This window comes from Elephas maximus, chromosome 3 (genome assembly GCF_024166365.1).
Source record: "Elephas maximus indicus isolate mEleMax1 chromosome 3, mEleMax1 primary haplotype, whole genome shotgun sequence".
NCBI classification, from domain to species: domain Eukaryota; kingdom Metazoa; phylum Chordata; class Mammalia; order Proboscidea; family Elephantidae; genus Elephas; species Elephas maximus.
The window spans coordinates 169,417,711-169,561,889 of NC_064821.1; the positions used below are offsets into that span (position 1 = coordinate 169,417,711).

Below are 144,179 nucleotides of genomic sequence, written 5' to 3' on the forward strand. Positions count from 1 at the left end.
GTATGCACCCTCTCTTCCCATACAGTGTTTCTCCTGCTATTTCTGGGAGTCTTAGGGGGTTCTCCACTACTGCCTCTGCTGCCATCATAAGAACCTTGTTCGTCTCGGTGCCATGGTCTCTTCTAATGGGGTACTGGCCAGCCTCAGTCCTCAGAACACTCAAGGGGCCCTGTGGTCTGAACCAGGGCTGGGACAGGGAGATTGGCTGTGGACACAATTCCACATGTGTGCTGCACACTTATCTCCAGAGTCTCACAAAGCGTTTTGTGAAAACAGTTCCGTCAGCTTCCACCCTAATCCTCTCTCCATAGGTTGGGAACTCAGTGCTACTCAGCAGCCTGATGGGAAGGGATATGGGTCTGGATACCATTCCATTCCTCCTAGCCTTCATGTTTTTATACTGCCCCCCTCCCAGCATTGCAGATCGAAGATTAAAACTGCTCTCATTCCCCTTAGCCACAAAACCCCAACCCATCCCCTGTGGTCATGTGATGAACACACATTAAAGGAGTCACTAGCCAACCAGTTCTGCAAATAGAAACCCAATTTAGGCTCTGTTAAGACATTCTACTACACAAGGCAAGATGGCAGCCATCAGTCTTACATGACAGATGAAGACGTCTATAGATGTCTTAGAAGATTTCCACTCACCCTATACGGACAACTGTTTCTCTTGAGACTCCTACAGGTTTATTCTGATTCCATGATCCAAAAGCCTATTTTCTCCCCTTAACCTGCAAAGATCTTTTGAATCTGTGGTCGGTTATTTAATGACTCAAGTTGTCCTCCAGCAAGGCTGGTTGCATACTAGTTCTCATGATAAGGAAACAAAAAGCCAGACATGGTCTAGGGCTGTACTGTTAAAAATGAAAAGCTTCAAGAACACAGAGGGAAGAGCAATTAATTTGATATTCCATTTACAAGTGGATGAATGTAGGACAATGCTTAACCCTGCTCCTCCAGCTGTGTTATAAGGCACTGGCTCTAAAATGAGCTGGTGTGGCTCCTTGCTTCAGGGTTGGCAGAATTGTTTGAGGTCAGCCCTGTGGCTGGGAACGTGGGGAGAACTTCCTGTGTGCTTTCTATAGTCAGCTAATGAGAGAAGACTATGTCTTGGTCTCTACTGTCCCTGTGGGTCTGGCTGCTGTACAGGACAGATTATTTCCCTAAGTGGTTCTTTCTCCTAGACCATTTTGCACCCACAGAGGCCTACTCCTTTATCAAACCCTGAGTCCACAGTCTTCTCCCTCAAAAGCCAGCTGCCAGGAGTAGTTGCTCTCTCTCCAGAATGAACACTCTCTCTTGATCATGTTGCCTGACTTTACCTCCCTGGCCTCGCTCCCACTATATGTTGTGTGCTGTTGAATCGATTCCAACTCATAGCAACCCTATAGGACAGAGAAGAACTGCCCCATAGGGTTTCTAAGGCTGTAATCTTTATGGAAGCAGATTGTCACATCTTTCTCCCGTGGAGCAGCTGGTGGGTTCAAGCCACAGACCTCTCAGTTAGCAGCCAAGCACTTAACCACTGTGCCACCAAGGCTCTTACTTATTGCTACTTATCTATAAAATGAGAATAATAATAATTGTAACTCATAGTGTTTTGTGAGGATTTACTGCCATAATACATGCCGAACACTTAGAACAGTGCCTAGGTTACAATAAACCTCAGGGAGTGCTATGTGGCCTCTTGGCATGGCACCAAGATGCAAAGAATTTGAAGTCAGAGGACTCATTTTAAATTTTAGATCGGCCACTTGCAAGCTAGGTAACATTGGGTAAATTATTTCATCTCCTTGGACTTCAGCTTCCTTGTTTTAATTTTGTAAAATATTATTGAATATACTTTTGCAAGAGATTTGTGGAGGCTGCTTCTCCCCCACTTCCTTCCCTGTGGACAGAGCTCCATTAGGTTTGCGCTCCTCCATGGCTCCCTGTGGGAGGTGGAGTCACCTGTTGGATATGTGAGCCTGGGAGTAGGAACTGGACATACGTACCCCGCCCCTTCCTCTTCCTTTTTTTCTCTGTTGGTTGCGAGCAGCTTTCAAAGAGCACATGATCTCTTCTTCAACTCCTGGGTGCAGGCTGAACTACTGGATTGGTTGTGGGTGTACTGGGGCTTTTCTGGTCCAGCTCTGTCAGTTGCAGGGTTCAATATTCTGAAGTTCAACTTCTCTGCAGCTACTCTATAAACCATATTCTTCAGTATCGACCATATTAGTAATAAAGATATTTTGGTCCCTATCTGCTGCTGAGCCCTTTGTCTTGTTTCTTTGTTGATTCGGAATTCAGATGGGGAAGAAAAGCCCCCTTGAAGACCCTCACCATGGTAAAATGAACAACTTCAAAAGATACCAAAAGATTTTTTAAGGGAAAGCATGCCTCTTTCCCATCCCTGTCCCTCAGTTACCAAATTCCTCTCCCCAGGTCAATCGCTATGACTAGTTTACTCGTGTTTTCTCCCAGAGAGATAATATACACAATATGTGGATACCCTACATGATTGGAGTGAATTCAAAATTCTGTTTGTCAGCTTGCACTTGCACTTTTCGTTTAACAATGTATCTTGGAGATCTTTCCTTATTAGAGCAGAGAGAATGGCCTCATTCTCTGTAACAGCTGCCTTGTACTCCTTTCACCAGTGCCCTTTCATGAGCATTGAGGGTTTTTTCAGTCTTTCACCATTACAGAGAACTGAGCCTAATGGATAAGGGCAAACTCTGGAGCCAGCCTACTTGGGTTTGAGCCCCAGTGCCTCTGTTTACTAGCAATGCAAATTGGGACAAGTTATTGAACCTGTCTGTGCCTCCATTTCCATGTCTATAAAATGTGAATAATAATAATTGTAACCTCATAGTGTTTTGTGAGGATTTAATGCAGCAATACTTGCCAAGCACTTAGAATAATGTCTAGATTATAATAAGCCGAAGTAAGTGCTAGCCAACTTGATTAATGCTGCAATTAAAATTACATAGTTGATTTCCCATATCTTAAGTAGGATAAATTCTTAGACTTTAAAAATGTTGTTAGTGATTGCCAAATTGCTTTCCATAGTAGTTGTATCAATTTACTCTCTCACCAGAAGTATATGTGTGTCTTGGTTCCCCACAATCTGGCCCACACAGCAAATGTTTTGAATTTTGCTCATCTTATTGATATTGATGAAAAAATATTACCTAATTGTAGTTTGAATTAGCATTTCTCTTGAATTTGGGTGTCTTTTTATATGTTTGGAGCCCTGGTGGCACAGTGGTTAAACATTTGGCTGCTAACCAAAAGGTTGGCGGTTTGAAACCACCAGCCACTTCTTGGAAACCCTATGGGGCAGTTCTACTCTGTCCTGTAGGTTTGCTATGAGTTGGAATCGACTTGGCGGCAATGGGTTTGTTTGGGTTTTTCATATGTTTAAGAACCATTTAGATTTTCTTTTCTATGATTGCCCAACCTTATAATATGTCCTTTTTTCATACTGGTTGTTGATTTTTTTTTTTCCCATTGGTTGTTGATTTTTTTTTTTTATGGGAGCTCTTTACATATTAAGAAAGTTAGCCCTTTTTCCAAGAGATGTCTTGCGAATGTTCTCAAAGCTTATAATTTGTCTTTTGACTTTTTAAATGGTATTTTATAAGTCAAGTTCATCTTTTCCAAAGTCTGGGCTTTGTGTCAAACATTCAAAAGCCTGATCCACTCTGAGATTAGTTTTTAAAGTCTCGTATTTTTTAGAAAGTGCTTGGTGTTTTTTTTACTTTGATATCAAAAGTGATTTGCATGGATTTTATTTTATTTTTATCTACCTGTTTTTCACAATACCATTTTCTCCCAAGTAACATGATATGTCATCTTCAAAATACTCTAAATTTCCTTATGCATTTTGGTCTATTTTTTAAAAATTCTATTCCATTGATTTACTTATTCATCTGCTATTATCATATAGTTTTAATTAATCATAGTTAATAAAACAGTACTTTTAGTTAGCTGTCAAGGGAAGCCATCCCACATGACTTTTTTTTTTTTTAAAGAGTTTTCCTGGATTTTCTTTCTTATTGTTTACATAAGAATTTCAGAGTAAGCTTATCTAGTTAAAAATAATCTCATTGGGATTGTCTATTGGGGTTTTTGGGGATTAATGTTTAAATTAATCTTTAGTTCCCACATAATGTTGTTATGCATATAACTTATGCTATAGCAAGGAGGTAGAAATCTACAAATACAGAAACCCTGGTGACGTAGTGGTTAAATGCTATGGCTGCTAACCAAAGGGTCGGCAGTTCGAATCTGCCAGGTGCTCCTTGGAAACTCTATGGGGCAGTTCTACTCTGTCCTATAGGGTTGCTATGAGTCGGAATTGACTTGACGGCACTGGGTTTGGTTTGGTTTTGGTTTTACACAACACCAACTAGTTGCTGTTGAGTCAACACTTATGGCTGACCACGTGTGTGTCATTAGGATTGTATTCCTCAATGAGTAGAGCTGTACTACATAGGGCTTCAGTGGCTGATTTTTTTGGAGCTAGATAGCCAGACCTTTTCTCTGAGACACCTGTGGGTGGTGGATTCAACCCTCTAAACTTTTGGTTAGTAGTCAAGCATGTTAACCATTCATACCACCCAGGAATAGGAACCTCATGTTTATATAGAGCTCTGGGATGTATACAGTGCTTATGCATATGATATCTCATTTAACCCCCACACTAATTCTAAGAGAAAGGTGTTATTAGCCCTGTTTTCAAGATGAAAGTAATGAGGCTTAAAAAGGTTAACAAACTTGCCCACATTAATGCATCTGGTTAGTGCCTGAGTTTGAAACCTGTATCCCAATCAATGCTGAGCTTGTTCCAGGGTACCATCACCTGTCTATCAGTCTTTTATGACCTCTGGAGAAGGTCATGGAGACAGACAAACGAATGAAGAAGAAGGAGCCAACATTGCAGAAGGTTCATTGAGATCCTTGAACTTGTTATTTGAGATCCTTGATAGACAGCTCACTTTGCTGGCTCCTCAAAGTTGATCATAATGCCTAGTGAATACTCTGTACACTGAGCTCTGTGCTATACACTTGGAAGGATATGAGGGAGGTAGTCTCGGCCCTCAAAAGATTCAACAGGCTGTAGGTCCAAGTGGGAAAGTCAGTAATCTTTTCTCTGGCCTAGAAAAAGACTGAACACTGGTCTTCCAAATTGCTGAGTAATATCGCCAGATCATACCCAAACAACTTTGACTGCAGTTCCACTCAGGTTGTGGTCTAAAATTTTTAATAAGGGAAAGCAACATACAGTGATGGCACTGAAATGAGAGGAACTGGATGCCTGCCTCACTGGAAAGGCAGGGCTAGTTTGCCACTTTAATTGGAGCATAGACAACGGGGTCCACATCTGTACAACAGTTTTCAGTCAAGTGATTGCTCTTTGCTTCTGAGGTTTTGAAAGACATGCTGGCATAGGTAAGTGACTCCTCTGGGATGGCTGACAGCTGCAGAGGAAGAAAAGGGAGGAATGAGTGAGTTGAGTTTGGAGCAAGGTCTTGAGACTCTCTTTAGAAACAAATTGAGGTTTGGAAAGCGCTGGTCTAGAGGGTCAGAGGAAACCCAAAGAGTCACTTGCCCAGGGTCCAGAAAGCATGCTGCCACTGTAATCAATAATGAAGAGTATCAGGAAAAATTCTAGTGGCAGCAGGCCTCCAGTATCCTGGAAACAGCATGGTCACCTTACCTTAGTTGGAGGATCTGAGTGAGGATCCAGACCCCGGGGACTGGAGCGACCTGCCATAGGGCGAGGAAAGAGAGGGACAAGTCCCATCAGTGGGGTCTGGAGGGATGAGAAGCCTCTCCCCTCAATCTTGGGTGCAAGGCATAGGGGCAGGGCGGAGGTGTTGGAGGTGGGAAAGGTGGAGGGTGAGGTGAAGGAATTTGAGGTCTGGGTCTGCAGAGAAGGTGAGCTAAGCAGGTTTTATTCTGCCCACTCCCCATTCCTGCCTCTGATTCACTCATAAGCAAAACCAGGGGCTGTCATGTTGAGTTAATTCTGGCTCATGGCCACCCCACGTGTGTCAGAGTAGAACTGTGCTCCATAGGATTTTCAATGGCTGATTTTTCAGAAGTAAATCACCAAGCCTTTCTTCTGAGGCACCTCCTGGGTGAACTCAAACTTTCCACCTTCTGGTTAACAGCCAAGCACATTAACTGTTTGAACCACCCACCACCTAGGGGCTCCTATTCACTCTTAGTTAACTCTATTTTTAATGGCAGAGAAAGAAGTTCTGTCCCATCTCTTGGAGACCACTTACGTTTTCTGTAGCTCTTTATGATGAGGAAGATAAAGGCCATTAGCATCAGTGTTAGTAGAACCCCAGCAAAAAAGGCCAAAATCAAATAAATCTCTTTGCTGTTTTGGGAAAGAAAGGGAGCAGATGAGCTGCTGAGCTTTTTGAAGGCCTTTCCTAAAGGCCAGAGTATAACTTTTCCACCTATGGGCAAACCCCTGGAATGGCTTTTACACTTACTGGCTGACTTTCACGCCCACCCACTGGTTTTCAACTTTTTATTTTCAAGTTCTGCATCGTTTTGAGAATGCAATGAAAGCTGTGAACTCTCTTCTCCCCAAAATATTCATAGGTCCACACACACAGTACATTTATGCAACTCATGGGTCTCCTAAAGCTCTAACCAAACCCGCTGCTTTTCAGTCAATTCCAACTCAGGGCAACCCTGTATGTTACAGAGTAGAACTGCTCCACAGGGTTTTCTTGGCTGTAATCTTTACTGAAGAAGATCACCAGGCCTTTCTTCTGCAGAGCCTCTGGGTGGGTAGCAACTGCTGGCCTTTAGGCTGGTAGTTGAGCACAAACCACCTGTGCAACCCAGGGACCTCCTGAAGCTCAGAGAACCATAACCCTAAGGTCAAAAACCATATTTAGTTGTTTGTTTCTAGTCTATTCTCCATAGACCTCCACCCCAGGTTCCCAAGCCAAAGCTCTCAGCCCAGAATCAATGCCATGTGGTAGAAGATGAAATGGGTGGGAGAATGCTTATTTACTTGGGGCTGGCAGTAGGGCAGGGTGCAGAAATAACCTCTGTGGCCTCCTCCTCTGTGCGGAGGGTGTCTTTTTGGCCTGCGAGAGAACACGAAAGGCATTAGTGTGTCTGCCACTTCTCATGGAATCCTTCCAGTTTAAGTGTCCACGGATGCCTCATCCTACCCAAGCAATCAGCGAAGATTTAGGACAGGGCTGCCACTCTAAAGAAGGGAGAATATTATTTCTTAATTCCTGGCTCCTTTAAAATAAAAATTTGAACTAGGACTTAAGAAATCACCTACACAAATGAAAGCAGTAAGAGCCTAGTATTTGGCAGCCACATGTCCCTTTGGTAAACTTAAACACTTCATGTCTCTCCCTCCTCAAAGATTTTTATGGGAACCCATTGAGAGATGCCCCCTCTGACCTAAGCAGAGAATCATGAGCTTGGGTATGGAGAACCAAAGTGAACTCCAGGACTAGCGGTTCCCAAAGTCATTTTGACCATGGAAATTGCTACCTTTTTCTGTTTGCTTGTTTGTCAGCAGGGCAGCTATTAAACTGCCTGGCCAAAGGCAGCCATAGTGAGTTTTCCAAATGCCAACACCTCAACCAGGGCAGCAGCAAGGAGAATGAATTCAATTCTCCTAAACTATTCATCTGGCATACAGTCAAGCACTGAAGGAGTCCTTCACTCAAGCTTGGAGGTCCACATGGTTCTCTCTGGCTCCTCTTTTCACTCCTCCTGGCATTAGATTCTGCATCATAGTAAAATCTGATTCTCCGGCGTCAGAAATGCACTAGTCAGTGCTGCCCCATTACAACCCTTCCACACCATTTCCAGTTATTCTAGTTCATTGCAAGTCAGCAGTGAGGCAGGTAATGGTTCCTCTCATGAACTCACCATGGCTGTGTTCAGATTTGGAGGAACCTCCTCCCATACTGTCTTCTCCTGAGAATAAAAAAGCTATCTCTTAGAAAACTCAGAAAAGAGAGGCATGCGAGGCCAAATCTGAGGCTGTGATATTAATATAGAAAGGGTAACAAGGAGAGCCAAGTCGACAATGTTCTTCTAATGAAGCCAATGGTCACAGACTTTACATGGCGTCGTTACCGCAGCTCAGCAGATGGTCCTCGGCTTCGCAGGTCCGAAAATGTGAACTGGTCGGCCACCACAAATTGATCAATCTCTCCAGAACTGATTCTCACCAACTAAACTCACAGGAGATTGGTGTATAAACTGGAATGACATAAGAAACATATTGCAACCAGTGTATTCTAGCTATCAAAACATCTATAAGAAAGCCAAATAATAACCACAATTTTTCTTGGTAGGCATTTATTTAAGTATGGGAAAAGATGAATGGATGATTTTATTGATAGTTGCCATTGAGTTAATTCCAACTTATGGAGACCCCATGTGTTACAGAGTAGAACTGCTCCATAGGGCTTTCTTGGCTGTAATCTTAACAGAAGAAGAATATCAGGACTTTTCTTCCACAGTATCCTGGGTGGGTTTGAACCGCCAATCTTTAGGTTAGCAGTTGAGCGCAAACCATTTGTAGCACCTAGCAGTGGCGTCACTAGAGGGTACAGTGTTTGAGCAGAAATTTTTTATTTTTTATAAAAATATCTCTGTAGTTACTTATAAGAACAAATTTTGGGGGGGGGGTAAGCCCAGCATACATGTATTAATATACCTACAAGTCTAAAACTCTATGGTAATTTACTTTTTGAACCTTCTAATTGGATCTCATCAGAGGTGTCATTATCACCAATTAAAATGACGCCTTGAATCGCATGATTTCGTCTGCACTGGTAACAAGCTGGAACTGTTGTTTTTGTTGCTGCTGGGTCGCTATGAATCGACTCGCCGGCAGTGGGTTTATTTTTTTTTTTAATGCTTATACAGTTGCTGATTTGGTCAAATTCTCTGGCGTTTTAGCTACAAGTGAGTTACTGCACTGGGTGACACCAACCCTAGTGACGCCACTGCCACCTAGGGACTGAATGGATGACTTTAATACAGAGTGTCTCACACTTCACTCTTCCTGGCAGCGCAGAGCAAACTTTGACAAACTTCCTCTAAGCTCCATAGGATGCTTTTTTTCTGTTCACATATTGTCTTTTCAAGTACGCCAGTATCCTTGTTTAGGCTATGGTTTTATTTATTTTGCTAAGCCTTTTGTATTTTCTCCTTTTAATTTTGTCTTGGTACTAAAAGTATAAAAAAGCAGGAAAGTACAATCATCCAAACTCCCACTATCCATTGTTAACATTTTGGTTTATTTCCTTTTAGTTGTATTTTCATTCATTTCCTTTTTTTAAACCTACTTGAGGTTATAGCCTCCGCTTTTTTTTTTTAATTAAACTTTTTATAAGCCTTTCTCCATGCCACTAAAAACTTCTTATAAACATGGTTAATGGTGATAGACCTTTCTGTTACATCTATGTACTATAACTTGCTTAACCAGTTTCCTGCTTGTTGAAATCAGTTGTTCCCAACTTTAAATTAAATAAATAAAAATGAAGGGAATATTTTTCTGCATAGAATTTTGTTTGCATCCCTGATTATTTACTTCATATTCAGGCAAGCCCATAATAAAAAATTTTAAGGTCTGCGATTTCTGCTGTTTTAAGGTAATTTATGTAGACAACCGATGTCATCAATTGTTTATGTGCTTTAATTGTTCAGCTCTCAAAAGTTAATCAATTTCCAAGCCCATGGACATGGGGTAGGTTGGGTGAAGGACATCTCTTTGTCACGTACCAGTTACAGCAGCAGCGATAGTAACATTATCAAGTACCTTACACTTGACAAAACACTTTCAGATCGCAGAATCTAAGCAGAGAACGAGATGCCAACAGGTAAGTTTCGTGAGCAGTTAGAGCCATGATAATAGGAAGTGTGCAGACCACAACAGAACTGACAGTGGCAAGGATTTTTCAAGCACCTTTTTTGCTTCTTTTCTGATTTCTCCGTTGAAAGTTCTCTTTGCAGAGCACCATGAAGTATTGATATAGTATCTTTAGCATGACGAAATATGTTTGTACTGAGTACTAACTTACCCTAGACCCTACCATCGGGAAGATGGGAGAGGGGAGGGCCGTAGGCTTCTATAGAATCCTGCCTTCATGTGAGTGGCTCTGAATCTACAACCTTCCCAAAGCAATTTTACTTTAAAATAAGTTAGGCCACCCCACCCAGAGTGACAAAACCATCACACAACGCCAGAAGGAAATAGCTACTTACAAAACCAGGCCAAGAAAAGCAGAAAACATATTTCCTTTGGAAAACAACAATCCAAAACGTTTGACAGAGGCATAAATTAAAACAGCAACAGTGCTATATACGCTTTTTCATGATCTGCCCAGCACTAGAGAATTTCGGATTGCCATAAAATCTACCAACTAATGCAGCCATTCAAACACAACCCTTACCCACCAAATAAAGTTAAAAGAAAAAAACACAAAACCACTAACAATTGGATGGCATTTTCTTTTGGGGAATGACTATTTCATCTAGATTAAAAGCATATAATAAATACATTTACCTTTGAAGAAAAAGTCCAGTCACAAGACGCAATTTTCTAAAACAGAACTGTTCACTTGCTCCGTTACTACTCCTATTTTTCAGAAATGACGAAAGAAAGATTACTGCTACTGCAGCCATCAACCTATGTGTTGCAAAGACTGATAGGTCAGAGGTAGACTTCCTCTTTGAGACCAACGTAATTCTTTTTTTTTAAATCTCATAACCAGAGAGTTTCATTCGTATCTTTTGACACGTGATTGCCGGGCACAAGGGGAGAAACCAAGTTTCTTAAAAAAAAAATTTTTTTTTATTGTGCTTTAGGTGAAAGTTTACATAGCATATTTTTTTTTTTTTTTTACATAGCATATTAACTTTCCAACCAATGATTCATACACAAATTGTTTCATGACTTTGGTTGCAATCCCTGCAATGTGTCAGCACTCTCCCCATTTCCTTCCTGGGCTCCCTGTTTCTGTTAGTCTGGTTTCCCTGTCTCTCCCTGTCTTCTCATCTTTGGTTTTGGGCAAATGCTGCACTTTTGGTCTCATACGGTCGACTGTTCTAAGGATTACACTCTTCACGGATGTTATTGTTTATTTTATAGTCCCAACTATTATTTGGCTAAAAGGTGGATTCTGGGAGTGTTTTTAGTTTCAAGTTATAAGGTTATTTTAGGGCCGTGGTCTCAGGGATTCCACCAGCCTCTCTCAGACCAGTAAGTTCAGTTTTTTTTTTTTTGAATTTTATTCTACATTTTTACCCATTCCATTGTGATCCTGGTCCAAGTAGTCAGTAGTGGTAGCTGGGAACCATCTAGTCCTGGTCTCAGGTTAGAGGAGGCTGTGGTTCATGCAGGCCATTAGTCCTTTGGACTAATTGCTTCATTGTGTCTTCAGTTTTCTTCATTCTCCTTTGTTCCAGGTGGGAAGAGGCCAATAGTTGCTTCTTAGATGGACGCTTGCAGGCTTTTAAGACCCCAGACACTACTCACCAGGGTGGGATATAGAACATTATCTTATGAATTGTGTTTTGCCAATTGACCTAGACACCCCCCTGAGACTATGGTTCTCAGCCTTTATGTCCAGTAGTCCAGTCCCGATATCTAAGCATTTGTTTATTTACTTTAACCGCCCTGCCAGACATTGTGGATGTCACAGCAGTATGACATGGTCATTGTCATCAAGAGTCTTACAATCTCATCTATTCTAACCAGGAAGATGAGACTGATAAAGGAAAATGAAAAGCAAACAGTGCAAGACATAAGTGCTAGCTGTGCAGACTTCTGTGTTAAAAGTGTTAAGTTCCCTTCAAGTGCAAAGTGAATCATTTATTTATAAACAAACATTTATTCATAAAATAATACTGGTAGATATATTCATTAAATAAATGCTATGGACCAGACAGTGTGCTTGGCAATGTGGCTATTTCAGAGAGCAAGGCAGAAACATTTCTTGTCCCATGGAGCCAACTGCCTAATTGAGGAGAGAAATAATAAAAAGTAAACAATAGCTTTATTATGAATTGTGTAAAAGATCTTGAAAGAAACAGAGTGCTCTGTCTGAGGGTAAACAATGGGAGAATAAGTCCCTGGGTGGTGTAAATGGTTAACACACTCAGCTGATAACCAAAAGGTTGGAGGTTCGAGTCAACCCAGGTGCCTTGGAAGAAAGGCCTGACGGTCTACTTCCAAAAAAATCAGCTATCGAAAACCATTGGAGCACAGTTCTACTCTGACACACATGGGGTTGCCATGAGTCAGGGTCACTATGAGGTGGGGTCGACTGGATGGCAATTGGTCTCTCTCTCTCTATGAGTATATCGGGGGGACATGATCAGATTTGCATTCTGAAACCATCACTAAAACTGGGATGGGGGGGATAAGATTGGAAGGCAGTCAGAATAAATATGTATAGAATGGTAAAGTGATTACTGTACAGATCCAGTTGTAACCTGGACTAGTGTGGTAGCAGTAGAGAGGTGGGGGAGAGATATGTGAATGGATGTGAGAGATATGCAGGAGAGTGGTAACAAAAACCAAGCCAAAACCAAACCTGTTACCATCAAGTCAGTTCTCACTCATGACGACCCCATGTGTTACAAAGTTGAAATGCTCCATAGGGTGTTTTGTTTTGTTTTGTTTTTTGGCTGTAATCCTTATGGAAGCAGATCACCAGGCCTTTCTCCTGAGGAGCCACTAGGTGGGTTCAAACCGTCAACCTTTAGGTTAGCAGACGAGCACAAATTGCTTGTATCACCGGAATTCATAGCAAAAACGAGGGAGAATGAAAAGTCAAAAACCCTCCCTCAGTACAGCTCCAGAAGCTGCACTGCCTGGCTCTCTTATTCCTTTTTCTTGGTGGGCTTTGGGGGCTGTTAGCCACAGCCATTAGTCATGTCGGATTCTGGAAGTTACAGTCAGTCTGGGGGTGAGCAGCAAAGTTATTCTTCCTATGGAAATCAAAGCAACCAAGGCTATGGACAAGCACCACAAAGCTATTCTGGCTATGGGCAAATGACTGATTCCTCATATAGACAGAACTATGGCAGCTACTCCAGTTATGGACAAAGCCAGTCAGGTTATTCGTAGTCCTACGTTGATTATAAGAATCAAAAGCAGAGTTCTTACGGCCAGCAATCTTATAATAACCGGGAACAGCTAAACACGGAATCACCAGGAGGCCAAGGTGGAAAAGCGTCTTCATGTGGCCAATCGGGCTATGGTCAACAAGATTCATAGGACCAGCAGTCAGGCTGTGATCAATTGTCAACGCTCGTATGATGAGCAGCCAGATTATGACCCACAGCATGAGTCCTATAATCAAAACCAGCAGTCCTATCATTCCCAAAGGGAAAATTACAGCCACCACACACGACTGTCTTGATATGAGTAGGTATAGAGAAGATAATGGAGGATATGGTGGGTCACAGGGAGAAGGTAGAGGCCGTGGGGCTGTGGGGGATATGAGAAGGATGGGAGAGTTCCTATGACAGGATCAAGTGGTGGTTACTGTGGCAGCTTCAAAAATTTCCGTGGTCACAGGGATTACGTAGCTAGAACAGATGCTGATTCAGAATCTCATAATTCAGATAATAACACAATCTTTGCGCAAAGACTTGGGGAGGGTGTGTTTACTGATCAAGTGGGGGGATTCTTTAAGCAAATAGAAGTTATCAAGACAAATAAGAAGACTGGAAAACCAGTGATAAGTCTTTACATAGACAAGGACATGGGGAAGCCAAAAGGGGAGGTGACAGTGTCGTTTGGTGGCCTGCCTTCAGCTTAGGCAGCCATTGACTGGTTTGATGGAAAAGAATTCCCTGCAACATCACTAAAGTGTCCTTTGCCACCAGAAGACCTGAATTCATGAGAGGAGGTGGAAGTGGAGGTGAATGGCAAGGCGTGGAGAGTACAGAGGTTGTGGAGGCTTTCAGGGGAGAGGTAGAGGTCCCCAAAATGGGGACTGGGTTTGCCCTAATCCATCATGTAGAAATAAGAACTTTGCTCAAAGGGATTCCTGCATGAGTGCCATGAACCCAGACCAGAGGAGCCTCCTCCCTCAGGAGGAGATTTCCGGGGGAGAGGCTATGATGGAGAGAGGGGCTACAGAGGCAGTGGGGGCAGAGGTAGAGACCGAGACAGCTACAGTGGAGACAGAAGTGGGGCCAGATATGGTGGAGAAAGAAGTGTCAGCGGTGGCTACGTAGGAGATAGAAGTGGGGTGGCTGTGGTGGAGACAGAAGTGGGGGTGGCTATGGTGTGGACAAAGGAAGAGGCTATGGCGGAGATCAAGGAGGTAGTTGTGGCGGAGACTGAGGAGGCTATGATGGAGACCGAAGTGGGTGTTGGGGGTGGTTATGGGGAAGACCTTGGTGGTGGCTGTGGTGGAGACCTTGGTGGGGGCTATAGAAGAAACAGAAGTGGTGGGGCTATGGAGGGGACCTAGGTGGCTATGGACACAAAATGGGAGGAAGAAACAACTACAGAAATAATCAGCACAACCCGCCATACTGACGACTGCTTTGAATGCTCCTTTGTCTCTGGCATGATCTGTACTGAAATTGCCAGAGTTTTGCCTGCTGTTTTCCTTGCAGCCTCTTCTTGGGCAATAAAATTAAGTGATATTTGGATTTTTATTTGGGTGGGAGGGCTGGGACAGTTTTTTGCTTTTAGAAATGTCCACTGAAATTTCCCCTTTTAAAGCTCTCCTTCCCAACCCTTGAAGCTGAGTGCATTGTAAAATGTTGCTGAATTGGAAAGTGTTTTGTTATACTGCAATAAAGGCTGCTTGTTTTGTGTGTGTGTCGGGGTGGGGGGACAATGAGAGTGGGAGTCAAAGAACCTGATAAAGTCTTCATCAAAGGTGAGAAGGAGGAAGAAAAGCCAGAGAAGAAAACAGAGGCAGTTCGAGACTCAGAGACAGGATTAATTAGTCAATCAGATATTTATTGAGCAACTACTATGTCCTAAACACTCAGCTAAGTTTCGGGCAGACAATGGTGAGTAAGACACAGTCCTTGACTTTCGGGATTTGCAGTCTTGTAGAGAGGCATCTTCATTCATCTATAAAACTATGTTCCAGCCTGGCCAAGCACACACATAGTATAATGAAATGCTGTAGCACTATGTCAGGCACCTGTATAGGATGGAACGGGGCGTAAAAGAAAAAGTGGTCAGTTTACACAATAAGGAGTGAGAGTGAGTGTCAAGAAAAGTGTCATAGTGGAGATGATGTCTGGGTTGAGTGTTAAAAGATGAATCAAGTTTTCTAGGCAGACAGAAGGAGGAAGAGTATTTAAGGCAGAGGGACTGCATGAGTAAAGGCATGCTTTGTCATTCTTCGCACATTGCAGGAACTGCAAGTATTTCACCATGGCTAGCACAAAGGGAGAAGCCCTGGTGGCACAATGGTTAAGAGCTCGGCTGCTAATCAAAAGGTCAGCAGTTTGAATCCACCAGCCGCTCCTTGGAAACCCTATGTGGCAGTTTTACTCTGTGCTATGGATTCCACAGCAAGGGGTTGGTTTAGCAAAAAGGGAGGGAGCCCTGGTGGCACAATGGTTAAGAGCTCAGCTGCTTAACCGAAAGGCTGGCAGTTCAAACCCACCCCTATGCTCCTAGGGAGAGAAGATCTGGTGATCCGTTTCTGTAAAGATTACAGTCTAAGAAACCCTATGGGGCCGTTCTACTCTGTCCTATAGCACTGGTACACAACAACAGCACTAAGTAGGTGGGAGTGGGGAATTCACGAAGGTAGAGAGGAAGGAAGAGAATAGATGATGGGGCACCCTATATGAACTTTATTTGACTTCAGTATTTCAAGATTTCACCATTAAGTATAATGTCAGCTGTATTTTTATTAAATTAAGAAACTTCCTAGTTTGCTAAGAGCTTTATCATGTAAGTTTTAAAATGAATACATCTACTGAGACAATCGTATGATTTTTCTTCTTTATTCTGTTTATATAGTGAATTACACTGATTGGTCTCAAATGTTAAATCAATCTTGCCTTCCTGGAATAATCTCCACTTAGTCATAATATATTATACATTTTTATCTGTGCTGGGTTCAATTTGGTACTAGCTTTCTTAGGATTTTTGCCTCAAGGTCAGATTACTGAGAGATTTCACTTCCTCACTGATTTTGAGGGCAAGTCCTTAGCTAAGCGGAAATACAGTCCACTACCAGGTAGGAGCAACATATCATGTGGAATCAACTGCAAATCAGATCTCAATGTTTTGTTCCTTAGCCAACTAGTTATAAGCCGCTTCTGTGTGGCCGCAGGTATGGACCGAGGGGGTGGTGTCAATGCAGCAGAAATAGGCTCCAGAGGAATTTGAATCATTTATGTATACAACTTACATTTGCCGTCAGAAACTGCTTAAACCCATTCACAAATAATATCACTTCCACTTGACAGCGGATGCTGCTGTACGCCCACTTTATGGCTTTGTAGATCAGACCCCAACCAATTCATGATGGGTAGCTCAGATTGCATGGTCACTTTGAGTCCAATGGTCAGGTGTTAGTAAGAAGCCAGGAGCTATTTTTTGAGAGGAGAATCTGCGGAAGAGGTCATGGCATTGCTCTAAAATCCTTGGGGCTCTGTGCTGTGATTCTCCTATCAAGGTTTGCTAGAGGCTCCTTATGTCATCTCTATCAGTCCCAGACACTTTGAACACCATTAGATTTGCTGGTTATTTATGTCCCTAACAAATCACCACCAACTGGGTGGCTTAAAACAAGAGAATTTTATTCTCTCACAGTTTTGAAGGTTAGAAATTCAGAAGCAAGGTGTTAATAGTCCTGGTACCTTCTGGAGGTTCTGAGAAAGAAACTGTCCAATATCCCTTTCCTAGTTTCTGGGGGTTACCAGCAATCCTTGGCATTGCTTGGCTTGTGCAACACCTTCACATGGTCTTCTTCCCAATGTCTGTGTCTCTGTGTCCAAATTTCCCTCTTCTTATAACGGAATTCCCCCACATGTCTGCCAGTTTGTCATACTGTGGGGGCTTGCATGTTGCTGTGATGCTGGGTGCTATACCACTGGCATTCAGATACCAGCAGAGTCACCCATGGAGGACAGGTTTCAGCTGAACTTCCAGACTAAGACAGACTAGGAAGAAGGACCCGGCAGTCTACTTCTGAAAAGCATTAGCCAGTGAAAACCTTATGAGTAGCAGCAGAACATTGTCTGATATAGTGCTGGAAGATGAGCCCCCCAGTTTGGAAGGCACTCAAAAGACGACTGCGGAAGAGTCGACCTTAATGACGTGGATGGGGTAAAGCTTTCAGGACCTTCATTTGCTGATGTGGCATGACTCAAAATGAGAAGAAACAGCTGCAAACATCCATTAATAATCGGAAGGTGGAATGTATGAAGTATGAACCTAGGAAAATTGGAAATCATCAAAAACAAAATGGAACACACAAACATCTATATCCTAGGCATTAGTGAGCTGAAATGGACTGGTATTGGCCATTTTGAACTGGACAATCATATAGTCTTACTATGCCGGGAATGACAACTTGAAGAGGAATGGTGTTGCATTCATCGTCAAAAAGAAAACATTTCAAGATCTATCCTGAAGTACAACGCTGTCGGTGATAGGATAATATTCATATGCCTACAAGGAAGACCAGTTAATATAACTACCATGCAAATTTATGCACGAACCACTAAGGCCAAAAATGAAGAAATTGAAGATTTTTATCAGCTTCTGCAGTCTGAATTTGATAGAACTTGCAATTAGGATGCATTGATAATTACTGGTGATTGGAATGCAAAAGTTGGGAACGAAGAAGGATCGATAGTTGGAAAATACAGCCTTGGTGATAGAAATAATGCTGAAGATCAAATGATAGAATTTTGCAACACCAACAACTTCTTCATGGCAAATACCTTTTTTTACCAAAATAAACGGTGACTAACCTTGCCAGGTGGAATACACAGGAATCAAATTGACTACACCTGTGAAAAGAGACGATGGAAAAGTTCAACATCATCAGTCAGAACAAGGCCAGGGGCTGACTGTGGAACAGACCATCAATTGCTCCTATGCACGTTCAAGTTGAAACTGAAGAAAATCAGAGCAAGTCCACGAGAGCCAAAATATAACCTTGAGTATATCCCACCTGAATTTAGAGACCATCTAAAGAATAGATCTGACGCGTTGAACACTAATGATCGAAGACCAGACAAGTTGTGGAATGACATCAAGCACATCATACATGAAGAAAGCAAGAGGTCATTGAAAAGACAGGAAAGAAAGGAAAGACCAAGATGGATGTCAAAGGAGACTCTGAAACTTACTCTTGAACATCGAGCAGCTAAAGCAAAAGGACGAAATGACGAAGTAAAAGAACTGAAGATTTCAAAGCGTGGCTCGAGAAGACAAAGTAAAGTATTATAACGACATGTGCAAAGAGGTGGAGATAGAAAACCAAAAGGGAAAAACATGCTCAGCGTTTCTCAAGCTGAAAGAAGTGAAGAAAAAATTTAAGCCTTGAGTTGCAATAGTGGAGGATTCTATGGGGAAAATATTAAACGATGCTGGAAGCATCAAAAGAAGATGGAAGGAATACACAGAGTCGTTATACCAAAAATAATTAGTTGACATTCAACCATTTCAAGAGGTAGGAATTGATGGTGCTGAGGGAGGAAGTCCAAGCTGTGCTGAAGGCACTGGTGAAGAACAAGACTCCAGGAATTTATGGAATATCAACTGAGATGTTTCAACAAACTCATGCAGCGCTGGAAGTGCTTACTCATCTATGCCAAGAAAATTGGAAGACAGCTACCTGGCCAACTGACTGGAAGAGATCCATGTTTATGCCTGTTCCCAAGAAAGGTGATCCAAATGAATGCGGAAATTACTAAACAGTATCATTAATATCACACGCAAGTAAAATTTTGCTGAAGATCATTCAAAAGCGGCTGCAGCACTATATCAGTGGGGAACTGCCAGAAATTCAAGCTGGATTCAGAGGAGGATGTGGAACCAGGGATATCATTGCTGATGTCAGATGGATCCCGGCTGAAAGCAAAGAATGCCGGAAGGATGTTTACCTGTGCTTCATTGACTATGCAAAGGCATTTGACTGTGTGGATCATAACAAACTATGGATAACACTGCAAAGAATGGGAATCCAGAACACTTAATTGTGCTCATGAGGAACCTGTACATAGATCAAGAGGCAGCTGTTCAGACAGAACGAGGGGATACTGAGTGGTTTAAAGTCAGGAAAGGTATGCATCAGGGTAGTATCCTTTCACCACACCTATTCAATCTGTATGCTGAGCAAATAATCCGAGAAGCTGGACCGTATGAAGAATGGGGTCTCAGGATTGGAGAAAGACTCATTAACAACCTGCATTATGCAGATGACATAACCTTGCTTGCTGAAAGTGAAGAGGGCTTGAAGCACTTATTAATGAAGATCAAAGACCACAGCCTTCAGTATGGATTGCAGCTCAACATAAAGAAAACAAAAATCCTCACAACTGGACCCATAAGCTACATCACGATAAAGAGAAAAGATCAAATTTGTCAAGGATTTCATGTTACCTGGATCCACAATCAAAACCCATGGAAACAGCAGTCAAGGAATCAAAAGATGCATCGACTTGGGCAAATCTGCTGCAAAGGACCTCTTTAAAGTGTTGAAAAGCAAAAATGTCACCTTGAAGACTAAGGTGATCCTGATCCAAGCCATAGTATTTCCAATAGCATCATATTCATGCGAAAGCTTGACAATGAATAAGGAAGACCAAAGAAGAGTTGACACCTTCAAATTGTCGTGTTGGTGAAGAATATCGAATATATCATGGCCTGCCAAAAGAACGAACACATCTGTCTTAGAAGAAGTACAACCAGAATGTTCCACAGAGGCAAGGATGGCGAGATCTGTCTTACATAGTTTGGACATGCTGTCAGGAGGAATCAGTCCCTGGAGGACATCATGCTTGGTAAAGTACAGGGTCAGTGGAGAAGAGGAAGACCTCAATGAGATGGGTTGACATAGTGGCTGCAACAATGGGCTCAAGCATAACAACGACAGTAAGCATGGCACAGGACTCAGCAGTGTTTCCTTCTGTGGTACATAGAGTTGCTATGAGTCAGAACCGACTCGATGACACCTAACAAGAAACATAAGGGTATTAGTCATGTTAGATTTAGGTTCCACCTTAATCCAGTATGACCTCATCTTAACTTGAGGTTAAATAAAAGCAAATAAAACCAAACCCACTGCCATTGAGTCAATTCCGACTCATAGCAACCCTATAGGACAGAGTAGAACTGCCGCATAGAGTTTCCAAGGAGCACCTGGCGGATTTGAACTGCCGACCTCTTGGTTAGCAGCTGTAGCACTTAATCGCTACGCCACCAGGTTTCCCTGAGGTTAAATAGGATGTGAAAACATCCTTTTTCCAAATAAGATTGCATTCTCAGGTTCTGGGGGGACATGAATTTTTGTGGGACACCATTGAACCCAGTAAGGAGAACGTCAGCAATATTTTACTGATTGTGAGGATGGCCCAGGACTGGGCAGGTTTTGTTCTATTGTACATAGGGTTGCTGAGTTGGAACCCACTTGGCAGCAACAAACAACAAACCCTGGTGGTGCAGTGGTTAAGCACATGGCTGCTAACTGAAAGGTCAGTGGCTCAAACCCACCAGCTGCTTCATGGGAGAAAGAGGTGGCAGTTGGCTTCTGTAAAGATTACAGCCTTGGAAACCCTAGGGGGAATTCTACTCTGTCCTACAGGGCCACTATAGTCAGAATCAACTCCATAGCCATGGGTTCCAGTTTACTCAACCCAATACAGCTGGCTAATAAGGTTCAGGTGTTAGAGCAGATTGCACTGTAGTCTAAATTAGTTTTAGATCTTATTCTTGTTCTAGGATTTACTGAAAGCTGGCAGCCTTATGGGTTGGTTATTCAGTAAATGGGTCAGATCGGCATATTCAAATATAGCGTATATGTTGCCTCCAAAATCTAAGAGGCCCACTAAATACTGGGATGCTTTCTTAAGGTAGGTGGTGCGAAGTGAAGCAACTTGTCTTTCACATGCTCCAGATTACTGGAAACTTCCCTGAAGTGCCAGCCCTCTGAATTTTCATAGTCATACCTAGATCTTACTAAGGCATCTATATAGTATTTGTTACTTTCTTCTCATCAGGCCCAGTCATTATGATATCTTTAAGGTAGTGGACCAGAATGATGCCCTGGGTGATGGCCACATGATCAAGGTTTCTGGAAATTGGATTATGACAGAGAATTAGAAAGGTGATACCCAGTGCCGTCGAGTCAATTGTGACTCATAGCGACCCTGTAGGACAGAAAAGAACTGCCCCATAGAGCTTCCAAGGAGAGAGGTGATATAGACCTGAAGTGAGGTAATGAAGGGGATGTGCTGCACCTGACAGGTGAAACCACGGCCTTTGCTGCTTTGTGTATAGCAAAAGCATTTGCTAAAACAGCTGCATGCAAGACAAATATTTTGAATTGCAGCATGTAGAACAACAGTTGCAATTGGAGTTACCACCTGATCCGTGATGGTCAATCAGCAATGTCCACAATCCGTCTCTCTTCTGCATGGTGTGGCCTTTCCTCATCAGTGTCCCTTGCCTGTTTGATCTCCTTCATCTCCTGTCTGAGACACCGTACTGAGCTGTGCTACTTTCCTAGGTTATTTCTTCCACTCCCAGGACCGAACTTACTATCCATATGCTACTGATGTCTTAATTTGTATTTCTAGTCATATCTTCTTATCAGGGTTTAAGCTAACTTCCTACATGTCTTCACGTGGACATCTGTCAATTCATATTCAGTAAAACTGAACTCAGTACCTTCTTCCTTAAAAACTGCTTCTCCAATCTATTCTCTATCTCACTTAACAGCATCACCACAAAGTCAGATACCTGGGAGGCGACTTATACACTTCCCTCAATAGAATACCCCCTTCACCTAAGAAGCAAATTTGTCAATTCAAATTCTAAAATGTATTATCAAATCTACTTCTTTTTCTTATTATCACCATCCTTGCCCAAGTCACCATCAGCTTCTACCTAAACTACTGTAATAACTTCTAACTGGTCTCCCCATCCATTCTTACTGTCTTCCAGGGGTCAAAGAGCTGTAAAAACAAACACAGAAGAATTTATGAGACAGAGACTATATGTGGTCTATAAAATCTAAACTATTACAATCTAGCCCTTTAGAGAAAAAATGCCAACCTCCGTCCTAACCCATTATTCATACTTTGCTCTGCTTAAAATCTTAATTGGCTTCCCATTCTTTTAAAGAATATGAAATTCTTTAACATAGTGAGAATAAACCTGCATAATCTGGACCATCTACTTCTCCAGTGTTATCTCCTGCCACTCTCCCCTTCTCTTTCTATGCTCTGGTCATACTGTTGCTGTTGTTGTTAAGTGCCACTGAGTCTATTTTTGACTCATAGCGACTCCATGTGACAGAACAGAGCTGTCTCTTCACAGGGTTTTTTTGGCTGCAGTCTTTATGTAAGCAGACTGTCTGCCGGGTCTTTCTCCCGCAGAGCCACTGGGTGGGTTTAAACTGCCAACCTTTTGGTTAGTAGCCAAGCGCTGACCCGTTGCACCACCAAGGCTTCTTCTAGTCATACTAGAGTTGTTTTTCAAGGTGCCATTGTCTTTCCTCCAAAGGCTCTGTACGTGAGCTGCTCCCTCTGCCTGCTGATCGCTCTATCCTTCAGGTATCAGTTTAATTTGTTCTAGACACTTTTCATGATCCCCTATATTAAAGTTCCCTTATTATATGTGCTCCTAGAACCCTACTAGGAGCCCTGGTGGCACAATGGTTAAGCACTCAGTTGCTAACCACAAGGTCAGAGGCTCAAACCCACCAGCCACTCTGCTGGAGAAAAGACCTGGCAATCTGCTCCCATAAAGATTTCAGCCTAGGAAAGCCTATGAGACAATTCTACTGTCCTACAGGGTCGCTATAACTCGGAATCAACTCAATGGCACACAACAGCACCCTCAGGATTACATATTGTTCAGTGTCTAGATTGTTAGACTGTAAGCTCTGTGGACAGATACCATTTTGTCTTTCTCACCTAGTTCCTAGCAGTGTCTTAACACGTGGTATGCTTTGTATAAATAATTTTTAAGTGAAATTCCTGTTCCCCTACTGAAAACCTTCATCGTTTCAAGGTCCATCCTTACCTTTCCAGTTTCAGTGGAAGTTTTCCTTTGTTGAAGGCTAATTCCTCCACCTGTTCTCTGAATATCATTCTCCCACATAGGGATTTTGCTACATCATCCCTGTTATCTTTTCATCCTCTTCTTCCTTCTGTTGGCGTTTTCTTCACAGCTATTATACATCCGAGTCTCTCTCATTTTACAATTCTCGCCTGTGCCAACTTTTGCCTCCCTTTAGTTACCATTCCACATTTACTGGGGTGAATAATCTGGAAACAAGTCTACTTAACGTCTATTTCTTCACTTGCCTTTCAATCCTTTACCCTACAGCAATCTATCTTCTGTCCCTGCCATTCAACCCAAACTACGCTAACAAAGGCCATAAAAGACTTCCAAACTACTATGGACACTGTCATGGATTGAATTGTGTTCCCCCCACAAAACGTGTATATCAGTTTGGCTAGGCCATGATTCCCAATGTTCTGTGGTTGTCCTCCATTGTGTGATTTTACGTTAAAAGGATTAGGGTGGGATTGTAACACCACCCTTACTCAGGTTACCTCCCTGATCCAGTGTAAAGGGAGTTTCCCTGGGGTGGGGTCCACACCACCTATTCTCTCTCAAGAACCAACCAAAACCAAACCTGTTCCTGTCAGTCGATTCCAACTCATAGCGACCCTACAGGACATAGTAGAACTGTCCCACACAGTTTCCAAGGAGCATCTGGTGGATTCAAACTGCTCACCTTTTGGTTAGCATAGCACTCAACCACTACACCACCAGGGTTTCCAAGATAAAAGGAAAGGGAAGCTAGCAGAGAGTTGGGGACCTCATACCACCAAGAAAGCAACACCAGGAGCACTGGGTGTCCTTTGGACATAGGGTTCCTGTGCCTGAGAAGCTCCTCTCCAGGGGAAGATTGAAGACAAGGACCTTCCTCCAGAGACGACAGAGAGAAAGCCTTCCCCTGGAGCCGACAACCTGAATTTGGACTTGTAACCCACTAGACTGTGAGAAAATAAATTTCTCTTTGTTAAAGCCATCCACCTGTGGTATTTCTGTTATCGCAGCACTAGGTGACTAAAACAGTTGCTATGAGTCGGAATTGACTCGACGGCAGTGTTTTTTTTAACTCTCTCCTGGTTTTCCTCCAATGATTGGCCATTCCTCTTTTGCTGAATCCTCTCTCTGCCTTTCCTCAAACACTGAAAGGTTTTAGGTCATATTCTTCCATGACTATACACTTAGCCCTATTCTCTCATTCTGTACACTCTGCGGGACTGTCATGTCTACTTCAACAACTTTAATTACCGACTGGCTCAACACTAGCGTCTCCTAAGCCTCTTCAAAGCTCCAGACCCAATCCATCTAATTGTGCACCTCCAGTGGGATGTCAGTCAGGTACTTAAAATTCAACATAACCCCAATTAAATTCCCTTTATCCTGAAACATATATTTTCTCTGCACTTGAAATCATAGTGGATAGTATCTTCCCCTCCATACTCTTAAGCAAGCTGTGACTCGACTTGATGCTTCACTTCTTCCATTCTCCCCACACAAGTCCTACTGATGTAGCCTTTCATATTTCTCAACTTCTTCCCTTCCATCTACGCTGCCAGTGTCTTTAATTGCTGGGTTAATGCCTCTATAAGGTCACTGAGTTGGAAGTAACTGGATGGCAACAGGTTTTGTTATGCCTCTTTGCTAGAATAATAGAACAGCCTAACTGGCCTTGCCTCTCTGCAAACCATCCTCTGTATTGTTGCAGTGATTTTTCTAAAACAAAGATCTAATCATCAATTCTCTGCTTAAAACCTTTCAGTGGCTGCCCTCTGCCCTCAGAACAAAATCCAACTTACAAGCATGGCATTTACTCTACCTTAAGTTGAGAAGCCTTTTAGTAAGTCACAATCTCCTACATAAACCTCTCTACGATCACAAACACTGCTCCGTCTTCCTGGATTCAGATCTCATGCTCTTAGCTAACTTACTCTTTCAATTGCCAGTTCAGACATTTCTTTTCTGACCTGTCACTTTTCTACTCATTCAGTTTCATCGGATGTTTTCATTGACTTCCTAGGATTGGAATTTTTTATTCATTCAGGTCAACGTTTATTGATAGTTACTGTGGTGGTTTATAATGTGTCAAACTGGCTAGGCTAAACTACTTTTCCCAGAATTCTCTTCCCTGAATGCTTTTGGTTAGGGTGGGCCAGAAGAGATTCTTGTGTAAGATTTTAAGGGCAGATGAGAAGCCAGCAGCTACCTGTGGTTCAGACCTGTTGTTGCTGACCTGTTGGCTCACCTTGTTTATGTGATGCAGCAGCAGGGCCTGCAACCTCTCAACATTTCCCTCGATCTTTTTTCAGCTTCTCTAACTTCTGGACCAGGTATATGTGATTATTGGCCCAGCTTATGCCAGACAACCACACTATCAGAGGTAATAAAAATGACATAGGGTTTTAGTCTGTGCTCGTGGCTTCTAGCCCATTCCTGCTTTCTCTCACTTAACATCCACCTTCCCTTCTCAACTGTCTGCCCTGTGGACCTCAAGCTCTACCATCAAAAAAAGAGACAACAGCCCTTCAGAGACTGCTTAATCAGCTTCCACAAATGCCTTTAGAAACTCTTTCATAAACAAATACGTATCTCAGTGGTTCTGCTTTTCTGATCAAGCCCTGACTGGTACAATGAAAATAGTAGCCCCATATGGTACATATTTTCAAATATTTAATTTGTGAAAGTTGTTCATTTGTGGACAAGTAAATCCTTATATAAGTATGGAAAAATTAAGTGAGGACAAACCTACAGAAGGGTGGAATTTTCTGATTTATCTGCTAGGTAGTTAAGAATGACTTTATGACACATTGGGTCCATATTTTCTACAGATATACTACTAAAAATATTTTTAAGTCAATGATATGATTTGATATATATTTTAATTATTTAAAGAAAAAACTTAAAATTCTCATAACCTATCAGCCACAGATAGCTCACCACTGAATGGTCACTTAAACCAGGCATCCAATGACGCCTTTTTTACCCATGTAACAAATATAACTGAAGTAATATTTCAGAAAATTATGCAATTTGAAAAGCCTTGTTTCAGTTGTCACTTTATTGCCAGATAGTAGTCAATTACAAATTTAAACTATAATCTGATAACCTTTAGTCAGGCACCAAACTTCATTAAAAACAAATTTGCTTATTCAAAGTGATCATGGAACAACTCAAAATACAGAGCAAGAATAATGAAGAACACCATACTGGCCAACGATTGTGTTTTATTCTCTCAGTATATCAAACTCTAACTTCATTTTTAGTTAAGATAAACTGTAACTTCAGTAGGCAGTAACATACAAAGAACGATTTTGTCACATAGACTATTTTCCATTTAGTCGACTGTTTCTAGCTGTCTCAATTGGGACAGATATATTTACATAACTGGCTGTGCCTGAGCCTTCTTTGCGAGCAGCTTTAGATCTTCAATGCACTTGGCAATTGTCTCCTTTTCCTATGACCAAGGAAAGAGAAAGCTGGTTAGACCTTACCAAAACATGAAAGGTATAGACACCATAATTCTAATGGGTATCTCCTACAGGACCGAATCTCAAGATAAAGTCCTGATTTAATATGATAAACTACTAGAAGATTTAGAAATAAAGTTGTTTATTTAATACAGGAGAGATGCAATCTATTTTAAACAATTCAGGGGATTAATTAAAATGCTCTGGCTCATACTTTTAAAAGTGAAATCTGTATAGTTTGAGGGCAGGTATTTCTGGCACCATTTACCACTGATGTTGGCTTGCACAGCTCGTAGCTACTTGAAAAAGAGCAACCCAACACTAGTAAGACTGAAATGTTAGAAAGTATAGAAATTTTAGCCTCTTCTCTATACTTTTATTTTCCAAGTTTCTCAAATAAGCACGTTTATTTTTTATGTAAAAGAGGATTTATTTTTAAAAAAGTAAATAAAAACAATACACCAAGCTTTAATAGATCCAGTTTTTCCAGTTCTGTATGATTATGGGAGCCCTGCTGGCGCAGTGGTTAAGAGCTCAGCTGCTAACCAAAAGGCTAGCAGTTCGAATCCACCAGCTACCCCTTCAAAACCCTATGGGGCAGTTATACTCTGTCCTATAGGGTCGCTGTGAGTCAGAATCGACTTGATGACAATGGGTTTGGTTTTGGTATGATTATGTGGAAAAATGATCAAAAACGTTTAAATATTCTATATACGTGGGGAGGGAAGAGGAAATGGAATGAAAATCATGGAAGTAGGAAACAGAATGAGCTTAGAAATAGCTTTGTCCAGTCTCTGTGTTTTACAGAGAAATTAAATACGTTGACTAATGTTACCCTAATATTGAACTTGAACACAGGTCTCCCACAACCAATGCTCTCAATGATCTTTCCACTGTTTCTGACCTATGACGTGAGGGGACCTTTGTAACCAAACTTGGAGGAAGGAGGAAAGCCACCATGGTAGTTGTGTGGCATCTGCTAGCTTACCATGTTCCAGGAAAATGAACAGACAGCAGGGTCACTTGCTGTTTCTACGCTAAAGCCTCTTTGCTAGAGGCTTTTCAGAGAAGTATCAGTACAACTACAGAAGTTACAGGCTTCACGTACCTGCTGTGCAGAGATACTCTGCACCACCTTCTTCTCCAACCAGTTTATCATGTGCTCTTGTTCCTTTCGACGCATCATATTCTGCACAGAGATGTGATAGTCCAGGCGATTCTTTACCTCCCTGTATACTGTGTGCAGCCGTTCCCGGTAAGCAACCTCAAAGGCCATAGCAATGTTATTCTGGTGTAAAATTAAGAAAGGATAGATATTGTTCGCATACGTGAAGGATCCCTTCTGCTCTGAGGATTCTGCCAGTTAGAACGTTCCACACTCTCTCATATTTTACACAAAATTATTTCATTTGCTATGAATAGGTAGGAAACCCTGGTGGCGTAGTGGTTAAGTGCTACAGCTGCTAACCAAGAGGCCTGCGGTTCGAACCCGCCAGGCGCTCCTCGGAAACTCTATCGGGCAGTTCTACTCCGTCCTGTAGGGTTGCTGTGAGTCGGAATCAACTCGATGGCAATGGGTATGTGTGTGTATGAATAGGTAACACATGTACTGGTAAAAAGAATTGTAACAGCATGTGATAAAACTGTATGTAAAAATTTATGCAGTAAACAGTAAGTTTCCCCTAGGCCCTTACAGGCTACATTATTACCATCTTGCTGCATTTTTTCCTTCCTCCCAGAAATATTTAATGAATAAGATCTATACATATGTACACATATCCATCACTTTTATTTCTGATTAGTAGAGACAGATCCACTTACACTTTTAAAGTTACACTGGATTCCACTGTATTCATGTTTCAAAATTTAACCAAGCTCTAGACTAGGTTGCTTCCTCTTTATTTTAAATACAAACAATGCTGCGATACATCATTGTATGTATCTTTGCACTTGTGTGTGAATACCTGCTGAGTCAAATACTAGGTAACATATGTTGAGTATCTACTATTTCTAAACTCCTCGTACTATGTCAATTCAATTTTACACCACCACCACAGGGTAGTTACTATTATCATACCTATTTTATAACAAGAGAACTAAAGCAGAGAAGTCAAGGAAATTGCCCAAGGTTACAAGCTAATAAACTGTGAAGCCGGATCTGAATATGCAGGCACTCAGGCTACAGAGCCCATGCTCTTAAAGATCAAGAGGGCATTACATTTTAAGTTGTGATAAACACTCCTCAGTTTCACAGAGATGTTGTGCAATTTATTCTGCTACGAGCAACATGAATACCTGTTTCTCCAAACCCTTGCTAATCTGATACATGAAAAAAACAATCGCATCAATTTTGTCACGATTATCTAAGGAGCAAATTTACATATTTAAAAGAAAGCTGTAGCTACTTTTTTCTCTATGAACTGTCTGTATTTTTTGCCTATTTTTCCACTGGGATGCCAGTTGCTCCTACTGATTTGTAAAATCTTTTACATTAAGGTAACTACCCCTTTTTGCCACATGGAATGCGTGAATTATTCCCAGTTTGTCGGCTGTCTTTTAACTGTTTATGGTATTTTTTACATGTACAAAATTTAAATTTACATGAGATCAATTTAACAATCTTTCCTCTTAAAGATTCTGGATTTTGTTTTTATTAGAAGGCTTTCCCAATTCTAAAAATATTTAAAAATTTTAATTGTTCTGTTTTTCTCTTATGGTTTCATTTTTTTATTTAAAGTTCTTTACTTCAGCTTAAATTTACTGACATGAAGCGAAAGTCAGGAAATCAATTTTATATCCACAGATCTAGTCATTTATCTCTATAAAACCCCCGATGCTATCAAGTCAATTCTGACTTGCAGCAACCCTATAGGACAGAGCAGAACTCCCCCATAGGGTTTCCAAGGAGTGGCTGGTGGATTTGAACAGCCGACCTTCTGGGTAACAGCTGAGGTCTTAACCACTGCACCACCAGGGCTTCATTTGTCTGTACTATGTATTAAATAATCCATCCTTCCCCCTCTAAGATGAAAATTCCATCTATCTAAATAAAATTCTTTTGCAGTACAGATGGTTAATACACTTGGTTGCTAACCAAAAGGTTAGAGGCTCGAGTCTGCCCAGAGGCTCCTGGAGATCTGCCTCAGAAAAATCAGCCACTGAAAATCCTATGGAGCATAGTTCTACTCTGACACACATGAGGTCGCCATGAGTTATAATTGACTTGACAGCAACTGTTGTTTTTAAATGTATTTAGGTCTATCTCTAGACCCTTTCATTTGCTCTGTCAACTTGACTTCTATTTATATGCTGTATTATACTATTTTAAGTTCCTTTTAATTGGTCAGGGCCCTGGTAGCACAGTGGTTAAGAGCTTGGCTGCTAACCAAAAGGCCAGAAGTTTCAATCCACCAGCTGCTCCTTGGAAACCCTATGGGGCAGTTCTACTCTTTCCTATAGGGTCGCTGTGAGTCAGAACTGACTCAATGGCATCAGGCTTTGGGTTTGTCTAAATTCCACCTGACCCCCAACCCAATTCCTATTAGTATTTTTTCTATGAACATGTTACATTTACAGATACAAATACAGAGAACTGACATCTTTATAATACCAACTTTACCAATTTAAGAAGAAGGTTCTTAGACCTTTGCACCTCATGAGCAGTTTACATTTTTCAAAACACAGAGACTGTACATCTCCAGTTCAGTTTATACCTAGGCATCTTTTCTTACATGGTACGTCGTCTTCTAGTGTATTTTCTGATTGCCATTTATATACTACTAACACAGTATACGGTTTGTATACTACTGTTTGTATACAGAATCTACTGATTTTGTTTATTACATATTTGTACCTTGACACCTTATTGAATTTGCTTATTGTGTTAAGACTTACATTGATTGTTTTAGATTTTCCGGGTATACAATTAGGTAATCTGTAAATAAGGATAACTTCACCTTTTCTTTTCTAATGTTTATACTTTTTTTTCTCTTCTGTAATTACATTAGCTACTACTTCCAGAATAATATTGAATTAATGATGGTGATAGGGCTATTACTATGTTCTTGTCTTTAATGACAATGCTTATAAGTCTGCCCATTAAATATGATGGCTTGAGATATTAACCTCAAGTAGGTCCTTAGTACTGCTCAATACATTTTCGTTCATTCACTCTTTGGCTCTTCCAGATGATTATTTCATGCTTTCTCCTCAAACCTCTAAGATCTTCTTGACTACCTTCACTGTCACTGAATGACCTTGCTTCCTATATCATTGAGAAAAAGTAAGCAATAAGAAACGCCACATAAACCAATCTACCTGAATTCGTACCCATATATCTTGCCTTTCTGTAACTATGGCTGAACCATCTATGCTCCTGAAGCCAACTCCTCCACCTGTGCATTAGATTCCAGGCCTGATGGTCTATTCAGGGACAACACTCCAATAGTTTTTTTTCCTCTTTGCTATATAATCTTTTTCTCTCTCTACTAACTTCTATCAGATGTTCCATGTCATTGTAATTTCCATCTTTTAAAAAAAAATCTCTTGATTCCTACATTCTCTTCTTCTTATCTACTGGCTACTTTCTCTGCTCACAATTATAATGAAACTCCTCGATAGAGCTGTCTATACCAATGAGCAACATCATGATAAACGCAGAAAAGATTGAAGTTGTCAAGGATTTCATTTTATTTGGACCCATAGAAGCAGCAGTCAAGAAATCAAAAGATGCATTGCATTGTGTAAATCTGCTGCAAAGGACCCCTTTAAAGTGTTGAAAAGCAAAGATGTCACCTTGAAGAGTAAGGTACGCCTCACCCACTCAATCCCATCATATGCACGTGAGAACTGGGAAATGAATATTGAATATAACATGGACTGCCAAAAGAACAAACAAATCTGTCTGGGAGGAAGTACAACCAGACTGCTCCTTAGAAGCAAGGATGGCGAGACTGCATCTTACATACTTTGGAAGTGTTGTCAGGAGGGATCAGTCCCTGGAAAAGGACATCATGCTTGGCAAAGTACAGGGTCAGCGGGAAAGAGGAAGACCCTCAATGAGGTGAATTGACACAGTGGCTGCAACAATGAGCTCAAGCATGATTGTAAGGATGGGGAGGACGGGGCAGTGTTTCATTCTGTTGTGCACAGGGTCGCTATGAGTTGGAACTGACTCAACGGCACCTAACAACAACAACAACAACATACTGATTTCAACTTCCTCCCTCTTATTTTCTCTTCAACCTACTCTAATCACTCCACTAAAATGGCCCCAACCTCCATGTTGCTAAATCCTATAGGGAACTCTGAGGCCCTTTATTACTCAACCACTAGTAGGGCAAGCATAAACTGAAATAGTCCCAGCTTTTGCCTGTTTTCCTGGTGTTCCAGCCTCACGGCTTTTACATGCCACTTGTAAGCTCATGAGTCCAAAATTACTAGCTCCAACTTGGAATTCTCCCCATCAACTCCAGAGTTATTATCCGGTGGCCTATTTAACACTTCTACTTGGCTAACAGATGGTCGCCTCAAAGCGACGCCTACAAAAATGAAAGCTCATCTCAACGGGATGCTCCTTCTAGAGATCATCTCACTCCTCTGCTTAAAAGCCTCCCGTGGCTTTCCCCCTCGGTACAAGTCAGAGCCAAAGTCCTTACAAAAGCCAGCTACGGCCTCACACGATCTGCATCCTGGGAAGCCTGCTACCTCTCTTCCTTTTATTCTTCCCCCACTCGGACTACGTCAGCTATGTTGGCCTTGTTCTCCTTGACTATACCAGGTAAGCTTTCAGGTTTATAGTCCTTACAACTGTTCTCTCTGCCTGGAACACTTTTTCTCAGAAATCCACATAGCTCGCTCTATCGCTTCTTTCCAGTCTCTGCTCAAATACTCTAACTGCCCTATAAAAATAATTCCCTCCTTTGGCAAACTCTTTTCTTTTAACACTACCTTATTGTTCTACAGAGCATTTATTACCATCTGATACATACATCTGCTCAATTATTTTCCATTCTCCTTATCTAGAAAGTAGGCCAATGTAGTAGGGACTGTTTCTGCTATGTTCCCAGGACCCTGCATTGATCAGTTGGACACACTGGAGGAAGCTCAATAAATACCCGTTAAAAAAATATTTCTTAAATAAATAAAAAGTTAAACAACTATTATTTGATGTTTATGAGAAAGCTACATCTTCCAATTTGGTTAAAAAAAAAGAAAGGCCAGAACGTGTGTGTGTGTATGTATCATTCTCTCGCCGTAACCTAAATGAATACGTAATAAAAGAGATTTTTAAATATTCTGAAAATTTGAAACATGCATGCACTTAAGAACCTTTAAGCATCCTGTTAAAACAACATAGGCCCTTGGATAGCCCCCATCAGAGGTTCTGATTCCAAAGGTCTTTGCATGGGTCCAAAAACTGTACCCAAGCTGATTCTGATGCAAGTGGTACAGAGGCCACACAGAAATACTGCCCCAGATTCTTAATATTTCAGATACCTACTCTCCCTTAGTATCTCATTTCTCTTTTCATAGGTGCTCCTATAATTCTAATATAAGGATATCTCACTTTAAATATCAGGCATATAAAGTAGCAGTCTCAAAATAAATAATGACAGGATAATTGAATATATTCCTTTTGTTTTGAAACTCAATATTTTACAACTAATTATGCTGTGATCATGGTGAAAAGCTCTATTAGTATCTGAATTTGTCTGCTTTGTGAATCTGGAATCTAAGATATCAGGTTTTCTTAAATCGAGTTTGTTGTTTATAGCAAGCTGTATTTCACCTATGGCCTTTCTTAGAGTATACCATTTTAAAATCAACTATAACTTATTAGGACCTCTAGTAGCACAGTGGTTAGGAGCTCAGCTACTAACCAAAACGTCAGCAGTCTGAATCCACCAGCTGCTCCTTGGAAACCCTGTGGGGCAGTTCTACTCTCTCCTGTAGGGTCGCGGCTATGAGTTGGATTCGACTAGATGGCAACAAGTTATTGGTTATAACTTATTATTTTCCTTTGTGTGGATCTAAAAGGTGTTCTTCTGTAACTTCTACTGTTTCTAATTTTAGATTAATAATTACTTTTCCATTTGGCAGTTCTTAGATGTCTAAATAGCAAGCCCTCACCCAAATCTTAACTTTTCTAAATAGCATATGCTCAGTCTATTCAACCAACCCTTAAAAAGAGAATCTACATTTCTGTTTTAAATGTATAAATGAGTAATTCATTCTCCTCAGGAACTTCTGAAACCTACCCTCTGCACATCAAAAAGGTAATGGCGTTTCTGAACCACTGCCTGCTTTTCCTTCTCGAAATCAATCCCATCCTCGGCGTATTTGATGCAAGACTGCTTAAATTCTTCTAGCCTGGCAATTTTTTCCTGCAATTATGATATTTACAACAAAGATCAGTAAAAGCATCGAGTAATAAAAACATATTCATTTTATACTTCCTCAAAATTTTATCCCTCATTTATAAAAACACCCACAAAGAAATATACACACGTTTAAGGACAAATGCACAAATCCTTAAAGTCTCCCAGGAGACAAAAAAAAAAAAAAAAAAAAAGCCAGGATTTAAAACCAACCAAGCCAGGCCGAAAAGGAATTAAGGACTTGGGTAAAAAAATACAAATAATGACCGTTAAGAACTGCCCACCAGGTTTCTAGTGGGGCTTCAGCCTGATGCCTAGCCCTTCTAGCTATGTGATATCTTCTTGAATAGATAAAACTATGGAAAGGCTGATGAAAGTTTGGTAGATTAAAAAAAAATTACCTCAAATGAGTAGCTAACATCGACACTTACAATTTTAATAGTCAAATACTTTTCCCCTAATACTCATATCATAAATAACACTTGAAGGCCTTGCTGTTTCTGCTAGTCTAAAATCAGGAGGAAAAAAAGACAAAAGGACTTTATGGTTCTTACCTCACTGAGTTTATCGGCAAATTGTCCAATAACGGCACCATATTTTTTAACTGCATAGATGACCAACACTGCTAGTGCTGCGCCAGAGACGGTCTCTGAGGTAATCACATATATTTCTTTGGACAGGAAATACAAGATCAGCCCAGTTCCAAGCACGTAGGGTCCTAAAAAAAAGTTCTTTTTTGAATGAATATGCTATGCCTAAAAGGACAAAACAGATGTTGCTGCATTTGGTTAGTTAAGGCAAAGTTAAGCAACAATTTAAAATAATCAGATTCAAAAACAAAACACTAAATTAAACAGTATGGCAGAGTTGAAAGAACAAGGGTCTGGACTCAGGGAAAATGAACATTGTGACTCGGCAACTTATTAGGAATAGAGCAATTAAATAATCTCTGAGCTCGGTTTCTCATCTGTAAAATGGGGTTGATGAAATTGAGAACTACTATAAGTAGAGTGCATAGCACAACTGCCCAACAAACAGGAACTACTCCACAAAGATGACAGGTTACTTTCTTAAGTCATATGCCCAGCAAAATATACTATTTATTGAATGGGAACATTGTACGAGATAAAATCTTATCCATCCTGGTCTATTTTTATTTAATAACAACCTGATGCTGGAAATAAGCAAAAAAAAAAAAAAACTACAAAGTAGTATGTACATAAAAGGAAAAGTTAAAGTGCCAGAACTCTCAACTTCTAACACCTAAATAGAATGTTTCAAACATGGCTTTCTTTAACCATGCCATGAGTTCTGAAAAGACACAAACCATGATTTACATTCCTTTAGGATTTTCCTCTGTGCCTCACAAGATGTTAGGTGGGGACAGAACTGCCCTATAGGGCAGTATTTTACTGTGTTTCTGAAGAAGACTTGTAACAAAGATGTCAGTATATATCAACAGAATAAAAGTGGTTCAAATATATTTTACCCAGTTTCCCATATTAAGTCTCAACAGTTCTTTTTAAAGTGCCTTTAATGTAAAAACTAAATCAGTATTTTAGGTTTACAGAAAAAATTGTGCAGTTAGTACAGAGTTCCCATAAATATCTAAATTTTAAACATGAATTTGCAAAAAGGGCCGATCATATGTAACTTTTTTTTTAACCACCTACAGAGATCTGAAAACACTAACGTTCCTTGCAATTTCAGTTAGGGAAATGCTACTGTAGGTCATATCAGAGTTAAAAAAGAAAAAAAAACCATTGGTTTCCAATGGTCCATGGTCATATCAATATTTGGCTATAACAAGGCAACATGTGTAGCAGGAAGAACTCTAAACTTAGTCAGAGGACCTGGGCTCAAGTTCAGCTCAGCCACTAAAGAGATAATATGTCTCTGCAAATTCTTCTCTAGTTTTTTTGGGTAATAAAAATGTCTTCAAAGGGCTGTTACAGGATTAAATAACATAAATGAAAGCGTATAGCATTATAAAACTGTTATCAGAAGAAAAAAAAAGAAAAAAAAACACCTATTAGGAGGGAAAAACTGATAAAAATTGTACAATTTCTGTTTTCATGTTTAAGTATACAAATAGTCTCTACTGTCTTATCTGACTTTATTTTTATCCATAGCTTTTCCTATTACCTGCCAGTATACTATACAGTTACTCATTTCTTTACTTTCTATATCCTACAGTAGAATGTATGTTCCATGAAGGCAGGCACTTAACTTAGTTTAGACTGTATTCCCACTGCCTAAAACAGTGCCTGGCACATAGTAGGCATTCACTAAATTTGACCATGTCATTCCTCAACAAATGGAAACAACGCTATAAAATTAAGTTAAAATCCCAACCAAATTTAGTTCAAGTTAGAACAGTCTAATCAAGGGTCATATTGAACCGTCTCCACAATTTCCTTTTAAAAACCACTGACTTGATATTTTGTGGACTACGTGGAAGAGTTAAGAGACTACTAAAAACCTAGGTGAATACAGACCATACCATCCAAACATGCTATCAAAGACTGGACAAATGCTCACCTGTGACACCGGTTTTAGGATAAAGCAACTGGAAGAATTCCTCAGGGATCAGCCCAAAGCGAACTTTTCCTCCATATTCAGGAAGAGGTGGTACCGGGGCAAGACTTGGCTGCCCTGTGTGAAAGATCCTTGTTGCCTGTATCACCCTGTAGGTAGCAATTACAAAAGTTTAAAGCCTTTCCTTGAAGAAAACAATGTTTGAACAATTAGAAGAAACACTAAATGCGGATGAAGACAGGGAATATCCCAGTAATTGTTATAATGGAACGAAGAAAGGGGCTAGGAAAAGAAACATTAGGGTCTGATAATTAGCTGTGTGACAAGACCAAATGACTCAATTACAGACATTTAAAGCCTTATGTAATCTTCTATCCAATACTGTAAACCCTTCTATAAGCCTGAGAGTTCATCTGTCTAGCGCTCCATATGTCTGTTATTAACAATGAAGTATACAAAAACACAGACTGTGCAGACTATCTAGGTTCAAATCCTAGACCTGCCACTTGACATCGAGCAAGTAACTTAAGCTTTCATAACCTTGTAGAAAGTAAATAAAATGGGAATAAAGGATATTACCTTATAGGGTTGTTAGGACAGTGCTTGGTATATGGTAAAGTCCTATGTAAGCGGTTACCTATTACATGTCTTCTGTGTTGTGAGTGCCTTAAAAACAAGAACTTTGACCTTTTTGAATATTTCCTATATTGGGGTACTAACCACTATGTGAAACAGGCCTTTTTCAGCACTGGATAGCTCTAATTATAGTCATCTTTAAATTGAGCTGTTATGTACACCCTTGGAACTTCTACCCACAGGTTCTAATTTTGGTTTTCCATAGATGATAACGCTCAGGGTATCTGTGTTAAATATCTCAGTTCCCTGATAATTCTGACTGTCCTCGAGAAGGAGCTCTCAGGTTTTGTTTACAAGAATGGATACACAGCACTGAACATAATAAATGTAGCTTGACCAATTTCTTCATCCTACGAACATTGAGAGCTTGCCATTGCCAGTACTGAGCTTGAGCTACTGTAGTATTATCAGCAGTGATTCGTGAACTATTTTTGTATTAAAGCAGCCTAAGCTTGCATTTTTAGCAGTTACAGCATACTGGTGTCTCTTATCAAGCTTCTGATCAAATAAAATCCCCTCGTCTTTTTCGTATCTGCGATCAAGCTTAGTTTCCTTGACAGTTTTCAGAGGAACAGCAAAAAGGTCAGTAGAGCTAAAGAATGAACTAAAAAAGAGAATGGAAGGAGATAACATCAAAGAGGAAGAATAGAGGTCAATTCATGTTGGGCCTTCTGGGTTATGCTAACTAGTTTGGATTTTAAGTGGTAGGGGAGCTCTAGAGGGTTTTAGGTGGGGGAGTGACATAATCCCTCCAGCTATTCCCTGGGTGGCTCACAAAGTTAAGTGCTCTCAGCTACTAATTTAAAGGCTAGTGGTTTGGACCCACCCAGAAGCACCTCAAAGACAGGACTAATGAGCTGATTCTGAAAGGTCAGTCTTGAAAACCTTATGGAATGGCGTTCTACTCTGCACACACGGGGTCACCATGAGTCAGAATCGACTTGACGGCAACTTTTTTATTTTTTTAACTGTGAGAACTGGCCATAATGGGGGGGGGGGGAAGAATAGAGTCAAAAGCAGCCTAGTTAAGAGACTACTGAAATAGTCTAACAACCCACTGCTGTCAAGTCAATTCCAACTCACAGCGGACCCTATAGGACAGAGCAGAACTGCCCCATTGAGATTCCAAGGAGTGCCTGGTAGATTCGAACTGCCAACCTTCTGGTTAGTCATTGTAGGACTTAACCATTATGCCACTGGGATTTCCTGAAATAGTCTAGGTGAAAGATGATAGTGGTTTTTACTATAACAGAAATGGTCTTTGGAAGTGGTAACAGTCAAAATATAATCTTCAGGAAGAGCTCTGATAATGGATTAGATATGCAGTGTGAAAGAGGGAAATCAGGGATATTTCCTTATATTTTGAATATATAGTTAATATATTACAGTGTTACTACAATTGTTTACATGTCTGTATGGAGTCTTTTCTCTGGTAAGCTGTGAAATTGGAAGCAATCAATTAAAGCCTCATTTCATGTCATACACAAAACTGCAGACAGATTAAAGGCACTCTTTCAAGCCACAGGATGGTGGTTCTAGGACTAAGTTTGGAAGTCAAAAGAGAAATCCCAGAGAAAATTGACATGTTTTATGAAATAATATTAACAGTATCAGCTAACATTTTCTAAAAACATTATGCACCAGGCACTGTTCTTAACAGTTTCACAGGTCTGAAGTCTCTTAATTCTCACAAGCCCATAATGCACTATCTCCATTTTGCAGATAGTAAACGTGCTGCTCAGCAGCTGGTAAGTGGTAAAGGAAGCTAGGTGCACCCTGCTCTTCAAGCCTTGAGCCCTCACTCTAAACCACTAGTTAATAGCTGCCTCCCCTCCTAGAATGTGTGTGCGGTACTTAGCCTTATTTTTCTATCCTTTGTATGTGGGTGGCAAGCTAAATATTTACTTAACGGACGATTTTTGTTAATCTTAAAATCTGGCAGTAAAAAGAACAAGGGAGAAAGACTGAAAGCTGCATGTTTCACTGTTCTATTTATTTAATAAAACTTGTTCTTGGGTCTGTAATCTGGTAACCCTGATTCAGGCAGCAGCAGCTAAGTCTAGCTGAAGGTCACAAGGGAGGGGGCGGGGCTTAAAAGACACCAAAATCACGGTTTCTGGTTTAGTTAGAACACATCACTTATCCTCTTTAAGATATTTGCCATGAGAGGATAAAACGTTCCTGGCACTTACAAGAACAAAAATGTTTGAATGAGCCTTTAAGCGTCCCAAGAGTTACCTGAAGGGTAATTTCTGGTCTAAGGCCAAGAGAGGGAAACCGGGAAGTGAAACCAGGTGATAAAACAAGGACGAAGGGGAGCATTACACTTCTCATACTTACCCTGGACCTATGAAGGCTGCGTTCTTCAGAGAGGAGGCTGCAGATACACAAGGGGCAGATCAGCAAAGTCAAGGTGGATCAGGCTTCCCCGTCCTCCGCCCCCGCGAGGTCCGACCATTACGGCCCTGCACCCTCCTTCTCGTCCCCTCAGATCCCGAATTCCCTCCTGAGCACCACTGATCACTCCTCATTTAGAACCGAGTCTCGCTGAATCTTTCTTCACCCCCTTTTTCCTCCACCTCCCTCACCCGTGACCACTATACCCGCCTCTTTCAAATCACCCTGATGGCCTGGACCAGCGTTTACAACCCTCACCCGCTGTGGCGGCGGCAGAAAGTACCACCCGGGACAACATGGTAAGAAAGGGACCTGCTGCACTCTCAGCGTCCCTGTGACCCCAACGGGAGAGTCTGCCAGCAGAGTAGCAAGATGGCCGCTTGCAAGTATCGCGAGAAGAGAACCTCGCCCCCTCTTTTCCCTCAACTTTTGGCTGGACTCTGTTTCTTCTCGCGAGAACCTGTTACCGGAGGGCGGCAGCCTGAGAGAGGAAGCCATTCTCGCGAGAAGTAGAGTTGCTGTAGCCTCGGGAAAGGGGCGGAGGCCTGGAAGTGCACCACGTGGGACCGCAGGGCTGCTGAATCTCCGGTCGGCGTCGGGTTTGGGTCTAGATTGGAGTTGGGACCTTGGAGATGCGGAAGGAAACCCCACCTCCGTTGGTGCCCTCGGCGGCCCGCGAGTGGAACCTCCCCGCTAATGCGCCCGCCTGTATGGAGCGGCAGTTGGAGGCTGCGCGGTACCGGTCCGGTGAGCTGAGATTCCGGGCCTGGGGGCTCTCTCATCCCGGCCCAGGACACCCCCCTCTTCAGGACTGACCCTCACTGTCCATCCCCGCCCCGCTTGCCATCCTGATCCCTTTCTCACATTTCCGAGCTTAGTTCCCAACCCCGCCTCGCGTTCTTGCTCCGGACCCAGCCCGCGCTTGCTGCTCGGCGTGGTCGCCGTGGAGACGAGTCCTTCCATCCCTGGCGCGCTGACAGCTTGTACCTCCCACAGATGGGGCACTCCTGCTCGGGGCCTCCAGCCTGAGTGGCCGCTGCTGGGCTGGCTCCCTCTGGCTTTTCAAGGACCCTTGTTCCGCCCCCAACGAAGGCTTCTGCTCCGCCGGAGTCCAGACGGAGGCTGGAGTGGCTGACCTCACTTGGGTCGGGGACAAAGGTATCCTCGTGGCTTCCGATTCGGGTGAGTCACTTTCGCCTCATTCCTACGGGCTGGACTGGACGCTCGGGGTACAGCTTGGACTGGGCATCCTATATTCAGTGCTTGGGGGAGCCTGAGGGTGTTGACTCCAAACGCAGACTTTGTTGTGGGGGGGAAATATCTTTCACAAGCTTCTGAATTACCTGGTGGGGTTTCCTACCACAATCTATAACATGTTTAAGAAATGGATTGTCATAATTTTTCTTCTTGTAAACCCTGCTCAACAGGGGTAATGTTCCCTGATTTTAAGGAAGATGTCGAAGCCAATCTGTGCTGTCACTTTCGATGTTTTTGTCTTAAATGTCTTCATTTTGCTTTATTTGTTTTGAATGTCAGGCTCAGCAATGAAGGTTTTGGCATTAAAAAAAAAAAGACGAATTTGGGAGTTGTCAGGCATCTCATGGAAGGATAAAAGTGGGGCATTAAAGAATGAACCTCTTACAGTTGAATTTGAACATTGAGTATTCAAGACAACGTTTTGGGATTTTCTGTATTTAGCCAGCCACTATGCAAGACATTCAGTTATTCAACAAATATTTATTAAAAGTCTGGAAGACATTTACACAGATACGTCAGCAAATGTTTATTAGTGTCTATATAGTTGGAAATCCACATGATTAACCTCACCAGACTGTGTACTGCACAATTGTGGAGACTTATCCCTGTCTCCTGGAAGCTGATTTTCCAACATCTTCTCACTGGAAGCAGAATAATGGATTTTACGAACCCTTCCATCTTGCCCTGACTTTTTCTAGAGGCTTTCTCCATCCAGTTGCCTAAATTGTTATTAGGAAAACAGTAATGCCAGCATAAAGCCAGGCAGCTTGGGAGTTAACTAAACCCTCTAATTATATAGGCTTTGCTTTTATAGGAATAATGTACTCAGTTTGGTAACAGTAGACTACATGAGTTCTAGAAGTGAAGTACTCTCGTGGTATAATCCAAGTCCATGTTTTCCTCACCCTCCATCCCCAACCAGGTGCTGTTGAATTGTGGGAGCTGGATGAGAATGAGACACTCATTGTCAGCAAGTTCTGCAAGTATGAGCATGATGACATTGTGTCTACAGTCAGCGTCCTGAGCTCTGGCACACAAGCTGTCAGCGGTAGTAAAGACTTCTGGTGGGTCCCTCATCACTCCTCTCTGTAGGCCTGTTTTGTGTGTCCTTGCTGTCTTATAACCTTGTTAAGTATTGCTTCGGGGTCGTTATAAGAGCCTGGTGACAGATTCCCTGGGGGTACAGTGGTTAAAGTGCTCAGCTGCTAACCAAAAAGTCAGCAATTCGAACCCACCAGCCAACTCCACAGGAGAAAGATGTGGCAGTCTGCTCCCATAAAGATTTATAGCCTTGAACACTGTATGAGGCAGTTCTGCCCTGTCCTTCAGGGTTACTGTGAGTCGGAATTGACTTGACAGCAGTGGGTTTTGCTTCGGGGTGATCGATTATGACGTGTATGTCCTTCGAAATTTTGCTGTCCATTGTAATAGACCATAGCAGAAGTCCAGCAAATAAAGACAGAAAAATGGGACATTTTGGTAAGCGAAAGTACTTGTTCGAACAGATGTTTTTATGTAGATAGTCCGAGTCAAGATTAAATGTCTGTTTCCTTTCGCTTCTTAGCATCAAGGTTTGGGACCTTGTTCAGCAGACGGTACTGAACTCATACCGAGGTGAGTGAGTGTACTTCCCTTTCAGTACTGGCCTTAACCATTTTACTTTGATTCTCCTGTTTGGGCTTTCTGAACTTGGCTTGGATGTCAAGGGCAGCAGTTCCATATTCTCCTGCTTGATAATTTTCCTCCAAAACTAAATTCAGGCCCCAATATCTATCCATTGCCCTTTTCTTAATTTCTCTGTTTCTGTCGCTGGCCTCACCACCTTCTTAGCCACACAGGCTCAAGCTTCCCATTCTCTTCTGCTCTTCCTATTCCCACACTATCAGTTGGTTACCAAGTTCTTTTTCATTTGGTTCGCCACCTTCCTGTCTCTTATGCCTTCATTCACTTGCAGGCTTTACTGTGCATGGACGGTGGCACTCATCTCTCCATCTATGATCTTTTGCTCTTTTGGTCTTTCATTATTTTTTTGTGACCTGTAGATTAAAATCCCACTTTCTCGTCATGGTATTCAAGCCCTTTTACTGTCAGTTCTCCTTCAAGTACCCTGCACTAGCTAAACCTAATCACAGTAAATTCTTGACATTCTCAAGAGATAAACCCTGAAACTTGCAAATCTCAAGCTTTGGAATATCACTTCCATAAAAAATTCTGCTTTTCTGTTGTTGTTGTTGTTAGATGCTGTTGAGGTGGTCCTGACTCATAGTGACTGTATGTACAACAGAACGAAACACTGCCTGGTCCTGTGCCATTCTTACAATCATTGTTAATGCACGAGCCCATTGTTGTAGCCACTGTGTCAGTCCATCTCTTTGAGGGTCTTCCTCTTTTTCGCTGACCCTCTACTTTACCAAACATGATGTCCTTCTCTGGGGACTGATCCCTCCTGATAACATGTCCAAAGTATGAGAGATGTAGTCTTGCCATCTTTTCTTCTAAGGAGCATTCTGGCTGTACTTCCTCCAAGACAGATTTGTTAGTTCTTTCGGCAGTCTGTGGTATATTCAGTATTCTTTGCCAACACCATAATTCAAAGGCATCAGTTTTTCTTTGGTCTTCCTTACTCATTTTTTGAGGCAATTGAAAACACCATGGCTTGGGTCAGGCGTACCTTAGTCTTCAAGGTGACTTCTTTGCTTTTTAACACTTTTAAAAGGTCTTTTGCAGCAGATTTGCCCAGAGCAATCTGTTGTTTGATTTCTTGACTGCTGCTTTCGTGGGTGTTGATTGTGGTCCATGTAAAAGGAGATCCTTGACAACTTCAGTCTTTTCTGCATTTATCATGATATTGCTTATTGATCCACCTTTCTGTTAAGAGTCATCATTTTCTTCTAATATTCCTTTTTGTCCTCACTTTCGGTAACAGCACTGGCAGTTGGCTTTATTTTGGGAGCCATTTTTTCAGGCAAATGGTTCTTATAATGTATAGTACATCTTTCACTCAGAGATTTAGATGCTGGTGAGCGCTGAGATTTATTCAATGGCTATGTGCCTTTCACTGCCAAAGTGCATGATTCAGATTTGTAACAAAGCAACATCACAAACTGATACATGTCTTGGACTTTCAGGTCACTTGCAAATAACCCAAAACAAACCCATTGCTGTCAAGTTGATTCTGACTCACAGCAACCCTACAAGACAGAGTAGAACTGCCCCATAAGGTTTCCAAGGAGCAGCTGGTAGATTTGAACTGCTGATCTTTTGGTTAGCCACCAGGCTCTTAACCACTGTGCCACTAGGGCTCCCACTTGCAAATAGTCAAACAATAATGTTAAAATGCTGATACCTGAAGCCTACCGTACTTGCCTTTTACTTCTTAGACATGTCCTGTGTTTTCCTGGTTATTGCTACCTGTTTTCTAACACCTTTTTCTTTAGTTCTTTGTGTCAGGTTTTTTTAAAAACATTTTTTTTTGTGGTTTGGGTGAAAGTTTACAGAGTAAATTGGTTTCCCATTCAACAATTTACATGCATTTTGTTTCATGACATTAGTTGTAATCCCCTTGTCTTAATTATCTAGCACTAAAATATCACAAGTGGATGGTGAGGCTAGAAGTCTGAATTCAGGGTGCCAGCTCCAGGGGAAGCCTTACTTTCTCTGTTGGCTCCAGGGGGAGGTCCTTGTCATCAATCTTTACCTAGGTCTAGGAGTTTCTCAGCACAAGGACACCAAAGGCAAAGGACATGTTCTGCTCCTGGCTCTGCTTTCTTGGTGGTAGGAGATTCCATTTCCTGTCTGCTCCCGTCTTTCTTTTATATCTCAAAAGAGATTGACTCAAGATACGACCTAATCCTGTAGATTGAGTCCTGCTTTATTAATGTAACTATCTCTAATCTTGACCTGTTAACATCATAGAGGTTAGTATTCACAACACATAGGATAATCACATCAGATCACAAAATAGTAGATAGCCACACAATACTGGGAATCATGGTGTAGCCAAGTTGACACACATTTTTGGGGGGACACAATTCAAACCATAATACCCGTCAATGTGACAGCACTCTACCTACTTGCTCCCTGGGTTCCCCGTTTCCATTCTCCCATCTTTCCTGTCTCTCCTGCCTTCTGAGCTTTGTTTTTGGGCAAGTGCTGCCCTCTTGGTCTGGTGTGGGTGATTGTTCTGAGGGTTTTTCATGGGTGTTATTGTTCACTTTATAGGCCTGTCTGTTGTTTGGCTGAAAGGTGATCTCCAAGAGTGGGTTCAGTTTCAGGTTTGAAGGATGTCTAAGGGCCATAGGCTCAGGCGTTCTACTAGTCTCTGTCAGACCAGTCATTCTGGTCTTTTTTGTGAATCTGAATTTTGTTCTACATTTTTCTCCCACTCTGTCTAGTACCTTCTATTGTGATCTAATCACAGCATTCTGTAGTGGTAGCTGGGCGTCATCTAGTTCTTCTGGTCTCAGGTTGGTGGAGGCTATGGTTCATGTTTATTAGTCCTTTGGACTGATTGTTTCCTTGGGTCTTTGATCTTCTTCACTCTTTGCTCTAGATGGGATGAGACCAATAGTTGTATCTTAGATGGCCACTCGTAAGTTTTTAAGACCCCAGTTGCTACTGAACAACGTAGGATGGGGAACATTGTCTTTATGGACTGTGTTATTTATGCCAGTTGACGTGGATGTCCCCTGAGACTATGATCCTAAGCCCTCAACTCAGTGACTCAGTCTCAAGGTGTTTGGTTATGGCTAAGAAGTTTTCATGACTGTGCCCCCTGTGTGCTCTACTATATACATGGATATATTGGCAGCCCATACAAATATGTATGTAGAGATATTCTCTGCCAAACCTAGATATGTTTTTGGGTCTACTCCCATATGCCATCCCACACCCTTTCAGCTTACATATCTACCTATGTGCCCACTCATAAATCATCATTTGTTATTACTATTATTGCAGGATTGTGTGTGTAGTGATATTTACCTTTTTGGCCTCTTATGTACCTCCCAGTGTCTTCCTTTGCCTTGATGATGTGCTGACCTCCCCCTTACTGTGTATCACCTTTCTTTCATCCAAGTTAATATGTGTCTACTATCTAGTTAGTAATTTTACCTCCCTCCCCCTCCGCTCCCTGGTAACCATCAAAGAGTGTTTCTGTGTGTAAACTTTTTCTTAACTTTTTGTGATAGTGGTCTTATACAATATTCGTCCTTCTGTGATTAACTTATTTCACTCAGCATAATGTCTTCCAGGTTCTTCTATTTGAGGTGTTTCAAAGATTCATCATTGTTCTTTAACATTGTGTAGTACTCCATTGTGTGTATGTACCATAGTTTGTTTATCCATTCATCTGTTGATGGGCACTTAGGTTGTTTCCATCTTTTGCTATTGTGAATAATAAGTCAGTGAATATGGGTGTGTATATATCTATTCATATCACAGCTCTTGTTTCTTGAGGATATATACTTAGTAGTGGGGTTGCTGGATCATATGATATCTCTATTTTTAACTTTTTAAGGAAGCACCATACCATTTTCCACAGTGGTTGTACTATTTTGCCATGTTATATCCTATTCTCACCACTGAATTCTGAATCCCTTGAGGACAGAAGAACCATGTGTTCATTTTTTATATTCCCCCATGCTTTTTTTCAATAGCAATCAATTACTTTCCTGGTTTTTCATCATGTTGGCTTTCCATGGATTCTAGGGCTAGAAGAGAACAGTGGAGGGTGGTTGAATCCCATCCTTCTGCCTCAGAGCAGAGCCCCTTTCAGACTACCTTGGAAAGCCTGGTTAAATTCCTTGAGAGAAAGTGGTTTCCCCAGCCAGTGATTAACATATAACAGTAACCCTCCAAACTTTTTGTATTAAAAGAATTGTGAATAATTGTACCCCCCACACATGTTAAAATTGATACCTAAAAGGTTTTCAAAGGAGGTAATTTCTGACAGTTATTTGTTGTGTACTTGTCTTAAGCATATTTGTATCAAAACCTTGGCTTTGCAGATTAAAGCCATTTAATTTATGCAGAATATCTACTAAGTAACCTAGCTGGCAAAAACCAGTACTCATTGTTAAACCAGATGGCCAAGTTGAACTTAACTTTCTGTTGGAAAATTCTGACTTCATTTTTACATTCAGATAAACTTGTTGGATGTGTCCTTCTGACAACCATCTATCATAGTTTTAAATTCTCATTATTAGACAGAGATAGGTTAAGTCAGACAGCCTCACTTTTGTTGGTGTTGTGCGTGAAATAAGGTCCATCCCTGTCCGTGTTTCTTATCCAGAAATTCTCAGTTTTGCTCTTTGGCTCCTGGGGACAATCCCTTTTAGTCCCTTGGTTTGGAACCCTTAGGTTTTTATACCTCTGAGTATGGCACCATAGATAGTTATAGGGTAGGTGAGAGGTCTAAGTTCCTTCTATCAAGTGGGAGAAGGGTGATTGTGAAAGGAGAGGTAGGAAAAAAGAACTGGCAGATAGCAAACACTTTCTCAATCCAATTTAAGGAAAGAGAACATTGGAGGAATTTCTTTAAAACTTTTAGCATCCAGGAACCACCTGGAATGTTTTTGTATACTGCCTAGAGGTATGTGTACTCCAGTATGAAGAATGCTATTCTAGAATTATTTAGCCTCTCTATCAGGAGGGCTAAATATAAGCTTTTTCACTATTACTCAGCCCCTAATTGCTTCTTCATCGCCTTTATTCTCCAAGTGTTTTTAGGTGTTACAACTCTTAACCATCAACCTTTAGGTTTTGTGTTAATAATTTCAAGAAATTTGTTAAATTGTACAATGAAGCCAGGCCTATTTCTCACACCTTTCCTCCTGCCGCTTAATGGTATCTGGACTCTCCTTTTTATAATGTCCCCAGCCTCTTCTCTGTTATGTTTTTCTTTCTCTCTCCGTTACAGCTCACTCTGGGCAGGTCACCTGTGTTGCTGCCTCTCCCCACAAGGACTCCATGTTTCTGTCGTGTAGTGAGGTGAGACAGCTTCTTCCCCTTCCTTTCCCACTCCTTAACCACACCCAAGCTCTCTGAAGGCCAAAGAGTACTTGAGTGTCTCGTGAAGACCTCCTGGGTAGCATCTGCTTTTTTGGATTGTGAAACCCACCCCCTCTTTTTTCCCCTGTTTATTCTTCTAGGACAGTAGGATTTTACTCTGGGATACTCGCTGTCCCAAGCCAGCATCACAGATGGGTAAGTCTGAGAGCCAGTAATAGGAGGATGGTGCTAGGAATCTTTAGCTTTCTTTGGCCAGAGTCAGAGGCCAAGTTGTCAGATGCCCAGTCACTGTGACATAGTGACATAATCTCTTTTCTTACTGAGGCTCTGCTAACTCCATTTTGTGCAACGGGTACTAAGAGGAAGGCCTGGTTGGGTGGGTGATTTCTTCATTAAATGGGTGGGCAGAGGGGCCAGAGTTATCGTCTTCATGGTTGTGCTTGAAACTTGCCTGTGACTCATATATCCAGAAAGAACAGGAGGCTAACGGGTAAATGTAGGCTATGAAGCTCAAGGATGAGTCCATGATGGCCCTACTAAGATTTGGGAAATTAAATAAAGGTGTCCCCAGGATTTAGCGTGAGTTCATTGGAGAAACTTCTTTTTCTGGACTCCATGAGTCTTGGCCCAGACCCTTGTTTTTCTCACTTACAGGCTGCAATGCCTCTGGCTACCTTCCTACCTCACTGGCTTGGCATCCGCAGCAAAGTGAAGCCTTCGTCTTTGGTAAGACTGCACGTCAGAGTCCGTATTGACTTTGGGAAAGGGGAGGATGAGAGAGAAAGAGCTATATATATATGTATGTGTATCCGTAGTGCACAGGGATCTGGTTGCTAGAGTTACCAGCACACTTGGGCACTTGATGAGTTATGTTAATGGAGGGGTGAGGAGGTAGGGATGATCCAAAAGTCGTTTTAGTTTAGCTTTGAAGGGCATAATGATTTTTTTTTTTCTGGCTGATTTGCTTTCCTGATTGCTCACACGGACTCCTGTATTCCGTGCATGGCTAGAAGTCAGTGAGCCACAAAGCAAATACAGTGAAACCTGTGAGAACCAGAACTCAATGGGACTGCCTTGTTTTTCCAGGTCTCGCAAGTTTTCTGCCTTTGACAGGGTGCAGTCTTATCACTTTTCTATTGCCCTCTGTTAGTGGAAACTATTTGACTTTTCCTTCCCTGACAGTTTCCACCTTACACAGGTTCTGACTTTCCCAGGTTTTACTGTAGATCACTATATCTTCTTGAATACAGCAATGAGTATTTTCTGTGGATACTTGCAGTGCTATCATGGTGATGAGGCTGTGAAGGTAGTGATGTAGTTTGTGGTTAAAATAATAACTATCTCATCCTTTAATCCTCACAACCACCCAATAGCTAGTTATTCCTACTTTACGGAAAAGGAAGCAGAAGCTCAGAGTGATTAGCTGGTCCAGGCTTGAGGAACCAGGATTCAAATCCAGGTTTGGCTGACTCCAAACCCCATGCTCTTAACCACTGTGTTGTGCTTGCTGTCTTCTCTGTAGGTGATGAGAATGGGACTGTCTCCCTTGTGGACACCAAGAGCGCAAGTTATGCCCTCAGCTCAGCTGTGCATACCCAGTGTGTCACTGGGCTGGTGTTCTCTCCACACAGGTACTGTTCTTTGTCACCAGGGGCCTGCTGGCTATGAATGGAAGAGCAAGGGGGGTGCTTATGTTGGCTAAGCATCAGCTGATTAGGCAGGCCCTTAACACAGACAGGTGCAAATAGTTAACACACTCAGTTGCTAACTGAAAGGTTGGAGGTTCAGGTTTACTCTCTTGGAAGAAAGACCTAGTGACCTACTTCAGAAAAATGAGCCATTGAAAACCCTATGGAGCACAGTTCTACTCCGATACACATGGGGTTGCTATGAGTCGACTGGAATGAGTCGATTCCAACTTGGTGGCAACTGGTTTAAAGCATACGCTACTCTAGCTGAGGTTTTAGAATATCAGAGGTACCTGTGACCCCTAGTCATTTTGGGGTTGTGAAGTCTCTCTCTGAACATGGCTAAGATATGGTTTCATTTCTGCTCAATGCCCAAAATGATTAATATTGTAGGTTTTTAGGACTGTGTGGTTGGAAAAGCCTTATTTCCCTCAGGTGTTTCTGGGTTACTGCTAAAGGTGATCTTCAGCCTTGACTTTGCTCCATTTCCCCATCTTTCCTTGCAACGTATAATGTGGACTTCAGTGGTAACCAGACCTTAATCCAGAGTGGTGATGAGGCCACCTTCTGCTCTGGATCAGTTTCTAGTGGGCCCTGAGGAGCGGGGAAGCCCAGTCTGGGTTTTGTCTTTAGATCCATGGGCTTTAGCTTTCACAACCCTCTTCTCCCTCTCCTAGTGTTCCCTTCCTGGCCTCTATCAGTGAAGACTGCTCGCTGGCTGTGCTGGACTCGGGCCTTTCCGAGGTGTAAGTGCGAAGTGGAATCCTGTGATCAGGAATCAGGGAGGGGCCGACAGCAGGGGGCTGGGTCCTGCTTCCCTCCGGTGAAGTGCTTTCTCTTGGAGGGAGGATTTTCCATCTGCATGTGAGGGGACTGGGTGATGGAAGCAACACAGACTGTTAACCATCCCCTGTTCCTGGGGCTGGCGCACAACCAGCTATATCCTTGTTAGAGGAGGAATGTGGGCAGTGAGTCTGAGTCTGGCATTCCACCTCTCTCCTAGAAGGGGTCAGTCTACCGTGTTCACGTAAAAAACCACATATGTGAAATACAACCTACTGTAGGGTAAAAAGGAGCCTTGATGGTACAGTGGTTAAGTGCTCAGCTGTTAACTGAAAGGTGGGCTGTTTGAACCCACCAGCCACTCCATGGGAGAAAGATGAAGTAGTCTGTTTCCATAAAGAATTATAGCTTCGGAAACCCTATGAGGTAGCTCTACTCTGTCCTGTAGGGTCACTATGAGTCAGAATTGACTCAACAGCGATGAGTTTGGGTAGGGTAAAAGGCACTGGGCAGGTGACCTGAATTATACTCCCATCTTTACCACAATTTGCTTCCTGATCCTGGCCCATATATCAGTAACCTCACTATAGCCACCATTTCTTCATCTCTGAAAATAGAGGGCTGGATTGGAAAATTGATGTAGTCTACTGTGGATAGCTACACTGTTATCCTGATGATGAGGCCATACATCCAGTGAAATGTGTATAAAACACCCTAAAAAATATACCCCAGATGTGTTGGGTTTGCTTTCTTCTCCAGATCTGCTTTTTCCTCTTGTTTATACCATGTCCAAACTTCTGTTTCTTTTCTAGGTTTAGAAGCCGAGCCCACAGAGACTTTGTGAGAGATGCTACTTGGTCCCTACTCAATTACTCCCTCCTGACTACGGTGGGCTGGGATCATCAAGTCATCCACCACACTGTGCCCTTAGAACCTGTCCCAGCCCCTGGGCCTAACAGTGTTGCCGAGTAGGTTGGATTTAAGACCAAAAGCAAATCCTGTATGATTATCCACTCCCTTTGTGCCTGCCCCCTCAGCTTGTGAGACAACATAGAGCCTCACACAGTGTATTGATCACTAGATCTGTGCAGTTAACAGGCATCGTCTCTCAGTCTGGGGAGGCTGGATTCTGGGGTCCTATAGTCATAGGAAGGAAGAACTTTCTTGAAAATGGATATGTTTGTGTGTCTGAGTGTGTGTGTAGATGTATAATTATTTTTATGGGTAGTGGGTAAAAATAAACCCATCCCACATCTTCCCCAAGTATGCCCCCCCCCAAAAAAAAAGTTGACAGAAGAGTTATTCTTCCCACGTAGCTGTGCCTGAGGAATTGGCCACATCTGAGTAGTATATGGGATGTGGGCATCCCTGGATTCTTGGAAGCAGCTCTTATATTACTCATGAGGCAGGAGCTCATTTATTTTTATAGAGTTTAATTCCCCTGTACCATGGGAAATACTTCCATTCAGTAAAACCAGCCCAGCTCACCTGAGGTCGAGCCAGGATGTTGTTGTCACAGTTGCGCACATCTCCTTGCCATCAAACAGAACTGGAAATCCACTTTTTGGCTGAACAAAAAGTATGGCTGGTGCCTGTGGAATCAATGGAGTTGCATATACGAGCGATAAGTGTTTTTCTGTCATAGGTGAGATGCTGTAGAAAAAAGTGTGGGGGTGATGGAGAGGTTAAGGGCATTTCAATAAGATTGAAAACTGACAATTGCAGAGAAATCTCTGCCCTCTTTGCTGCAAAAAAAAACCAGCATGAGTCCAGAACTCCCACCTCTGGGCCTCTTTCTATGTGGATCAGGAAGTTTGAATACTGAATTTGTGGACTCTGAAGGCTTTGACATCCGATATCAGGGAGAGAATCAGAAATACTGGTTGATCAAATAAAAAGTTTAGGCTTTGTTGGCCTTTTCTTTTTTGAAGCATGTGTGTTCTCTCTGCAATTAGATTTATGTGGGTCACCAGAGTATTAATTTATAGCCCATTTTTAAAGTCTTCTCCCCCGACCACTACCCCCAAGTGGCTAGTTGCACTTGAAGTAACCATTTAGAATTCATGGATTGATTACTAATTGCATTGAAATGAAATGCAATCAATTATGTATTTTTCAGTTTTGTAGATTTATTTAAGCTAAAATCACATTATGAAACAGGCAATTTGAAGGAATTTGGGGAAAATGTATCTAAGCTTCCATGCCACACTGTTGCCAGGCATAAACTCTTTGTTCTCACCATTACCTTGGAGTAAAAGCAGGGGAATTTGTAGTCATAGGATCTACCAGGGGTGGGGTGGAAATAGTTTTCCACTAACTACTTGTAAGGGAACAGGATGGGTAAGTAGAATCCAGGGCTTTGAACTGGTTTGTTCCTGTTTGAACCCCTGCTGAAATTTGCATTTCTGCCCCCAGATATCCTGAATCAGAATCTACATTTTAACAAGATCCCCAAGTGATTCTTATGTATAATAAATGTTGAGAATCACTGCTCTGCTGGTGGTTCTCAGAATTGGTCCCGAACCAGGAGCCTTAGCATCCTCTGGGAACTTGTTATAAATGCAAATTCTCAGCAGGGGTTCAAACCTTAACAAACTGCAAAGCCTTGCTCAGAGGTAAAACCTTAAGTTTTGTGGTCAATTAGAGAAAGTAAGGAGGGGGTGGGGTGAGTAGGAATTAAATTTGCATAGCTCTTTTCCCTGTGGACTTAAAGAGTGGTGGAGAGAGGACCTGTGTGTAAGAGATAAGAATACAAGGAAGTGTTCATGTGTCCAGGTGGTTGGTTGAAGTGATGACAGAAGAAAAGCATATACTTTGAAGAACTGCATTATCTTTTACCCTAGAAAATGTTAGTTTGAATTCAGATGGATATGTGCTAACATCACAGTCACGGTAGGAATGACCATCACTTTGGGATGAATATGTGTGTGTTCCGGTTAACAAGATCGCTGTGGCGGGGACCTCAGTCAGAAGTGTAATCCATAAGGGGTGTGTACTAGGTCCTTGACTCAAGTGAGAGTAGTTAACCAGTACCGTTAGCACGGAATGGACTTACTGATGACAGGTGGACGTGGGCTTGTTTTATTTTTATTTGTTTGAAACCATACAAACATTTATTTTGCATTTAATTTCACTGGTTCAAGTGTCTTAAATGCTGGAGTAAATGCATTTCCCTATTTTTAGTGTTCTTATTTTGAAGTTCTTTAACCTAACCCACTATATTCCACTCCTGATCTCTGGTCCTCCAGGGCCTAGGAGGCTCATCTCTTGGCTAGTGCTTGGAAACTCAAAAAGTACAGAAGGCCTAAAGTACAGTTTCAGGTGCATCAGACAGTGCACTGATTCCCCAGGTATCTCCTATCCCCCAGGACAGTGAGGGCTTGGCTCTTTGTTAATAGGTACGAATTGCTACTGGTTCACAATCGCATTACAATAGTACACACACACAAGCTCTTGAACTGCTCTGGGGCTCCAGCTGTGTTTCCTCTGGACAGCATGTGAGAAACGGCTAAAGGTGGGGAGAGGGTCCCTGGTATTATTTTTTCTTCTTCTTGAACCAGGTCCCATTTCAGAGGGCTCCAGAACTGTTTTGCCACATCTAGACCTGAAAGTAAAGGGTTCTGATTTTTAAAAGACAGCTTCTTGTTGCATTTGTACAGAATGAGTAGTGTATCTTTTGTATTTGTATTTCTCGAAATGTAGCTACTTGACATCACAACTTTCTGTATACAAACTAAGAAAAAATAAGTTATTGTACAAATAACAGATTTCCAAAATATATTCACATTAGTTTTTCTATAAGATACAAAGATTCTGTGCATTCTGGGAAATGGGAGGGCACCTCAGCAGGGCCAGCATTTGTGGGAGAAGCTGAGAATTTGCTTCCAATCAGTGAGTTTCTTATTGCCAGTTTGTGGGTTACACTGACCACATGTTGGAATCACTTCTGCAGGAAATTGATTTTGTTCGGAAAAAGGGTAATCAAACTCTAATCTCAATTTTGAGCTAATTAAAATTTCCCCAGATTTTCTTCAGCTGCCTATGTAAGACCAAAGAAGAATTGATGCATTTGAATTAAGGTGTTAGTGAAGAATATTGAATATACCACGGACTGCCAGAACAAACAAATCTGTCTTGGAAGAAGTACAGCCAGAATGCTCCTTAGAAGTGAGGATAGTGAGATTCCATCTCACTTACTTTCGACATGTTATCAGGAGGGACCTGTCCCTGAAGAAGGACACCATGCTTGGCAAAGCAGAGGATCAGCAAAAGAGGAAGACCCTCAACAAGATGGATTGACTCAGTGGCTGCAACAATGGACTCAAACATAGCAATGATTGTGCGGATGGCACAGGACTGGGTAGTGTTTCGTTCTGTTGTACACAAGGGTTACCATGAGTGAGAACTGACTCGGCAGCACCTACAGGGTTACCATGAGTCAGAACTGACTTGACGGCACCTAACAACAGCAAGCTCTTTATATGCTTTCTCTCTCATTTAATTCATGATTTACTTAGAAATTAAAAAAAAAAACAAAACATTGCTGTCAAGTCCGACTCAGAGCGACTCTATAGGACAGAGTAGAACTGCCCCATAGAGTTTCTAAGGAGCGCCTGGTGGATTTGAACTGCCGACCTTTTGCTTAGCAGTTGTAGCGCTTAACCAGTATGCCACTGGGGTTTCCAAGTACTTGTATTTTGTAAATGTGGGAAATTTAGAGCAGTTAAGTAACATGCCCAAGGAGAAGGGGCTGGTCAACATCCAAAGTCCAAGCTGCTATCCCAAACAATAATCTATTTGATCTATAGTTTGATATGTTCATGGCCACACTGGATTCTACTGCTCAATGGACTTGGGTCAAGACTGCATCTACCCTTTGTCTTAGTCATCTAGTGCTGCTATAACAGAAATACCACAAGTGGATGGCTTTAACCAAGAGAAATTTATTTTCTCACAGCCTAGTGGGTTATAAGGCCAAATTCAGGACGTTGGCTCCAGAGGAAGGCTTTTTTTCCCTGTCAGCCTTGGAGGAAGGTCCATGTCAATCTTCCCCTGGTCAAGGAGCTTCTGAGGTGCAGGGACCCGCATGCCCAAAGCATCTGCTCTGCTCCCGGTGCTGCTTGCTTGATGGTATGAGGTTCCCAACTCTGCTTCTCTTTTATCTCTTGAGAGAGAAAAGGTGGTGCAGGCCACACCCCAGGGGAACTCCCTTTACACTGGATCAGGGAGGTGACCTGAGTAAGGGTGGTGGTACAATCCCACCTTAATCCTCAACATAAAATTATAATCAAAATGGAGGACAACCACACAATACTGGGAATGATGGCCTAACCAAGTTGACACATATTCTTGGGGTGACACCCTTGGTCTTCATAAGCCCCTAATCTGGTCAGTAGGCCACATTGGTGTTTCAAGTCTCTGAGCATCAGAGTAAATTTAGAGCCGAAGTCTAATGCCCTTGCACATTTTAGGCATTTCCAGTGTTGTCACCCTACCCCACACATTGTCTGGGAAATGTTTGGATAAAATTCGCAGTGTATACTTATAGCCACATTGCAGGACCTGGCCTCCTCACAATTGAGAGATTTAGGTCTCTGAACTGACTTAGATCAGGGAACTGGGTTAAAAAAAAGCAGTAAATCCCTTCTACAGTGATGTGGGCTAGGTTTCTGTCTGGTAGACTTATGGATTGTGCCCCCATATGTTGAAGTCCTAATGCCTATACCTGTAAATGTGACCTTATTTGGGTAATAGGGTTTTTCTTGTAGATGTTATCAGTTAATGACATAATGGAGTATGGTAGGTTCTAATCTTATATGACTGTTGTCTTACTAAAAAAGGACAGAAACAGTCACATGCAGGGGAAGACGTGACGATGAGGCAACATCTTCAGCAACCAAGGTATGCCAAGGACTACTAGAAACTAAAAGAGACAAGGAAGAATCTTCCCTAGAGTGCACGTGCACACACACACAGAGAGAGAGAGAGAGAACATATTCCTGCCGATGCCCTGAATTTGGACTTCTGGCCTCCAGAACTGTGAAAATAAATTTATGTTGTTTAAAACCATCCATCTCGCGGTATTTTGTTAATGATATGGCACTTCCTTAAAAAGCTAGAAATGGAAATATCATATGAACCAGCAATCCCACTCATAGGAATATATCCTAGAGAAATAAGAACCTTTACACAGGTAGACATGCACACGCATGTTCATTGCAGCATCGTTCACGATAGCAAAAAGATGGAAACAACCTAGGTGCCCATCCACAGATGAATGGATAAACTACGGTACATACACACAATGGAATACTGTGCAAACGATGAATCTGTGAAGCATCACAACATGAGTGAATGTGGAGGACGTTATGCTGAGTGAAATAAGTGAGTCACAAAAGGACAAATATTGTGTGAGACCACTACTATAAAAACCCACGAAAAGATTTACACACAAATCCTTGATGGTTATGAGGGAGGGAAGGGTGGGGATGGAAAAACACTCAATAGAAGATACGTAAGTGGTAAGTGTGGGGAAGCCAGCACAACTTGTACAAGGCAAGGTCATGGAAGCTCCACAGACACATCCGTATTTCTTGAGGGCCTGAACTACTGGGCTGAGGTCTATGGGAACCATGATCTCAGGGAAGATCTAGCTCAATTGGCATAACATAGTTTATAAAGAAACTGTTCTACATTCTACTTTGATGAGTAGCATCTGTGGTCTTAAAAGCTGGTGAGCAGCCATCTAAGATACTCCACTGGTCTCACCCCATCAGGAGCAAGGAAGAATGAAGAAAACCAAAGACACAAGGGAAAGATTAGTCCAAAGGACTAATGGACCACAGCTACCACAGCCTTCACCAGACAGTCCAGCACAGCTAGATGGTACCCAGCTACTACCACTGACTGCTCTGCCTGTGATCACAATAGAGGGTCCTGGACAGAGCTGAAGAAAAATGTAGAACAAAATTCTAACTTGCAAAAAAAGACCAGATTTACTGGCCTGAAGAGACTGAAGAAACCCGGAGAGTATGCCCCCCAGACACCCTTTTAGCTCAGTAATGAAGTCATTCTTGGGGTTTGTCCTTCAGCCAAAGATTAGACAGGCCCATAAAACAAAACAAGACTAAAAGGGCACACCAGCCCAGGAGCAAGGACTAGAAGGCGAGAGGGGACAGGAAAGTTGGTAATGGGGAACCCAGGGCTGAGAAGGGAGAGTGTTGTTGACGTGTCGTGGGGTTAGTAACCAATGTCACAAAATATGTGTAGTGATTCTTTAATGAGAAGCTAGTTTGTTCTGTAAACCTTCACCTAAATTACAATAAACAAAAAATATGTGGAAGAACTATCTTGAAAATGAATTAAATGATTTTAGTGATAAAAGGTTTGCAGTTTCCCTCTTGCTTTGTTGGATCACTCTGTCTGGGGGAAGTCTGCTGCCGTTTTCTGAGGACTGGTCAAGAACAATTGTGCCGTGGCCATGTGGAGAGGAAACAACTTGCCAGTCACATGAATGAGACATTTTGGAAGCGGATCATCCAGACCCAGTTCAGTCATCAAATGATTGCGGTCTCTAACTGACCAACATCTGACCCTAATGAGAACTCCCAAACCAGAACTACCCAGCCAACCTGCTCCCAAATTCTTGACCCTCAAAAATTGTGACAAATGTTTATTGTTTATTTAACTGACTAAGCTTTGGGGTAATTTGCTACACAGCTATAAAACCAAAAAACCCAGTGTAGTCGAGTTGATTCTGACTCATAGCAACCCTATAGGACAGAGTAGAACCGCCCCATAGAGTTTCCAAGGAGCACCTGGCAGATTCAAACCGCCATCCCTTTAGGTTAGCAGCCCTAGCACTTAACCACTATGCCACCAGGGTTTCCATTCAAGCAACTGATTTTGCTCAAGTTATACTTTTCCAATTCATCTGCACGAATACCATGAAAAATTTGGTCATATATGTTGTTACAACAACAGCACTTCCTGTGAGTGATCTTGGCTTCATCTAGATGAGTTTTGGGAAGTAAAAGAGGGCTTGCAGTGCTGTGAGATTTCTTCAGTGACCCAAGTAAAAGACATTTGTAAATGTCTCTAACTCTGTGTGAACAGGGAAGGATATTTTCCAAGTATCCGGGTGGGTATGTAAAAATAAAACAGGTAAAAAGCAACGGCTGGGGTGGGGCCAAGATGGCGGACTAGGTGGACGCTACCGCGGATCCCTCTTGCAACAAAGACTCAGAAAAACAAGTGAATCGATCACATACATAACAATCTACGAACCCTGAACAACAAACACAGATTTAGAGATGGAGAACGAACAAATACGGAGAGGCAGCGATTGTTTTCAGAGCCTGGAACCAGCGTACCAGTCAGGTGACCTTCAGCGCCTGATTTGGGGCAAAGCCCAGGGCGGCAGATGGCATAAACAAGGGACCTAGCCCTGGCCCCCAAACTCATTCCGGGAGGGGGCCCAGCTGGTTCGCGCGGGCGGCGTGGCAACGCAGCCGGTGGGAGAAGTCCCCGGGAGGCAGTGACTGGTCTTGGAGCGGGGAGAGCAGCGTCCCAGCCGGGGAGCCGTCCCGCCGGGATTTTGGCGGGGCGCGAGCGCGGGGAGCAGCTCCACCCACCTGAACTGACCCCGGGGGGGGGCCCAGCCGGTTCGCGCAGGCGCCCGTGGGAGAAGGCCCCGGGAGACAGTGACGGGTCTTGGAGCGGGGAGAGTGGCGTCCCAGCCGGGCAGCGCGGTCGCTGTGCAGGCGCGGGGAGCTGCTCCGCTGGCCTGAGCTGACGCCGGGGGGGAGCCCAGCCGGTTCGCGGGGGCGGCGCGACGAAGCGATAGGCGGGACGGGCAGTCCCTGGGAGGCAGTGACTGATTTTGGAGTTGGGAATGCACCGCCCCAGGCTGGCAGCGGAGGATCTGACCGTGACTCCAGGGGGCCAGACCCCCCGGGGGCAATCTCCACACAGACAGCACACATAGGCAACGCGCCCCGTGGAAACCTCAGATATAATAGTCATTCCAAGCAAGACAAGCAACTCTGGCTATATTCTGAGGTGCTACTCTCCTATCTCTCTGATCCCTCCCCCACCCTCCCCAGGCGGCTTCATTAACGTCCGAATAGCCTGAGCCAGAGGGAGAACTCTGATAGGGATCTGACTGCATTTTTTTTTTAGCGGATTTTCTGGAAAAACTAGTTTCCCAGTGATGGCTCGGAGACAGCAGTCCATATCAAACCACATAAAGAAGTAGACCATGACAGCTTCTCCAACCCCCCAAACAAAAGAATCAAAATCTTTCCCAAATGAAGATACAGTCTTGGAATTATCAGATACAGAATATAAAAAACTAATTTACAGAATGCTTCAAGACATCACAAACGAAATAAGGCAAACTGCAGAAAAAGCCAAGGAACACACGGATAAAACTGTTGAAGAACTCAAAAAGATTATTCAAAAACATAGTGGAAAAATTAATAAGTTGCAAGAATCCATAGAGAGACAGCATGTAGAAATCCAAAAGATTAACAATAAAATTACAGAATTAGACAATGCAATAGGAAGTCAGAGGAGCAGACTCGAGCAATTAGAATGCAAACTGGGACATCTGGAGGACCAGGGAATCAACACCAACATAGCTGAAAAAAAATCAGATAAAAGAATTTTAAAAAATGAAGAAACCCTAAGAATCATGTGGGACTCTATCAAGAAGGATAACTTGCGGGTGATTGGAGTCCCAGAACAGGGAGGGGGGACAGAAAACACAGAGAAAATAGTTGAAGAACTCCTGACACAAAACTTCCCTGACATCATGAAAGACGAAAGGATATCTATCCAAGATGCTCATCGAACCCCATTTAAGATTGATCCAAAAAGAAAAACACCAAGACATATTATCATCGAACTTGCCAAAACCAAAGATAAAGAGAAAATTTTAAAAGCAGCCAGGGAGAAAAGAAAGGTTTCCTTCAAGGGAGAATCAATAAGAATAAGTTCAGACTACTCAGCAGAAACCATGCAGGCAAGAAGGGAATGGGACGACATATACAGAGCACTGAAGGAGAAAAACTGCCAGCCAAGGATCATATATCCAGCAAAACTCTCTCTGAAATATGAAGGCGAAATTAAGATATTTACAGACAAACACAAGTTTAGAGAATTTGCAAAAACCAAACCAAAGCTACAAGAAATACTAAAGGATATTGTTTGGTCAGAAAACCAATAGTATCAGACACCAGCACGATACAAGGTCACAAAACAGAATGTCCTGCTATCAACTCAAATAGGGAAATCACAAAAACAAACAAATTAAGATTAATTAAAAAAAAATAACAATACACATAACAGGGAATCATGGAAGTCAATAGGTAAAAGGTCACAATAATCAAAAAGAGGGACTAAATACAGGAGGCATTGAACTGCCAGATGGAGAGTGATACAAGGTGATATAGAATGATACAAGTTAGATTTTTACTTAGAAAAATAGGGGTAAATAATAAGGTAACCACAAAAAGGTATAACAACTCCATAACTCAAGAAAAACGTAACGACTCAACTAACATAAAGTCAAACACTATGAAAATGAGGATTTCACAATTTACTAAGAAAAACGTCTCAGTACAAAAAAGTATGTGGAAAAATGAAATTGCCAACAACACACATGAAAAGGCATCAAAATGACAACACTAAAAACTTATTTATCTATAATTACACTGAATGTAAATGGACTAAATGCACCATTAAAGAGACAGAGAGTCACGGACTGGATAAAGAAACATGATCCATCTATATGCTGCCTGCAAGAGACACACCTTAGACTTAGAGACACAAACAAACTAAAACTCAAAGGATGGAAAAAAATATATCAAGCAAATAATAAGCAAAAAAGAAGAGGAGTAGCAATATTAATTTCTGACAAAATAGACTTTAGACTTAAATCCACCACAAAGGATAAAGAAGGACACTATATAATGATAAAAGGGACAACTGGTCAGGAAGACATAACCATATTAAATATTTATGCACCCAATGACAGGGCTGCAAGATACATAAATCAAATTTTAACAGAATTGAAAAGTGAGATAGACACCTCCACAATTACAGTAGGAGACTTCAACACACCACTTTCGGAGGACAGGACACCCAGTAAGAAGCTCAATAGAGACACGGAAGACCTACTTACAACAATCAACCAACTTGACCTCATTGACTTATACAGAACTCTCCACCCAACTGCTGCAAAGTATACTTTTTTTTCTAGCACACATGGAACATTCTCTAGAATAGACCACATATTAGGTCATAAAACAAACCTTTCCAGAGTCCAAAACATCAAAATATTACAAAGCATCTTCTCAGACGACAAGGCAATAAAACTAGAAATCAATAACAGAAAAACTAGGGAAAGAAAATCAAATACTTGGAAAATGAACAATACCCTCCTGAAAAAAGACTGGGTTATAGAAGACATCAAGGAGGGAATAAGGAAATTCATAGAATGCAATGAGAATGAAAATTCTTCCTATCAAAACCTCTGGGACACAGCAAAAGCAGTGCTCAGAGGCCAATTTATATCGATAAATGCACACATACAAAAAGAAGAAAGAGCCAAAATCAGAGAAGTGTCCCGACAACTTGAACAAATGGAAAGTGAGCAACAAAAGAACCCATCAGGCACCAGAAGAAAACAAATAATAAAAATTAGAGCTGAACTAAATGAATTAGAGAACAGAAAAACAATTGAAAGAATTAACAAAGCCAAAAGCTGGTTCTTCAAAAAAATTAACGAAATTGATAAACCATTGGCTAGACTGACTAAAGAAAAACAGGAAAGGAAACAAATAACCCGAATAAGAAATGAGAAGGACCACATCACAACAGAACCAAATGAAATGAAAAGAATCATTTCAGATTACTACGAAAAATTGTACTCTAACAAATTTGCAAACCTAGAAGAAATGGATGAATTCTTGGAAAAACACTACCTACCTAAACTAACACATTCAGAAGTAGAACAACTAAATAGACCCGTAACAAAAAAAAAGAGATTGAAACGGTAATCAAAAAACTTCCAACAGAAAAAAGCCCTGGCCCGGACGGCTTCACTGCAGAGTTCTACCAAACTTTCAGAGAAGAGTTAACACCACTACTACTGAAGGTATTTCAAAGCATAGAAAAGGACGGAATACTACCCAACTCATTCTATGAAGCCACCATCTCCCTGATACCAAAACCAGGTAAAGACATTACAAAAAAAGAAAATTACAGACCTATATCCCTCATGAACATAGATGCAAAAATCCTCAACAAAATTCTAGCCAATAGAATCCAACAACACATCAAAAAAATAATTCACCCTGATCAAGTGGGATTTATACTAGGTATGCAAGGCTGGTTTAATATCAGAAAAACCGTTAATGTAATCCATCACATAAATAAAACAAAAGATAAAAACCACATGATCTTATCAATTGATGCAGAAAAGGCATTTGACAAAGTCCAACACCCATTTATGATAAAAACTCTCACCAAAATAGGAATTGAAGGAAAATTCCTCAACATAATAAAGGGCATCTATGCAAAGCCAACAGCCAATATCACTCTAAATGGAGAGAACCTGAAAGCATTTCCCTTGAGAACGGGAACCAGACAAGGATGCCCTTTATCACCGCTCTTATTCAACATCGTACTTGAAGTCCTAGCCAGGGCAATTAGGCTAGACAAAGAAATAAAGGGTATCCGGATTGGCAAGCAGGAAGTAAAGTTATCACTATTTGCAGATGACATGATCCATACACAGAAAACCCTAAGGAATCCTCCAGAAAACTACTGAAACTAATAGAAGAGTTTGGCAGAGTCTCAGGTTATAAAATAAACATACAAAAATCACTTGGATTCCTCTACATCAACAAAAAGAACACCGAAGAGGAAATAACCAAATCAATACCATTCACAGTAGCCCCCAAGAAGATAAAATACTTAGGACTAAATCTTACCAAGGATGTAAAAGACCTATACAAAGAAAACTACAAAGCTCTACTACAAGAAATTCAAAAGGACATACTTAAGGGGAAAAACATACCTTTCTCATGGATAGGAAGACTTAACATAGTAAAAATGTCTATTCTACCAAAAGCCATCTATACATATAACGCACTTCCGATCCAAATTCCAATGTCATATTTTAAGGGGATAGAGAAACAAATCACCAATTTCATATGGAAGGGAAAGAAGCCCTGGATAAGCAAAGCATTACTGAAAAAGAAGAAGAAAGTGGGAGGCCTCACTCTACCTGATTTCAGAACCTATTCTACAGCCACAGTAGTCAAAACAGCCTGGTACTGGTACAACAACAGGCACATAGACCAATGGAACAGAATTGAGAACCCAGATATAAATCCAACCACATATGAGCAGCTGATATTTGACAAAGAACCAGTGTCAGTTAATGGGGGAAAAGATAGTCTTTTCAACAAATGGTGCTGGCATAACTGGATATCCATTTGCAAAAGAATGAAACAGGACCCATACCTCACACCATGCACAAAAACTAACTCCAAGTGGATCAAAGACCTAAACATAAAGACTAAAACGATAAAGATCATGGAAGAAAAAATAGGGACAACCCTAGGAGCCCTAATACAAGGCATAAACAGAATACAAAACATTACCAAAAATGATGAAGGGAAACCTGATAACTGGGAGCTCCTAAAAATCAAACATCTATGCTCATCTAAAGACTTCACCAAAAGAGTAAAAAGACCACCTACAGACTGGGAAAGAATTTTCAGCTATGACATCTCAGACCAGCGCCTGATCTCTAAAATCTACATGATTCTGTCAAAACTCAACCACAAAAAGACGAACAACCCAATCAAGAAGTGGGCAAAGGATATGAACACACATTTCACTGAAGAAGATATTCAGGCAGCCAACAGATACATGAGAAAATGCTCTCGATCATTAGCCATTAGAGAAATGCAAATTAAAACTACGATGAGATTCCATCTCACACCAACAAGGCTGGCATTAATCCAAAAAACACAAAAGAATAAATGTTGGAGAGGCTGCGGAGAGATTGGAACTCTTATACACTGCTGGTGGGATTGTAAAATGGTACAACCACTTTGGAAATCCATCTGGCGTTATCTTAAACAGTTAGAAATAGAACTACCATACAACCCAGAAATCCCACTCCTCGGAATATACCCTAGAGATACAAGAGCCTTCACACAAACAGATATATGCACACCCATGTTTATTGCAGCTCTGTTTACAATAGCAAAAAACTGGAAGCAACTAAGGTGTCCATCAACGGATGAATGGGTAAATAAATTGTGGTATATTCACACAATGGAATACTATGCATCGATAAAGAACAGTGACGAATCTCTGAAACATTTCATAACATGGAGGAACCTGGAAGGCATTATGCTGAGCGAAATTAGTCAGAGGCAAAAGGACAAATATTGTATAAGACCACTATTATAAGAACTTGAGAAATAGTAAAAACTGAGAAGAACACATACTTTTGTGGTTACGAAGGGGGGAGGGAGGGAGGGAGAGGGTTTTTTATTGATTAATCAGTAGATAAGAACTGCTTTGGGTGAAGGGAAAGACAACACTCAATACATGGAAGGTCAGCTCAATTGGACTGGACCAAAAGCAAAGAAGTTTCCGGGATAAAATGAATGCTTCAAAGGTCAGCGGAGCAGGGGCGGGGGTCTGGGGAAAATGGTTTGAGGGAACTTCTATGTCAATTGGCAAAATAATTCTATTATGAAAACATTCTGCATCCCACTTTGAAATGTGGCGTCTGGGGTCTTAAAGGCTAGCAAGCGGCCATCTAAGATGCATCAATTGGTCTCAACCCACCTGGAGCAAAGGAAAATGAAGAACACCAAGGTCACACAACAACTAGGAGCCCAAGAGACAGAAAGGGCCACATGAACCAGAGACCTACATCATCCTGAGACCAGAAGAACTAGTTGGTGCCCGGCCACAATCGATGACTGCCCTGACAGGGAGCACAACAGAGAACTCCTGAGGGAACAGGAGATCAGTGGGATGCAGACCCCAAATTCTCATAAAAAGACCAGACTTAATGGTCTGACTGAGACTAGAGGAATCCCGGCGGCCATGCTCCCCAGACCTTCTGTTGGCCCAGGACAGGAACCATCCCCGAAGACAACTCATCAGACATGAAAGGGACTGGTCAGCGGGTGGGAGAGAGACGCTGATGAAGAGTGAGCTAATTATATCAGGTGGACACTTGAGATTGTGTTGGCAGCTCTTGTCTGGAGGGGGGATGGGAGGATAGAGAGAGAGGGAAGCTGGCAAAATTGTCATGAAAGGAGAGACTGAAAGGGCTGACTCAATAGGGGAAGAGCAGGTGGGAGTACGGAGTAAGATGTATGTAAACTTATATGTGACAGACTGATTGGATTTGTAAATGTTCACCTGAAGCTTAATAAAAGTTAATAATAATAAAAAAAAAAGCAACGGCTGTCTTTTTTGACAGCAAGCACTCAAGAAGGGATTAAGAGCAAAGAGCGACATGGCACACTGATTTTCTACATAACCCTCACTGAGCATGTTACTATTCATCATCTACCGTATATATGGAGAGTCACTGTTGCCAACTATTTGGCACGGTCATGCCTGAATGAAGTGAAAGTCATTCCTGGGTACCCATTGTTATATCTTGGCATTCTCAGGTCATTCCTGGGCACCCATTGTTGTATCTTGGCATTCTTCTCAGCATCATCAGTCACTTCTGCAGATACGGAAGGGCTAAGTCTTAGAATGAATCTGGTCATGTCCACTGGAGCAGAATAGGAGCCCAGAGCACTGATCTAGGTGCAGGTGAATGCGATTCCAATTGGCAGACAATTGTCTACTATGGTGGTAGGTATGGCATTAACACCTGGTGCCCCTGGCAGGAGTCTAGGTGGAAGGGCACAAACCTAGTGGAAAAGCTCAGCGATGGGGAATCTGGAGTCAGGGAGTTGGGCTAAGGGAGACTCAGAAGTAGAGGGATTCAGGCATTTCTCATCAAGAAGATCTTAAAAGGCAGCCAGCAAGGCCCACGGTGTAGAATGGAGGGAGCCTAGCGAGACTGAGGAACCCTAGGAACCAACTGTGGTGCCCAGCAGTATACAGAAAAGGAGAGATATCAAAGCAGAGGCATGAATTAGGGCTTATGGACTGGGAATTGGGAAAGGAGTAAGAGCTGGTCATCAGAATTAGAAACCTCACCAGGGGTAACTTAACCAATGGTATAAGTTGTTTGCCAAGCCTGCTCCAGTGTTGGTCTCAGGAGGCTTAATAATCTCCTGATTCAGGTTAATCTTAGCTCATGGAATGGAGGGTGGCATTGAGCATGCAGGTGGGACTCAGGTGGTCCCAGTGGTGGTACACAGCAGGAACTGGACCTCGAGTCTGCTTGGCAAATAAATGCATGTTTCCCCTAATGCACCTATCAAGCTGTTCTCCAAGACAGAAAGAGACACACTAGCTCTGGGGATACAGTCAATCCTGTTAGCAGACTGTAATTTCCTTGAAAGCAGAACTACGTCTTGATCATCATTGTAGTTAGAATGCCTAGCAGGGCCTGGCACATATCACATGTTCAGTGACTATTTGTTGAGTACACAAAGGAAGGCGAAGATGTATGAAAAAAGGGAAACACATTCTCTGTTGGTGGGATGCTCTGCCAGGCCCTCCTAGAGTTTCAATAAAATATTCCCATCCCCAAATTCTATACCACTTATTATTTCTATTTCATGATCTCCAAACCACCTGCTGATTAAAATTTGACTTTTCTGGTATCTTCATACTGGCAATGAAGGATAGAGGTGATAATTCTGAACACTACAAACCCAGTGCCATCGAGTTGATTCTAGCCATCGTTATTTCCCTGTGTTATTTATTATGTTGGCATGTGGTTAATATCTCAGTGACATGTGGATTAGGTGACAGGGTCAGTCTGAGAGAATGGGCGTGTTGGGTAATTTAAAACATCTGTTTTCTGGTCCTCCACGATTGAGATTCAGACCTGAAATATGGGGCCTACCCATGGTCTGAGAACCTAGGAAGGAGGAAGAAACTGTTTTGTTCCTCATTCATATTGTTGTTATATTTTTCAAAAACACGCTCTCAGGTGCCCAGGATTCTATTCATCATATTCCTTGGGCTTATGACACATTCTCACCACTGGCTCATATAATATTGACTCAAACATTGTTGACTCATATAAAAATTCAAATTTGTGTCTTCTCTTGAGAAATCAGTTTACTCACACTGGGTCTGCTTCCCTGCATTGCAACCATTTGAGGCTCCTCAGAAGTGCTGTCCCTGCTTGTACCCATCTGTATTGTCTCCTGACCATCAGGCAGTCAGCTGATGTTTATCACTGAGCTTCAGCAGTTATTCTCACAATAAAGTGAAGAATTTAACTATTTGTCGTGTATATTTGACTCATTTACGTGACCTACCTGGCGAGTGTCAGCATTTGAGCTTGAGAGCCCCGGCGGCTCAGTGGTTAAGAGCTCGGCTGCTAACCAAAAGTCCAGCAGTTAAATCTACCAGCCACTCCTTGGAAACCATATGGGGTGGTTCTACTCTCTCCTATGGGGTCACTATGAGTTGGAATCAACTTCACAGCAACAGGTTTTGTTTCGTTTTTAAAACCCTATTGGGTAACCATTTTGGAGTCCCTAATTACGACTACCATTCATTGAGTCCTTATTACAAGCAAAGCACCAACAAAACAAAACAAACCCACTGTCGTCGTTAAGTCAATTCCAACTAATAGAGACCCTATAGGACAGAGTAGAACTGCCCCATAGAATTTCCAAGGAGCGCCTGGCGGATTTGAACTGCCGACCTCTTGGTTAGCAGCTGTAGCACTTAACCACTACGCCACCAAGCAAAGGACATTACAAACAAATAAATAAATAAGAGCTGTTATCTCATTTTACAAATGTGGAAACTGAAGTTTAAAGAGGCTAAGTAACTCATCCAAGATGATACAACTTCTAAGTGGAGACACTGGGATTCAAACCTTGCCTCCTTGAGTCCAACCTGGGGCTTTTAAACTGTATTTTACACTGCTTCCCTAACCAAAGGAAACCCTGGTGGCGTAGTCCTTGAAGACTCTATGGGGCAGTTCTACTCTGTCCTATAGGGTCGCTATGAGTCGGAATCGAATCGAGGGCACTGGGTTTGGGGTTTGGGTCCCTAACCCATAGTCTTATAACAGGAGAATAACTGCTACTATGCAGTGTTTTTCCCCTATACTCTGCCCACGGAGGGTAGACCACCAGGGTGAGGGAAGGCTCAGGAACACTGCCCTGCCCTGGACATGGCCCGTGGTGGACACCCAGCCCATGCCAGTGTTGGTCCAGAGCTGGTGCTGTGTAAACTCTGAGAGCTACAGCTGTGCTGGAGAGGGAAGATGGGAGGTGCTGGAATCACTGTGACTCTGAGGCAGCAGTTCATAAATTACCAACTCTGGCACTGGTATGTGTGTGTGTGTGTGCGCGCGCATGTGTACGTGTGTGCGTGTGTGCGTGTGTGTGTGTAGGGCTGGGCTGTACATGAGGAAGCTCATATAAAGGGGTTCAAACTCTGGCCTTACAGCTGTCAGACCTTCGAGATGGGGAGGCTGCTGCTGTGGGTTGGTGAGTGTGACAGGACCCACCCCTCACGGTATCCAGTAGGTACCAGGCTTCATGAGTTTGCCATCTCTCTGGTGGCTGAAAGAGCAGCGTGGGACTCAGGGGGCCTGGATTAGGTAGGGGTAGGATGGGACACCACCACCTGTCTATCAGTTTATCATACTGTGGTGGCTTGCATGTTTCTATGATGCAGAAGCATTTAAGTACCAGCAGCGTCACCCATAGTGGACAGGTTTCAGCGGATCTTCCAGATTAAGACAGACTAGGAAGAAAGGCCTGGAGATCTACTTCTGAAAATTAGCCTCTGAAAGCCCTATGGATCACAATAGAAAATTGTTCAATATAGTGCTAGAAGATGAGCCCCCCAGGTTGGAAGGCATTCAGAATATACAGTGGCTGCAACAATGGACTTGAGCATTCTAATGATCAAGAAGATGACACAGGATTGGACAATATTTCAGTCTGTTGTACATGGGGTCACCATAAGTTGGAGCCAACTTGATGGCAACTAACAACAACAGAATGGGACATAGTGAAGGAGGTGCCCAGGGAGGAATGATCAGTGCAGTGGCTCTCAAACTTGATTGTATAAAATTTTTAAAAAATTGATGCCTGGGTCCTACCTCAGATCAATTAAAGCAGAATCTCTGGCGGAGGACCCAGGATATTTAAAGTACAGCCAAGGATGAGAGTCACTGGTTTAAATCTTTTGCTGGGACTTTTTAAAAAACATCATTGTCCCTGTGGAAAGTACGTGTGTGTGCATTAGAGTGAAATTAGAGTGCATTAGAGTGGTGTTTATTAGAGTGAAAAAGAACTTAAATAGATCTGGCTTCACCTACCCAACTTCAGAGAAGAGAGAATGGGTGAATGGCATGTTCCGCCATTTGTGCTTCTGCCCCTGGATGGCATGCTGAGTGGGTGGCGCACTGGCTGACTGGGGTGGGCGCTGGGGCGTGTCACTCTGGGCGTTTGTGTGTCTTTGAGAGTCATTCCTTCCTTTGTTTCTTGCAGGGTTGGCTCTTGTGCTGCAACACCACAATGGTAAGGAAACTGTGTTCTCTCCAGAGCCAGGGAGATTCTCCGGCTAAGAGGTCCTCCTTGTCGAGTGTCCCACCATGCCCTGGCTCCTTGGTCAGGGGTAATTGGTACCATTCATTTCAGCAGAGGATGTTGAGCCCCTTGCTGTTTGTCAGCCACTCACTGTGTGCCAGGATCCAGACTTGACAATCAGGATTTCATAAAGCATTCCTTTCCCCCAGGACCTCAGCAGTGGTGGAGGGCCCGGACCTCAGGGCAGTTTTGGCGAGTGTGGGGGAAGGAGTTACAGTGGCCTGGGCTCTTGGACTGGTGTCCACTCTTCTCTGTGGAAGCTGAGTGCCCCCCCTTCCTTGGTCTCTGCCAGCTAATGTGTGCTTTCCCTGGCCAGGTGCTGCCCATAAGCTGGTGTGTTATTTTACCAACTGGGCATATAGTCGACCAGACGCTGCCTCGATCTTGCCCCAGGACCTGGACCCCTTTCTCTGCACCCACCTGATATTTGCATTTGCCTCAGTGAAGAACAACCGGATTGTTGCGAAAAATGTCCAGGATGAGAATATTCTCTACCCAGAGTTCAACAAGCTCAGGGAGAGGTCTATTCCTATTGGGTGTGGGGGCCATATTTTCAGATATTATAGATTAAGTCGATTTTTCTAATTCTCTCCCACTTCCCTCTGATTCTTCCGATTCTAACCTCCTCTTCACAGAGATATCTGAAGCCTCCTCCCCCACTTCAGACCTCCCTGTGGAAGAGGAGCCTGAGTGCTTTTCTTGCCTCCTTGTGTTGTCCCTGCTGTAGCCTCTGCCTCAACATCCTCTCTCTTCTCTGCCTGGCAGCCCCAAAACTCACCCTTTAAGCCCCTCCTTCCTCCTTCCACCTTCATCCCCTTTCCTTCCCCTACCTCCCATCTTCCCTATGTCCCCACTGTTCCCTAAACGAGTGAAGGGAAAGAAATGATGGCTGCAGCTGCTCACTGGCATAAGGACCCAGTTCACCAACCCTCTGTCCCACATCGTAGGAACAGGAAGCTGAAAACACTGCTGTCTGTTGGGGGATGGGACTTTGGCACACCAAGGTGAGAGTTTTCTATTGCCATATTCTGTCTGAGGAGTTGAGGGGTGATGGCAGAAGGGAGGGTGGAGCAGGTGGGCTGGAAGTGAGGACTGGGAGAAGGAGCCTGGTTGGCTGTGGGGACAGCAAAACTAGTGCAGACACTTCCCCAGCCTGGCCCTGGCTTCTAGGGCCTCTTCACCTCTTCTCCATGGGAATAGGGGATTGGGGATAGGAAGCCGGGAAGTTCTAGCAGAGAGGGTGGAGGAGGAGGGGGCTGGGACAAAATGGGCACTCATAATTGGCCGTCGGACCCTTCCTAAGAGGCAAGGGTTTTGTCTCAGAGTGGGAGAAAGGTTTGTATGGGACAAGAAGTATAAACCCCAAACCTCACAGGGCCTGGGTCTACTCATTTTGTAAATGGAGTCAAAGGACTGCATTGGATGCTAAGCTTGGTGCACTGGCACATACGTAGTAAATGCACAACATGTGGTAAAAAACCATTGCTGTTGAATTGATTCTGACTCATAGCAACCCTATAGGACAGAGTAGAACTGCCCCATAGAGTTTCCAAGGAGCAGCTGGTGGATTCGAACTGCCAGCCTTTTAGTTAGCAGCCATAGCTTGCAGTAGTAGCTCCTAACCACTGCTGCCCTTATTAGCACTTTATCCTCCACTGGCAATGTGGAGATTACAAAAAGCCTTTCCATTTCCTGTCCCCTATTTTCTGGCTGAGGCCTGGGGTAGAGGCCAGTGCCAAACTTCTTGCCTAAGGGAAATGAGATGGAAACCTGGTGGCAGGGGAATATGTGAGGGATGCACCTTGTATAAGTCTTCCAGTGACAATGGAGGAAGGATTTGGGGAGTGTTGTTGGTTTTTAGGTAATATCTAAGGACTCCTGATGGCTCAGTGGTCAAGTGCTTGGCTGCTAACCAAAAGGTCAGCGATTCGAACACCTGGCCCCTCAGCAGGAAAAAAGATCTGGGGAAGATTACAGCCTAGGAAGCCCTATGGGGCAGCTCTACTCTGTCATACAGGGTCATTATGAGTCTGAATCGACTGGACAGGGCACAACAATACCAGGTGATAACTGGCTTTGCCCAACCCTAAGCTTCACCTCTCCCATGGTGGCCGCTTTTTGAACACGGTTTGCTAGATGCTGGGCTAGGTGCTTTACACACATTATCTCATGAATACTCAGAGGAAGCTCACAAGTAGTTGTTTGTATCCCAAACTTGTTAGAAAAAGAAAGCAAAAGTCAGAAGTCTGCAGGAACTTACCAAATCGCACTCAGCTATCACTTAGAGATCACCCAATGCGGAAGTAGCAAACCGACAAAGCAACTCAGGCCCGACTAATTCTATAATTTTAGAATGACTCTGAAATTATGCTTTTAGTAATTTTCTAATCATTGCATGCAGATCTAGCTCAGAATTGCTTAAAATTCCGCTCCAGTAAGTTAGAATTTTTTTTTTTCCCAGTTGTATTCTCTACTACAGAAGAAAAAATAAACTAAAACAGAAAAAAAAAAAAAAAATCAAGCAAGCAAATGAACAAAAGAAGAGGGACTGGAGCCCCTCGTTAGAGCATGGGCCTCTCATGCCATGTTCTGCAGCCTAGGCCCAGATTAGATCATAGATCTTTCTGGAAGTTCTGGCCCTTGGCCCATGTTCTCTCCCCTAATCCAGTCAGGGAAAGACTGTCAGTGGTAGGACAGGTTTTAGGAATGGAGTATTTACCCAAAAAGAAGCAGGTGGAGAAAGGCCAAGTGCCTTATAAGTGGTTGAACCATGTTTTTGGTGGTAGAGCTGGACTAAGCCAGGTCTCCCAACCTCGGCCATGCTTTTTGTCTTGTACCTGCTGTTCCCTGTGCGTTTGGCCAGGGACAGGACATGGTTTTCATTTCTCTCTGTTGCCTGAATTCCCCATTCCTGGGGATCTAGCCATTGGTGCTTCTGCCTGGCAAGCCCCAACTCACACTTTAAGTCCTTCGCTCATCCCCTACACATACCTTAATGAGAATTTGAGAGGTTTTTAGTGTTTAAAGATCCCTCTTTCTTTCCTTCAGCCACATCCTCCATGCCACCAACAAGCCACAAACCTGGAGGCCTTGTAGGAGGTTGCCATCCTTGTACGGGGCTGTGATCCTGCAGGTGGTGCTCCCTGCCTCATCCCTTGGCCTCCCTGCAGGTTCACCGCTATGTTGTCCACACCTGCCAGGCGTGAAAAGTTTATTGATTCAGTTATATCCCTCCTGAGGACATATAATTTCGATGGTCTTGACCTTTTCTTCTTGTACCCTGGACAAAGAGGTAGCCCCATGCATGACCGGTGGAATTTTGTCTTCTTAATTGAAGTAAGGCTAGTATGGCAGCTCCAGAATCCAGAAATGGTCTAGTTTTATCATATCTGGGCTCACAGCAAAGGAGAAGCATAAGGCTGGGGATAGGGTAGGGGCAGGAGAGAGGTGACAGAATGTCCTTTTACTGCCATCACCTTAGAGGTGTTGGGCAAAAGAGCTCTGAGCACGTGTCCTATGGTCGCTGCTTTCTCTGCATCGGAGTCTTGGTCCAATCGTCTAGCCTAAGTGATGCCTCTCTGTGCAGCCTCCTGGACTCCCCCAGGCAGTGTCAGTCTAAATTCTGTGCTTCTGAGCCTGCTTGTTGTTGTTATTAGCTGCCATGGGGTTGGCTCTGGCTCATGGTGACCCCATGCACAACGGGATCAGACCATTGTGATCCACAGGGTACTCATTGGCTGCTTTTTGGAAGTAGATGTCCAGGCCTTTCCTCCTAGTCCGTTTTAGTCTGGAAGCTCTGCTGAAACCTGTTCAACATCATAGCAAATGGCGAGCCTCCACTGACAGACGGGCGGTGGCTGTGCACGAGATGCATTGGTGGGGAATCTGACCCAGGTCTCCTGCATGGAAGGTGAGAATTCTACCACTGAACCACCACTGCCTGCCCTAATCCTCTTTTAAATCACTTTGGGCCATGTTTGCTTCCCTCATGAGCCTGTGTCAGGACCTGTGGCAGACTCACCTTTATATCCCAGAACTTGGCTCAAGGGGCTCAGGATGATAATGCCAGTCTGCCAGTCTCTGTGCCTCTCTCTCTTTCTCTGACTCTGTTTCACCTGATTCTCTGTGTTTGTCTTCCTCTCCTTTTAGGAGCTCGTGTTTGCCTTCAAAAAGGAGGCAACCAACAACCTGCACCCAAAGCTGCTGCTCTCTGCTGCTGTCTCTGGGGTCCCAGATATCATCCAAACATCTTATGATGTCCGTCTTCTAGGAAGGTGAGTGGATGTTGCCTTGGTGAGGCAAGATGTTGACAGGAAGGAGGCATCTCAACAGCTTGAGCCCAGAGCTGCCCAAGCTTTGTCCCCGAGCTCCCCATATGCCTGCCTGGGTATAAATGTAAGTTTGGGGGGTGGATCAAAGAGCATGGATGAGGACAAGGATTAACTCCATTATACACTGGGGCTTTCTTTAGAGGACCAGAGGGAGATGATATAGTACTCCCCCTCCCCCAACATCATCATCAGGGAAGTCTTCTGTGTAATCCATTGCTGGGTGTCACAAGGACAGAACCCCATGGGCCTGGCCACTGCCTTCCTAGATGACAGTTATAGACAGATTCTGTGCAGCAGGTGGCTGCCATCAGAGGGATACATGAATTAACAACCACTGACACAAAACCAAAAATTGGAATGCATAGTCAGATCAGACCCAGTTTCCAGAGCACAGGTCTCCATGCAAAAACGACAAAGCCAGACAGAGAATGGCTCATAAATCTTTCTGGGCATGCTGGCTCTGGGCTAATTTTCTTGAACCTCAGGAATCAAGTAGTTACAAATGAGAAAACTGTTGGGGATGTAGAACAAAAGAGAGGTAGGGCTGTTGCTGTGTGAGATGGCCCTAGGGGAGCCGTCAATATGGGAGGAGAAGGGCACAGAGGTCGTTCCTGCTGGTCTTGAAGGTAGGTGGGATTGATGGAGCCCTGCCTTCACCCAGCCAGGTGATCTCAGGAAAATTAATGAACCTGTCTGGGTTTCAATTTCCTCTTTAAAGTACAGACAGTTATAGCACGTACCTCATAGGACATTTGCCAGATTTGAATCAAATGAGATAATCAGTTTAAACTCTTATTCCCAGTAAGTGCTCAGTTACACCTGAAAGTTAACAAAGCAAAGAGCCCTGGTTAATAGCTTGGCTGCTAACTGAAAAGTTGGTGGTTTGAACCCACACAGCAGCTCCACAGGAGAAAGACCTGGCAATCTGCTTCCCAAAAGATTATAGCCAAGAAAACCCTCTCGAGCAGTTTTATGCTGTCTCATGGGGTTGCTATTAGTCAAAATTGACTCAACGGCACCCAGCAACAACAGCAATTAAGAAAGCTTTCCGAAGGAGGTGGGTTTCAGTGGCTGTTTGAATGGTGGAGCTGAACCCCTTTCACTGGTACATGGGACTCAGTATTCCAGTTGACAGGGCTATTCTCCACTCTTACTACATTGCTAATTTCCTATCATTCTTTGAATGCGGTTCAACTCTTTTGTCTTTTTTGGCACTTTCCCTGACTCACCAAAGCAGAATGATGCTCACGTGGCTTTGGACTTGTACAACATGTGCAGATCTCTGCTAGTACCTGTATCAGGCCTATTTGTATTTGTTTTCTTGTGTGACCTTGGCCTAGGCTGTGAGTGCTGTGGATACTATCAGGAAGCATAGGTTCTAATACACAACTGTCCCTAACCAGCAGTTTGTGCCAGCGGCAGCATTTCAGGTGTAGGCACAGCTTTTAGCAGGCCCCAAAGGCAGAAAGGGGAGGGAAGTCTGAGTGGCCAATGCACAGCTAGGTAGTACTGTGATGATCTCCTCATCCTGTCCCCTACAGATGCCTAGATTTCATCAACATCTTGTCTTATGACTTCCATGGTTCCTGGGAGAAGTTCACAGGACACAACAGCCCCCTGTTCTCTCAACCTAGAGACCCCAGGTCATCGGTAAGAAAAGGAAAGATCTCAAATGGCCCAGATATCTGCCCCTAATCCCAGGCCATCGGTTTATAATACCAAAGAGGGGTTTGTGTTCTTCCTATATGCAGGCATATGCCATGGATTACTGGCGAAAGCTTGGGGCACCCTCAGAGAAGCTCATCATGGGGTTACCCACCTATGGGCGTACCTTTTGCCTCCTCAAAGCTTCTGAGACTTGGTTGGGGGCCAGGGCTACAGGACCAGCATCTCCAGGGAAGTACACCAAGCAAGCCGGCTTCTTGGCTTATTTTGAGGTGATGATAAGAGGGACGTCTTCCCAAGGGCAAGGATGGGCCAAGATCAAGGGTGAGGGCTAGAGACAGGGCAAAAGGCAGTTTCCTGGGCCAAGGGAAGCCTACTATCTGGGATATTTCCTTTTTCTTTAAGAGAATTATTTGAGTTCTTTGTGAGGGATAAGGGGCTGGATGGAGTGTGATTGAAAGGGGACAGATATTTCATCCCTTGAAAGGATCAAATCTGGCTTACTATTATGGGCTAATCAAAATGCATGACTAGTTGCAATATATGTAATTTCAAACATATACAAAAGTATCACCATATTCCCACCACCAAGCTTCAATGATTAGCAACTCATTACCAATCTTATTTCATCTCATCTCCCCTGCTCCCTTCCTCCCCACTACTACATTAGTTTGAAGCAATTCCAAGACATCCTCTACTATAGCTTCTTTCTCCTCTATTCCAATTCCACCCCCTTAATCCCCATCTCAGAAAAGCTTGCTGTTGAGTAGAGGAAGGGAATATAAAACAGAACAGAAGACAGTAAGAGGCACAAGACTGTTTCAGGTGGCTGAAGAGAGATGGAAAATTCTATGGGGCTGCTCGATTCTGAGCAGAGCTTTGAAGCCCAGGAAGGAGTCTGATGGGCAGAAATGACAGGATGGGATGGACTTGCAAGGTAGAGGGGACAGCAGGGGCAAAAACACAAGGTATTTAGGGGATCCCAAATGGAAAGCTATAGTCTTACTTAGACTGCAGGGGAGTATGTGACGAATGTCTTCCCAGTCTCTGTTCTGTCCTAGATGGATGGGGATGTTTTTCTGCTAATGCAAAGAAGTGTGGTTATGAGTGATGGAAGAGTTGAAATACACCTTTTCACTTACTATCTCATTGTCTGATATTTTGCATTTATGACAATAGTAAAAAATCTACTATCCAACTATTTTTGCACATTAACAACATACATCTGACAGTAATGAAGGCGGAGGTGTGAGGCAAGGGTAACGCTGGCTTTGATAGTTAAGGTTACGTGTTACCTTGGCTGAGCCATGATTCTCAGTGGTTTGGCAGTTATGTAATGATGTACTTTGGCACTTACGTGGTGATGTAGTCATCCTCCATTTTCACATAGCACTGATTTCACATAATGATTTGGTCTTTGGAACCTAACCATATTGATAAGTGAAGAGAGGGTGTAATCTTCTTCTTCTTCTTCTTTTTTTTTTAATTTTTATTGTGCTTTAAGTGAAAGTTTACAGAGCAAATTAGTTTCCCATTCAATAGTTTGTACATAAAGTGTTCCATGACGTTGATTGCATTCCCCACAATGTCTCAGCATTTCCACCCTGGGTTCCCTATTTCCTCTCGTCTGCCTTCTCATCTTTGCTTTTGGACAAATGTTTGTCCTTTTGATTTCATATAATTGATTGTTCTAAGAAACATGTTCCTTTTGGATGTTATTGTTTATTTTATGGGCCTGTCTATTGTTTGGCTGAAAAGTGGTCTCCAGGAATGGCTTCAGTTCCAGGTCAGAAGGGTGTCTTTGGGCCACAGTTTCAGGAGTTCCTCCAGTCTCTGTCAGACCAATAAGTCTGGTCTTTTTTGTGAATATGATTTTTTGTTCTATATTTTTCTCCCACTCTGTCCAGAACTCTCTGTTGTGATCCTAGTCAGAGTGGTCAGTAGTGGTAAGAGGATGCAATGTTCTTGAAGGATATTATGGGTCAAAGAGATTTTTATAGGCAGAATCTTCAAAGCACCAAAACAAATGACTTAAACATTAACTTCTGCAGTGCAACTTCAGCACCTCTACTTGTTCGTACCATCCAGCATCGTTTTTAGCACAATGCTGGGCACAAGTAGACACTCAAATGTTCCATTGATTGTGAGAACCTAGTCCCTGCCTTCGAGACCTGTAAGTGTATTAGAGATTCAAAAGCTAACTGAAAGCTACCTGTATGGGGCAGTTTGTGCTGAGATCTAATGAACAGAGAAGAGACTTACTTATGAAAACACTTTGAAAAAAAATACAGGTTTGGTAAAAGGTCAGGTATGTTATTGTTAGTAGTTTTGTGTTGGTATTATTTACCAAAGCTGGCTTAGTTTCTTAAGAATGTCACCCACTCCTGTGTTCTCTCCCCTTTTCTATCATGGACATTAGAGGAAGGAATGTGTAATTTTAGGAATTTATTCAGAGTAGCAGGGTCACTGAGTGACTTCTCTACTCCCTCTTTGGTCTACCGTCTTCTCACTCCCTGGTGAGGGATTCTTGGACTCTTTCTCCCTGGGAAAGGAACAAGTGTACCTGCTGGTGCTTCTCTTCATGACATTTGATGGAACTAACCTTGTGATCCTTCTGGCAGATTTGCTCCTTTGTCCGGAGAGCAAGGAAGCATTGGATTGAAGATGAGTTTGTCCCATATGCATACAAGGGGAAGAAGTGGGTTGGCTATGATGATGCTGCCAGCTTCAGTTACAAAGTGAGACCCTGGTTCTTTCTTGCACAGCATATAGTTTACCTTTTACTTCCATAGGTCCTTGGTCTGTATAATATGTGTGTGTGTGTGCACATGTGTGTGTATTGGATAGAGGGCAAATAGGTGAGGATGATTAGACCAGATGAGTTTCAGACACACCTAAATTTTAGTTTTACCTACAGTTTCATAATTCTGTCTAGTCCAGCCCTCTTATTTTGAAGGGAAAGAATCTAGGTGTTGAGGGGAGAAGTGACTTCTCTCAGTTCACATAGCTTTTTGATGACAGTCTCTTCTCTTCCTTTTGGATCAGAAGGTTTCATAACAGGTAAATACCAATGTAAGGCAAAACATGCTAAGCACTCAATGGATGCTGCTGATATGTGGCAAAGGCTGGGGTAGTCAGAGAAGGCTTCCTGAGGGAGGTGAGCAGGACGAGATGGTGACCTAGAAAAGGGCTAAGTGTGTGTGGAAAGCTCGTTTTGGATTACAGAAAAATTTGGGTGGAGCAGAGACTTTTTATAAAGTGTAACTCAAGGCAGTAGAGGAAAATATGGACCAATTTATGGAAGGACTTGAATGTGTTAGAGGTGTTTGGTCTTCATCAAGATGCTATTCTTGTTCTCTCTCTCTCTTTTTTTTTCCCCCTATCAGTAACAGTCTGTTCTCTAATCCAGAGGAGTGTGTGTGTGTGTGTGTGTGTGTGTATACATATAGCATATACATGTATGTATGTGGTATATGTGTATTAGAGTTCCTGGGCGGTCAAATGGTTAAGGTACTTGGCTGCTAACTGAAAGGTTAGAGGTTCAAGTCCACCTTGGCACCTTGGAAAAAAAGTCTCAAGAGCTACTTTAGAAAAATCAACCATTGAAAACCCTATGGAGCACAGTTCTACTCTGATACACGTGGAGCTGCCCCAACAGCTCCACGTGTATCAGAGTAGAACTGTGCTCCAGTGAGTTGGAACTGACCCAACAGCAACTGGTACTGGCATATGTATACATGCGTTTCTGGCAGGCTAACTTGTTAGCTTGTAAGTTGTGTAAAATCTTCACAGTTTCAGACTAGACCATAACTGGGCTCCTCCTTCCTCTTATTTTATTTACATTTTTGGGGAAAGTAAACCCCAGAAAAGGGCCAAATGGCTTGCTCAAGTCATATGGCTGTTTTTATAAGATGGAGTCTGTCTTTCCCATCAGCCTTGAGAGAAAACACTGGATTTGAGTCTAAACTGCTGTGTTGTTGTATCTGAGTTTTTAAAAATCATGGATAAAAACTTCCATTTTCTCACTCATGAAAAGGGTACAGTATTATCTATGAGATAAGATATGTAGAAGTGCTTTTTAAATAAGAAATCAATATCCACACTTTAGTATGATCGATAATGGTGATTAGCTGGGGAGCCTAGAGAGGTAATATCTAACATTTATTGAACCTTTAGTACATGTCAGGCACTGATCCAAATATTTTTCGTATAGGCATTACTTTGATTCAGAAATGTTGGAAATGTTATTATCCCTCTTTTACAGATGAGACAACTAAGACACAGAGGGGTCATGTAACTTTTTCAGGGTCCCAGAGCTAATAGTGGTAGAGGTTGGATTCATATCCAGGCTACACTTCTAATCACCCTGCTATATTGCATTCTGAAGGTCCATCTATGTTTTTGGCCATTGTACTCAGCCTGGAGGCTGGTCAGTACAGCAGGTTGATTGGTTGCTTCTTTTATAGGCAATGTTCATAAAGAAAGAGCATTTTGGGGGGGGCCATGGTATGGACATTGGACCTGGATGACGTCAAGGGCACTTTCTGTGGCAATGGCCCTTTCCCCCTTGTCCACATATTGAAGAATCTCCTGGTGAAGGAAGGTAAGTAGCTACAATTTAGAATCTGGGTTTGGAAGTTGGGTAATTAGACACTGTCTTAGTTATCTAGTGCTGCTGTAACAGAAATACCACAAGGAATGGCTTTAACAAACAGAAATTTATTTTCTCACAGTTTAGAAGGTTGGAAGTCTAAATTCAGAGAGCTGGCCCTAGGGGAAGGCTTCCTCTGTTGGCTCTAGAGGAAGGTCCGTGTCTCTTTGAGCCTCTGCTGCCGGGTGATCTTCCTGCAGCTTGACATCTCTCTTCTCCATCTTGCTGCTTGTTTAATCTCTTCTGTATTTCAAGAAATTGACTCAAGACATACCCTACATTAATCCTTCTTCATTAGCATAACAAAGACAAATTATTTCCAAATGGGATTATAACCACAGACATAACCCGAAAAGAACTAAACCTACTGCTGCTGAGTTGATTCTGACTTTTAGCAACCCTATAGCACAGAGTAGAACTGCCCCATAGGGTTTCCAAGGAGGGGCGGGTGGATTCAAACTGCTGACCTTTTGGTTAGCAGCCAAGCTCTTAAACACTGTGCCACTAGATTAGGAATTATGACACATAATTTTGTGGGACACAATTCAATCTATAACAGGCACTGAGGAGAGGAAGTCTTGTTCTGCTAGGTTTAAAAACAGAGTTCTCACCTTTTTGGTGAGGTAACATGACATTGAGGGAAAAGAATAAGTTTTGATGTCAGGCCAATCTGTTTTTAAATCTTGGTTTGGATATTTGCTCCTCATTGACTTCTCTGAGCTTAATTTTCCCTGTCTGTAAAATGGGAATAATTCATTAGCGTAAGAATTAAATGAGATATGGAATGAAAACTGTGCTGGCTCATAGTTAGCACTCAATATATGTTAATTTATTTCTCAGTCTCTTCACCCTGTTTTCACAGGGCAGGGACCAGAAAAAAAGAAGTATTTTTCTTTTTAAAGCTCTTTTTGGTATAGAGGTTTTCTTGGCAGTTAAGAAATGGAACTTGGCACCCTAGAGCTGAAACAACCTTATAGGTGGTTTTTAATCTTCATTTTATAGATAAGGAGATTGGGAGTCAGAAAGGTCAAGTCTAAGTCAAACAGCTAGTCAGGGGTGGAGATGGGACTCCAATCCAATTCTTTAAAACATCCTGTCCAGAGCAGTCTCATTGCCCTTGGCTTTGTTCCTGGTGCCTCTTACAACGTAGGGGCTCCAGAGGTTTCTCCTTGAGGATTCAACAAGTAATTAGACCTTGGGAGCAAGGTTTTGCAGAAGGTGCAGAGAGGCCAAGGTGAGGACTTAAGCATAGAGAACAGGCAAGCTCCCAGAAAAGTAGAAAATCCACTGAGTGCCTATGGGTGCCCGGGACCATATTAACCTGGTGGGTGGGCAGGGGAGCACGGCTTCTATGTGGTGGGATTTCATCTATGCCCTCAAGTGGGAGTATTATGAAATCCTCCAATTCTGGATTTTGGGAGCAGCAGTATCAGCCCTGGAGTGATTCTAGCCCTGCCAATAATTCGTAGTATTGGAAGAAAGAAGTGAGTCATCCTTTCTGATGATTTTCTTTAGAGTTCAGCTCAATGCTTTTATCACAATCGTGATTCTCATCTTTTATAGGTTCTTCAATAGCTGACCTTGAAAGTAGGCTGTGACCAAGGCATTCATCATTCACTTTGATATTTTTCCCCCAGGAGAAGAGGCAATGACCACTGAGAGCAGCGGAAAGTATGAAAATATGTTTACAGTCCCCAGAGATGAGACTGTGACCCCTGGAATGGAAACTATGACCCTTGGAAAGCACAATGCAACTCTGAAAAAGACCATGACCTCTGTGGATCATTCTACTGTGACCCCTGCAGAGATGACCATGACCCCTGTGGGTCATCTGACTGTGGCCCCTGGAGAGATGACAATGTCCCCTGTCGATCATCAGTCTGTGTCTTCTGGAGAGATGATTATGACCCCTATGCATCATCTGACTGCTGAAGGAAAGACTATTACCCCTGTGAATCTTCAGACTGAGACCACTGGAGAGATGACTATGACACTGAGAAGGAAGTCTGTGGTCCCTGAAAAGGTGACTGTCCCCTCCAGAAGGATGACAATCACCTCTGCTGGGCAGGGGGGAGAATTTGACTTCTGAGGTGAGCATTGACTGCTTGATGGGTGACTTTGGTCTTTAGAGGGTAGCTAAAGGCAGAATGCTGTCCTCTGGCCCTGCCATACAGCTCCCAGAAAATTCTCCCCTTGCTTTTGACAGCCTCTTTGTTTCCATGGATGGAAGCTATTCCTTTGTCAATTCAAACGACACTTCCAGCAATTCTTCCCTTCCTAAAAAAAGAAAACCCAGGAAGCTCTGCTGTGAATCAAGGATCCCAGGCTCTGATGGTGACAGAGGCAGGGGAAGCACTTGTATTTTCTTCTAGGTGACCTGACAGAAGTCTCCTGTGCCCTCCAGTCACAAACCATTCATGGAACAAAGCAGGTGCCAAAGCCACTGTGGGTCAATCTTATCTGTCAAATAACTGGCAACATAAAATTCATCTGCATTTTCTGAGGTTCTTTTCTTGAAATCACAACTGCAATCTAATTGTCAGCTTCCCCCCTTCAAGATCACCTCCCCCTACTGATATTTTTGGGAAGAGAGAGTTTGTGTCTAGTACACATTGTTGTTTTCCAGTGTGGGTCATGTGTCTCCCCTTCTGCCATGAGCAACTGTTCACTTCATTTTTGGCAGAGCATAAATCTCTGTTTCCCACAATCCTGCTCGATAAAATCTTAGCTGACCCTGGAAAACCACCCCCACCCATTCTCTCCACAAGAAGTGTTTAAGAAAAAGGCAAAACACGGTATTGTGTGTGTGTGTGTGTGTGTGTGTGTGTGTGTGTTATCTATATACTTCTCTTAGGTATCCTCCAGAAACACCAATCCCCACATATTAAACACTCTTAAAATAAATGGAAAGAGACAAAGTCTCACAAAGAAATAAAGAAAAATAAAATGGAAAATTTAGATCTGAAAATATAAGAACCAATATTTTTTAATCAGTGAAGAGATTCAATAGCAGAATGGGGATAATGGAGGAAAGAGTCAGTGAACTTTAAGACAGATTTATAGACGTTATCTAATCTGAACAACAGAGAGAAAAAAAGATTAAAAAATAAAAAGTGTGTCAGAGACTCATGGGACAATACCAAAAGCTTAAAAATTTGTGTCATTGGAGGCACAGAAGGAAAGAAGAAAAGCCATGGAACAGAAAAAAAATTTGAATAAACAATGTCTGAAGAGTCTCCAATTTATGTGGAAGACATAGTTTACAGATTCAAGAAACTTAACAACCCTAAACAGAATAAACACAAAGGAATTTGTGCCCAGACGTATCATAGTCAAACTGTTGAAAACTAAATACAAAGAATGCATATGGTAATTTCTATGATATCACTAAAAGAATAGGAAAAAATACGTATCTTCCAAGAGAATAGAGATAAAAATAACTAAATAAGAAAAAAATAATCAATACAAAATAATTCACGAAAGGAGGACACATTAGAAAACACTAGGCAGACATATATTTAAACACAATTGGCCAGAAATTACAATAAATGTCTATGAACTAAGACCTCAATTCAAAGACAGAGATCATTATACTTCATAAAAATCAGTTTTATGCTGTTTATAAAAGACACATTTAAAATTTAGAGATATAAAATAGTTTAAAGTAAAATGACAGGAAAATATATTAAAGTACTAATAAAAATAAAATCTTTTTTAGCTATACGGACATTATCGAAAAAGTAAGTTTCAAGGCAAAAAGCCCTACTAGAGACAAGAGGGACTTCCATTTCTGAGTACATGGAAGGACACTGTTCCTGCTATAACAACTAGCAAAAGCAAGCTAAATTACAAAACTCAAATTGTTAAAGGTACCAGATAGCTGTGGAGGCAACTAGCACAAGATAAACTAATAAAATTTTAGAGAGGGGAGAACCATCCTGAGGTGAAATGAAAATAGCCAGCCACCTTTTTACCTGCAGACATTTCCCAATTCTGCATTAGGTTGGGCTGTGCCCAAGAAAACAGCCATTGCTAAGGAAAAGAGAAATCAGCAAAATGTTTAAACGTCACATGGAACTGGAATGGCAAACGGGAAACTTGAGGGACATCAAATACACGGCCGATATCCCCAAAGGGCATTTGCTAGTTTCAGGAGCTGCACAGAAGGCTGGCAAATGTGACTAAATGTTTCTAAGACGCAGTTAATTATCTTATAGCCTGATGGTGCTAAGGAAACAAAGACTTACTGTGGGAAGGAGTTAACCGCAAACACTTGGCCAGTTTCCCTCTCAGAAACTTCGACACTGCATGGGACAGGAGACTGGGGAATTGGGCTGGGAAATTCTAATGAGGAGAGTAGAATCTCCCTCAGTCTTTCAGGGCTTAAAAGATGGATATCCAACGGTTCTCAAATGAAAGCCAAAGAGGGCCATTACAGAGGAATGAAAACAAATCAGAGGTAGGTGAATATTTCTAAAGCTGTAACTCAATTAGGACACAGCTCAATCCCTAAATAGACTGAGCTGGCTCTTACTCTATCTGCATAACAGGGAAAAGGGGAAGCCTTGTCACTGGAAGATAAGATCACCTGGAGCCTCTGTCATTAATTTACACACAATGCGCAGCACACTAAAAAATGACAAAGCATGCAAAGTGACAAGGGAGTATTATTACTAACCAAGAGAAGAAATAAGAAATAGACAAAAGAAATGACAACAATGGAAAATATCACTAGAAAATTAAAACCTATTTTAAAAAAGAATTGAATTACATATTGTCCTAGTTATCTAGTGCTGCTATAACAGAAATACCACAAGTAGATGGTTTTAACAAACAGAAATATATTCTCTCACAGTTTAGGAGGCTAGAAGTCCAAATTCAGGGCACCAGCTCCAAGGGAAGGCTTTCTCTCTGTTGGCTCTGGGAAAATGTCCTTGTCATCAATCTTCCCCTGGCTTAAGGGTTTCTTGGTGCAGGGACCATGGGTCCAAAGGACGTGCTCTTCTCCTGGCTCTTCTTGCTTGGTGGTGATGAGGTCCCTCTCCTCTCTGCTCATATTTCTCTTTTATATCTCAAAACAGATTGTCTTAGTCATCTAGTGCTGCTATAACAGAAATACCACAAGTAGATGGCTTTATCAAACAGAAGTTTATTCCGTCACAGTTTAGGAGGCTAGAAGTCCGAATTCAGGGTGTCAGCTCTAGGGGAAGGCTTTCTCTCTCTGTCAGCTCTGGAGAAAGGTCCTTGTCATCAATCTTCCCCTAGTCTAGGAGCTTCTCCTCACAGGAACTTCAGGTCCAAAGGACAGACTCAGCTCCCTGCACTGCTTTCTTGGTATGAGGTCTCCCATCTCTGCTCATTTCCCTTTCCTTTTATCTCTTGTAAGATAAAAGGTGATGCAGGCCACACCCCAGGGAAACTCCCTTTGCATTGGATCAGAGATGTAACCCAAGTAAGGGGGTTACATTCCACCCTAATCCTCTGTAACATAATCTAATCTTGCCTCAATAACCACAGGCACAGATTAGGATTTACAACACATAGGAATATGACATCAGTCACAAAATGGAGGACAACCAAACAATACGGGGCCCAACCAAGTTGACACATATTTTGGGGGGATATAATTTGATCCATGACAGAGATTGACTCAAGATACAACCTAATCCTATAGATTGTTTGCTGCCTCATTGACATAACTACATCTAATCCTGCCTCATTAGCAGCAGAACCCTTAACACTAAGCCACCAGGGTTTCACATTAACATCAGAGAGGGTAGGATTTACAACACAAGGGTAATTCCATCAAGTCACAAAATAGAGGACCTCCACACAATACTGGGAATCATGGCCTAGCCAAGTTGACACACATTTTTTGGGGACACAATTCAATCCATAACACATATACTCAATACAACTTCCGGCAATGATGAAAATGTTCTATAAACTACGTTTTCAACAAGGTATGCACTAGTCATATGTGCCTATTCAGCACTGGAAATGTGTCTAGTTAACTCCAAGGAAGTAAATATAAATTTTATTTAATTTGAATTTAAATAGCCAAATGGGCTAGGAGCTACTGTATTGAACAGCATAGAGCTAAAATGCCTACAGCAATACTATTCCTTACACCTAAAAAAATAAGACTTCCTAAAATGACCATCTAGAATAGAATGACTAATTGTAGTGTATTTCCATAGTAAAATATTATACAGCAAAGACAATCATTTACAACTACAAAATAGATGAATTTTACAAACATAATATTGAGAGATGATAAATGAAAAAAAGTACAGGTATGATGCCATTTTTATAAAATACAAAAACAGGCAAAATGAATAAGTCAGGATAGTGATTACCCTTGGGGTACATGCCTAGAAAGGAACATGAGAGGGCTTTTGAAGTGCCGGTCACAATGCAGATGTTTCTTATCAAAGAATATATGAGTTAGCCCTGAGTAGCATTGGCTGAGAATTTGGGGGTGATTCCTTGAAGGCAAATGCTGCACCCTTCATAGCTGTCAATTATATTCTTCCTTAGTGGTGGTAGAGAGAAGGAAGGCAAATGGGCTGATTCTAAGGTTAGAGAAATGATAAAGGGGAAGATTCCATAAGAGAGAAGGTTGTTGTGAACAGGTGTGTGTGTGTGTATAATGTGTATGTGGAGGTGGTTTTATCCTGGGGTATTGAGTGTTGGCAGTGGGATAAGAGTTCGGAGAGGAAGTTAGTAAATGTTCCTCTTGCCTTCCCTTACATTTCCATACCATTACATACATGCTCCATTACCGTCTGATAACAATGCCAAGAAGTTATATGGGAGCCTGTTGTTGTTGTCAGGTGCCACTGAGTTTGTTTTTATGTTTGAGCCCATTGTTGCAGCCACTGTGTCAATCCATCTCCCTGAGAGTTTTCCTCTTTTTTGCTGACCCTCTACTTTACCAAACATGATGTCCTTCTTCAGGGACTGAGCCCTCCTAATAACACGTACAAAGTATGTGAGACGAAGTCTCTCCATCCTTGCTTCAAAGGCGTGTTCTGGTTGTACTTCCTCCAAGACAGATTTTTTCGTTCTTTTGGCAGCCCATGGTATATTCAATGTCCTTCACGAACACCGTAATTCGAAGGCATTGATTCTTTTTCAGTCTTCCTTAGTCATTGTCCAGCTTTCGAATGCATATGAGGCGATTGAAAACACCATGGCTTGGTCAGGCACACCTTAGTCTCCAAGGTGATATCTTTGCTAAAGAGGTCTTTTGTTGCAAATTCGCCCAATGCAGTGTGTTGTTTGATTTCTTGACTGCTGCTTCCATGCGTGTTGATTGTGGATCCAAATAAAATGAAATCCTTGACACCTTCAATCTTTCCTCTGTTTATTATGATGTTGCTTATTGGTCCAGTTGTGAGAATTTTTGTTTTCTTTATGTTGAGATGTAATCTATACTGAAGGCTGTGGTCTTTGATCTTCATCAGTAAGTGCTTCAAGTCCTCTTTCAGTGAGCAAAGTTGTGTCATCTGCATAACGCAGGTTATTAATGAGCCATCCTGCAAGCCTGATGCCCCATTCTTCTTCATGTAGTCCAGTTTCTTAGATTATTTGCTCAGAATACAGATTGAATAAGTACGTGAAATGATACAACCCTGACACACACCTTTCTTGACTTTTAAACACTCAGTATCCCCTTGTTCTGTTTGAATGACTGCCTCTCGATCTATGTACAGATTCCTCATGATCACAGTTAAGTGTTCTGGAATTCCCATTCTTTGCAATGTTGTCCATAATTTGTTATGATCCACACAGTTGAATGCCTTTGCATAGTCAATAAAACAGAGGTAAACATCTTTCTGGTATTCTCTGCTTTCAGCCAGGATCCATCTGACATCAGCAATGATATCCCTGGTTCCACATCTTCTTCTGAATCCAGCTTGAATTTCTGGCAGTTCCCTGTTGATGTACTGCTGCAGCCACTATTGAATAATGATCTTTAGCAAAATTTTACTTGTGTGTGATATTAATGATATTGTTTGATAATTTCTGCATTCTATTGGATCACCTTTCTTTGGAATAGGCATAAATATGGATCTCTTCCAGTCAGTTGTCCAGGTAGCTGTCTTCCAAATTTCTTGGCATAGATGAAGGAGCACTTCCAGCATTGCATCTGTTTGTTGAAACATCTCAGTTGGTATTCTGTCAAATCCTGGAGCCGTGTTTTTCACCAATGCCTTCAGTGCAGCTTGGACCTCTTCCTTCAGTACCATCAGTTCCTGATCATATCCTACCTCCTGAAATGGTTGAACGTCCACCAATTTTTTGGTATAGTGACTCTGTGTAGTCCTTCCATCTTCTTTTCATGCTTCCTGTGTTGTTTAATATTTTTCCTGTAGAATCCTTTAATATTTAAACTCGAGGCTTGAATTTTTCTTCAGTTCTTTTAGCTTGAGAAATGCTGAGCGTGTTCTTCCCTTTTGGTTTTCTAACTCAAGGTCTTTGCACATGTCATTGTAATATTTTACTTTGTATTCGCAAGCTGCCCTTTGAAATCTTCTGTTCAGCTCTTTTACTTTATCATTTCTTACGTTTGCTTTAGCTACGGGATGTTCAAGAGCAAGTTTCAGAATCTCTTCTGACGTCCAATTTGGTCTTTTCTTTCTTTCCTGTCTTTTTAATGACCTCTTGCTTTCTTCATGTATGATATCCTTGATGTCATTCCTCAACTTGTCTGGTCTTTGGTAATTAGTGTTCAATGCATCAAGTCTATTCTTGAGATGGTCTCTATATTCAGGTGGGATATACTTAAGGTCATACTTTGGCTTTCGTGGACTTGCTCTAATTTTCTTCAGTTTGAACTTGAACTTGCATATGAGCAATTGATGGTCTGTTCCACAGTCAGCCCCTGGCCTTGTTCTGACTGATGATATTGAGTTTTCCATCATCTCTTTCCACAGATATAGTCGATTTGATTCCTGTGTATTCTGTCTGGCAAGGTCCATATGTATAGTTGTCATTTATGTTGTTGAAAAATGGTATTTGCAATTAAAAAGTTGTTGGTCTTGAAAATTCTATCACGCCATCTCCAGTATCGTTTCTATCACAAAGGCCGTATTTTCCCACTACTGATACTTCTTCTTTGTTTCCAAATTTTGTTTTCCAATCACCAGTAATTATCAATGCATCCTGATTATATTTTTGATCAATTTCAGACCACAGAAATTGGTAAAAATCTTCTATTTCTTCATTTTTGGCCTTGGAGGTTGGTGCGTAACTTTGAATAATATTCGTATTAACTGGTCTTCCTTGCAGGCATGTGGATATTATTCTATCACTGACATCGTTGTACTTCAGGATAGATCTTGAAAAATTCTTTTTGATGATGAATACAACGCCATTCCTCTTCAAGTTGTCATTCCTGGCATAGCAGACCATATGGTCATCTGATTCAAAACAGCCAATACGGAGTCCATTTCAGTTCATTAATGCCTAGGTATCAATATTTGTGTCTTCCATTTCATTTTTGATGATATCCAATTTTCCTAGATTCATACTTTGTACATTCCACATTCAGATTATTAATGGATGTTTGCGGCTGTTTCTTCTCAGTTTGAGTCATGCCACATCAGCAAAAAAGAGTCCAGAAAGCTTGGCTCCATCCATGTCATTAAGCTCGACTCTACTTTGAGGAGGCAGCTCTTCCCCAGTCATCTTTTGAGTTCCTTCCAACCTGAAAGTCTCATCTTCTGACATTATATCAGACAATGTTGCACTGCTATTCATAAGGTTTTCTTCCACTGACTAATTCTTTTCAGAAGTAGACTGCCAGGTCTTTCTTCCTAGTCTGTTTTAGTCTGGAAGCTTAGCTGAAACCTGTCCACCACGGGTGGCTTTGCTGGCATTTGAATACCAGTGGCACAGCTTCCAGCATCACAGCAACACGCAAGCCCCTACAGTATGACAGACTGACAGACATGTGGGGGATATGGGAACCTAGTCAACCATTTTAGACTTCCTCTCTTTATGAGCACCATGTTTATTGCTAGTGCCAATCTATTAGGTTGTCAATGAGGATCACACATTCTAAATGTTCTAGCACTTTCTGTTATAGGTGGTTCCAAGATGCTCATTCTTTCCTTTATTCTTTTTGTAAGCTCTTTAAAAGTCCTCCTATGGAAACAGCAAGATGCTAGTGTAAAAGTGGTCTATTGTAGCAGGGTCCTGGCTTAGGGTAGAGTGGAGTTTGAGGAGGGGAAGGGGGAAAGTATGTGTTGGGCTCTACCTACGTACAAGATACAGGGGTCATTCCATTGCACATCATCACCACCCCTCTGGATGACAAGGTCCTTACCCTTCACCTCTGGGTGCTTCTGAGTGTTCCGGGATATTGTAAAGAGCCAATATGACATATGGACAATAAGACCATATGTAGAAAGTTGAACAAAACTGAGCCAAATTTTCAAACAAGAATCACTCCTACTGAAAATTTCAACGGGCAATGTGTCGTTCTAACCTTTCAAAAACCTGCTTTTGTAAGAGAGAAGCATTACCACGAGGTGGCAGCAGCATAACATGTAGGAGGGAAGAAGGCTAGGAGAGTCTGGGGAAAAGCAATTAGAATATTTTTCTATTAAAAAAAAAAAGTAAATCTCTTTGTCTTTATAATTAAATTTGTTGCTTTCATACAGATCAAAGCAAAGAGAACTTGAGCACACCAGACCTAGAGAAGGAGACAGTGCAGAGTGATGGTTCGAAAGAGGTTCTGAGGTCAGAAAAACCAGACTTGAAATGCCAGCTCTTAAGATTCCCTTTAAAAATCTCATTTCTATGAAGAAAGTGAAATCACACATATGAAGTTGAAACTTTCCTTGGGTTTGTGCATAGCTCTAAGCTTCAGGGTAGATTCATAACAAAGTTCTAGTAAGTCCTCTCATGACCACTTGTTAACTTAGGGAATCATTTGGTGACTGGCCCCTTTTACTCATTGCTTCTAATAGGCTCCAATCTAAAAAGCTAGGTGTCTATCGTAGATGGAGGGGCATTCATTAAGTGTGTCATTTGCTGGGGTAAAACCACTGATGTCTCCTAACTGCTTACAGGACAAAGTCAATATTCCTTAGCATGGCATGTATGGTGTAGCTGGTCATACCAATGTAGATACCTAGTACTGTAGTCCAGTGGTTCTATCCATAGTTTGCTAGTGTGTTGTAATCAGTTATGAGGCATGTCATAAATACTTTGATAGTACTAATAGTTAAAACGTTGAAAATATTGAATATGTACTGCTTTAATATAGCATTGTAGACTCTTACTGAATTACAGTACTTCCATTTCATATGGTTTCTAGAGTAGCGAAAAATTTTCAGAGTTGCAATTAATATGCTGGGAATTGTACACACCCAGGGGGAAGTCCTTTGAATCTGTTTTGGACTGGTGAGGAGCCACTGTTCTTCTGACCGCGTTGGTCACAGTGTTCTCTGAGCTCATCACACATCTTCCCTCCTTCATGCAATTGCTCAAGTTTTTCTTCTGCTTCAATGGCTTTTCCACCTCCCTTACTCCCTCATCTAGCATTCCACAATATCTTTACTCAAATGTCGCTTCCTTTGTTGAAGTCTTTCCCAAGCCACCAGGAACTAGCACCCACTCTCTCTGCTTGCTTTATGAATACTTTTATTAACACCCTCATTCACTCAACATTTGAACGCCTGGAGTGATCACATTGCCTCATAATTTGATTGTGTGTCAATTACTCAAGCAAGAATGCAGACCTTTATATACAGGGACCATTTCTTAATTATCTTTGTATTCCCAGAGCTTAGTACAGAGGTGAGTATAGAGTAGGCATTCAATAAATGGCTGATTCATGAGCTAAAAAATAATAAAAGAAAAAAGAGCAAAGAATGTCACGGACTATGAGAATCATACATAGAAGGCTATAGATGAGACAGAGCAGAAGAGTGGGGAGGTGAAGGAGAGGAAGAAGTGGAGAATAGACTGTAAATCTCGGAAAAGCACATGTCCTTTGGAGCCAAATGGCAAATTGTTCCATTGTTCTGGTAGAAGTTGCCAACACCCATTTCTCAGTAGACACAGGCCACCAGGATACTTTGTCCTCAGTGCATTTTAGGTTTGTTATCAAATCCTAATCTTTAGATTCTATCAGCAAAGCCATTAATTGCTTTTAAAGTTGTTGACTGTGGAGTGAGTATTAAAGTTGTTAATGCCTGCCAGAGGGAAAGACAAACAAAATCCTTGTATGTGGAGCGGCACAAGCTGGTACAAAAGTAGGAAAGCCTACGTGCCTGGAGACCAAAAGTGCAGAGCCCAGGGTCTAAAAGGGAGACCCAATCTCCCTTCATGAGCCCCAATTCCTGGCTCTGCCACAGTGCCTTGCGTGCTGGCAGACAGTTGAAAATCACCACCATGAAGATCCTGGTCTTGATCTGGGTTTGTCTACACCTCTCAGAGGGTTTGGAAAGGTGTGTACTGGGATTCAGCTGCCTGACAAGATAGCGAAGACCAAAAGCTTTCTTATTCTCAGGCTTCCTGAAGAGGCAGTCAGGGTGTCACTCAGTATGAAGAACTGAGCGCCTACTGTGGCCTAAGACTTGAAATGGATACATGGTGTGTGTAAACTGTCTGTGTGCCTGCCTATGTGTGTATGTGAGTACGTGTGTATGTGTGGAGGGGGGAGGGTATGAGTTTGTAAGGGTGATGGGGTGGGTGTTTTGTTTTCTCAGAAGGAAGGATACATAATCCCTGCCCCAGGCTTATAAGATTACTTGGAAGAAACAGACATTTATTCTTGGGAAATAATATATAAGCAAAAAACAAACAAACAGCAACAACAACAAAAAACCCAAATTATGTGTTTACGTATACCTACACTGGAAATGCTGGGGTGGTTACAGTGGTGGCAACTGGCTAGGATCTGAAAGGGTTTCCTGTAAGAAGACTCTCCTTGAGCAGAGTATTGAAGAGGTTTGAAAACTCTAGGTCAGATGATTGAAGGAATTGTTTTAATGGGGCAAGGCGAAGCTCATCACTTTTGTTTATTCCCCATAGAATCATTCTGAAGAAAGGCAAGTCTCTTCACCAGGTGATGGAGGAGTATGGCGTACTGGAGACATTCCTAAAGAACCACCCAAAAGTTGGTCCAGCTGCCAAGTATTTCAATAACGAATCTGTTTCTTATGAGGCCATCACCAACTACATGGTTGTGAGTGGGGGTGGGGAGTTGTTTGTAACCCTTGGTTAATAACCATTCTTAGATACTAATTTTTACCTCTCATTAGCTGTGATTTTGAAATAGTTATTAAACTTCTCAGAGTCTCACCCTCGTATCTGAATAATACGGTTGTTAGTTGGTATGGTCTAATAGTATAATAGTTCCCTTTCTTTTTCTCTTTCCTCTCATTACTGGTCCATCTCTCTAAGTCCATTCATATGGTTAAGAGATTCATAGAGGGAATGTTTGAGTCAATTGAGAGATCCAAAGGAAGTCTCAGCAAAGAGCGACAAGGGGAAAGAAGGAAAACACAAGTGAGGCTGCCAGGCCATGCAACAAAATCTCCAGTGCCCCCAGACGCTATTTCAGTGGAAAAGTACACTGGTCCCCTGAAGGTTCTCAGAATAAATGTTTTAATGTTCTCAAGGCTATGATGTCTGATCAGGGCATCTCGACCCTCTAGTGTGCTATACACTTCTCCTTAGTGGGATGTTAAGTAGAATGTCAAAGCTGGAGGACACCTTAGGGATCTCCTATTTCAACTCCCACGTTTTTTTAATCATTGTCTCACCACTATTTCCAAAACTTTTTCATTACTGCAAACAGAAACTCTGTACCCATTAAGCAAAGACTCCTCATTATTTTCTCCCCCAAACCCTCAACGAAACCAAAACCAAACCCATTGCCGTGGAGTCGATTCTGACTCATAGTCACCCTATAGGACAGAGTAGAACTGCCCCATAGAGTTTCTAAGGAGCACCTGGCAGATTTGAACAGCTGACCCTTTGGTTAGCCGCTGTAGCACTTAACCACTACACCACCAGGGTTTCCCCGTCCACAACCCCCAGAAACCACTTTGTGTCTATATGCATTTGCCTATTCTAGACATTTCACATAAGTGGAGTCATATAATATCTGTTCCTTTGCATCTGTTATATTTCATTTAGCATGTTTTCAAGGTTCATCCATGTTGTAGCATGCATCAGAACTATATTCTAGACATTTCACATAAGTGGAGTCATATAATATTTGTTCCTTTCTGTCTGTTTTCTTTCATTCAGCATGTTTTCAGGGTTCATCCATGTTGTAGCATGTATCAGAACTATATTCTAGACATTTCACATAAGTGGAATAATATAATATTTGTTCCTTTGTGTCCGTTGTATTTCATTTAGCATGTTTTCAGGGTTCATCCCTGTTGTAGCATGTATCAGAACTACATTTCTCTTTATGGCTGAAAAATATTCCATTGTATGGATATACCATGTTTTGTTTATCCATTCATCTGTTGATGGACGTAGGTTGTTTCCATCTTTTGGTTATGGTGACTAATGCTGCAATGAACATTTGTGTACAAGTATTTGTTTCAGTCCCTGCTTTCAATTCCTTTACATATATACCTAGGAATTGAATTTCGGGGTCATGTGGTATCCCATATTTTATAGATGAAGGAACTAGAGTCAGGTAAGTGAAGTAGTGGCCAAATTCACTTAGAAGTTAAACTATCTCCTAGTGAAATGCTCTTCTTGCTTTCTAAGCTGCCTCTCACCCCAAACTTTTTTAGTTTGTACCCTTTGCTAGCGTGTGATCAGGAAAGAGGAGAATGGTAGTAAAGGTATCTAACACTGGAAGAGAAGGGGAAAAGGGTGTGTGTGCGTGTGTGTGTGTGTGTGTATGTGTGAGGGAAAGACAGAGAAGTGGGAAGGGTAGATGAATACTGGAAAAGGGAAAGAAAAGTGATTACTTCTCTAAGTCAGGGTGTTATAGCATGCCCTGGCAAATCCGTGGAGGTTTCACCTTACTGAAAAGTAGAAAACACACTTGGAGGAAAATATTGTCTTGCCGGATTAAGTCTCACATGGTCAAAGGACTAGACTTGCAGTTAGAGACAAAAAGATGGAATATCAAGAGGAGCTGTCTCCAGAGGGAAAGGAGAACTTGTGGAAGAAGCCTCTTATTCCTCCAAGGAAATGATTTAGGCAAAGTGGGCTAACTTCTTCCTCAACCTTAGGACAAGGCCAAGAGTTTAATGCCGTTAACGAACCTTTTTTTGCAGTCATTCTACTTTGGGAAAATCAGCATTGGGACACTGCCCCAAAATTTCCTGGTCCTCTTTGACACTGGCTCCTCCAGCCTATGGGTACCCTCCACCTACTCACAGCCAGGCCTGCTGTGAGTACACCACCTTCACAACTCACCCCCATGGCTGGAAGCAGAGGAAGGGCAGGGAAGGGGGTGAGTTAAGAAGTGGCAGAGTCAAAATCTGAGCTCAGTGTATAATTCCCAGTCCAGAGTTCTTTGCACATATGTAGTTTTTCATTCTCCTTATAATAGGAACACCCAGGAAGTCTGCTCTTAGTCTATCAAGCACTTTAGCAGAAGTTGCTGACTGTTCTGGAGAGAGGCAGCAGAAATACACTAGGCTTCCATTCCTTTCTCTTCCCCCTCAGCTCTCCTGTGGACCAGAATTCTTGGCTCCTATGAGCCAATCCTTCTCCCAGGTCATGGTGGGTTGGGAGGAAGCTGAGCAATGTCTATCATACAAGAGGACAGACTTCTCAGGGGCCAACACAGTTTGTCCACAAACAAAGGATCTGAGGCTGATGCCCTTTTCCAGCCTTGGTCTGAAGATCCCAGGACACTGAGGATAAGTTATCTGCAAGTATTTGCAGAAAGCTAATATTCCATTCTGTCTCTCTACAGTTGATCACAACAGGTTCAACCCTAGCCTGTCCTCTACCTTCAGAGAGAACGGGCAAACCTATACACTGTCTTATGGAAGTGGCAGCCTGAGTGTGGTCCTGGGATACGATACCGTGACTGTGAGTGATGTTCTCTTAGCCTCCGAGAATTTGTGGTTTTGGTCCCACTTTCTAGACTCTTAAGTTACCAGAGAAATCCATGCTTACTAATTAAGTACAACCTTCATAGAAGCTAAGGGTTGAAAGGGACTTAAGCCACTAATTCAACCTCCCAAGTCAGGAATTGCTTCCACAGCACTCCTGACAGTGGCCTTATAACTGTAGAAAGCTCTTTATGTTGTGCTAAAGTTTGTCTTCTGGTGACTTTGCTCCCTGGTCTTAACTCTGCCTTCTGGAACCACATAGAATAAAACTGCCTCCTCTTCTATGCAGTAACACTTTGGATATTTGAAGACATGTTCTTTCACTCTTTCCTTATTTCTGTAGGTCAAACACCCACAGTTCCTCTAATCCTTCCTCCACATGGATTATTCAGTGTAAAACCATTCACTGACCTTTCACTGTTCATGGAGGTAGAAACTGAAACTCCAGAAAACAGCTGGCTTTCCCTCCCCAAAACTCACACTCCCCCCCCCCACCCCAGACACATACATGGTTAGGTAATACTGCTGCTATTCTATCTCCACTTCTGCCCTCATGGTTGAGCTCTGCATGAAAGAAGCCAACTTCTTCTCCCCAGGAGAGGTTCTTTGGCCCAGACTCTGTGAAGGATTTGTCCACCCAAATCTTAAGCTCCTCTGTCTGCTCGCCCCAGGTTCGGAACATCGTTGTCAATAATCAGCAGTTTGGCCTGAGTGAGAATGAACCCAGCAACCCCTTCTACTATTCAGATTTTGACGGGATCCTGGGCACAGCCTATCCAAACATGGCGGTGGGGAATGCCCCAATGGTCATGCAGGGGACGCTGCAGCAGGGCCAGCTCACTCAACCCATCTTCAGCTTCTACTTTTCTCAGTAACAGCCTATCCTCCCACCCCTTGACCTGGCTTTGGAGCACCCGTGGAGCCCACAGCCAAGCAGACATGGCCCAGGTTATAAAGTTTCCTGACACAATGAGTGTAACTTGCTATATACAATCCATGTATTTCTAAAAAAAATTGTGAGGAATTTAATTTGGTGGGGGGGGGAGGGTTATTTTAAATACACTAAAAAAAAAAAAAACACTGTAGGAATGTTTAATTATGCTAGGCTAAAAGCCATATGATGATTCTTTTCTTAAATGTGAGTAGTATTCCCTGAACATTTATTTTTGTAAATCTGGAGATCAACATTTAGATTTGCCCACTTGTAACCCTACAGAACAACCCTTATGAGCATTTGCCAATAAAGAGAAAAATAATGAAATCATAATTATAATAATGCCTCCAGCTTTATAAAGTGTTCTTGTATCTATTGCTTCAAGTGACATCTCAACAACCCTGTTATTAATCCCATTTTACCAATGAGGAAATGGAGGCTCAAACAATATTGATCATGGTCACCCACTGGTAGATGTGGAGCTAAGACTCAAACTCAAACAACTTGATCACAAATCCAGTGCTTTTCCTAGCCTACCTACCCTTGAACTTTTGTGGCAAACTTTATTCCCTGCTCCGTATTTTCTGAACACATGACCCTCAGAGTGCCTAAGTTCAAACCTCTTTTTTCTATGACTGACAGATCCAGGATAGTGAAACAAGGGGCATAATTTCTTTCAACATTGTCTAGTTCCCAACTTGGCTGCAGTAGGAACATTCTGGTCATAGTTCACTTGAGATCTCTGTTGGACCCCATTCCATGGGATCCCAGAGATGTTTCTGCTCTTTCTTACTTCATCTCAGAGAGCTCTGGGATATTTTTTTGTTTGTTTTCAGGTGCCTAGTTTCCAGTTCCATCTCCTCTTTTACAGACATAATTAGTGATTCCATTTTAAGTGCTACTTTTAGACATCTCTCCCTTGCAGCTCTGAGCCAGGTGACTCCCCCATTCTGCTGACCCCTGAGTCTGAGGGAAGGAAGGAGGGAGGGAAGGAGAGAGAAGAGAGGAACTGCCTGTCCTGTTGTTTGTGTCATGGGAACTCATGTTCTTCTACATTTCTCCCCAGCCAACCAACCCATCAATATGGTGGGGAGCTCACCCTGGGAGGTGTGGACACCCAGCTTTATTCTGGTCAGATCGTCTGGACGCCTGTCACCTGGGAACTCTACTGGCAGATTGCCATCCAGGAGTAAGTTGAGAGAACAGTGCCTATGGATTGTGGACATTCCTAAGATGCTCCTCCAGTGTGACGGTGTTTCCCGCTCCTATCATGGCTGAAGCCTTTGCTCCGCATCACACAGATTTCTTAAAGAATCACTTAAGCCCTCCAGATTGAGATGGGTCTGGTGCCCATAAGCTCTGACATCTAGCTCTTGTCTGAACTTTTTGAATTGGTCAACTGAGCCTTGCCATGCCAGCAGATTGGTCATTCCTAGGTCAATCCATGTCTCTGTTCCTGGAAGCTTTATCATCACCCACTTTGAATATCTGAAGCATCGTCTTTACCACTTCCATCATCAATAAGAGTAACAGCTATCATTGATGTTTTCTATGTTCCAGCCACTATGCTAAATATATTATATATATTATTGCATAAAATTCCGTAACTCTATGAAGAGGCCAGCAATATATTTCACTCTGTGGATAAAGAAAACAAGGCTCAGAGGTTAAGTAACTTGTCCAAAGTCATGCATTTCATAAGGTCAAGATCTGAGCACAAGCTGTTTCCAAAATTCATGATCTTGACCACTACCAATAATCACAAAGGCACAGAAACATTATATGGACAGATGTATAATATTGGTGGCCTAGCTTCCTGGAAGAGACAGAATGTTAAAGCTGCTAGGTTGAGGGAAGAAGGGGTGGACATGGCTCAGGTTTGTGGCAGAGTACCTGACCCTCTTTGTCATGGTCTCCCCCTCAGGTTTGCCACTAGTAACCAGGTCACGGGCTTGTGCTTCCAGGGCTGCCAGGCGATTGTGGATACTGGGACCTTCCTGCTGGCTGTTTCCCCGCAGTACATGGGCTCCTTCTTGTAGGCAACAGGAGCCCAGGAGGCCCAGAATGGTGATGTGAGTAACCAGAAGCCAATGGATTCTCTGCACAGCCAGGCAGCCTCAACACAAGAGCCTGGGTGCAATGAGTTCACAAAGGAAAAGAGAAAGGGTTGGGTGGGGACCTGAGCCCCTGGGAGGACAGATCATGTGGAAACACAGCGTGGCATTTCAGGCCATGAATCCTCAGTGCAAGGCAGGCAAAGGGAGGGAGTATACAGTCCATCCAGACCATGAGTATGAGGTGAATGGTTGTCAGGAGGTGCTGCTAATTCATTGCAGGTCCTAGGAGCACATTGCAACTTTATCTGTCCACTCTCATTTGACTGCACTGAAATTTTAGAGTCAGGGGACAATACATTTCTTCATTCCACTTGGGTTTCTTTCTTCCCTAGAAATACACCTTTGGGTTTTCCTCTGAGTAAAACCCAGAGGAATCTTCTGGGATTACTATCTACAGACCTGCTCTCCTCTGTCCACATACCTGCACTTTGCTTCTTCTTGCACACTAAATCTTGGTTCCTCAGTGTGTGTGTGTGTGTGTGTGTGTGTGTTGTGTTCATGGACATGTGCAAACAAATGTGGATGAGTGTGCTCAAGAGTGTGTTTTTAGAAGTGTGAGCATGCTCATGTCTTTTCTTTGTAGATTGTACTTTCTGAGACTAGAGACTATGTTCTAGAGTAAGCCCGATTTCTCCAACACAACGAAAATCTAAGAGCTGAGACATGTTTGAGGAGACATGATTGAAGAAAGGGCTCAAGAAAGCAAGAGGGCCTGGTCAGTGTTGTGTCTGGGAAGCAGGCCATGCTCTTCATGCCCTGAAGCAGCCTCTGCTGGAGGGTCAAGGGGAAGGTCTCACAGGGGATTCAGGAAAAAAAGGAGGGAAGGGGAGGTTGGGCCTTTTGTGGGTTCCCAGTCCCTGGGCCTCAGCAGCTTTACCTCTTCCCTCTTTCAGTTTGTGGTTAACTGCAACTATGTACAGAGCATGCCCACCATCACCTTCATCATCAGCGGGTTCCAGTTCCCTCTGCCTCCCTCTGCCTATGTCTTCAATGTACGTATTCACTCCCAGGCTCTCTGGGTGCTGTGATAAGATAGGCCCAAACTGCTGTTCCATGTCCCAGCTCACATCTGGTTTGCTATGGGGAATCACCCAGGGCCAGGGTGAGCCTGAGCAAGAATTCAGAGACCCCCCCCCCCGCCCCGAGTGTCATGGGAATATAGGGTGGGGAGAGCTCCTGTGGGGAATGGTTTCTACAATCGTTATACCTTCATGTCTTTGTCTTTTTAGAACAATGGCTACTGCAGGCTCGGGACTGAGGCCACTTACCTGTCCTCCCTCACTGGGTAGCCCCTGTGGATTCTGGGAGATGTCTTCCTCAAGGAATATTTCTCTGTCTATGACATGGCCAACGGTAGAGTGGGCTTTGCTCTCTCTGCCTAGACTACCCAAAGATATCTGTCTCCACCTCTCTCCACAGGGCTCTGGGATTATCCTAATGTTTGTGTGGACCACTGGCAGCATTTTTAATGGTCCTGACCTGCTTTCCTCCTGGAGTTCTTTGTGCAGTGAATAAATCAGAAACTCCAAACATCTTTGATATTCCTTCTACAGTTTTTTTTTTTTCTCGTGTTCTTCTTTCAGTAGTTTATTCTAAATTAAAACTTACTTATCAGTTGCCATTGAGTGAAGCCCTACTTATGGTGCCCCCATGTGTGTCAGAGTAGAACTGTACTCCATAGGGTTTTCAATGGCTGATTTTTCAGAAGTAGATTGCCAGGCTTTTTTTCCAGGGCAACTCTGGATGGATTCAAACCTGCAACCTTTTGGTTAGCAACTGAGTGTGTTATCTGTTTGCACAACTCGGGGAGTCCAAATTAAAACTCAGCAACAGCTATTTTAGGGAATTTATTAATTAATCTATGGGAGGCCTCTGAGTATGGAACTGCAGCATAGATGTTAGGGACGCAGCAGTGTTTACACGGGGAGGTCTGATTGGGAGGTTATCACCCCTCTCAGCACTCTCTTCTCCAACATTTTTTTTCTCTCCATCCTTAGAAAAGAACGTGAACCAGAGCAAAAAACTCAAGTATGTTAGAGGAGGGGGGAAAAAAAATCTTAGTATTTCAAGCAGGTAACCTGATGGCCAAATCTTACCAGAAGACATTTTTTTGGAGAGAAGCAGTGCAGTTTTAAGAAATTTGGCTGGTGCCGTGCGTTTTCACAGGCCCTATTACTCCCTACTGGTACCCTTAGCTGCTTCACGTGTTCGCTTTACCTGCTTCCTGGGCCCAAAGCATTTGAGTTTAAAACTCCAATCTTATTTCATGATGGAAGGAACTGAGGCGTGGAGAGGTGTTTATGCAGTTAGTGTCAAAATCAGAACCAGAATCAAAGTCATAAATATTTCACGAGAGTCTGGTATGTGCAAGCCTCTTAGACATGTAAATATAAATGAGACATGATTTTGGCCCCCAAGGAATTTTCAATCAAGTAAATTATCATGCTTTTAGCATTTCACTTGTTTGAAGTAAGTCCAGTAGGTGTATTTGCATTACATGGTTAGTCATCAGCAATCATCTAAAGCAGCTTTCTTCCAAGGCAGAGAAGCTGTGTCCAGGGAATTAAAAACCGGCATTGCCCTGGGACCACAAAACTGTTTTAATAATGGAGACATCACATCGATTCAAATATGATTAGAAGGATGTACCTGGAAAATAAAAGGTGCAAATAATTTTTAAGCCAGATGTGTGTGTGTATCTTTGGTTGAGGAGTAAATGTGGGTGTACATTTTTCATATCATCGTATGTGTCCCCTCTACTAATACACGATAGAGTTGATCTTATTGAATGGTTTAGTGTTTGCACTGGACCACTCCTTTTATTTTTTTAGTGTTTTGTTTCTCTCATGGGAGAAATAGATTCTTTTTGTCAAAGGGGAGTGTCTTAGTCATCTAGTGCTGCCATAGCAGAAATACCACAAGTGGATGGCTTTAACAAAGAGAAATTTATTTTCTCCCAGCCTAAAGTCCACATTCAGGGCATTGGCTCCAGGGGAAGGCTTTCTCTGTCGGCTCTAGAGGAAGGCCTTTGTCCTCAATCTTCCCCTGGTTGAGGAGCTTCTCAGGCGCAGGGACCCCTTGTCCAAAGGATGCACTGTGCTCCTGGCGCTGCTTTCTTGGTGGTATGAGGTCCCCAACTCTCTGCTTGCTTCCCTTTCCTTTTATTTCTTGAGAGATAAAATGTGCAGGCCACACCCCAGAGAAACTCCCTTTTCTTTGGATCAGGGATGTGAACGGGGTAAGGGTGGTGTTACAATCCCACCCTAATCCTCTTAACATAAAATTACAATCACAAAATGGAGGACAACCACAGAATGCTGGGAATCATGGCCCAACCAAGTTGACACATATTTTTGGGGGGACACAATTCAATCCATGACAAGGAGGCAGCTGCTGACCAGCCATTTCACCCCCACCCTCATTCCCTGCCCTGCCAGCCACTGTTACTGTCTCTGTATCACCCCTATTCACGCTCTGGCCTTTGGCCTCTAGTGTTTAGAGCAAAGATCTTAAGTTAGAGATATAATTTCTGCAAAGTTCTCAATATAGTTACCAAGATTATATCACACAACCAAACCCCAGTTATCATGACCATTAGCAAGCCCAACCTGGTGGAACAATTTGTAGTGCTGGCAAAGCAAGCGTTAGAAAATTGTGTCTTCTCCTAAATTCCAGAAAAATAACACCCCGAGAGAAACTCCCCCACAGCTTAAGGCCTGTTTCACCTTGTCTATCACTTACGGGTTGGGAACAAGATTTATATTTATATGTGAGTGTTCCCCACTGTTATGGATTGAATGGTGTCCCCAAAAATGTGTGCCAACTTGGCTAGGCCATGATTCCCAGTATTGTGTGGTTGTCTACCATTTTGTGATCTGATATGATTTTCCTCATGTGTTGCAAATCCTACCTCCATGATGTTAATGAGGCAGGATTAGAGGCAGTTATGTTAATGAGTTTGGACTCAGTCTACAGGATTAGGTTGTATTTTGAATCGATCTCTTTTGTGATATAAAAGAGAGAATTGAACAGAAAGGAGAGGGACCTCATGGCACCATAAAATAGTGCCAGGAGTAGAGCATATCCTTTGGACCAGGGTCCCTGAGCTGAGAAGCTCCTAGACCAGGGGAAGATTGATGACAAGAATCTTCCCCCAGAGCTGAAGAAAATAGAAAGCCTTCTCCTGGTGCTGGCACCCTGAATTCAGACTTGTAGCCTCCTAGACTGTGAGAGAATAAATTTCTGTTTGTTAAAGCCATCCATTTGTGGTATTTCTGTTATAGCAGCACTAGATAACTAAGATACCCACGTCCACTGGTACCACTCTGTCCCCACCCCACTAAATGATAATCTTGCGGCCCAATCCCTATATCTTTTACGATAGAGATTTGGAAGACTGCAGGGGTTGGGGAGGGAAGAGTGAAAGAGAGAGAGAGAGAAGGAGACAGAAGAGAGAAAGAAATGGAGAGCAAGGTGGATGGATGCACAGACAGATGGACGGACGGACAGACGGACGGACGGATAGATAGCTAGGAAGAGCGATTCATAGCAAGAGTCAGTGATGTATTTTGAGGAATTGGCTCATGCACTTTTGGGGGCTGACAAGCCCAAAATCTGTAGGTCAGGTAACACGGGGAAACCCCAGCAGTGTTGTCTATTTACAGTCTTGAAACAGAATCTTTCTTTTTCAGGACACCTCACTTTATGCTCTTAAGTCCTTCTACTGATTGGATAAGGTCTGCTCACATTCCTGAGGGTTATCTGCTTAGCTTAAGATCAACTGATTTAAACACTCTTGTTGTTAGCTGCCATTGAGTTGGCCCCTGACTCATGGTGACCCCACATGTTACAGAGTAGAGCTGCTCCATAGGGTTTTCTTGGCTGTAATCTTTATGGAAGCAGTTTGCCAGGCCTTTCTTCCACAGAGCCACTGGGTGGGTTCCAACCACCAACTTTTAGGTTAGCTATCAATTGCAAACTGCTTGTGACGCCCAGGCTCCTGATTTAGATGGTAATTACATGTAAATAACTTCATAGCGACATCTAGACTAGTATTTGACCAAGCAAGGGCACCATAGCTTCACCAAGTTGACTCATAAAATTAACCACCAGAGCATCCCATGCAGAAGAATGGCACGAGAAAAACCAGAGGCTGAGAAGAGTTGATGTGATTATAGAGCAGCGGGAAATTTGAACCAGCTGGAGCACATAGTACCTGGAGGGGTTGGCAGGAAATGAGGCTGCACAGGTGGGCTGGGATCAGCCTGGCAAGGCCTTGCTAAAAATCTAGACTTTATTCTCTAATCACAGGACTCCATAGCAGGCTTTAGAGGTAGATCTGTTTTAGAAAGAGAGCTCTGCTGGTAGGGTATCTCTCCCCTTAGGGTTCCCACTTGGTTGGGGTTCCTCCTGTTCTAGCACCTGGTGTATCATTCACAAGATTCCCAAGGCACAACTCCATACAGATGCATATTCTTCATTCCTGGTAGAGCTTCTGCTCTGGTACCCTGACCATTTTGCTAGGCTTATGGCCATGGCTGAGAAGCCTAAATGGAAGCAGAAGGTCTCTTCATATCTGGCCCCTAAACCCAGAATTGAGAGCCAACTCAAAACAGCCAGCTCTCTGCTTCCTCTTCTCTTAGGTCCACTCTGACCCTCTACTTCACTATCCACAATTCACCAGGAGCCCCAAAACCTGCTCCCACAGTCCTGGTCCAATGTTTTGACCTTTTCTCTCACACCCTCTGCCCATACTGTTCATACCACTCTTTACCCCTGTCATGGATTGAATTGTGTCCCCCCAAAATAAGTGTCAACTTGGCTAGGCCATGGTTCCCAGTATTGCATGGTTGTTCTTCATTTTGTGATCTGATATAATTATCTTTCATTTTGTGATGTATTGTAAATCCTAGCCTCTATGCCTGTGGTTATGGTTCCGTTTGGGAGTGAGGTGTCCATTATGTTAATGAGGCAGGATTAGGTCATGTTAATGAGGATTAGGGTGGGATACAACATCCTTACTCGGGGCACAGCCCTGATCCAATGTAAGGGGAGTTTCCCTGGGGTGTGGCCTACGTCATCTTTCATCTTACGAGAGATAAAAGAAGGGAGAAGCAAATAGAAAGAGAGAGGCCTGGGAGGGGATTGTGTCATTTGGACCTGGGGTCCCTGTGCTGAGAAACTCCTAGACCCAAGGGAAGACTGATAACAAGGACCTTCCCCCAGAGCCGACAGAGAGAGGAAGACTTCCCCTGGTGCTGGCACCCTGAATTCAGGCTTCTAGCCTCCCAAACTATGAGAGAATAAATTTCTGTTAAAGCCATCCACTTGTGATATTTCTGTTATAGCAGCACTGGATAACTAAGACAACTTGACCCTCTCCTCTGCTGTATATAGTAGATGGTAACCCTTAGGAGGGTGGGATGACGTGGCCCAGAAGTGGGCCATTTCTCTTCTCCTGGAATCCAGAGTTATGGGTACTCTCTTGGTGCCTTGAGTGAAGGGTCAAATGATCCCATCCCCTTGGTCTATATGTCATGGCTTCCCCTTCACTAGCTGCCTGCACTTCAGAGTGAATGTCCATTAAGGCAGTAGCATAGTTGGTCCCTTTGGCTCTCCTCTCCACTGGCCTGCAGCCCAGCCACTGCAAGCTCCTCACCAGTCCCTGCATACCCCAGACTCTCTCCCGTCCTGGGCTTTTTTCTTTTCTTTAGACTTTATTTTAGGTTTACAGAAAAATTCTGCAGAAAGCACAGAGAATTCTCATACATTCCTTCTCCCTCCACACACAATTTCCCCTATTGTTAACATCTTGCATTCCTGTGGGACATTTGTTATAATTGATGAACCAATATTGATACATTATTATGAACTCAAGCCCATAGTTTACATTAGGGTTCACTCTTTGTGTTGTACAGTCCTATGCATTTTGACAAATATATAATTTCATGTGTCTACCATTTTTTTTTTTACCATTACAGTATCATGCAAGGTAGTTTCACTGCCCTAAAAATGCCCCAGGCCTTTTTGTATCTTATCCTCCCATCCCTAAAATGACTTTTCAGCTCTCTTTTCACTGGTAAATTATGACAAGTCAAGTGCAAATGTCACCTCCTCTGTGAAGTCTTGCCTGTCCCTCCAGTAGCGATCCCCTCTTCCCTTTTCTGCAGCGTTCATCCATTTTTCCATTGCAAGGTAGTAACGCATTTTAATTTGCCTGCATATGTTCATGACTAGACTACTAGATGTGAGGGCAGCCACCATGTCTTAAGCACCAGTGTGTCCCTAGAACATGGCACTAGGGAGGCACCCAGTAAATATTTGATGCATTGATTTAATCAGTTAATAGATAAATAATGATCAGGAGAGGAAGTCAATGTTGTAGCAGTATCATAGCTTTCTCCCTCTCACTGTTGAAGAAATAATCAGAAGAATATTGTCTTTTTGAGAAGGTTTGATGCCTAATGAGTTCTGTGAACTTGGTATAGCAGGTGAGGGGCTGTGACAACAGGATCAGTTGCCCAGGGACCTTGGGAATGTGACAAGTATAGAACTGGAAGCAGGCCCTGGGGCTGGCCTGTGGGCACACTGCCTTCTGCAGCTGTTCCACTTTCACAGTGATAGTCAGGCCCTTCCTCACCCAGACCTAATATAGAGCACCCTGGGCCCCAGGACTTTGTGCTGGGACTGCAGCAGAAATGGAGAGAATGCTGCTTTGGGCTGATGAGTCCCACAGATCCAATCGCCCTTTCCTTCTTCTCTAAACTCAGAGAGTCCTCTCCAGCAAAGGTCAGGAAGCAGGAATCACACCTAGCTTCAAGAAATAAAGGCTCTGTTTGGATTCTCCCTTCTCCTGGCAGGTACCATCCCCATCAGCCTCCAGCTTTGTCAACTTGTGGACTTTTTTTCTCTCTTGCGGGTGCTTGTGGTCCAGAATGATTAAACTCCTCTATGCCATGGTAGAAGTGCTAAAGCATTTCAAAGGCTTAGTTGGTGGGTCCTAGCAAGTTAGGCATTCCCACATGTTTCTGGTTCCTTCTGGGTGAAATGACTGTCCCAGAGCTACCCCTGCCAACACAATCTGTGTTTATCCATTTCCCTCCCCTCTTCTTCTCTCTTTCTTCCCTTAAATTGTGTGCCACTTTATCCTAAGTGCAGGGAGGAGGCAATTAGGGTAGAGGGGAATACAGCCCCAGGGGAGTAGGAGATGCATGGAATGAGATTGGGCAATCTAGATCAGGGCACATTCATATTTCTATTCTAAACACACCATTCATTCAATCAATGATATTTATTAAGCAGCTGTTAGTAAACCAAGAAGCCTGGTGTTGCAATGATTAAGTGCTCGACTGCTAACTGAAAGACTGGCAGTTCTAACCCACCAGCCATTTGGTGGGAGAAAAGACCTGGTAATCTGCTCCAGTAAATATTACAGCCTAGAAATCCAAATGGGACAGTTCTACTCTGTCCTATAGGGTCACTATGACTTGGAATCGACTTGACAGCAAATGACAACAAGAACAACAGGAAGCCAAACCAGACCAGTCGCTGCGGAGTAGATTCTGACACATGGTGACCCCATGTGTGCCAGAGTAGGGTGGTGCGCCACAGGTTTTCAACGGCTGAGTTCTCAGAAGTAGATCTCTAGGACTTTCTCCCGAGGCACCTCTGGATGGACTTGAACCTCCAAACTTTTAGTTAGCAGCCGAATGTGTTAACCATTTGCCACCCCCGGACACCCTATAGGATCATATTGGGCCCTTTCTTTCCTTTAGCAAGTCTAGATACCACCAGACAATTCTTGACTTCTAGTGTTTTTAGAATTCTTTCATATTCATAATCCGATGTTATGGTCACAAAAACCCAGAGGCAACTCAGGCCATGATGTTGTTAGAGGAGAGAGTGGAGACCTGGGCATAGGGTGGTGAACCCACTTGCCCGATGGTTCACCCAGAGCCAGAGCCTGAACAGGGCTTGGACAACGGTCTGCTAAAGACAGAGCATCTAAACCGGGGCTCTGCTTCTGCAGCCTCCAATTCAAGACCCGCTACCTCAGCAATCCACACCTTTCCCTGTCTCTGGAATATACTGTTAAATGAATTATTTTTACAATCCCTTGTCTTAGTTATCTAGTGCTGCTGTAATAGAAATACCACAAATGGATGGCTTCAACAGAGGGAAATCTATTCTTTCACAGTCCAGTAAGCTACATGTTCAAGCTCAGGGCGTCAGCTCCAGGGGAAGGCTTTCTCTGTTGGCTCTGGAGGAAGGTTCTAGTCATCAGTCTTCCCCTGGACTAGGAACTTCCCTGCCCAGGAATCCTGGGTCCAAAGGGCCTGCTCTGCTCCTGGGGCTGCTTTCTTGGTGGTAAGAGGTTCCCGCTCTCTGCTTGCTTCCCTTTCCTTTTATTTATTGTAAGATAAAATGTGGTGCAGACCACACTCCATGGAAACTCCCTTTACATTGGATCAAGGATGTGACCTTAGTAAGGGTGTTACAATCCCATCCTAATCCTCTTTAACATGAAATTACAATCACAAAATGGAGGACAACCACACAATACTGGGAATCATGGCCTAACCAAATTAACACTTATTTTGGGGGCACACAATTCAATCCATGACGTCCTTCCTCTCCTTTCATACCTACCTCATCACCTACAACCTGCCCAGCACCAGCTTCTGTAGAGGAGGAAGTAATGCTTCCTTTGTCCTTTGGTCCTCAGATACTATCCCTTCTATTCCTTTCTGAAGACCCCAATCCTGAAGACCCCCTGGAATTCTGTGGTTGATAAGCAGTCAGAGGGTGCTGAATGCTTGGAGGTGTGAATGGCTGCTCCCACAGGCTCTGGGGCGTTCTGGGACCCCAAAAAGTGCTATTCATTTGGTTGCCCTTACTGAGCATGCCGTTGAGTTAAGAGTAGTTAAGTTGGATCTTGGCTTAAGGTAAGTCAGCTGGACCAACGGCTTAATTAAGACACGTTCAGTCCTGCCTGTGTATTAGGTACTGCCACTTCAATGATCTCATCTAACGCTTACAACAAAATTTCGAAATAGGTTTTATTACCCATCCCCCCCCCCCCTTTTTGCCAGTAAGCAAATTGAGGTTAAAAGAGATCCAATAGGATATTCAGTATCCTGCAGCTAGAAGTAGAAGATCCAGGCTTCAAATCTAACAGTGTCTGACTCCAAAGTCCATGCTCTTTCTAGTTTACCACTTAATAGATGGTGAAGAACGCAGCTCCAGGACTTAGCCCCCCTATTCCCCCCACCCTATCTCTATAAGACGTGGAGAGAAAAAGCTGGGCAGGACTCCCTGGGAGCTGAATGATCATAGTTACCCAGCAGGACAACAGGCCTGTAGTTTCCCTGGGAAGCCAGAGCTGAATCATGAATTTATTTTTTGGTTTTTATTTTTGTGTTGTTGTTGGTTTGTTTATTTTTACATTTATTTATTTTTATAGTGGAAAGTATATATATATAACAAAAAATTTGCCATTTCAACTTTTTTTCACATGTACAGTTCAGTGACATTAATCACATTCTCCATGCTATTGCTTGCTTTTTGGCAGGTCTGGCTGTGTTGCCTCAGCTGCAGCTTGGTAAGTACCGTGAGGCTTTCTCTCTGACAAGGGAATTTCCACCATAAACAGACTTAGATGTTCAAGAACCTGAGAGAGCTGGAGTTGCCAGCTTCTATAGGATGTTCAAAGTTGTCATCCAAAAACAAACAAACCAACCAAACCCCACCCCCCGCCGAAAAAAAAACCTCTCTTCCTTCTTTCTTCCCTACCATCCCCAACATTCATATTCCTTTAAGTAAGGGATAGAAATGAGGGCTGCCCAGGACCAGAATGACATTTGTCAGGGTATGGAATTAAGATAGCATTAGGTGGTGCAAACGGTTAAGTGTTCAGCTGGCCAAAGTTTGGTGGTTTGAACTTACCCAGTGATGTCTCAAAGACAGGCCTGGTGAACTGCTCCCAAAAGGTCATGGCCTTGAAAACCCTATGGAGAAGCTCTACTCTGCACACATGGGGTTCCCATGAGTCAGAATCAACTCCAAGGTGACTAACAAGAACAAGAATGAGTTAGTTGGCGGGGGCAGGGTAGCTGGGAAACAGTCATTAACTCCACAGAAGTTAGATGTCTTCAGGGGGAAAATGGTTTCAGTTTTATAGTGTGTTTGCTCTCACTCCACTCCCAGGTCCCTGAGAAGGGGAGAATATTTTTAGCTTGCAGTCTTAGCTGACAGATATGAGCCCTTCTGTGCCCTCCTCACATCTCCAGCCCTAAGTCCAGAGAGAGAACTGGGATTCTCAGAGCGTTTCTGCTGTTCCTCCCCAGTGAGCCCGTGGAAGAGCCTTCAGGAGTACTGAGGTACCAGATCTCAACCCTTCCGACTCCCAGCCCCTCTTCTTCTCAACCAGGCACAGCCACGCCATGAAGCTTGTGTGTTAATTCAGCAGTTGGTCCCAATACTGCCGAGACCCTGCCAAATACACGTCAGAGAATGTGGACCCACGCCTGTGTATGCACCTCATCTGTGCCTTTGCCACTATGGCCAGCACCGCTATAGTCAATAACGAGATCAGTCCCTATGAGTGGAATGACAATATCCTCTACCCCTGGTTTCAGGCCCTCAAGCAGCAGTCTTTACCTTGTTCTGGAATATATGGGGGAGTCACAGGGCAAAAGCTCTGGGTAGACTCAAAACCCAAAGCTAGTCTTGGAGACCATCTCCCTATTCAGGGTTAAAGCACACAATACCGAAAGGGTGACTTTGGGGGAGAGAGGAATGGAAATGCCAAGCCACCTTGATAAAAATCAAAACTATTTTCATTTCTTCAACAGTGATTTTTATCTGCCAGCATTGTTGGCTTCATTGCTCCAATTCTCTATTTCCCTTTATCTATCTGCTACAGCTAAATTGGATTCCTCCCTATAGAGCTCTGGCCTGTGTCCCTCTGAGACTGTGGCTGAGGTCAATGAGCGAGAGATGATAAGTCTAGAATGCTAAAAAAAAAAAAAAATTGAATACTAGAGAGGCATAAAAGGAAAGTAGCTTCAGTGGCTAACTCAGTTCTTTAGTCTCTGTTAATGAACTTTCTACTATAATTACCTACCTACTGAGATCAGGATGGGAGTAATCAACCTATTTGGAAGATTCCTTGCTTTCTGTTTTCAAATAGATGTTTGTTTCTATTGTGCATTAGGTGAAATTTTACGGAGCAAATTAGATTCTTGTTGGATAGTTTGTACATAAGTGTTGTATGGGCTCCGTTTCATTCCCCACGATGTGTCACCACTCTCCCCATTTCCACCCTGCGTTCCCTGTTTCCTTTCGCCTGGATTTTCTACGCCTTCCTGCCTTCTTATCTTTGCTTTTGGACGAATATTGCCCTCTGGATCTTGTATAATTGATTGTTCTAAGAACCATATTCCTCTTAAGTGTTACTGTTTATTTTACGGGTTTGTCTATCGTTCGGCTGGAAAATGGTCTCCGGGAATGGCTTCAGTTTCAGGTCAGAAGGGTGTCTTAGGGCCATAGTCTTGGGGGCTCCTTCAGTCTGTGTCAGACCAGTAAGTCTGGTCTTTTTTTGTGAATTTGATTTTTTGTTCTACGTTTTTCTTCCACACTGTCTAGGACCGTCTGTTGTGATCCCAGTCAGAGCGGTAGATAGTGGTAGCTGGGTACCATCTAGTTCTGGTCTCAGGGTCGTGTAGGCTGTAGTTCATGTGGTCCATTATTCGTTTGGACTAATTGCTCCCTTGTGTCTTTGGTTTTCTTCATTTTCCTTTGTTCTGAACGGGAAGAGAACCTAGTTGTATCTTAGATAGCTGCTCGCAAACTTTTAAGATGCCAGGTATTACTCACCAAAGTAAGATGCAGACATTGTCTTTGTAAACTATGTTGTGACAATTGATATAGATGTACCCCGAAGTCTATGGTCCTTTGCCTTTGAGCCTAGGAAATTCATCCTGTGGGGTGTTTGGTTATGTCTGACTGAGCCCCCTTGTGTGCTCTATTGTCTATATTAATATATGAGGAGCACCTACAGTCATGTATGTAGACATATCCACCACCAAATCCATATCTGCCGGTGGGTGTGCTCCTTTATGCTCTTCCACACCTCTTGGCATATCTATTTACCTACGTATCTATTTGTAAATTATTGTTTGTTAATACTATTCTTGCAGGATTGTGTATGCTATAGTGGTTATTGTGGTTGTCCTTTATTCTCGCATTCCTCTCAGTGTCCTCTCTTGGCTTGGTCATATTGTGCTGACTTTGCCCATATTGTCTATTGTGTGTCACTTCACCAATACTACATGTGTCTTTTATCTATTTGGTAATTTTCCCTCTCCTGACGTGGACTGAATTATGTCCCTCCAAAAATGTGTGAATCTATTGGGCTGGGCCATGATTCCCAGTATTGTGTCATTTTCCCATATGTTGTAAATCCTACCTCTATGATGTTAATGAGAGAGGATGGGAGGCAATTGTGTTAGTGAGGCAGGACTTGGCCTACAGGATTGGATTGTATCTTGAGGCAATCTCTTGAGATATAAAAGATAGAAGCAAGCAGAGAGACGGGGGGCCTCCTACCACCAAGAAAGCAGCACCAGGAGCAGGGAGTGTCCTTTGGACCCAGGGTTCCTGCACAAAAAAGCTCCTAGTCTGGGGAAAGATTGATGAGAAGGCTGACAGGGAGAGAAAGCCTTGCCCCGGAGCTGACACCCTGAGTTTGGACTTTCAACCTACTTTACCATGAAGAAATAAATTTCTCTTTGTTAAAGCCATCCACTTCTGGTATTTCTGTTATAGCAGCACTAGATAACTAAGAGTCGTGTTGTGCTGACTTCCCTCATATTGTATATTGCATTTCCCTTCACCAATACTAACATGTGTCTTCTATCTATTTGGTAATTTTCCCTCCCTCCACCCCTTCCACCACATCCCTGGTAACCATCAAAGAATTTTCTTTTTTTCTGTGTGTAAACTTTTTGTTGTTACTTTATAATAGTTGTCTCATACAATATTCGTTCTTTTGTGATTGACTTATTTCATTCAGCAGCATTTGAAAATTTTGAGTAGGGATGGTGGTGGTGCGGGGTGGCAGCTTTTAAATTCTCATGGGTGTCTTTGGCTAAACGTCTTCTATGCTCTCCATGAGAATGTCTCTAGTCAGAGAGTAAAGTTGCCTATAAGATCCGATACATACCTGTGGTTGTAGTATAAGGGAAGTGCTCCCTTCCACATAGTTTCGTCTCTTGTCTTCTGCTCCAGGATGGGCTAGGGTGGCTCAGAACTCAGGTGTGGGTGCTCCAATCTTAATGGTTAGCATAAAGTTGATCCTTTGAGGGATAGAGAGGTTTTCCAAGCAGAGAGTTCCTGGGGACATGGTTCTGTTCTTTTGGTGTCAGAGCTGTGAGTCTGAGAGAAGGCCACTTTGACTTCATTAGGCAGTTTCCCCACACTTGGCTAAAATGGACATCTGTGCTTCACATCAGTAATGAAAACCTGGTTACGCTCCTGGTGATTGGTGGGTGGAACTTTGGCACGCGGAAGTAAGAATCTCTTCTTTCTATGGGGAGCTGGAGTAGGGGCTGATCTCAGAAGGAGGAGGCTGAAGCTAGTTTGAAGGTGAAGAGAAGGCGATTGAAGGTGACATGAAAGATCCCAGAAGTGCATCAGCAGGAGCTATTCCACAACAGGAAAAGAGCTAGAATCAGGAGATGAGCGAACAGAAGCCAGTGTTTGCCTGATTACAGATTTACTTATCCTAAAAAAGAGGTTGATTAGAACCCAGAGTTTTTGATCCTAGGGTCATAGGATGAGGGAAAGGAGAAAGGCCTAGAAGAAACAGTGTGAAGGAGTAATCTATCGCAATAATCCATCACATGACCTACACACAATGTCTGTTTATTTAAAATGCTTCAACTTATTTCAACAAGTATTTATTGAGCATGTATTATGTGCTAAATATTACAGTAGGCAATGGGTATATAAATCAGAGGTATACAAGAATGAAAGAGTTGTAGAAGACTTAAAGAATACAAAGTCTTCCACTATTCTAACTGGCATAGATGGACAGGAGTATATTGTCAGCCTGAGGAATTCAGGAAGGCTATTAGATACCTCAGCAAACATTTATTGAATAACATAGAGCCAGGCACCTATCTAGGTACTATAGGAGAAAAACAGATGAATAAAAGTGTCATGTATTGAATTGTGTCCCCCAAAAATATGTGTATCAATTTGGCTAGGCCATGATTCCCAGTATTGTCTGATTGTCCACTATTTTGTTATCTGATGTGATTTTCCTATGTCTTGTACATCTTATCCCTATGATGGTGATGAGATATGATTAGTGGCAGTTATGTTAATGAGGCAGGACTCAATCTACAAGATTGGGTTGTGTCTTAGGAAGATCTCCTTTGAGATATAGAAGAGAGAAGCAAGCAGAGAAACATGGGACCTCATACCACCAAGAAACAAGAGCCAGGAGAATAGCATGTCCTTTGGACTCAGGGTCCCTGCACTAAGAAGCTCCTTGACCAGGGAAGATGAATGACAAGGACTTTCCCTCACAGCCAACAGAGAGAAAAAGTCTTCCCGTGGAGTTGGCACCCTGAATTAGGACTTCTAGCCTCCTAGACTGTGAGGGAATAGATTTCTCTTTGTTAAAGCCATCCACTTGTGGTATTTGTTATAGCAGCACTAGATAACTAAGATAAAAAGAGTCACAGAAAGCTTTCTATCTAGTTAGGGAGACAAATCTGCACAGAGCACATGCAGCTGAATACTGCAATGACATATGTACGATGTAATAAGAAAATTATGAGAACACAATGCTTAATTCTGTTTGGGTAAAAATTTTAAGAGAATAGGTAACATTTGAAAAGGGCAGTAATGGTAAGAAATTTGTCAGAAAGAATGGGAAGGGCATGCTAGGAGAAGGGAACCACATGAGCAAGGGCATGGAAATGTGAGAACATAAAGGAATGTTTGGGGGAACTCTGAAAAGTAAGTAGCTGTAACGATCCTCAAGACAGGAAAAGAGAAAGAGGGAAGGAAGAGTGATAACAAAGCAGTGGAGGAGATAGAGTTTTCTTTGCCCTGTCACTGTATTATGATGCCCCTCCTGAAGGAATTTGGGAGTTTATAGGAGGGTATGGAATGTAACTTACAACTGGGTGAAAGAAGACCCTAAAATAACCAAGGAATGGTTTATCTGAAAGCACCAAGAGGCCTGTTTTATACACTAATTTTATAGATTGCTTTATAGGCTGGGAGGATTTTTATGACATCAGACTGCTGGAGGTAGCTGCTAGAAGTGAAGGTGGCTTTCCAAGGACAGGAGCTGGTGGTAGTTCCTCTATCTCTTGGAGCCTGGGCTAAACCAAATTCATATGAGAGAAAGAATGAAGGGGACAAAGGTGATGGCACCTGAATTCACTGAGGACCACACCCTCTCCAGGTTCACCACCATGGGTGCCACAGCTGGCAACCATAAGATTTTCATTGATTTGGTGGTCAAGTATCTCTGGCTGCATGGATTTGATGGCATTGACCTCGACTTTGAGTATCCAGGGTCCTGGGGCAGCCTGCCTGGGGACAAGCAACATTTTACTATTCTGATCAAGGTAAGGACCAACAGATACAGTCATAAAACCCAGGAGCTCTGGGGATCCCCCACTATTGACAACTTCTATTTCCGAAGGGAAGGAAGCCAATGTACTATGTGTCAGACACTGTGTTAGGCAATATGCCCATGTGACTCCATTTAATATTTATAACACCCAAGTGAAGTATGTATTTTTATCTCTGTTTATTGAGAAACAAACTGTCAAATCACAGAGGAGAGTAATTTTCCCCAAGGGTCCTTGAGTGATACAAACAGTTAAGTGCTCAACTACAAACTGAAAGCCTGGCAGTTCAAATCCACCCAGAGGCACCTCAGAAGAAAGGCCTGGTGATCTGCTTCCAAAAGGTCACAGTTCTGAAAAACCAATGGAGCAGTTTTACCCTGCATACATGGTGTTGCCATGAGTGGAATCAACCCGACAGCAACTAACAACAAAATTTGTCCCAAATCACGTTTAGAAAGTGGCAGAGATCTCCCAAACTTTTTTCTCTGTAAGTCACTGCTTCCCTGGAAAAAAAAAAAAAAACCTGTTGCCACCGAGTTGATCCCAACTCATAGCCATGTGTTATGGATTGGATTGTGTCCCACCCAAAAATGTGTGTCAGTGCTAGTCCATGATTCCCAGTATTGTGTGATTGTCCACCATTTTGTCATCTGATGTGATTTTCCTATGTCTTGTAAATCCTAGCTTTATGGTGTTGACAAGATGAGATTAGCAGCAATTGTGTTAATGAGGCAGGACTCAATCTACAAGATTGGATTGTGTCTTGAGCCAATCTCGTTTGAGATATAAAAGAGAGAAGCAAGCAGACAGACGTGGGTACCTCATACCACCAAGAAACAAGAACTAGGAGAACAGCACGTCGTTTGGACTCGGGGTCCCCTCACTGAGAAGCTCAACCAGAGAAGGTGGACAACAAAGACCTTCCCCCAGAGCCAGTAGAGAAAGTCTTCCCCTGGAGTTGGCACCTTGAATTAGGACTTCTTGCCTCCTTGACTGTGAGAGAATAAATTTCTGTTTGTGGTATTTCTGTTACAGCAGCACTAGATGACTGAGACATGACCCTATAAGACAGAGTATAACTGCCCCCAAAGGATTGCTTCATTGAGGAAGCAAGGAAAAATATTCCAGAAAATTTAGATCCCAAGCCTTAGCTCATTCACACATGCACACATACACCTAGTACACAGATACAAGCAAGGAGACTTTTTCCCATCAAATATTACTTATTTTTAACTCAAAATTTGGGTTATTTGTGAGCACTGTATTTTCCCTACAATTGTCACTAACCATAATCCTACCCCATTTTTTATGGGAGCAGAGGTGGTTCAGTGGTATAATCCTTGCTTTCCATACAGGACACCCAGGCTCGATTTCTGGCCACTGCATCTCATGTGCTGCCACCACTTATCTTACAGTGAAGGCTCGTGTGTTGCTATGATGCTGAACAGGTTTCAGCAGAGCTTCCTGACTAAGATGGTGTAGGAAAGGAGGCCTGGAAATCTACTTGTGAAAATAAGCCAGTGAAAATCCTATGGATTGCAATGGTGTGAAATGCAACTAATCATGGTGTTGGTACAGGACAGGGCAGTGTATTGTTCTTTTGTGCATGGGGTCGTCATGAGTTGGGGGCCGATTATATGGCAACTAAAAACAAAAACAACCTTATCTTTTTTTTTTTTCCATGTGAACCTGTTTTATTTTTATTTTTATTGTGCTTTAAGTGAAAGTTTACAAATCAAGTCAGGCTCTCATAGAAAAATTTATAAACACCTTGCTATATACTCCTAGTTACTCTCCCCCTAATGAGACAGCACATTCCTTCCCTCCGCTCTATCTTTTTGTGCCCATTCGGTCAGCTTCTGACCCCCTCTACCCTCTCGTCTCCCCTCCAGACAGGAGATGCCAACATAGTCTCATGTGTCTACTTGATCCAAGAAACTCATTCTTCCCCAGTATCATTTTCTATCCCATAGTCCAGTCCAATCCCTGTCTGAAGAGTTGGCTTTGGGAATGGTTCTTGTCTTGGGCTAACAGAAGGTCTGGGGACCATGACCTCCAGGGTCCTTCTAGTCTCAATCAGACCATTAAGTCTGGTCTTTTTACAAGAATTTGGGGTCTGCATCCCACTGCTCTCCTTCTCCCTCAGGGGTTCTCTGTTGTGTTCTCTGTCAGGGCAGTCATCGGTTGTAGCCAGGCATTGTCTAGTTCTTCTGGCCTCAGGCTAATGTAGTCTCTGGTTTATGTGGCCCTTTCTGCCTCTTGGGCTCATAATTACCTCGTGTCTTTGGTGTTCTTCATTCTCCTTTGCTCCAGGTGGGCTGAGACCAATTGATGTATCATAGATGGCCGCTTGCTAGCACTTAAGACCTCAGACATCACTCTCCAAAGTGAACAACCCAATCTTTTGCTATGGGAAATGTTAGCAGTTTTTGAAGCTGAAGCCCAAGCCACAAGGTGCCCCCGTTTGCTGATCTCTGCAGCTGTGATGGAACTAGTGATGCTGGTTATGAAATAGCCAAGACTGGAGCGTGAGTCAAGCAGCAATACCCAAAGACCTAAATAGTATGTCTTATACCAGGGCAAGATTTAGACCTGTGGGACTCTTGGGGCCTCAGTCAGACTAAACTTAGGTAGTCTGTGCATTTTTGCCTAATGTTTGTGGGGTTTTCTCCCCCTTCTCCTCCTTGCTGCTTTTTATTGGCATACAGTCTGTCTCCTGCTTCGTACCTAGAGGATGGTGTGTTGTATGTGGTATGAGGCTCTCCAGTGGGCTTGGATGAATGCATGTGGCCCAGCCACTGGGCTAACCCATTAGGGAGAGGAAAGATTTTCACACTGACCCAGGGCATGGCCACATGTGGGAGCAGAAGATAAAGAGAGCTAGAGAGAGTTCTTTACTCTTATGTGTAATTAAAACTTTTATAAGTTCCTGCCCAGCTATGGGGCCAAGCTGGGCTTGTTGATATTATCCCAGTTTGTGCTTTCCCAGCATTGTTCTCCAGGGGAATTTCTTAGGCTGCAGTCTCTCATTAGGACATAGGAGGATAAAAAGAGTCCAGGGTACTCTCCAAAGGATTTCAGCAATAGCTAGTACATCAGCCTGTTGAGCTATCTGCTGCATGAGAAACCAGAGGAGCCCCTGAGGCCACACAGCTTCCTCACCCAGAGCTCAAGGAAGCCTCATTGGAATGGTCTAGGATATTGCTCCTGGCATGGATATGCGCAGTGGCTTATTGGAGATTTCTGGGAACACTGAAGTTATTTTTCCTGGAAAAGCTTCAGTTAATTGTCTGTCTGAGTGCTAATTTAACAGATAGTGAAAGTGCTTTGCAAAAAAAATTCCAAAACAGTGGAGTGCAGGAAGCCTGTGTAAATAAACATGACAGCACAGACTTGTTTTGGTTCTGAATAAAAAAACTAGTGCCAACAAGGACTATATGAAGAAGGACTATATTAAGAAGAACGGAACATCAGGATTGGAGGAAGACTCATTAACAACCTGTGTTATGCAGATGACACAACCTTGCTTGCTGAAGTGAAGAGGACTTGGAGCAGTTACTGATGAAGATCAAAGACCACAGCCTTCAGTATGGATTACACCTCAACATAAGGAAAACAAAAATCCTCACAAATGGACTGTCATAGATGGAATTGTGTCCCCCCCCAAAATATGTGTCAACTTGGCTAGGCCATGATTCCCAGTATTGTGTGGTTGTTCTCCATTTTGTGATTTTAATTTTGTTAAGAAGATTAGGGTGGGATTGTAACACCACCCTTACTCAAGGTCACCTCCATGATCCAATGTAAAGGGAGTTTCCCTGGGGTATGGCCAGCACCACCTTTTCTCTCTCAAGAGATAAAAGGATAGGGAAGCAAGCAGAAAGTTGGGGACCTCATACCACCAAGAAAGCAGCATCAGGAGCAGAGCACATCCTTTGGACACGGGGTCCCTGCACCTGAGAAGCTCCTTGACCAGGGGAAGATTGAGGACAAGGACCTTCCTCTAGAGCCTACAGTGAAAGACTTCCCCCGGAGCCGATGCACTGAATTTGGGCTTGTAACCTACTAGACTGTGAGAAAATAAATTTCTGTTTGTTAAAGGCATCCACTTGTGGTATTTCTGTTATGGCAGCACTAGATGACGAAGACATGGACCAATAAGAAATATCATGATAGATGGGAAAAAGATTGAAGTTGTCAAGGATTTCATTTTATCTGAATCCACAATCAACACCCATGGAAGCAGAAGTCAAGAAATCAAAAGACGCATTGCACTGGGCAAATCTGCTGCAAAATACCTCTTTAAAGTGTTGAGAAGCAAAGATGTCACCTTGAAGACTAAGGTGCTCCTGGCTCAAGCCATGGTGTTTTCAATTGCCTCCTATGGATGTGAAAGCTGGACGATGACTAAAGAAGACCAAAGAAGAATTGATGCCTTTGAATTATGGTGTCGGTGAAGAATATTGAATATACCATGGACTGCCAAAAGAACAAACAAATCTGTCTTGGAAGAAGTACAACCAGAATGCTCTTTAGAGGCAAGCATTGTGAGACTATGTCTCACATACCTCAGACATGTTGTCAGGAGGGATAAGTCCCTGGAGAAGGACATCATGCTTGGTAAAGTAGATGGTCAGCGAAAAAGAGGAAGACCTTCAATGAGATGGATTGACACAGTGGCTGCAACAGTGGGCTTAAGCATAACAATGATTGCTAAGATGGTGCAAGACTAGGCAGTGTTTCTTTCTGTTGTACAGAGGGTGGCTCTGAGTCAGAACTGACTCTATTGCACCGAGCAACAGTAACAAGGACAACAGGGAGAAATGATAGGGAATCATTTTTTGCAGATCAATAAATCAAGTAACTTTCTAAGGTCCAGTTGTTAGACTGAAAGCCACATCATAATGGTATCAAATGCCTGATCAGGTGGTTAGTTAAAAAATATTCTGGCAAAGCCTACATGAAAATCTTTAATGCACATGTGGGAACTTGTATGATACCAGTGGTATTAAAACTTTTTTTTTTAATAATTTTTATTGAGCTTTAAGTGAACGTTTACAAATCAAGTCAGTCTGTCACGTATAAGCTTATATACACCTTACTCCGTACTCCCACTTACTCTCCCCCTAATGAGTCAGCCCTTCCAGTCTCTCCTTTCATGACAATTTTGCCAGTTTCTAACCCTCTCTACCCTCCCATCTCCCCTCCAGACAGGAGATGCCAACACATTCTCAAGTGTCCACCTGATAGAAGTAGCTCACTCTTCATCAGCATCTCTCTCCTACCCATGGTCCAGTCCCTTCCATGTGTGATGAGTTGTCTTCGGGAATGGTTCCTGTCCTGGGCCAACAGAAGGTTTGGGGACCATGACCGCCGGGATTCCTCTAGTCTCAGTCAGACCATTATTAAGTCTGGTCTTTTTATGAGAATTTGGGGTCTGCATTCCACTGATCTCCTGCTCCCTCCGGGGTTTTCTGTTGTGCTCCCTGTCAGGGCAGTCACTGGTTGTGGCTGGGCACCATCTAGTTCTTCTGGTCTCAGGATGATGTAAGTCTCTGGTTCCCGTGGCCCTTTCTGTCTCTTGGGCTCATAGTTATCATGTGACCTTGGTGTTTTTCATTCTCCTTTGATCCAGGTGGGTTGAGACCAATTGATGTATCTTAGATGGCTGCTTGTTAGCATTTAAGACCCCAGATGCCACTTTTCAAAGTGGGATGCAGAATGTTAAAACTTTTTTTTAAGAAAAGCTATTATAACCCTCTTTTCAAATGAAATATTTGACGGATCTTTAACTCAGGAAAGAAGAAGTAAAGGTGTTCTAGTTGGAGTGGGAATGCAAAGGAATGGGGAAATATTCCTCTACACTAATTCATTTGTCCTTTTCCAGGTTTCTAGAATTCTATGGAGTGTAACTGAAAAAAATATAGATATGCAATAGATAACCCCTTGGGTCCCTGAGAAATATCTCATCCATAGCCATAGCCATGTCCACAGCCTTATCCACAGTTTTAGGTTTAGCCACACCCCAATCTATAACCATGACCATAACCACCATCAATGTTACAACTATATCCTCAGCTGCTGTTCACCCCACCTCTACCATTTTCCTGCTAGGCTCCTGGACTTCATCAGTGTGATGACCTATGACTTTCATGGAGGCTGGGGCACAGTTACAGGGTACAACAGCCTCCTGTACCAGGGTTCTGCTGACCACAAGGAGTATATCTACTTCAACACAATAAGGCAGATGCCATAGGTTAGGACTGGGAATCAGACATAGGGAGGAAGGTGCGGAAGAACTGGCTTTGGGCCTTAAGCTGATTATATTCCCAGGAATTTGGCATGAAATATTGGCGAGACAAAGGGGTACCTGCTGAGAAGCTCATCACGGGGTTCCCTACCTATGGATGGGCCATGCGCCTCACTTCTTCAGATGTGTCTGTGGGAGCCCCCATCTCGTGGCCAGGATCTGTCAGGCCCTACAGTCGGGAGGCTGGCTTCTGGGCCTACCAGGAGGTAACCACCCGTAGGAAAGGCTGTAGTGGGTACTCAATTTGATTGGGGAGTTGGATTAGAAAACACTTGGATTCTTTCCTGTCTTAAGACAACTTTCCTGGATAATTTCCCTATCTACCCCAAATGAAGATGAAAAACATTCCTCAGGGAGTGTTGGAATCATCTTGGGAAATGAAAGTGTCCTGCTATGTATAATCTGAAAGTAGTTTGACTTACACGAGAGGTAAACTTTTTAAGAATGATAAAAGTTTAAATCTCAGTTCAAAATGTAAAGCGTTTTTAATTGCTACTTTTTAAATTTAAGAATAGATAACTTTTGGGGAAACGGAGGCTCTCTGCTGTGAGTTCTCTATAATACTCAAGCTATTTCTACTTAATAATTCTGTCCAAGATAATTTATTGAGTACTTATATATGCCAGGCAACGTGCTGGGCACTGGGAATACAGTCAAAGAAGATATAACTCCTGCTCTCATGGAGCTTGCAATCCAAGTGGAGGAAGCAAAAACACAAAGAGCTGATTATAGTAAAGTATGGTTTGTACAACAATAGGATTGCTAGCATGTGGCTACAGTATTTGACAATGATATTTACTTCTTTTACAGACATTCCAAAATCTTAGCCCATCTTTAGGGTTTTGTTGACTTGAGTTCCTCTCATCAGCTCTGCACTTGCTTACTTGAAGCCACTATCTCATAGATTGAAGACCAGAAGGTCCCCAAAGGAAATGAGTGGGTTGGGTTTGACAATATTGAAAGCTATGAGCACACGGTTAAGTTTCAGCCCATGGAACTTAAGATGATGTTACATTATCCCTGCTCTTGGAAAATTCACTGTTCAAGTGGAAAGAGCCCTGAATGAGAGGCTGGGAAACCCCAGTGATACCCAGAGCTAGGCGACTAACTCACTGTGTGATTTCAAGCCAATAACTCCTCTTCCTGATCCTCAGTTTCCTACTTTATAAAACAAGGCAGTTAGAACAAAAGATTTCTAAGGTATCTTTCCTATGTTCTTGTGAAATGTAGAGATGAAATATATACGAACACAAATACAATGACATACACCTTCTCAGACATACATACACATGAATACCCAAAAGACTTTTATAGATAAGCTCACACACTTCTGGTTCTTTGTAGACAAATCCAGGACTTGAGATAGAGTAAAAATCACATTGGAAAATTTCCTTCACTAACTCTTACCAACCCTCCCATCTCTTAACAATATGCCCAGCCTTGTCTTCTTGTCTCTGTGTTTCCTCCTTTAACAAGTTTAGGGAAGAGGAAGTGAAGGTAAAACAATGGAAGATGAGACTTGCCTGGGGCAGGAGGAGAGAGGTTCTGAGTGTTTACACCCATTAACTCATAAGAGAGGAGATAGATTTAAAGGTGCCCAAGAAGATGACTACTACTCCCTTGCATTCTGGCCAGGGTGAGAGAAATTTCAAACCTTTTCCCTTGGAGGGGCCACGGAAGACAAGATAATGCTGCTGGCACAGACTTTCAAAGGTGAAAAGTTAGGACTAAGTGCAAGTCAACCATGCTACCACTAGCTTAAGGGTGTAGAGAGTGGATAGCCTCAGTCTCTCTGACCTTGACATTTTCACTGGTAACCAAAAGGGGACCTGAAGGCGCCTATAAACATAATTACCAAGAAAATACATGCCTTGGACCAATTTCTACTTTGGTTGGAGGCTGCCAGCACCCCATCAGAGTGCTCTCTTTGTGCAGGAATTCTTTCTGGGAGCTATGGGAAAAGTCAATTTTTATTCTGTGGAAGGAGAAGGAGAAAGCAATTATTGATTGCCTACAATGTGCTGGTTGTTTTATATAAGATATTCCATTTAATTCTTATAACAAGCCTAGGGGCTGGATTACATGAAAGAATGCATGTTGAGTATGTGCTCGTGACATGACAGCTACTATTGTTATTAAATATATATTATTAAATATGTATTATAATTCCTAATTTCTCACAAGGAAATGGATGCTGAGAGGTTAATTTACTTCCCAAGGATATACAGTCAGTAAGGGGTATACTGGAATTTGGCCAATAAATAGGTCAATATAATTCCAAAGTTTATGTGTTTTCCACCACACCAGGCAGACTGCCAGTTTCCAAGAATGCTTGTCATTTCAAGAGCCCCTTGGATAGGCCTCGTCTGGCTTTCCCTTTTAGAAAGCAATATGGCTGTACATAACAGGAATAATATAAATATACATACCCTTTAGCTTCCATTTCCAACTCTTGAGTATTTATTGGAAAAACAGTATGATCAAAACATGTATGTACAGGTTATTTATTACAGGTGTTTCTTAGAGTCTTGCTTATGATTATAAAATAAGAAAACAAAGGAAAATGTGTTTTATAATCCAAAAGTATGAAAAATTATATTTAGAAAGACTAAGTACAGACATGAGAAATGTTTATTTCTGATGAGAAGTGAAAACAAAGACAAAAACCAGAATATAGATGGTTTGTTCACTGTAAAGAACCATATCCGGTGCACAAAACTATGATTAGTATGCAAAAATGAAGTTATTCTATAGTGACATAATTATTTTTCTTTGTTTCCTTTTCAGAAAGTTTTTTTGAATCATATTGCATCACGATTTCAATAATTTTATAATGTCTTAAAAGACTTAGGACTGGATTGATAGAATATACTTTTATATCACAGGTGACATTTCTGAAGGCTAATGAGTTTGGTGGTGCCATGGTTTGGGCTCTTGACTTGGATGGCTTCCTGGGCAACTTCTGCAGTGAGGGGTCATATCCTCTCATCTCCAAACTAAAGTTTCTTCTGGGGCTGCAAACACCAGGTAATTAGTCAAACATCTGCATGACTCAAACGAAAAAAAAAAAATACACTTTAGTGTTCAATCCCAAGGAAGCAGAAGCACAAAGCATGGTTTCTGCTCTGGGGCTTTTAATTCATTTCTAGCAGAGAAAGACTTAAATTTTATAGCTAGGGTGATCATACAATTTACCTCCCAAACTGGGACAACTTTTTTTTTTTTTTTACTTTTAATTTTTGTTGTGCTTTAAGTGGAAGTTTACAAATCAAGTCAGTCTCTCCTACAAAAATTTATATACGCCTTGTTATATACACTCCTAGTCGCTCTTTCGCTAATGAGACAGCACACTCCTTCCCTCCATTTTCTATTTTCATGTCCATTTGGCCAGCTTCAAACCCTCTCTGCCCTCTCATCTCCTCTCCAGACAGGAGATGCCAACATAGTCTCATGTGTCTACTTGATCCAAGAAGCTCACCCTTTACATTATCATTTTCTATCCCATAGTCCAGTCCAATCCCTGTCTGAAGAGTTGGCTTTGGGAATGGTTCTTGTCTTGGGCTAACAGAAGGTCTGGGAACCATGACCTCCGGGGTCCTTCTAGTCTCACTCAGACCATTAAGTCCGGTCTTTTTAAGAGAATTTGAGGTCTGTATTCCACTGCTCTTCTGCTCCCTCATGGGTTATCTGTTGTGTTCTCTGTCAGGGTAGTCATGGGTTGTAGCCAGGTACCATCTAGTTTTTCTGGTGCCAGGCTGATGTAGTCTCTGTTTTATGTGGCCTTTTCTGTCTCTTGGGCTCATAATTACCTTGTGTCCTTGGTGTTCTTCATTTTCCTTTGATCTAGGTGGGTTGAAACCAATTGATGCATCTTAGATGGCTGCTTGCTAGTGTTTAAGACCCCAGACGCCTCTCTCCGAACACTTTTGAGACACTTTTGAGAGAATAGTGTAACCCTGGACAGTCCCGGCAAGCTGAGATGGATGGTTATCCTATCCAGAGCAGGCCGGGGCTTATGAAGTGTTTCACCCAGACTTGGAGTATAACTGTTTAAATGATGTAACATGAGAGTGAGCATCCTGAACATATAGACAACTTGTGGCTTCTAATATTCAGTAATTTCTCATTTGAGAACTTGAGATGGGCCATTGAGGCAAATTATTTCAGAAAATCCTAGAAAATACATATTTTTCCACCTGTCAATATGTTATACAAAATTACTGACCTACTATGGTGAACTTGAGAACAATTCCTTTACCAGTCAAGAAACAGCCGTTGTTGTCTAACTCAGCAAAACAATTAAATACCAAATAAACCAGCTGCTGTCAAGTCAATTCTGACTCACAGCAACCCCTTGGGTGACAGAGTAGAACTGGGTGATTTTTTTTTTTTTTTAAGTAGATCATCAGGCCTTCCTTCCAAGGAACCTCTGGGTAGACTTGAAACTCTAAACTTTTGGTTAGCAGCTGAGCCCAGGGACTCCAAATACTAAATAAAAACTATCTTTCTATTCTGGCTAGTGAAACTAGCATTCTCTTCTCTTCAAACAAATGATCCTATATAATCTGCAGCTCTGTTCTAATCTTTGGTGAATAATGTCCTCCTGCCTCAAATTTCATGATGATGCCATGTGTTACAGCGTAGAACCGCTTTAAGGGTTTTCTTGGCCAGGATGTTTATGGAAACAGGCTGCCAAGCCTTTTCTTTCACGGTGCCTCTGGGTGGGTTTGAATAGCCAAGCTTTTGGTTACCAGCCAAGCGTAAACCACTTGTGAGTCAGAATGACTGTATGACACAAGAGAACAACAACCTCAAATATGGCTTGGTTTTAATTTATTAAGTAGGGAGGATTTTTCTCATCTCATATGTCTAGAGGTTTCCTCAAAATTTTCATAAACCATTACTAATGGTGTGCCTGTCATTTTGTATGTAGGCTGCATCACTCCAGAGCCTCCCATGCCCACACCCTCCAGTACATTCTGTGAAGGCAAAGATGATGACATCTTCAGGGACTCTGATGATCCATCCAGGTTTTTTGAGTTTGCTAATGATAACACTGTGACCAAAAATACATAGAAGTCCTTGTGTTTGATGAAAGCTGCAAGTGCTGTAACTGGCCTTGAACAGAAAGGATGGGGCTACGGAGAGGACGAAGCCTTCCTGGAATTCGTTTCAACTCAATAAATACATGAAACATGACTTAGCTTTGTCAATCATTCGCATTATTCTCTTTCTTGTCATTATAGTTTAAAAAGCTATTTCAGTGCTGGGCACTTTATGGAGAGAATTAAGCAGACATGATCCCTTTTATTCATAGTCTCGTACCCAAAAAGAGAATGCACGCATAACTAGAAAACAAGTTTTGAACAAATAAATTGATTTAACTATTTACAGGGCACACAAGCAAAGAATAACAATATTTTTCTTTTACTCATCATCTCTAAAACTGAGCTCACTTATTCTGTTTAACCAGTTCTTCCTTTCAAGCTTCTCCATGACCTCTTGGTGTCCTAGTTACCCAGTACTGAAAGCTCATTGATCAAGTTCTCTACCTTTGGAGGAGGAGGTCTTTCTGGGTCACATCTAGCTCTTGTCCATTTATAGAGGTTGAATAGCTGACCTCTTCTCAATCTAATCTTGACTATAATTGCTAAGGAAACCCTGGAGGTGTAGTGGGTAAGTGCTATTAAGACAGGAAGCAAAGGCCCTGAGATGAGAGGGTGCCTGTTTGAGGAATGGGAAAGAGACTGATGTGGTTAGAGGAGAAGCAAGTAAAACAGAAATAGACTATATTTTTTGTCAGGGAGGTAATAGGGGATTGAGTGTGGAACCTAGAGACTTAGTAAGACAGGGAACAGAGGGGCCCCCAAATCTGCAAACAAAGTAAAAAGAAATGGGCCAGGGCATGGAAACAAAGGCATTCCCCAGAACAATGGGGCAGAGCATCTAAAAATAGCCCGCAATCTTCTTTAAAGTTGCCTTTCAGAAGCAGCTGGAGAAAACCAGCCCCAGGGACAAGTGCAGAACATCCACCTGTGACCACTGTGTGATCTTCCACCTGGGGCAGTGAGGGGCTACAACCCCAGCTGGGGAATCGAACCCAGGGAGTGAGAGACTGTGCAGGCGCGACACCTCATAAGTCCTGCTACGAATCCCAGAGGCCTCCGGGACAGGAGCCATCTTAGAATGCTGCGCGCTCACTTTACTTGACATATCACCTCCTGTGTCTATGAATAAATATAAATCTTTTCCTGCCCAAGAACTTAAAAAAACCCAGGCCCATCTTTTGTTCTGTGAGATGGGGGTATGCATTGCTCTAGGCCCTCCTCGTCTCCGCTTGCAAGCCTCTTCAATAAAACTTTGCTCATGTGGAAAACTCTATGTGCCTTACCTGCTCATTCTTGACCAGTGAGAGGCAAGAACCTTATTCAGGTAACACTATGGCGGCTTACTAAAAGGTCGGCAGTTCAAATCCACCAGGCACGCCTTAGAAACTCCATGGGGCAGTTATACATTTTCCTTGTTGCTATGAGCCAGAATTGACTCGATGGTGATGGGTTTGGCTTTTTTGGGGTAGTTACTAACACTTTAACTTCCTCAGTATTGTTTTGGAAATGCCTTCCTGTGGTCTTTGCATATTCCCCAAACTCCACCTAGAGAATTGACTAACAACAAAAAAAATATCTACACATTTAGCAACTGTAAGAACATTCTGTAAGTTCTTTTATCAGAGTACTTTGAGTTTCACTGTCTTCATTTCCAGCATCATTGGAAATCCATTTCTCCTGCTACATTGAAAGTTCGCACTATTTCCTCAATCTTGAAAAATGGTTTCCAGAGCCTTCAGATGATGAAAGACCTTCATTCTGAGTCTCCAAGAACAATTAAAAAAAAAAAAAATTCTTCCCCATTGTCTCAGTAAATTCAGAAATCATACATTTTAATGATAATAGCTACCTGGCACTTCATTTTTTCTATATTTTGGGTTAAGTAGATGTACACCATTTTACGTATGTTAACATATTTAATCCTCATAACAACCTTATAGAAAAGGTGCTATTATCCAAATTTTACCCATGAGGAAACTGAAGCTTGGAGAAGTTAAATAACTTGGCTAAGGTCTCATCTTTGATAAGTGACAGATCAGGTATTCCAACAGAACTTTATCTGATTCCAAGCCCAGCTTCTCTGTCACAGTGGTTCACCATTTCTATTTTGGGCCTGGCAGTACTCTTGTCTCCTTGATGTGCCTGGTTTCCCCTCTAATCTTCTAGCAGAAAAGTCACTCCAGCCTTACCTGTACATGAAATTGATGCACTGTGTTCCCTTCAGAGATTACCACTGATACAAAGGTGATTCAAGTAGCAAATGCTACAAAAATTTTATGCAAATAAACTAAAAGATACAGAAGAAATAGATTTTAGAAAAATATGAACTAATAAAATTGACATAAATGGCCTCTGGACTCTGTTGACCCAGAACTAAAACCATTCCCAAAGCTAACTCTTCAAAGATTAGACTGAACTGTAAAACATAAAATTATACTTATGAACAGTGTGCTTCTTACTAGGTACTCGAGACTAAATGGGCAGCTCCTGTCCAGAGACAGGATGAGAAGGCAGAAAGGGATAGGAGCTGGCTGAATGGACACGGGAAACATGGGGTGGAAAGGGGGAGTGTGCTGTCACATTACAGGGATTGCAACTAGGGTCACATAACAATATGTGTATAAATTTTTGTATGAGAAATTAACTTGAGCTGTAAAGTTTCACCTAAAGCACAATTTTTTTAAAATTAACATAAGAAGAGACAGAAAAAGTAAACAGACCAATATATATAATTATGGAAGACAGTGAAAGTGGTATTAAAAATTGTCTCCCTAAAAGCCACCAGAGCCAGATAGTGCTATCAAACATTTAAGAAACAAATATTTCCTGAGCATGGGATAACCTTCCAAATTCACTTTCATTTTACCTAAATCTGGTAAAGACAAAGAATCAGCAAATATTTATGGGGCATCTATTATTTCCCAGGCATTCTGCTAGGCTCTGAGAATCATTGGAGAATATGATTGTCTTAGTTATCTAGTGCTGCTATAACAGAAGTACCACAAGTGGATGGCTTTAACAAAGAGAAATTTATTCTCTCACAGTTTAGGGGACTAGAAGTCCTAATTCAGGGAGCCAACTCTAGGGGGAGGTTTTTTCTCTGTGTCAGTTCTGGGGGAAGATCCTTGTCATCAATCTTCCCCTGGTCTAGGAGCTTCTCAGCATAGGAACCTGGGGTCCAAAGGACACACTCTTGTCCTGGTATTGCTTTCTTGGTGGTGTGAGGTCCCCGTGTCTCTGCTCAATTCTCTCTTTTATATCTCAAAGGAGATTGACTCAAGATACAACCTAGTCTTGCAGATTGAGTCCTGACTCATTAATATAACTGCCTCTAATCCTGCATCATTAACATCGTAGAGGTAAGATTTACAAAACACAGGAAAATCACAGTAGATGACAAAATGGTGGATAATCACACAATACTGGGAATCATGGCCTAGCCAAATTAATACACATTTTTGGGGGGACACGATTCAATGATAGCAATGATAAACAAATTTCTTTGTGGATCTCACAATCTTTCAGAAAAAAATCTTGTCCCTAAACGGAAAAACTCAATATTATAAATACATCAATTCTCACATATTAGTTTCTAAATGCATCTAAATTTAGCATTTTAAAGATGTGTCCGTGTGTGTGTGTTTGTGTGTTTTAATTTGACTAGCTGATTGTATTATACAAATGTATTTTTTCTTCTTCAAGCTACTGGGATCCCTTAAACCACGTTTTATTTTCTTTTTCTCATCATGTTAATCAAGAGGCAGTCTTTCAAACAGAACAAGGGGATAGTGTGTGGTTTAAAGTCAGGAAAAGTGTGCATTAGGGTTGTATCCTTTTACCACAGGTATTCAATCTATATGCTGAGAAGCTGGACTATAAGAAGAAGAACGGGGCATCAGGATTGGAGGAAGACTCATTAACAACGTGTGTTATGCAGATGATACAGTCTTGCTTGCTGAAAGTGAAGAGGACTTGAAGCACTTATTGAAGAAGACCAAAGACCACAGCCTTCAGTATGGCTTACACCTCAATATAAGGAAAACAAAAATCCTCACAAATGGACCATTGCGCAACATCATGATAAATGGAGAAAAGATTGAAGTTGTCAAGGATTTCATTTTACTTGAATCCACAATCAACATGCATGGAAGCAGCAGTCACGAAATGAAAGGACACATTGCATTGGGCAAATCTGGTGCAAAAGACTTCCTTAAAGTGTTGAAAAGCAAAGATGTCACCTTGAAGACTAAGGTGTGCCTGACTTAAGCCATGGTGTTTTCAATCGCCACCTATGCATGTGAAAACTGGGCCATGAATAAGGAAGACCAAAGAAGAACTGACACCTTGAATTATGGTGTTTGAGAAGATTATCGAATATACCATGGACTGCCAAAAGAACAATCAAATCTGTCTTGAAAGAAGTACAACCAGAATGCTCCTTAGAGGCAAGGATGGAGAGACTATGTCTCCCATACTTTGGTCATGTTATCCGGAGGAATCAGTCCCTGGAAAAGACCATCATGCTTGGTAAAGTAGAAGGTCAGCAAAAACGAGGAAGACCCTCAATGAGATGGATTGACACAGTGGCTGCGACATGGGCTTAAAGCATCACAATGATTGTGAAGATGGCGCAGGACCTGACAGTGTTTTGTTCTGTTCAGAACCGACTTGATGGGACCTAACAACAACAACAACAACAACATCGTGTTAGTAGGTTTGTGTGACTCAGTGCTCATGCAGGTCAGACTATTGGGGCTCCTCGGGCAACGGTGGAAGCAGGAGGTAAACGGTAAGCTTAGTGTTTTTCCTCCAGGGGATCAGAAAGATTTCCAGGACAATTCAAATCACTCTAGAATGGAAAAAAAAAAAATTTTTTTTTCCTCTTGGAGGAATGAAGCATACCTTAAGTGTTAGACAAGTGGTAAGACATGAGAATTTTGCGGATTAATTTGTATGTGGTTGGTAAGACTCTACTCATTTTTCAGAAAGAGCTGGGTTACTATCCTTCTGCATGCCATGTATCTTTTTTCTTATCAAAGAAGAATGAAAGAGAGGGTTGTCCTAGTCATCTAGTACTGCTATAACAGAAATACCACAAGTAGAGGCTTTAACAGAGAATTTTATTCTCTCACAGTCCTGTAGGCTAGAAGTTCGAACTCAGGATGCCCGCTGCAGGGGAAGGCTTTCTCTCTGTTGGCCCTGGAGGACGATCTTTGTCATTAGTCTTCCCTGGGTCTGGGAGCATCTCAGCGCAGGAATCTCAGGTCCAAAGGATGTGCCCTGCTCCCAGCTCTGCTTGCTTGGTGGTATGAAGCCCCATGTCTCTCTGCTAGCTTTTCTCTTTTATATCTCAAAAGAGATTGTTTTAAGACACTATCTAATCTTGTAGATCTCATCAATATAACTGCTGCTAATTCATCTTATTACATCATAGTGATAGGATTTGCAACACATAGAGAAATCACATCAGGTGATAAAATGGTAGATAATCATATAATACTGGGAATCATGACCTAGCCAAGTTGACAGATACTTTGGGGGACACAATTCAATCCATGACGGGGTGAACATCATTTAATCTAAAAGATACAGGTTGTCCCATTGCTTGAGGAGTAGATTGGTTGAGAAAGACTCTATAATTAAGAGCTGCCACCCTGAGTTTTGGGTAGTGCAAAGGGGACAATAAAGTAGCTGGATGTAGTTAGGTCAGCAACTGAGGAAGTTAGTCTAACAGGGTTGGCATGAGGTGGCTAGCAAGTCTCAAGAAAGGATAATAATAAAACCCAGAATTTATTAAGCACTCTCCATGTACCAGGCATATATCCCTGGAGAGCAGTAGGTTACCCACCCACTGCCATCGAGTCAATTCTGACTCATAGTGACCCTATAGGACAGAGTAGAACTGCCCGATAGAGTTTCCAAGGAGCATCTGGCAGATTTGAACTGCCGACCTCTTGGTTAGCAGCTGTAGCACTTAGCCACTACGCCACCAGGGCTTCCAGTAGTGGGTTAGTGGATAAAATATGAAAATCGTTCTAAACAACTCTATTTGCATTTCTCAGAGACTTGGGAAGCTATTAGTAAGCAAACCAGGCTGGGCCAGGTGCCCCTTCCCTGGGCTCCCACGGAACCCCACAATATCTTTATCTCTCCCACTAGTCTCTGAGCTCCTGTAGGGCAGGGATGGTGTCTATCAATTTTTTAATCCTCAGTATTTAGCACAATACCTTAACACAGTGGGCATTCAGCAACTGTTGTGGCAGTGTGGCAGCCAGTGTCCAAAATGGCCCCTGCTGATTCTTGTCCCCTGGTATTCATGCCATTATATAGTCCCCTCACACATCGAATAAGACTGACTTGTGTAATCAATAGGATATTGTGGGAATGATGGAATGTGACTTCTGCCATGCTCTTTTTTAGATCACTTATTTTATTTGGTAGGAGTCAGCTGCCACTCTAGCAGTCCTATAGAAATGTCTGCAAATGAGGTACTGAGGCCTTCTGCCAACAGCCACCACCAACTTGCCAGCCATGTGAATGAGCCATCTTAGAAGTGGATCCTTTAGAGCCAGTCAAGCCTTCAATGACTGCAGCCCCAGCCAGTGCTTTACTGCAACCTCATGAGAGGACTCAAGCCAAAATCACCCAGCTAAATTGCTCCTGAATTCCTGATCCACAGAAATCATATGAAATAATAAATATTTCTTACTGTTTTAAGTGGCTAAATTTTGGAGTAATTTGTATATGGCAATAGGTAACTAATAGAGTTAGGAATTGCTTTGTGATTGGTAGCTATTCAGCCACGAGATTGCCCAACACAAGAACTGTAGAAGATGAGCCATCCATTTATTCAACCCACTTCTGTCAAATGCCTGGTCTGTGTCAGGTACCAGGGATCCAAAGATGAGCACAACACTCAGGGAATATGAATCAGCTACTTCCTGAGAAGGCTGGGAGGAGACTCAAGGCACTGAGGAAATTATTTGCCCAGCCCGAGGACCCATTTTCAGGCCACGGCTGGCAGCTGCCCCTGCACCTGTGCCCTCGCTTATCTGCCTGGCTGAGCCCCAACCCTATGGGGTGCAATTGCTGGCAGTAGCAATTCTATGCCTCTGTGTAGCACCAACCCACCCTCCTAACCACATCTTACCATCTCTTCCCCTTCCACTCTAGCATGTTTAGCCTAAGGAGTCAGACTCTAGCAATAGTAGGTCACGATGTTCTTTACATCTTGCTGCCACCCACTCCTCCCAGGATGAGGAGAAAGGGGCAGGGGTACAATGTCCACATTTCTCAGTTAGCAGCTGCCGTCTCCCTATACCCGCCTTGGACTGGCAGCTACAGCATCCCATGGCTGCCATGTCCTCCCCTTCCAGGGCTATAGCCGCAAGAGGGTGTGAGGGGAGAGAATGAGCAGGGCTAGTCACACCCCTTCTCTGAACCAGGTCCCTTCTAAGACCCTCACCGTAGGTTTTGCATGTGGAGCCAGGTCCTGTAGTGGGAAAATTATATGCTTAAATGAATACTTTCCTGGTCTTGAGTCCTGTACCTCGGGACCCTGATATCCCAGTTTAGTGCCCTTCATTCTCTCCCTGAGCTTCCATATTTCCAGGAGGAAAGAGACTGGACCTCAGGGCTGAGCCAATGCCTCCAATTACAAGCAGTTCTGTCAGCAGTGGCCAGGACTGGGCTCTGATGGGGATTTGCTGCTTTTCTTTTCCGTCAGGGTGAGGGGTGCTCCCTCTCATGAATCTGGAATGAGTGGAGATGGGAGTGTATAACCTTGGGGATCTGTGCTCACGAGGTGGCAGCTATGCTGCTCCCACAGTCATAAAAGGGATCTCCTCCTTATAAAGGGTGGGCCAAGAGCCCAAATAAGGTGGCCAGTGTGGAGGCACAATGAGGAGGATACTGCTCTGGGCCTGTGAGTCTCCTTTTTGCCCTTCTTTCCCACAGGTTGTGGGGGTATCCCCGGAGATGGGGAGGGAGAACAGAGACCTGTTTCAATGAGGCTTCAGCATGAGGCTCCTCCCATGCCTCGGGCTCTGGCCTAGCAGGGGGACTTGAGCTCCAATGCAGGAATGATGAGTTGGGGCCCTGAGTCTCTGAGAAGCTTAAGTCCAAAAGCCTGTATGCCCTTGAAACCCTGTGTGTCTCCTGGGCCCTAAATGGGAAGCCAGTCTGAGAACTTCCTGTGTTTGTATTTGTTGTTTCAGGCTTGGCAGTTCTGCTGCAGGTGCAACTAGGTAAGGAGCCATACAACCTCCCGTCCACACTCTAGTCTTCCTAATAGTTACTCCTCTTTCTCTCATTTCTCCCAACTCTGCTTTTCCTTCTCCCTCCTTGAGGAAGTCAGGGAGGGCTAGAACCCCAAGCTCCCAGCCTGTTTTGCTGGATCCCGGAATGTCAGAGCTGAGAAAACACATCTAATGCCAAACTCCCCGCTTTATAGATGAGAAAACTAAGGTATATAGAGGGCAAGTGTCTTGTCCTTTGTTACTTAAGGTCAGGACTTAAACCTATGCCCCGATGCCAGGTCTGGTGCAGTTTCTATTACCTACACTTCTTTTTGTTCTCTCAAAGGCTCTCACATTCTTTCCAATTCTGGGCTATGGATATGAGACATGATGGAGGCCCAGATAGGAGAGTCCAGTAGAAGGTAGTGGAAAGAGAATGAACTTTGGAGTAAGACTGCCTGGCAATAGTAGATGCACAGTAACTATTCGGGGACTAGATAGATGAATGAATTGGTATTAATCCTAATCTTACAATGCTGAGAAAGTCAATTTTTCTGAGCCTTATCTAAAAAATGATGATAAAAATGTTTCCCTCATAGCGTTATGAAAATTAAAATTTAAGCAAAATAATGCATGTAAAGGCCCTAAATAAAGCATCAGTCACATCATATGCCATCTACCAAAGGTAGCTATTTTACCGATAATTAACTCCAACTGTCTGTGATGGAGCTATGCATAGAATCCAGGGAGCATAATTAATTACTCTGACTACTTGCTTCTGTGATGACAAATTGATTTTATTTTATATGTTGACTATGATAAATTTTTATAGCTTTCTGGGTCATGAAAGATGCTCAGGTCTCTTCCATAGACATGGGAAAGGAGTGTAGCAGCATGTATATGCCTCGCTAAGTTTTAGGTAATCCTTCCCCTCAAAGAATTAATTAGCCAGTGAGACAGCAAGACAGTGCAACCTCGGGCCACAATGACAGCTGCTTTCTTCTCTCAGGCTCCGCCTATAAGCTAGTATGCTACTTTACCAACTGGTCTCAGTACCGACCAGAACCAGCCAAGTTCTTCCCAAGGATGTAAACCCATGTCTGTGAACACACCTGACATATGCCCTTTGCCACCATGAATGACAAGATTGCTCCCTATGAATGGAATGATATTGATATCCTGTATCTTCAGTTCTGAGCCCTTAAAGAACGGTCAGTAGGAATTGAATCAACGGTGAGTGGTAGATGTGGGGATGGGGTTGGCAGCGAGAGAAATAATAGACACCCTCCAGTTCATTCTCAAATATCATAAGATTCTGAAAGGCAAAATCCTTTGTAGATAGTTTCTTCCTGAAAAGAATATGCAAATTTCTGACCCCTGTGATAAAGTGGGATGTAAACACTAACGTGGGCAGATGCGGAGGAACTCTTGCTATGGGGACTTTGGAGATTGTGCTTGGCAGCTGTCCATTCACTAGAGAGTCAGGGATGAGGAAGAGAAATTTGCTTTCCCAATGTTTGCATCCCATAGGCTCACAGAAACCTCTCTTAAATGCTTCTCTTTGTATCTTTCTGCAGCAACAGAGATCTGGTCAACTTGTTGGCTCCTGGTGGCTGGAGCTTTAGCACTCAGAAGTAAGAGCCTGCCCACATCAGGGGATGAGGGTGGAGGCAAAAGAGAATCCCTCAGGCTGGGGTGGGAAACAACCCAGAGAAGGAGGTAAAAATGGGTTTTTCCAAGGGAAAGGAGGATGGTATCTTCAAAGTAGACGCTGATGTCTTCAGTTGGAGAAGAAACAATAGAAAAGAGTGTAGTTGCTGTGTGTCTTCGAAACCCTAATCTTGAAGTCCTGAGCCTCATCTAAAAATGAGGATAAAAATGTTTCCTTCATAGGGTTATGAGAATTAAAAATTAACTTGACTGTGGAAGCGTAAATTTTCTAGACATTAAGGCACCCTTCCAATACATGACTCAGCATAAGTGTAATAGTACATTTTTGGGTGTCAGAAATGCTTCATTAAATTCACATACAAATTGCAAATCACATCCTAATTTCAGAAACAGTAAATATAAAAAATGAACATTTCAGAATCAAAGAAATATAGTATCAAGACCACTACTCCCTGAGAGACCCCACTACTAAAGAAAATATACACTTATCTTTTATGTTATAAATAAATAGAAAAATTCTATTCTATTGTTTTTGTTTTTTAATTTTAGTTAGGCCGAATTTCCAAGGAAAAGATTCTTTATAAACAAGGTGTATCAAAAACCAAACCAAACCCTTTGCCGTCAAGTAGAACTGACCCATAGGGTTTCCAAGGAGTGGCTGGTGTGTTCAAACTGCTGACCTTATGGTTAGCAGCTGAACTCTTAACCACTGTGCCATCACAGCTTCAAACAATATATACTGAAGAAAAAACAATTTTTTGTAATTATAAAACACATCTATTGGTTTACATTAACAGTTTTGAATTTCTTTATGTTAATAGTAAAAATCCAGCAGAAGCTATTATGAAATCTATAATAAAAACTGGTATCAGAGATGGTACAAGGAGGATTCCCGGGGCCTGCTGATGTTATTATAGATGAGTCTCTGCCTAGATTCACCAGGATGGTCTCCACGGCTGCCAGCCATTGACTTCCTTTGTCAACATGGGTTTGATGGCATTGACCTGGACATAGAATACCCAGGATCTCAAGGAAGGCCACCTGAGGACAAGCAGCGATTTACCACCCTGATTAAGGTAAGAATGGAGCCCTTATCTGGGTCATCTTGTAGAGAAGTTGGGGCCTTAGTGGATTTTCCATGAGAGCTTTGTTTCCTGGTGAAAAGGTTTGATAGTTGTAAGCAACAGAACTAGACTCTCTGGCTAGCTTACGCCAAGACAGAATTTATTGGAAGGACATAAGTATCTGAAGGAACCCAAAGAAGAAATCCTTGAATTGGGAAGAAGCTATTCTTTATGTCAGCCATTCATTCAGTATTTATTGCGCACTTACTATGATCCAGGCACTGTGCCTCACATCGTAGATAGAGCCGTAAACAAGACCAACATGATCCCTGCTATTGTGGGCCGTACAGAATAGTGAAGGATACAGATATCACCCCCTAAAAATGCATCAAATAATTGCAAATTGTGATAAGAGCTATGATGAAAGGAAACAGGATAGTTAGAGAAGTCTTCTGAGAGGAAGTGACTTCCGAGACACGGAGAATTGAAATGATCTAGCCACAAAAAGTGTATTGAGAAGTATGTTCTAAGGAAGTGGTAATAGCATTAGCGAAGGCCTGGAGGCAGAAAAGATCTCACCATGGTTATACTGAAGATATATTGAAGGGGAAAAAATTAATTATAGAAACATGTATCCATTGATGAATATTTTTTGGTTAAAGGGAGGGTAAAATGAGAGTAGGCAAGACAGCTCCTAGAACTTCGGCCTCTAGAGTTACTAGGCTTTTTCTCTGGAATTGCCATTAAGTGTGACTTGGATTCAATAACTCTTAGCCTCTATTTCTCTTTGCTCCAAGTTAGACTTTACTAGGACCCATTCCTGTGTATTAAAGAGTGTTTCCAGAAAAGAGGGAATTACTGTAAGTTGGAAACTAGCCCAGGAGGTACCTACTACAGGGAACGGGCAATGAAGACAGACACTCAAATCCACCCTCTCCTCTCTCTCCAGGAAACGTTAGGGGCTTTTGAAGAAGAGGCTAAGGAAATAGGACGCCCCAGACTGCTTATCACAGCAGCTGTATTTGCTGGCAAAGAGACCATCAATGCAGAAATTGCAGCAATTGGGAATTGAGTGCACTGGGTCTCTCAGGGCCCCCAAATCCTAGAACAGAGATTCCTAAACTTTTTGGTGGAGAGCCTCACAACCACTGGCTTTGTAAACATATGGGATTTGGAAATGTTGATATCTTCAGTTGCCAAAGAGGTTCAGACACTTGGTGGCTCTGGGATCAGGTGATGAGCCCTTTAAGTTGTCACTGTAGTTGGGTTGGCTTTGAGGAGAAGTAGAACTGATTTCAGGATTCGAGATCATCCATGACAAATTCTTATAATAGCAATCCTCATTAGCAGTTACTTTTGAAAAAGGCTGTAAAATCAAGAATGTTATTATTGACAAAGCAATAGGACAGCTACTCTCCTGGGCTTCCCATGCCATAGAGATGGTTGTTTCTAAGACACATGCCCTAATACCCCACATTTACTAGACTTCTTCTCTGAGTTTTCCCTGTTTCTGTGTCAAGGAGGTTAAGGAGACGTCCTCTGCAGCCCTGTGGGAGTTACAGAAGATAATCCACTCCCTGGAATCTCCTTCCCCCAAGGAGGCACCATTGGTGGGGCTCTAGGGATATCTGCTTGACATCATGGACTTCCCACTGCTACCATTTCTTGCTCTTTAATTGTCTATACGAAAATGCTTCCAGAATCCTGTTGGCTCAAAATCTCTTGTTCCAGGCTCCTGGATTTCATCAGTGCGATAACTATGACTTCCATGGTGGCTGGGACACATGCATAGGACACAACAGTCCCCTGTATGCAGGATCCAAGGACCAAGGCATTTTCTCAACTGTGTGAGACAGAAGAGCCTCAAATCATATCAAAGGGGAGATGGGAAAGGGGTTGGGAAGAGTCTTGGTTATATGTTAAAGCTTTCTTTTTGTGGGACAAGGAGCTGGATATTGTCAATCAAATGTGACAAACAGTGAGAAAATAATGTCCATGTTGCCTTCTTCAGGAATATGCCATGAAATACTGGAGAGACAATGGGGTCCCTGTGGAGAAGCTCATCATGGGGTTCCCCACCTATGGGAGGATCTTCCGGCTCAGCAGCTCTGACACCTCAGTCTGTGCCCCAGTCTCTGGAGCAGAGTCATCTGGTCTTTACACACATGATGCTGGCTTCTGGGCTCACTATGAGGAAACACGTAGCTAATTCAGGCTTAAAAATGCACCAAGGAAAATTCTTTTACTCTTCAAGTCACCCTGCTGCCCTTCTTCCCCTGAGGACCTACACCCTGGTATCTCACATCTCTGAGCACATGCAACTTGGAAAAGACAGGTTGTGGGCTCCAGAATAGTTTTCAGTTAAAAAAATAATCAACCTGAATCTCCTTTTCTGGTTTTGAAATGTATAGCCCCATCTTTCCCATAGCCCCAAAGCAATACTGAATTCTATTACACCCATATACACAGCTAGAGAAGAATTTCGAGGATTTTCACCTCCCATGAACTTGAATTGGTAACGTTTACTTGAATCCTGTGCTGAGAAGGATTCTGAGACTGATACGTGAATGATTAGCAGTGTTTGCCAAAAACTCAAGAGGGAAGAATGACTGTAGCACATATGGTCATGCTTGTTGCTATTAGTCGCCGTCGAGTAGGCTCCAACTCATGATGACCCCGTGTACGGCAGAGTGAAATGTTGCTCAGCCTTGCACCATCTTCATGATCATCAGTAATATATGTTCAAGTCCATTGTCGTGGCCACTGTGTATTTTGAGTGCGTTCCAAGCCAGGTGGCTTTTCTTCCAGCACTACATCAGGCAATATTCTGTTCTGATCCATCGAGTTTTCATGAGCTAATTTTCAGAAGTAGGTCATCTGGCCTTTGTTCCTAGTCCGTCAGTCTGGGAGCTCTGCTGACACCTGCCCACCATGGGTGACCCTGCTAATAATTGAATACTGGGGGCATAGCTTCCAGCATCACAGCAATGTGCAAGCCACCACAGCACAACCAATCGAAGAGACGGGTAGTGGATGGTCATGCTCACCATGTCTTAAAGAACTGTTTCGTATGGGATTAGAACGTCACTTGTTTATAGCCTGATTCCTGTAGGAAGTTGTGTCTTCATGGTGTGAAATAAGATCACATTCTAGAAAAACTTGTGATGAATGTAGATTTGATAACGTCCCCTTTTCCACCTCCCTCCCATTTCTTTTTATTCTTTCTGTTTAAGTTCTTTCTCCTCTAATACATGACATAGATCTGTGATGTGCTCAACACTGCCTTCTTCATTCCTCCCATAGATCTGCACATTCTTAAATGGAGCCACAAGTGCCTGGATTGAAGACCAAAAAGTTCCATATGCTTAAAAAGGCACTGAGTGGATTGGCTACGACAACGTCCAGAGCTTTGGGTATAAGGTATGAACGCTGTTTAAAAAAGTAAAAAAATTACAATTCTGTCTTTGAGTCCTAAGTTCATCAGGAGCCCATTTCACTAAGATTAGTGGTTTCAAAGTTTTAAATATGCATAGAAGGAATCCTTTTTCTCCAAAACAGGGAAAATAATGTGATTAAACACAATTAAAAATTTAATAATATGATGTTAAATGTATACTATAATACGCTCATATATATTTAGAATAGACTAATATTAAAATGTAGTCTCAATTTTTGTCCAGTATACATTTCTACTAATTCATGTGAGTGGTTATAAGGCTGGCCTAAAATCATCTTTAATGACAAAAAACAAAAAAAATCTTTGCATTTTTACCTAAATGCTTTAACCATATCATATTTGATTCTACACAAAGTAGGAAAGAGCCTCTCCATTTCACAGATAGGTAAGCTGAGAATCACAGATGCTATGACTAGTCCAAAGTCACATGGCTGGAAAATGGCTAATGGCAGGAACTGAACACATTGCCTGGCCCAGAGCCTAGTGCTTTCTACTACCCTACTCAGTTAGTGTGTCTTTACATAGTACTAGTTAGAAGAAAGGTGGTAGGTGAGGACAAGGAAAAGACCCATTTGGTGCAGTTGTTAAATGTTCAGGTTCTGGAGTCAGAAGTACCTGGTTCTAAATCCCTGGGATCTGAGGCTGGATGGGTTCCCACAAATTTGTGAAAAAATAATAATTATTATGCCTACCTTGTAGTTCTCGTGAGGGTTAAGTGAGGTAATAACTACAAAAATATAATTTAGCCAGACATACCAATGTTAAATAAATACTAGCTTTATTTATTATTGATACCCAAGAGTTTATCAAACGGGACTAGGAAAGAAGAATTGAGCTGAGTTGGTCAAACATATGTCTTAAATCCAAAAAATACATACACTTTGATAAAAGAAAAATGATGGGGTCTCAATCCCACCTGCAGCTCCCTCCCTAATGCCACTGTCACCCCACACCCCACTGTCTGTTTCTTGTGTGGATTCTATCTGATTGTGGTTGCCAAGCACTCTTTTTGTCCACAAGTTGACTTTCTCAAGAAGAATAGTTTTGGTGGGGCCATGGTTTGGGCCATTGATCTCCATGACTTCACAGGCTCCTTCTGCAATGAGAGCAAATACCCACTCAGAAGCAAGCTGAAGTCACTCCTGGGCCTGTCCTCAAGTACCTCACTGCTCAGTTATATGCATTGTCCTAAATAAGATGCAGGTCAAGCTGCAAAGAATGACAAATACAGAGGGGCCAGACTGCTTGGAGGTAGCCATAGAACTTTGAGTCCCTCATACCTATGAAAAGGGGCAGATTAAAGAAAACACCTTTTTAGACTCTGATTTTCAGCCAAGAGGCCAGTGCTAAGTCCAGTAGCTATCATGGGCAAGGACTCAAATATACTTAGTACCCTAGAGGAGTCCCTGGGTGGTGCAAGCTGTTAACGTGCAAGGTTGCTAACCAAAAGGGTTGGAGGTTCAAGTCTGCCCAGAGGCACCTTGGAAGAAAGGCTGGTGATCTACTTTCGAACAATCACCTATTGAAAACATGAGTCACAATCCATTCGATGGCAACTGGTTTTTGGATATCCTAGAGGTGGCCTGGAAACCCTGGTGGTGTAGTGATTAAGTACTATGGCTGCTAACCAAATGTCAGCAGTTCAAATATACCAGGTGCTTCTTGGAAACTCT

The 144,179-nt window shown here is 42.5% G+C and overlaps 5 protein-coding genes and 2 pseudogenes across 6 annotated transcripts; 5 read left to right on the forward strand and 2 right to left on the reverse strand.

Annotated features, from left to right (window-relative positions):
• Positions 1-5,212: 5,212 nt before the first annotated feature.
• On the reverse strand, positions 5,213-10,693 carry C3H1orf162 (chromosome 3 C1orf162 homolog). 2 transcript variants are annotated; one of them, XM_049880115.1, is made up of 7 exons: positions 10,565-10,693; positions 8,125-8,250; positions 7,915-7,962; positions 7,031-7,106; positions 6,282-6,379; positions 5,708-5,757; positions 5,213-5,468 (listed from the first exon to the last, which is right to left on the reverse strand). In XM_049880115.1, the coding sequence occupies exons 3-7, from the start codon at positions 7,949-7,951 to the stop codon at positions 5,328-5,330; spliced, it is 402 nt and encodes a 133-aa protein (XP_049736072.1). In that variant the 5' UTR covers positions 7,952-7,962; positions 8,125-8,250; positions 10,565-10,693; the 3' UTR covers positions 5,213-5,327. The 2 variants fall into 2 exon arrangements, with proteins under 2 accessions (XP_049736072.1, XP_049736071.1); XM_049880114.1 differs by having other exon boundaries at positions 7,915-8,250.
• A 2,244-nt stretch (positions 10,694-12,937) lies between these two features.
• On the forward strand, positions 12,938-14,557 carry LOC126073430 (TATA-binding protein-associated factor 2N-like; annotated as a pseudogene).
• An 11,775-nt stretch (positions 14,558-26,332) lies between these two features.
• Positions 26,333-40,102, reverse strand: ATP5PB (ATP synthase peripheral stalk-membrane subunit b). The gene is made up of 7 exons (XM_049880109.1): positions 39,969-40,102; positions 39,654-39,690; positions 36,681-36,826; positions 34,694-34,857; positions 34,020-34,145; positions 27,869-28,048; positions 26,333-26,747 (listed from the first exon to the last, which is right to left on the reverse strand). Exons 1-7 carry the CDS (start codon positions 40,006-40,008, stop codon positions 26,670-26,672), a joined length of 771 nt encoding a protein of 256 aa, XP_049736066.1. The 5' UTR covers positions 40,009-40,102; the 3' UTR covers positions 26,333-26,669.
• A 138-nt stretch (positions 40,103-40,240) lies between these two features.
• WDR77 (WD repeat domain 77) lies at positions 40,241-56,874 on the forward strand. Its single transcript, XM_049880098.1, has 10 exons — positions 40,241-40,457; positions 40,707-40,892; positions 41,890-42,031; positions 42,532-42,581; positions 47,887-47,957; positions 48,119-48,173; positions 48,633-48,704; positions 49,501-49,609; positions 50,344-50,412; positions 51,262-56,874. The coding sequence occupies exons 1-10, from the start codon at positions 40,343-40,345 to the stop codon at positions 51,419-51,421; spliced, it is 1,029 nt and encodes a 342-aa protein (XP_049736055.1). The 5' UTR covers positions 40,241-40,342; the 3' UTR covers positions 51,422-56,874.
• A 12,236-nt stretch (positions 56,875-69,110) lies between these two features.
• Positions 69,111-83,268, forward strand: OVGP1 (oviductal glycoprotein 1). Its single transcript, XM_049875574.1, is given in 15 exon segments — positions 69,111-69,135; positions 70,147-70,176; positions 70,562-70,766; positions 71,193-71,249; positions 73,416-73,581; positions 74,395-74,519; positions 76,118-76,226; positions 76,328-76,513; positions 78,863-78,979; positions 80,708-80,734; positions 80,736-80,844; positions 82,408-82,479; positions 82,482-82,956; positions 82,958-83,141; positions 83,143-83,268. Coding segments are annotated over 15 exon segments (2,013 nt in total).
• Positions 83,269-93,303: 10,035 nt separating this feature from the next.
• LOC126073440 (pepsin B-like) lies at positions 93,304-101,386 on the forward strand. The gene is given in 10 exon segments (XM_049880099.1): positions 93,304-93,359; positions 93,946-94,099; positions 96,165-96,262; positions 96,264-96,280; positions 96,812-96,930; positions 97,625-97,824; positions 98,954-99,076; positions 99,812-99,959; positions 100,898-100,996; positions 101,234-101,386. Coding segments are annotated over 10 exon segments (1,167 nt in total).
• Positions 101,387-111,445: 10,059 nt separating this feature from the next.
• LOC126071400 (acidic mammalian chitinase-like) lies at positions 111,446-136,087 on the forward strand (annotated as a pseudogene).
• The last annotated feature ends 8,092 nt before the right edge of the window (positions 136,088-144,179 follow it).

Coding starts and splice junctions, on each gene's coding strand:
- ATP5PB (XM_049880109.1), bottom strand. CDS start 40,008: ATGTTGTCCCGGGTGGTACTTTCTGCCGCCGCCACAGCGG. Junction 28,049..34,019: donor ACCTTTTTGATGTGCAGAGG/GTAGGTTTCAGA, acceptor ATTTTACACCAG/AATAACATTGCTATGGCCTT. Junction 26,748..27,868: donor AGAGTATCTCTGCACAGCAG/GTACGTGAAGCC, acceptor CCTTGGTCATAG/GAAAAGGAGACAATTGCCAA.
- C3H1orf162 (XM_049880115.1), bottom strand. CDS start 7,951: ATGGGAGGAGGTTCCTCCAAATCTGAACACAGCCATG. Junction 7,107..7,914: donor CAAATCTGAACACAGCCATG/GTGAGTTCATGA, acceptor GTTCTCTCGCAG/GCCAAAAAGACACCCTCCGC. Junction 5,758..6,281: donor CATAAAGAGCTACAGAAAAC/GTAAGTGGTCTC, acceptor GCCCTATGGCAG/GTCGCTCCAGTCCCCGGGGT.
- WDR77 (XM_049880098.1), top strand. CDS start 40,343: ATGCGGAAGGAAACCCCACCTCCGTTGGTGCCCTCGGCGGCCCGCGAG. Junction 40,458..40,706: donor GGCTGCGCGGTACCGGTCCG/GTGAGCTGAGAT, acceptor TACCTCCCACAG/ATGGGGCACTCCTGCTCGGG. Junction 50,413..51,261: donor GACTCGGGCCTTTCCGAGGT/GTAAGTGCGAAG, acceptor TTTCTTTTCTAG/GTTTAGAAGCCGAGCCCACA.